Source organism: Perna viridis, chromosome 8 (assembly GCF_037379345.1).
Source record: "Perna viridis isolate PV_CMFRI_1.1 ecotype Kerala chromosome 8, ASM3737934v1, whole genome shotgun sequence".
NCBI classification, from domain to species: domain Eukaryota; kingdom Metazoa; phylum Mollusca; class Bivalvia; order Mytilida; family Mytilidae; genus Perna; species Perna viridis.
In genome coordinates this window covers 6,206,663-6,332,500 of record NC_142452.1, presented here as the reverse complement: position 1 = coordinate 6,332,500, position 125,838 = coordinate 6,206,663, and the positions used below count along the sequence as shown (strand labels likewise).

The following is a 125,838-nucleotide window of genomic DNA, read 5'->3' as shown; positions in this document are numbered from 1 at the left end:
AGTGCGCTCTGCCCACCAAGCAACTGGGATGTGTGCCCCAGGTGGTGGAACGGGGTACCCCTGGCGTATTACATGCTGGGGTTATCAGGCTATTATACGGAAAACCTGACTGCAAACCATAAAGGTGCACCGTGTTGGGAAAGATGCCACGTTCCTCGCACGTTAAAGAACCCTACTGTGGTATTCTCCCGGAGTAGGAACCATAGGGCTCCGCCACAGGAGGCTAAATTGCCCGACCCTACCCACCTCTCCCTATTTCCAGTGGCAATCAAAATTTGTCGACCCCATTGTCCTTATGTTCCATCCCTTTTTCATTTCATCATCATTTCATGTTCATTTTATCACCAATTTCATGTTGATCGTCTGAATATAGCTGAAATATTGCTGCTCGGACGTTAAACCCAAACAAACAAACAAACAAATAATTTATTTTGAAAATCCGGTTTGTAGTTAGTTGAGGATGAATGTTTAGCGAAAGTTTCGGCTAGCTTATTGGCGATATCTTTTCCGGTGGTTAGAGTGGTATTGCCAACTTTTTAAGGTGTTTTACTGAAGAATTCGAATTTTTTCCTTTTACTTTTCTAATAAAATTAATTACTTTATTGAGGAATGTGTGAGATTTAATACTAGAAACAAAATTTGTCCAAGAGGTTCGTCTGGCATGAATTTTTATCTGTACTTTTTCTATATATAAGAGCAAAATATGTCACATATCCTTCAGGATGAATTCAAATAGAGTTTTCGTTGTTTTTATAGTTGTATTGAATATATATATATACACGAGGCAAAAGGTCACAACTAAAAAAAAAAGCCCCGTGCAGGTCCGGGTGTTGAAAGAATAGGCCTGCAGCCGCGCTAAGCTTATCGTAAAAGGCGACTAAATAGTGCTGAGAACCCTAGTCGGTGGCTAGGGCGCCCTACCCACAGAGCAACTCGGATGTGTGCCCCAGGTGGTGGAATGGGATACCCCTGGCATGTTACATGCTGGGGGTATCACGCTATAATACGGAAAACCTGACCGCAAACCACAGTGGTGCACTGTGGTGGGAAAGATGCCACGTCCCTCGCACGTTAAAGAACCCTAAAGTGATATTCGCCTGGAGTAGGAACCATAGGGCTCCGCCACAGGAGGCTAAATTGCCCGACCCTACCCATCTCTCCCTATTTCCAGTGGCAATCAAAATTTGTCGACCCCATTGTCCTTGTGTCCCATCCCTTTTTCGTTTCATCATCATTTCATGTTCATTTTATCATCAATTTCGTGTTCATCGTCTGAATATAGCTGAAATATTGCTGCTCGGACGTTAAACCCCAACAAACAAACAAACAAACAAAAATAATGGGCCACCTATTGCCTGAATCTTTCACAAAATAGTAATTTAACGCTGGAAAAAAAATCATAAAATAGTAGGTAAATTCATCAAAAGACCTATGTGAGTAATAATGTTAACGATCTGATAAAGGAACTAATATATAGTGATTGATTGATTGATTGATTGTTGGGGTTTAACGCCCGAGCAGCAATATTTCAGCTATATTCAGGCGATGAACATGTAATGGATGATACAATTAACATGAATGATGATGAAATGAAACAAGGGATTGGACACAAGGATAATAGGGTCGACAAATTTTGATTGCCACTAGTTAAAGGGGGATGGGTAAGGTCGGGCAATTTAGCCTCCTGTGGTGGAGGGCAAAGGTTCCTACTCCTCTCGAATACCACAGCAGGGTTCTTTAACGTGCGAGGAACGTGACATATTTCCCAACACGATGCACCACTATGGTTTGCAGTCAGGTTTTCCGTATTATAGCCTGACAACCCCAGCATGTACCCCATTCCACCGCCTGGGCACACATCCCAGTTGCTCTGTGGACAGAGCGCCCTAGCCCCCGGCTAGGGTTCTGAGCACTATCTAGTCGCCTTTTACGACAAGCTTAACGCTGCTGCAGGGCTATTCTTTGGACACCCGGACCTGCACGGGGCGTTCAGCGCGATACAAGTTGAGAAATGAAGATATTCTAATGAGATCTACAAAATGAGTATTAAACGAAATAAAGAATTATTGTTCAACCACGAAAACTATATCAACAAATAAAAGTTCCGCAACAGTATTTCCAGTTAACTTATATGCACTGGTTGCTTTGTGGTTTTGTCAATTGATCATACATCAAAAGATTTGTTTTCATATCGTTATTTTACATCATTTAAAATCATATGAATGGTAACATCCATCTGACACACATTTTTCTTTTTTTTTTGAAAGCTTGTAACCTAAGAAGATTGAATGTTGTCCTAAGTGCATCCATGTTAATAGTTAATAAAGTAGTTATATATGTAGATAAACATGCGGTCTAACCGTGTAAATTAACCAGAATCTACCGAAATTCAGGTAACTGACTTAATATTAAAAGGATGATAAATTTGAAAGAGTGAATAACCAAAATATGATCACGAGTGTCGAAGAACGCCTAGATTTAAAGAGTGCGTGGAACTTGTTCTGCACACGAGTTAAATTGCGTTCTTGGTTCATGTTTGTTATTCACGATTACCAATGGATTATCTAAAATAGATTTTAATTAAATAGATTTCCTAAATTATTCTTTCCTATTTTCAACGCAAATTTTGTGATCGGCGGACTGATATTCGTGTTTTGACGTTTTGCCGGGAAGAAGTCCGAGACTAAATTTACCGAATTTATTTCACAGTGTGAATTGTCGAAATCTTTTTCACTGGGAACGATTAATCATTGCTATCTATATAATGATTGTTTGTTTGTTTGTTGGGGTTTAACGTCCGAGCAGCAATATTTCAGCTATATTCAGACAATGAACATGAAATAGATGATAAAATGAACATGAAATGATAAAAAAGGATGGGTCACAGGGATAATAGGGTCGACTAATTTTGATTGCCACTAGAAAAAGGGGGGATGGGTAAGGTCGGGCAATTTAGCCTCCTGTGGCGGAGCGCAAAGGTTCCTACTCCTATCGAATACCACAGCAGGGTTCGTTAACGTGGGAGGAACGTGGCATCTTTCCCACCACAGTGCACCACTATGGTTTGCGGTCAGGTTTTCGGTATTATAGCCTGACAACCCCAGCATGTAACATGCCAGGGGTACCCCATTCCACAACCTGGTGCACACATCCCAGTTGCTCTGTGGGCAGAGCGCCTAGGCCCCGGCTAGGTTTCTGAGCACTATTTAGTCGCCTTTTACGACAAGCTTAGCGCGGCTGCAGGCCTATTCTTTTGACACCCGGACCTGCACGGGGTTCTATATAATGAAGTAAATTCTTAATCTTAGAACTAATAAATACATTAACAATGAACCACGCATTGAATAAAATTAAATTGTTTTATCAGTCCGTTTTTCATTTATATGTTTGTTTGTTTGTTGGGGTTTAACGTCCGAGCAGCAATATTTCAGCTATATTCAGACAATGAACATGAAATGGATGATAAAATGAACATGAAATGAAAAAACAGGATGGGTCACAAGGATAATAAGGTCGACAAATTTTGATTGCCACTGGAAAAAGGGGGGATGGGTAAGGTCGGGCAATTTAGCCTCTTGTGGCGGAGCGCAAAGGGTCCTACTCCTATCGAATACCACAGCAGGGTTCTTTAACGTGCGAGGAACGTGACATATTTCCCAACACGATGCACCACTATGGTTTGCAGTCAGGTTTTCCGTATTATAGCCTGACAACCCCAGCATGCAACACACCAGGGGTACCCCATTCCACCACCTGGGGCATACATCTCAGTTGCTGTGTGGGCAGAGCGCCTAGCCCTCGGCTAGGTTTCTGAGCACTATTTAGTCGCCTTATACGACAAGCTTGACGCTGCTGCAGGCCTATTCTTTTAACACCATGACCAGCACGGGGCTTTTCATTTATAATTCACAAGTGGCGAAGAATTATGCGATAACCGAAATAGTTGCTTGTCCGTCCTTTCGTACACCCGCACGCCCATCCGTTTGTCCGTTCTCGACGGTTTCAAGATGATAACATTAGAAGTAATTGTTTCTTGGGGTTTAACGCCAGAGGAGCAGTATTTCAGCTATATTCAGGCGATGACCATTAAATGGATGATAAAATGAACGTGATTTGTTTGTTTGTTGGGGTTTAACATCCGAGCAGCAATATTTCAGCTATAATAAGACGATGAACATGAAATTGATGATAAGATGAAGATGATATGATGATGAAATGTTTGTTTGTTTGTTGGGGTTTAACGTCCGAGCAATAATATTTCAGCTATATTCAAACGATGAACATGAAATTGATGATAAAATGAACATGAAATGATGATGAAATGAAAAAGGGATGGAACACAAGGACAATGGGGTCGATAAATTTTGATTGCCACTGGAAATAGGGTAAGGTGGGTAGGGTCGGGCCATTTAGCTTCCTGTGGCGGAGCCATATGGTTCCTACTCCGAAAGAATACCACAGCAGGGTTCTTTAACGTGCGAGGAACGTGGCATCTTTCCCAACACGGTGCACCACTATGGTTTGCGGTCAGGTTTTCCGTATTATAGCCTGACAACCCCAGCATGTAACACGCCAGGGGTACCCCATTCCACCACCTGGGGCACACATCCCAGTTGCTCTGTGGGCAGAGCGTCCTAGCCTCTGGCTGGGGTTCTGAGCACTATTTAGTCGCCTTTTAGTTTAGTGCTGCTGCAGGCCTATTTTTTTAACACCCAAAAGTTACCAGAAGTCCATATCTCGTTCATTAACGCAAGAAGTGTATGTATAGATGGATCAGGAAGATGTTTCAAAAGTTGATAGTGAATATTATCTAGCCCACTAGCTGTATCGTGGGCTTTAGCCAGTGACGATTTTAGTTCCTCTATAGAAAATTGAGAGTTGTAGGATTCAGCATTATTTGACTTGAAGTTTTATTTTGTCTTTTCTGCGGATGTTAGTTGAGGATAAATGTTTAGCGAAAGTTTCGGCTACCTTATTGGCGGTATCTTTTTCGGTGGTCAAAGTGGTATTACCAACTTTAAGGTGTTTCATTGAAGAATTCGAATTTTTTCCTTTTACTTTTCTAATAAAATTCAATACTTTATTGAGGGGAGTGTAAGATTTAATACTAGAAACAAAATTTTTCCAAGAGGTTCGTCTGGCTTGTTTACATGTACGTCGAGCTTTTGCTCGAAATATTCGGAAGTTTGACAGATTTACTGGTGTAGGATTTTTGTCAAACCGGCGATGGGCCTTGTTGCGTTCTCCGATCGCTTTGTCGCACTCATCAGTAAACCATGGTTTACTAGGCCTTTTTGGATTTGTCGAGGTTTTAGGTATTGTTTTATTAGCAATTGATGTCAGTCTTTCATTAAATAATAAAATGGGATCTTCAACATCCTTTATCGTTTCTAATCGTAATTCATCAAGACAGTGGGCTTCAAATGAAGCCCAATCTGCTTTCTCAAGTTTAAAACGAGGTTGACGTTCATTTGTTTTGGAGGATAAATGCTCCAAAATAATTGGAAAATGATCACTCCCGCACAAGTCATCATGAACTCGCCATGTAAACTCTGAAAGTACGAGAGGATCACAAATGCTTAAACCAATAGAAGAATACGATCCATTGCCTGAATGAAGGAACGTTGAAGATCCGTCATTAAATATGCACAAATCTTCTTGCTGAAGGAGCTCCTCAACATTTTTACCTTTATCATTCGCATGATTACTTCCCCTTAAAGGATTATGAGCATTAAAGTCACCCAAAATAATAAATGGTTTGGGCAACTGTTTAACCAAATCAACTAATTTATTTCTGCACAAAATCGAATTTGGGGGAATGTAAATGGAACAAACGGTTATGGTTTTATCAAGGGATAACCGAACGGCTTGTAGATCCTTGTCACCCAGTTGCTCTGTGGGCAGAGCGCCTTAGCCCACTGACTAAGGTTCTAAGCACTATTTAGTCGCCTTTTACGACCAGCTTAGCGCTGCTTCAGGCCTATTCTTTTGGGAACGGCCAAACATTTGCATCGCTAATTTGACAGTTCTAAAGTCATTGGGAATTTTTCAGACGTCCATTCAATTTCGATTTAAATTTATGAATAACATCATTTCTTTGGTTTCACGTAAATCTTTATCATTGTCTCTCAGTTTGTAAAATGGGAAAATGGACGTTCACATTTTTCATGTCCTCTTAATTCTTTCTTTTATATTAACATTTTTGACATTAATATTTAACTCCCCTTATAATATTATTACGTCCCCCTTGTGGATCGCTTTCCTTGTCGTGGTATGGGGGCTTGCGTGCCTCAGTAATCCTAAGAGCTATGCCAGGTGGAGTCTTTCTCCTGGTAGGGTTACCCATGCTGGAAAGGTCAAAGGTTAGAGGCCAGACTAAAGCGATCCGAACATCGACCGTGGGCCCGGTGATCCTCGACCTGAGTGTATCCCATGTGATTGCCCTTTCTCTATCAAACATGTTCTTCTAGATTGTGTGGATTTTGCCAACACCAGGCAAAATTATTTTGACTGCGCCAATATGTTTGATTTGTTCAAGACCGTTTCATCTAAAAACATTATCGATTTCTTGCGGGACATCGGTTTATTCAATAAAATCTTAATTGGATACCTTCCTTGATTTTTCAATATTTTAAATGTTTTATCGAAGTTATGTTTCTATATGTATTTCTTGTCTAATGTTTACCTTTTATGTACCTTTTTATATGTAAATAGCTGTTCGTTTTAATTTCATTATTTTATGAAGAGACTTTGATCTTGCTTTTAATATGTTCCTTACATTAAATGTTTTTGCCGTGATATGGCCCTGGTCGCCGAAACGGCATTAAACAACAATCAACCAATCGATCAATCAAATAAGGAAAATCAGGAATTGTCACCTTTTGGAACAAGTTAAACTCAGTGCTGAAAATGTCAGCGAGCAACACCTTCTACTTGGAAGACATTTAATACTACAATATAATAACATATTTTCAAAAGGAAACTCAGATATGGGACATACAACCATGGTGCAACATAAGATTGAGCTAATGAATGAAAAACCTTTCAAACAGAAATATAGGAGAACACCTCCTTCAATGTTTGATTAGGTCAAATCACATTTACAACAACTACTCCATAATGGAATAATTCAGAAATCTAAAAGCCCATGGTCATCAAATGTAGTGTTAGTAAGAAAGAAAGACAAAAGTTTACGCATGTGTGTAGATTTCAGATAACTCAATCGAATAACCATTAAAGAAAACTTTGCCATACCAAGGATAGAAGAAATACTAGACTGTTAAGCAGGAAATGAATATTTTTCAGCAGTGGATATGAAGTCTGGATATCACCAGGTTGAAATACATGAACCTCACAAGGAGCGTACTGCTTTTACAATAGGACCATTAGGATTTTTCGAATTTTGTCGTATGCCCTTCGGATTGTCGAATGCTCCCTCAACATACCTAGGTTCAATGCAGGACATTTTAGTTTTTGCTTGTTTCTTGGGGTTTAACGTCCGAGCAGCAATATTTCAGCAGGCCTTCATTTAAAAATTTGTGCAGGTCCGGGTGTTAAAAGAATAGGCCTGCAGCAGCGCTAAGCTTGTCGTAAAAGGCGACTAAATAGTGCTCAGAACCCTAGCCGCGGGCTAGGGCGCTCTGCCCATAGAGCAACTGGGATGTGTGCTCCAGGTGGTGGAATGGGGTACCCCTGGCGTGTTACATGCTGGGGTTGTCAGGCTATAATACGGAAAACCTGACCGCAAACCATAGTGGTGCACCGTGTTGGGGAAGATACCACGTTCCTTGCACGTTAAAGAACCCTACTGTGGTATTCTCCCGAAGTAGGAACCATAGGGCTCCGCCACAGGAGGCTAAATTGCCCGACCCTACCCACCTCTCCCTATTTCCAGTGGCAATCTAAATTTGTCGACTCCATTATTCTTGTGTCCCATCCCTTTTTTCATTTCATCATCATTTCATGTTCATTTTATCATCCATTTCATGTTCATCGTCTATATATAGCTGAAATATTGCTGCTCGGACGTTAAACCCCAACAAACAAACAAAACAATCATCCATTTCATGTTCATCGTCTGAATATAGCTGAAATATTGCTGCTCGGCCGTTAAACCCCAACAATCAATCAATCATTCAAATTCCAAAATCGTTGACCAAGCTCATGCCAACACCTGCCAAACAAAAAGAAAAAGCATATTCAAAAGTCGTGGAATTGAAGAGAAACACAGAAAAAAACCATTTGCAAAACTCAAACAGCTTCTTTCAACTGCACCAATCTTAGCTTATACATTCAAATTTCAAAACCGTTGACCGAGCTCATGCCAACACCTGCCAAACAAAAACAAAAAGAAAAAGCATATTCAAAAGTCATGGAATTGAAGAGAAACACAGAAAACATCATTTGCAAAACTCAAACAACTTCTCTCAATTGCACCAATCTTAGCTTATGCTGATTACACAAAACCGCTCGAATTGCACACTGATGATAGTGGATCTGGATTAAGAGCAGTACTATCGGGAACAAGATGGAATCAACAGGGTAATAGCTTATGCGAGTCGTGGATTATCCAAATCTAAATAAAATTATCCTGCTCACAAATCGCTATCTTTGGCGCTCAAATGGTCAGTATGCGATAAATTTCATCACTATTTATATAGAAATACATTTACAGTACTCACTGATAACAATCCACTTACTTATGTTTAACTTAAACATATTTGGTTTGTTTGTTTGTTGGGGTTTAACGTCCGAGCAGCAATATTTCAGCTATATTCAGACGATGAACATGAAACGAATGATTAAATGAACATGAAATGAAAAAAAGGATAGGACACAAGGATAAATGTCGACAAATTTTGATTGCCACTGGAAAAAGGGGGGATGGGTAAGGTCGGGCAATTTAGCCTCCTGTGGCGGAGCGCAAAGGTTCCTACTCTTATCGAATACCACAGCAGGGTTCTTTAACGTGCGAGGAACGTGGCATCTTTCCCAACACGGTGCACCACTATGGTTTGCGGTCAGGTTTTCCGTATTATAGCCTGACAACCCCAGCATGTAACACGCCAGGGGTACCCCATTCCACCACCTTGGGCACACATCCCAGTTGCTCTGTGGGCAGAGCGCCTAGCCCCCGGCTAGGTTTCTGAGCACTATTTAGTCGCCTTTTACGACAAGCTTAGCGCTGCTGCAGGCCTATTCTTTTAACACCCGGACCTGCACGGGGCAAGCAAATTTGGATGCAACAGGTCATAGATGGCTCAGCATTATCAGCATAAAGTCAAATATAGACCAGGAAATTGTAACAATGATGCAGATGGATTATCGAGAATTAATAAAGAGACATCAAGGAAATTTGTGGAGCAATACAAACACCACTTGTCGAAACTTTAGTATTAACGCCTGATATTCTGGATGAAACAACACTAGATACTCAACAAGAAATTTACAAAGATATCAATTGCGCAGATGTTCGATATCAGGATCAGGAATTGAAACCTTGGATAGAATGTGTAATATTTGGACAGAAACCTAAAAGAGGACAATCTTTACACACTCCACTATGCAGACAATTTGAGTTACTGGATGGAAAGTTGTACAGAGTAGTAAAGGATAATGGGAATTCACGTAACCAACTTGTCTTACCATCATCATATACCAACACTGTTATGGAAGCATTGCACAATGAAATGGGTCATCCCGAATGATATGAAAGAACAACATCACTTATTCGTGATAGATTTTATTGGCCGGGAATGTCATAAAATATAAATACATGGATAGAACATTGTGACCGTTGTATGAAAAGGAAAAAGGAACCATCTAGAGCACCTCTAGTAAGTATATCAACAACTCAACCATTAGAACTAGTATGTATAGATTTTTTCACTCTAGAACAGGCAAAAGGGGGCCACCAACGCATATTAGTTGTGACTGATCATTCCACGAAGTATGCTCAGGCTTATCTTACAAGGAATCAAACTGCAAAAAACTGCAGATGTGCTGTTTCATCAATTTATTGTGCATTATGGCATTCCAAAACGAATACATTCGGACCAAGGGTCAAATTTTGAAGGACATTTGATACAGGAACTTTGGAAGCTATTGGGAACAAAACAATCAAGAACATTACCATATCATCCAATGGGAGATGGATTAGTAGAGGAATTTTACGACACACTGTTTTCTACATTGGAACCACAACAGAAACTAAATTGGAAATTACATGCAGGACCTCTTGTTCATGCTTATACTTGTACAAAGCATACACCAAGAAACCAATCGCCATATTTCCAAATGTTTGGCAGATAACAACAAAGGAAACCGCAAAGTTAATATGTACAAGAATTAAGAGAAAGGTTAGTCAAAGCATATGAAATAGCAGCTGAACACTCACGAAAAGCTCAAGAGTGCAGGGGTGCAGTTGCTGAGACAGGTGGCTGTTTGTTTGTTTGTTTGTTGGGGTTTAACGTCCGAGCAGCAATATTTCAGCTATATTCAGACGATGAACAGCCCCGTGCAGGTCCGGGTGTTAAAAGAATAGGCCTGCAGCGGCTCTAAGCTTGTCGTAAAAGGCGACTAAATAGTGCTCAGAAACCTAGCCGGGGGCTAGGCGCTCTGCCCACAGAGCAACTGGGATGTGTGCCCCAGGTGGTGGAATGGGGTACCACTGGCGTGTTACATGCTGGGGTTGTCAGGCTATAATACGGAAAACCTGACCGCAAACCATAGTGGTGAACCGTGTTGGGAAAAATGCCACGTTCCTCGCACGTTAAAGAACCCTGCTGTGGTATTCGATAGGAGTAGGAACCTTTGCGCTCCGCCACAGGAGGCTAAATTGCCCGACCTTACCCATCCCCCTTTTTCCAGTGGCAATCAAAATTTGTCGACCCTATTATCCTTGTGACCCATCCTCTTTTTTCATTTCATGTTCATTTTGTCATCCATTTCATGTTCATTGTCTGAATATAGCTGAAATATTGCTGCTCGGACGTTAAACCCCAACAAACAAACAAACAAACAGACGATGAACATGAAATTGGTGATAAAATGAACATAAAATGATGACGAAATGAAAAAGGGATGGGACACAAGGACAATGGGGTCGACAAATTTTGATTGCCACTGGAAATAGGGAGAGATGGGTAGGGTCGGGCAATTTAGCCTCCTGTGGCGGAGCCCTATGGTTCCTACTCTGGGAGAATACCATACTAGGGTTCTTTAACGTGCGAGGAACGTGGCATCTTTCCCAACACGGTTCACCACTATGGTTTGCGGTCAGGTTTTCTGTATTATAGCCTGACAACCCCAGCATGTAACACGCCAGGGGTACCCCATTCCACCACCTGGGGCACACATCCCAGTTGCTCTGTGGGCTAAGCGCCCTAGCCCCCGGCTAGGGTTCTGTGCACTATTTAGTCGACTTTTACGACAAGCTTAGTGCTGCTGCAGGCCTATTAACACCCGGACCTGCACTGGGTATGAATGATGATGAAAATCCAATTTTATTGTTTAACAAACGACACATATCAATAGCTAATATAACCGTTCCAAAATCCTCGACATGTCCAAAACGGCCCTGGTTTACTGATGAGTGTGATAAAGCTTTGGAGAACGCAATAAAGCCCATCGCCGGTTTGACAAAAACCCTACATCCGCAAATTTTTCAAACTATATTTTTTTTTCGTGCGAAAGCATGCTGGACATGTAAATAAGCTAGACGAACTTCTTTGAAAAAAAATGTTTCGAGCATGTAATCGTTCACTCCTTTCAGTAAAATTTGGAATGTTATTAGGAAAACCAAAGATTTAAACTCTATTTCTAATACTACTATTTCCCATACTCTGTTGAAAACCCGACTCTAAAAAAACCCTAAACATCGACACAACTTAATATAGAATTGAAGTAGAGAGTCTCATACTTTGTCAGAAACGATTCAAAATGATCTTCTCAATATACTCAAGATACTGTCAGAATGCTGAATTTTTTTATCTTTATCGACAACTAATTTGCCCACTGTGGTGACGTATTCTTTAACAAATGGTCGACATAACAATGGGAATAAATTGGTCTCTACTTATCGCTAACCTATTCCCCCACTGCTATGAGACAAATTTATGGCTTTTGAGCTTTAATTCATCCATTTTATATGATATTCTGCTATTTAAGAATTATTCATATCATAAAATTAACTGATACCGGTATGATAATTAAATGGTAATCGCACTTTAAGTTCCTCCGTTGCTTCCGGTGAGCTACAATATTATTGAAACTATAATCTTACCAGATTTTAGTTTGTTGCAATGTAACAGGTGTCACTAGCAGAGCAAGTCGTGCTCACTCTTCCTGTGCACCCGATGTCTATCCTATCTTCGGTTTTTATGTGCCCCTGCAGGTCCGGGTGTTAAAAGAATAGGCCTGCAGCAGCGCTAAGCTTGTCGTAAAAGGCGACTAAATAGTGCTTAGAAACCTAGCCGGGGGCTAGGCGCTCTGCCCATAGAGCAACTGGGATGTGTGCCCCAGGTGGTGGAATGGGGTACCCCTGGCGTGTTACATGCTGGGGTTGTCAGGCTATAATACGGAAAACCTGACCACAAATCATAGTGGTGCACCGTATTTTGGTGTATTTGAATTGTCCGATTCTGAAGAACAAAACCCCACCGACCTTTAACTATTCCAAATTTCATCTAAGTATGAGTATTGCCTATTTTCTATTTTTATATAAAATAAAACGGAAATACAATAAAAGAAACATAATTTAATATGTATTTGCCTTTCATCTGAAATTTTACTGTTATAGGGGCCATCGATTGTTCGCCAGTCTTTTTTTGGGGGGAATTTATTCTGTCGTATATCATTTTTCCGTTTGGTGCTGAAGAAAGCATATTACTTCCGGTGTGTAGTTCTATACGCATGTGCGCACACCTACATATGCAAATTTTGTACTTTTATGACCTGACATGACCTTGTTTTGGGAATGTCGCATAGAATCTTAGAGTATTAATATACCGAAGTTGTAACGAGTTTTTCTTGCTATTTGTACCTTAAACTGTTGTTGATTTTTATTGAAATAGATTTATAGAACATGTATATGTTCCGTGAGCACATTATTTACGATAAATTGAGTCAAAATTTTATGTGTCGGGGAATATTTTCCGATGTGAATACAGCGTCCCGATGGTTGCTAGACGTTATCGATAATTTTTAGAGGTATAAAAACCTTTTTCCGACGATTTCCCAAGGTTGCTAGTTTTGATTCTTGAATAAACAAGATGGATTTGCTTGTTCAGAGCTGATTTTAGAGTTTGCCTAAAGTATATTATGATTTAATGAAATGAGTAGTTTTCTACTTATCAGATCTTTTATTTATTTCTGTGCAGGACCCCAGAGATTTTAAAATAAAGATTATGTTTGCCTAACCAAATTGTTTCATAGCAGACCCTGGTTAAGTTGGACATAAGGATATTTCTGAATTCAGTGTCTTTCCTGAAATCAGAGACAGTTATAACCTTATACAATCTTTTGCTAAGAATATCTCACATTATTTATGGCCTCTTTTTCTGTGCCATTGTGAAGTAATTGTACACATTAATATTTTGCTAGATAGGGGTAAATTAAGGGATTAGGAGTTAAGATTTATTTTACAAATACATCATACCAATTTTTAAGTAAAGCTTCTTCAAGCATCTCAGAATTTCTGTGATTTCCAGAAATCCTGTGTTTTATTTAATATATAATATAATAAATAAAGTAGATATTCAGTGATTAAGTGATTATATAAATATAGCTTGTGGTTGAACACTGATACTTCCGACAATACAAATGCTACGATTCGTTGTACATGTAAATGTTTAACTTCGCTATAATACAATATTTGCTCACCACACCATTGTCTCTTTTTTTCTTCATTAGCAGTTCTGTAAAGTCATTCAAATCACACTACACTACACTACACAAGTCCATAGCTGTCGCGTGAGATTCTAGACCGTCTTGTGCAGTCCACACACGAGACTAGTAGTGCAGTTGAAATAGACGGTCTGTTGGCATCCTTCCAATTACATCTTGGGCTTGATTTGAGGTCCAATTGTACCTTTTAATGGAGAGTTCATCCTCCATTGGTCGTTGACCAGTCAACCAGACCAAGATATCCACAGACCCGATATTTAGAAATGATTTCCCGTTAATATTTACAATTACCGCTCTATAAGAGATAAACTGGCCTGTAATGACCCATATATATGAAACTAAACAAATTACACATTCTAGATTATTTTTAGTAAATAATCTTGTTTTCACTATTGCCTGGCGATATTAGCGATACTAGAAACAAGTGCACCATACCCTGACCGCTACATCGGCCCCGTGCAGGTCCGGGTGTTAAAAGAATAGGCCTGCAGCAGCGCTAAGCTTGTCGTAAAAGGCGACTAAATAGTGCTCAGAACCCTAGCCTGGGGCTAGGGCGCTCTGCCCACAGAGCAACTGGGATGTGTGCCCCAGGTGGTGGAATGGGGTACCCCTGGTGTGTTACATGCTGGGGTTGTCAGGCTATAATACGGAAAACCTGACCGCAAACCATAGTGATGCCCCGTGTTGGGAAAGATGCCCCGTTCCTCGCACGCTAAAGAACCGTACTGTGGTATTCTCCCGAAGTAGGAACCATAGGGCTCCGCCACAGGAGGCTAAATTGCCCGAACCTACCCACCTCTCCCTATTTCCAGTGGCAATCAAAATTTGTTGACCCCATTCCTTGTGTCCCATCCCTGTTTCATTTCATCATCATTTCATGTTCATTTTATCATCAATTTCATGTTCATCGTCTGAATATAGCTGAAATATTGCTGCTCGGACGTTAAACCCCAACAAACAAACAAGACGAACCATCTTTCTCTAGTAAAGGTATCAACTTAAGGTCCGGGGGGATATTAAACACATTCATTTTCCAAGTCCTATATATATCACGTCTGAAAAATAATACAATAGAGTTATCCTAACATTTGCTGTCTGCATTTGCACAAATTTAAATATTATCACTAATCAAAAATAAATAGGTTTTTAAAGGCTTTCAGTACGAACAGTTTCAGCTACAAGATTTATTATGCATGATACAATTATTCCATTTAATCATAAAAGACCTGAATGAATTTTGTAGTTCAAAAATCAAATCAATAGAAAAGAGAACAATAAAAGCATTTACATTTTATTAATTCAACATTTAAACATATCTTTTTTGATATTGTTTACAGGTACAATATATATAGAACAAACGTGGTACAAGTTATCTTTAGCTAAATTTTATCTCTGTAGTAAACAGCTATCATATTTTGTTTAAACTATGATTCTAAACAAACATACACTAAAAAGGAATAACTGTCGATTTAGACAGATTGTTTGAAAACAATGAAAGAGTAATGAAGGGAACCAAGATTCTAGTGAAAATAAAGGGAATGTAATCCAGGGATAAAGACCAGATATGGAAAATAGACACACAAAACAAAGAACATAAAATAACCAAAATAATGTGTACAAAATAACAAAGGTAAATGAGCAGCTCGGACTTCACTAAAAACAGGGATCATGGACCAGGTGCACCGGTAGGGTAAGCATTCTCTGTTTTCTAGAAACACCCACTGAGTCGCTCATAAATTACTTATTAACACCAACTTCCGATATCAGATTAAGTATTTATCTTTTACCTAATTCAGTTGTGGGGTAAAAGGGTTCATTTTCGTTGTGTTCGCCCGTGCCGGTCCGGGTGTCAAAAGAATAGGTCCGTAGCAGCGCTAAGCTTGTAGTTAAAAGACGACTAAATATTACTCAGAACCCTGGCCAGGGGCTAGGGCACTCTACCCACAGAGCAACTAAGTTGTGTGCCAAAGGCGATGGAATGAATGGGGAATCCCTTTCATGATACATGCTGGGATCCTTAGGCCATAATACGGAAAACCTGACCGAAAACTATAGTAGTGCAACGCGTTGGGAAAGATGCCATGTCTTCTTTGTCCATTGATTTTCAGGTGACATGAGATTAAACTTTTGTCCAATCAAAGGACGAAAAACTTGTTTTTATAGTGATTGATTTATTTGTTAAATAATGTTAATTAATAAGATCAAATAGGTTCATTTATTAGAGAGACCGGCAAACAAAATTGACTTTCTTCAATTTACTTTTAACCATGGCAACCACAATACAGAAAGTAACAAAAGAAGCCTTGCAGAAAACATACTCTTATTTACAAAAAGTACAGGAAGGCTACATTTGTAAGAAGTGTAGTTTTTTAATATCAATGCCTGTAAAGTGTTGTTTAATTGGCATAACGCAAAATCAAACAAACTTACAAAAAATGGCAATAAAATCTTCATTATGCAGAATTTAGCAGATAAAAAACTTTGCCTTGTTATTTCATACTACTAGACAAAAACTAAATATGAAGATACCATTTTGTATGATGGAGATATTGTACTGAGAAGTAGCAACATTTAAATTCATCTAGATCTGATAAAAGGATAAAAGGAAATTAGGCATTAGTTATGGAACAACTGCTTACTACGTTTATACAAAAATATTCATTGTTTTTTTGTTTTTGTTTTTGTTTTTGTTTTTTATTTTATTTATTTTTTCATTTAATATGTCTAACTAAAATGTATGAACCGGTATTCTTTTTTATGCGTCAATTATAAAATTGAAAGGAAGATTGAAGATAGAAAGAATTACTAAGGGTAAATCAATGAAAATGAAATTTGAGACTTTAAGAAATGCATATCAAAACTGAAAGAAAAACTGCGAGCAATGCTCTCTAAACTGAAACTGATACCCAACTACTCCATTCGATAACATGCACGCACTTCTGACCTCCAAATTAATTTAATCAATTTAAAATATGGGTTGCACAATGGGAATATATGATTAAGATTCTGTAGAAACGTTTTGTTTTTTTTATTAATATCAATAATGTATTGGAGTAATTGATGAGAGATAGGTAACCCCATATTCTTATATTAATAAAGCCCCGTGCTGGTCCGGGTGTTAAAAGAATAGGCCTGCAGCAGCACTAAGCTTGTCGTATAAGGCGACTAAATAGTGCTCAGAAACCTAGCCGGGGGCTAGGCGCTCTGCCCACAGAGCAACTGCGATGTGTGCCCCAGGTGGTGGAATGGGGTACCCCTGGCGTGTTACATGCTGGGGTTGTCAGGCTATAATACGGAAAACCTGACCGTAAACCATAGTGGTGCCCCGTGTTGGGAAAGATGCCACGTTCCTCGCACGTTAAAGAACCCTGCTGTGGTATTCGATAGGAGTAGGAACCTTTGCGCTCCGCCACAGAAGGCTAAATTGCCCGACCTTACCCATCCCCCTTTTTCCAGTGGCAATCAAAATTTGTCGACCCTATTGTCCTTGTGTCCCATCTTTTTTTTTCATTTCATGTTCATTTTATCATCCATTTCATGTTCATTGTCTGAATATAGCTGAAATATTGCTGCTCGGACGTTAAACCCCAACAAACAAACAATATATTAATAAATGACAAAGTCCATGCTTTGAAATTGCGAAACATCCAAATCGATATAGATCAGATCAAAATTTAAAATAGAAGGCCACAATGGAAATATGTAATGCGAATTCTATATAAAAAAAATTGTCAGCATCCATTAAGTGGACGAAATGATTTTAAATGAAAGATGAATCCGATTCGTTTCGAACAGGACAGTTTTTTAGACCTTGTTTTCAAACTTATCAAAGAAGTCTTCCACATGGTTAAATCGTACAAAAGGGTGAGTCCATGATATGTAACCCATATTGCAACTGAATTATATAATTATATGTTCTAAGGTCATATACTGCATTCCGACACATATTGTAAAAATTACTTTTTACATATATAGGCTCCGCGTGGTACATTATGTTAACCTGTTCATTGTATGTTGAAAGGAAAATCAATGATAACTTGTTTTAACAAGAAAAGAACAACTAATAATACACTAAGTTTACCAGTTGTCAAACAATGATTCTATGCACACAAACTTACCAAGCAAGTTAAGATATTGAAATAGTTAAGATGGTCAGTACGGTTAAACATATCTTCCACGACATTGTTGTATTTCTATATTCACACTCTTCCACGTAGTACAGACTGTTTTTAATACGTAATGCTTTGTTCAACTTCTTCGAACCGCGGTATATTTTAAGAATTCAGAAAAAAAAAGACAATTATGTGTCATATTGAAAAATGAGTTTACTATACGAAATCAAGGAAGTGATAGTGTCACATTTCCGTGTCTGTGAAAGTGTCACATTTACGTGTCTCAAGCAATAAATGCAGCATACAACAATATAAAATCTCATATGAATTGAATTTCATTCATGAATGTGAATTTTGAATAATTATGGCCAGTCATTTTACTTGTAAGTTAATAATTTAGTAAAAAGTTTCAATGACTTGATGCCCCGTGCAGGTCCAGGTGTAAAAAGAATAGGTCTGCAGCAGCGCTAAGCTTTTCGTAAAAGGCGACTAAATAGTGCTTAGAACCCTAGCCGGGGGCTAGGGCGCTCTGTCCACAGGGCAACTGGGATGTGTGCCCAGGGTGGTGGAATGGGGTACCCCTGGCTTGTTACATGCTGGGGTTGTCAGGCTATAATACGGAAAACCTGACCGCAAACCATAGTGGTTCACCGTGTTGGGGAAGATGCCACGTTCTTCGCACGTTAAAGAACCCTACTGTGGTATTCTCCCGGAGTAGGAACCATAGGGCTCCGCCACAGGAGGCTAAATTGCCCGACCCTAGCCACCTCTCCCCATTTCCATTGGCAATCAGAATTTGTCGACCCCATTGCCCTTGTGTCCCACCCCTTTTTCATTTCATCATTTCATGTTAGTTTTGTCATCAGTTTCATGTTCATCGTCTGAATATAGCTGAAATATTGCTGCTCGGACGTTAAACCCCAACAAACAAACAATATATTAATAAATGACAAAGTCCATGCTTTGAAATTGCGAAACATCCAAATCGATATAGATCAGATCAAAATTTAAAATAGAAGGCCACAATGGAAATATGTAATGCGAATTCTATAAAAAAAAAAATTGTCAGCATCCATTAAGTGGACGAAATGATTTTAAATGAAAGATGAATCCGATTCGTTTCGAACAGGACAGTTTTTTAGACCTTGTTTTCAAACTTATCAAAGAAGTCTTCCACATGGTTAAATCGTACAAAAGGGTGAGTCCATGATATGTAACCCATATTGCAACTGAATTATATAATTATATATTCTAAGGTCATATACTGCATTCCGACACATATTGTAAAAATTACTTTTTACATATATAGGCTCCGCGTGGTACATTATGTTAACCTGTTCATTGTATGTTGAAAGGAAAATCAATGATAACTTGTTTTAACAAGAAAAGAACAACTAATAATACACTAAGTTTAACAGTTGTCAAACAATGATTCTATGCACACAAACTTACCAAGCAAGTTAAGATATTGAAAGAGTTAAGATGGTCAGTACGGTTAAACATATCTTCCACGGCATTGTTGTATTTCTATATTCAGACATGCACACTCTTCCACGTAGTACAGACTGTTTTTAATACGTAATGCTTTGTTCAACTTCTTCGAACGCGGTATATTTTAAGAATTCAGAAAAAAAAGACAATTATGTGTCATATTGAAAAATGAGTTTACTATACGAAATCAAGGAAGTGATAGTGTCACATTTCCGTGTCTGTGAAAGTGTCACATTTACGTGTCTCAAGCAATAAATGCAGCATACAACAATATAAAATCTCACATGAATTGAATTTCATTCATGAATGTGAATTTTGAATAATTATGGCCAGTCATTTTACTTGTAAGTTAATAATTTAGTAAAAAGTTTCAATGACTTGATGCCCCGTGCAGGTCCGGGTATAAAAAGAATAGGTCTGCAGCAGCGCTAAGCTTTTCGTAAAAGGCGACTAAATAGTGCTTAGAACCCTAGCAGGGGGCTAGGGCGCTCTGTCCACAGGGCAACTGGGATGTGTGCCCAGGGTGGTGGAATGGGGTACCCCTGGCTTGTTACATGCTGGGGTTGTCAGGCTATAATACGGAAAACCTGACCGCAAACCATAGTGGTTCACCGTGTTGGGGAAGATGCCACGTTCTTCGCACGTTAAAGAACCCTACTGTGGTATTCTCCCGGAGTAGAAACCATAGGGCTCCGCCACAGGAGGCTAAATTGCCTGACCCTAGCCACCTCTCCCCATTTCCATTGGCAATCAGAATTTGTCGACCCCATTGCCCTTGTGTCCCACCCCTTTTTCATTTCATCATTTCATGTTAATTTTGTCATCAGTTTCATGTTCATCGTCTGAATATAGCTGAAATATTGCTGCTCGGACGTTAAACCCCAACAAACAAAAATATATTCTAGTATAATTGGTCCTTATTACATCTCATATACATTTGATAAAGATTGATAGTACACGTAGGTACTTTTAAAGGACCAATATTTCCCTCATTTTGTCCTCCCCAAAATATTAGGACTGATAACGATCCCAGAGTTACATTCCTGTATTCATTCCTGTGAGCTGCCTTAGTTATAAAAGACCGACCAAAAGGCCACATGTCTCTTCCAACTGGGATATTTAAAGTTTATTCATTAAAAATATCTATCGATCATAGTTTAGTCCACAACGAATTTTAACACACGATTAGTATAACAGCATGTTGATTTCACAGACCATCGTTCCAATATATCTATCTAGATTCACATGTAGGTAATAGATACCAATGTCAAGCTCTTACCGAACTTCACCTGATATGCCAAAAAATAATAATTCTACATGCTTTGTTTATGATCAAATTAATTCCTGTAAGATTGTACTTACCAAGGTGCTACAAAAACAAAACAGTTTTGTTGCTTTTATTTTCAGGCGATAGTTTACACTGTCTGAATTTGGAATAATTCATTAATATTTTCACTGTCAGTAAGGTGAGCTTTGCGGCAATTCGAGATGTTTTTTTTTCATATTTTTTCCTTCACATGCTTAAACCACCCATGAACATTGGGTTGGATATCCATGCTCAGTTTAAGCTTGAACCACCCATGAACATGGGGTTGGATTTCCATGCTCAGTTTAAGCTTGAACCACCCATTAACATGGGTTGGGATATCCATGCTCAGTTTTATTTGAACCAAATTTTCATTTCCTTTGTATACATGAAAACCATGTCGATTTTTGTTTCTTTTCCAGCCCTTTGTTAGTCATGATCTCTTTAGTACTTCTGTTTATTACGCAGTTCCTAAAGTCAATTATGTGTGACATATGATGGTAGCGATTTTTCCGTGGTTACAACACAGAAATTATTTAAACATGTCATATCCTTGGAACATTTTGAAAAGTAATACACAGCTATCAAGTAATGATTGTGCCGCAATTCGAACAAGTTGGCTGATAGGTATGCTCGTAGTTCCAAAAAATGTCTTTCTGCATCAAATATTACCATGAATATTCATGATCATCCAAATTGAATGCTTTTGACAAGAAATCGATTTACATAAAAGGAAAACCAACTCAACAGAAACAGAAGTTTTCTGTAAACTAAGTGTATTCACTTACTATTCATATTATGTTAAGAACATCGATAAAAAAATCTCCATTTTTACAAATCTGTGATGTTACACAGCCAGATTGGTTAAATTATACGACTGGCAAAGTGTTTGTCTATTTGTTTAACTTACTGTGGCTTACAATGTAGTTACACATTTATTTAACTAACTCTACCCCACGAATAGTAATATTTTTGTTATTCGCGGTAACTAACTGATTATCCTACTTATTGCATAGATTTTCTCAATAACTAATAATTTAGAATTATATTTGAATGTCGGATTTAACTTTTTTTACGTTATTTACCACTGTCACTTCATATCAGGCTATTTGGTGGTTTACTTGTTGGTTTACATGGAATGATTGAACTATCATTTAAGTGTTGTTACTTTTTTTAATAACATCAATTGGGGCGCTCTAATAATAACTCGTTACCTTCTCTTTAGGAACGTACGCTATCAAATGTGCTATATATGATTATCATATGTTTCAAAATTCACTTTAGTTATTCCTAAAATAAATTTTAAATTTGTGATCGGCGGAAAGATAATACCTTATCTTTAGGAACGTACGCTATCAAATGATTGATTATCATTTGTTTAAAAAATCACACGATGTGTTCCATGTGATTAATTTATGTAAAACACACGTTAAAGTCATATTTGGTACATTTAGTAGTGTATAATATCGTTAACTCTAAATTAGGATTCGAGTGTTGGCCGTTAGGAGGTAAAAATAAAAAAATTTTTTTTACAAGTGAATACTCGAAATTTATTGAACATGGGACATCGTATAATTCACTGCTTTCTTATTAAGAAAATGATAGTATAATGTAGTAAGTAACAAAATTAAAAAAAAAAGTCCTGAGTAAAACTTGTCTCAATTCATAAATCAAACAATTTGGCATACTGCTCTAAAACGTATGGATTGAGGAACATCATGCCAGAGATAATTTTGTGATTTTCTGATAATAACATAAATTTCAGCGGGTCGTCCTGTAGGTTGGCCTCTAGCTATATTCCAGTTAAAAAACATCATTTCAGACTGATCTACAAATCTCCATACTCCTGAACTGTCTAGCTCTCCTTGAATCCAAACCTCACCAAATGTTATTGTTTCTGCAAATATAAAAAAAAATATTGTCAATATCTCATTATTCCCCACTGCATCTTCAGATACCAAGCATGTTGTAATCTGATAAATGGTCTTTGTTTAACGACATGGCAAGCCTTTACATATCTTCTCAAGGCAGATATTAAAGAGTAATCAAGGGAACCAAGGTTATAGCGGTAATCAAAAGAATGTAATCCAGGGGCAAAGACCAGACATGGAAAACAGACATACACAACAAAGAACATAAAGTAACTAAAATCATACATACAAAGTAACAAAAGTAAATGAGCAACTCGGACTCCACTAAAAACTGGGAGCATGGACCAGGTGCACCGGTAGGGTAAGCGTCCTCTGCTTTTCTGGAAACACCCGCCGAGTTGCTCATAAAAAATCAAGTCCGGAGTAGACAAAGGAGGTGAGGAAAACTATGACCTGTTGAATAAATCAGTTTTCATGGTGCTGATGGATACACCATAACGATCCATGAGTTCATGATGTCGACCATAAAACTTTTGTAGTGATGACTTCCCTCTTGTAGCAACATAACCCTGTTCCAGAAGCCTATTTGTTAGAGTTCTAGTGCGATACGAAAAGTCTGCGTAGTTTCGGCAAGCTCTGGCATAGCGTATGAGTTGTGATATGAACACTCCATACGCAGGAGCCGAAGGGATGTTGCCACAGATGAAAGGAAAGTTGACAATTCTGAATGAAAAGTCATCACGTTTGTCGTAAAGTTTGGTCAATAGTTTTCCTTTATCATCGATTTCTATGTGTAAGTCAAGATATGAGGCTGACTTCACAGTGTCTGTAGTATCTTTATAATATAACTTCATAATTTTTTTGAAGACTAGCAAACTCATTCTAAAAAACTTACATGATTAACGCAAAAAATGGAAGGAAATATAGATTGTCTTTAGAAAAATTCTAAGGGAAAAAAAAACACAAGAAGATATAATTATTTTCTTACCTAATTTGGCTTCAAGCCTTTGCTGCACTATGGGTGAGTCTATTCTAACTAACTCCCCACCATCCACTCTACAAGTATTCGTAGCATTCCCGTGTGACAGCACTGTATTGATGTACTTTATACAGAGGCAAACGTCGGGGTAATATATATAGCCGCTGTCTACTAGACATCTGTCTTGTAATGTTCCACAATCTGAAAACAATACGCTCAAATGATTATCCATTTACTACGTTTCTATGTATTTATATAAAACATTTACCACTTTTTAATGCTGATCATTTCAGCAATTATCTCATTTTTAACAATGTACTCACATTCATAGCTGTTTATTGATCTTTTCAGAAAAAATAAAATCCCATAATGTACGTGACAAAACACCCGTTTAGCAGAGATCCTCTAAGCTAATGCAGATCCATGTGATGTCTTGATATTCCTCAGTTTAGTATTGGTATTTATTCTATAATTGATAAAGATTTGGTAGGTCTATGTCGAAGCATTGATCTTCCAATCAAAATGAAACTAGATTCAACTTGTCATTACTTAAAACAAGAATATTATAATCATTCTAAAGAGGCAGGACTGTACTACACCACGGTCTGAACAAATATGCAGATTTACATATTCTAATATGCAATGTTTGTTCCCAATTACTTACTTTTTAGTCTGAAATCAGTACGAGAAATATTAAAACTTAATTTTAGCCCCCTTTTTATCGCAACATTTGATTGAACTAATTCAATAAATTAATTTGTAGTCTGTATTTCCAGACGCAATGCATCTTCTAAGATTCATAAATACATCAGTTTATATTACACAGTTTACTTAGTAGTGAAGTAATAATATATGCAGAAAACAAATAAGAAGTTGGAATTTTCTTTAAAAAATATCTCCCTTGTAATTGGATTTTTCAATTACCATAATTGTATCATTTACAAATAATAGTTATATCAGTTTACTCAGTATATGTATATACAAAAACATACCTGTATACAGGTTCCAAGTGATTATTTTTAATATACTATTTTTTGCACGCCTTAAAAACAAGCATAAACTTCTTTAAATGTGTGATTTTTTAAAATTATTTCATATTGCGACGAAATTGCTTTTCGAAAAATTATTTTCATATTCTCTACACTGGATATTATTTGAGTGGAGTCACAGTGGGTCCACGAAACACAGTAGAGTTACCACTTCAGTATGTGTCAGTAGTTCACTTTTTATGTCCACATACTAAGATATATATGATGATTCTTAACGTTCAATATTAATTCTTTGAAGTAGAGAAAAAATAATTGAAATGTATTGGAACGAAGCAATTTAAAATTTGTTTTAATTGTAGTATAAAACACAGTCTATTATTACGGTAGATAACTTACCTTGCTCCGTCGACAGCTGGTTATTAAACCTCACAAAAACTATACTTGTTGCTGCTATGGCACCAGCTAGAAGTAACACCAATATTATGAATAATAAATATCGTTTTTTACATCTACGTTTTTTCTTCGGTCTCTCTAATGTGAAATAATTCACATTTCCATGGAGCGCGTCGTATGTCTGATTTTGTCCAGCATCATACTGTAACGTTTCATATTTTTTATGATCGTGTGATATCGCAGACACTATATTCTTTCGATTGTTTGTAAACTGTAAATTATTCTTACTATTCTCATATAGGGAATCGCCCATTTTAACATGATAATTTACTTGACTGTAGTTTAAACCGTAAACAATATCACCAGTAAAGCAGGATATTTGTCAACAATTAAAGTAAGTACTGATATCCGTATTAATAACTGTCTTTAGTACATGTACAGCTTTAATGTATGATAGGGTTATAACGTTATGTCATGTTAGTCTTTTTACACTTTTTCTTTTAAATACCCATACTGTAAACCGGTGTGCGTTTTTAATCAAATCGCGTAATACTTTTTTTATTATTTTTTGTTGTTGCTTATTACTGCGAATGTTTTTTGTTTTTTGTTTTTTGTTTTTTTGTTTGTTTTTTTTTTGTCAGATGCATCCGCAGAAGTGAATAAAACAATCTATTTTTTTTAAAGGGTGGTCCTACCCCTCCCCCTTTTCCCACTTATATACCAGGAATTAAAACTGTCATTCGCTCATATTTTTGTTTTCAAATACGCGCAATGTTACCACCAATCGAGTAATGACATAATTTATGTGCGTAGGTTAACACATAATCTATCTGTTAATTGTGCTGAATCATTTCATTATGTACATGTATAACATTTAATGACGTCACCGATTTAGATTCCAGTATTTGGCTAAAAAGGTAAAAATTGTGTTCGCTTGATGAGAATTGTTTGTTAAATATTTGTTTTACCTCACAGATGGAACGCTTCTTAACCAATCGTTTTCTCCTCTAGAATGATTTCTATAATATACGGTTACATGTACATTGTCTTTGTTTTAGGTTGCTCTATTATAATCATAATCTTTATTTCCTCTTTACAGAGATTTACATTCAATAAACATTGTGTAAGTATACAACAAATATATATTCAAAACATTATGATCATACACACACACAAAAATTCATTTTGAATAGAGTCAGTGACAAGTTTCAACTCGCATAATTATTTATGTACATGCACCATTCATGCAAATGTCCATGACGACTGTAAGGTTATGGAGGGAATAGCCGTGAGAGTACATATATGTAATGTTCGTGGGAAAATACTGTAATACTGTTCATGGAGACCTTTTAAGATTGAAATACAGACAAGTGAGAGTTCATGAAAACTCGTAATGCTAAAAATGACAAGTATATATATACACTCGGTCAGGTTAAGCACGCACATTTGTACACACACACATACAAGTATGCACATACATAACCATGACACTTCCAAACATTCTACATAAACACGCACGCGAATGTACACACATAATCACAGTTACTCATGCATACACAGGCGCTTAACACGAATACACACAACCTCAAACACGCATGTATACGCACACACCTGCACAGAGTCATCATATGGACCATCATATATTATGTGAGACCAAGCAAGATATAATAATAGTATTTAAATGAAGACTTACAAAAAATTCAAAACATTTAAAGGAAATCAATAAAAGTTTAATTATATAGTTCATAACTCATGTTCATAGAGACCTCTATTGGTTTTGAAAATTTAAGACTTGAAAGTTTATAAAGACAAGTTGTCTGAATAATTTAATGAATTAATAAGTTTAAAGATAAAGAAAAAGACAAAAATTCGTTCTAATCACAAAATTCATGTACAATACAGTACAGTTTATTATAAATTTATTCTAACTGGCATTTTAAAATTGTTCATTCGGAAAGATATGAAATGTTCACGAGTCTCAGAAGATGAAAGGACAAACTCAAAAATTCCTCTTTTGTGAAGTCACTAAATTTGTCATCAGGGAGAACTTTACCCATCATTGTTTGATAGTATTTCACTTTCAAGGTTGTCCAGATAAACAAACAGATTAACGTCATTGTCAATTACTTTGTTCCAGAACGCATCCCGTAATGGTTCAGTGTACGAACATTCAATAACACTGTGATATATTGTGTCCTGGTACCAATTGTCACATTTCGCACAAGGTTTATGTTGCTGTTTAGGTGGGCATGTAATCATTTTTGCGACATAGAATACTTTCTGATACATTGAATGGACAAACTGAGATGGTTGTTGTTATACTTATTAAACAAATAATATTACAAAACCATAAATAAGTGTTTTATAAACCGCGAAATAAATTATTCCAATATTTTTTAACTAAGTGTCTTGTTTGCACGATATCAAAAGTTTTGTAAAATTGTATGTTTTTTTTTTTCATTTAAAATTAATATCTGAAATGAAATATACCTATCTATAGTAAACATCTCCAGTTTTCTGATCGTTTGATTATTTATGTTGGTGGGTGCGTTTGTACATTTCCACTGAAAGTCACAAAAAAGTACGCACCAAATAATATAAGTTTTTGCAACAACATGAAAATTTTTCATGCAAAGTTTTTGAAAATAAATTAAGAAAAATATCTTTTTCAAATCGTAACATTTTGACAGTCATTCTATATTTGTTTGCTTATGTTGCAGCTATGCGGAAATTGTCGAAAATGTAACAACATTTTTGTGCAAGCTACCAATTATTTGTAACAAAATGCCAGATTTGAATGAAAATTTTAGTATTTCATGTTTATTGATGCTAGTATTCAGCTGGATCATGGCATACAGTATCTCAATTCATTCGGTTTTGTTTTTCCAAGAAAATTAATGCCAGCTTGCACTGCACAACACATTAAGGAATTTCATACTTTATATTTTGTTTTTGACAGCTTTAAATTTATTCTAAGATATGTTGTTTACTCTTTAATTTGTGTTTACGTAATATAGAAGTCATTAAGCATTTTTCCCAAATTTTACTTGTGCTTGTCTGTTAAATACATATAAAGATGCATGAAGCAAAGTTTCATTCATTAAATGAACTAATAAAACTATGAATGAAATTATTTCAGTAAGAAATGTTCTAGATATTGACTTAAGCAAACCTTAACATTCTCTATTTACGAGCAACCTGAAATACTTGAAATGTATTACCGATTTCTATCATATCACAGTGTGACAGGGGTATATACATGTAAGTTTTACCTTAGCTGACAGTAGCGGTATAGTTTACCCCGTCATACTGCCAAGGAAGAGAAATGAACAGATCGATAATATACAAGTCAAGTATAACCGCTTGATTGTGAATGGAGGATGTTAAGGATCCTGAAAAGCAACTATGCCACGGGTCACACGGAAAATTAGTCATATTTCACATATATTGTATAAAAGAAAAAAGAACGTCTGTCAAAATGAAGTTATATGCACTACATTTCTCAGTAATAGCCAACGTCTAAAACCGCAGAGTTTTCACATATTCATTAAAAGTTGCGATACTGCAGGTTCCAACTTGAAAACAATGAAAACAAAATACATATTTTTAGAAATACAAACGAATTATTTTTGTTATCAGCACATAACATATTGACTTTCTTATGTTATTTGCACAGAAACGTTTTACTTCATTTTGTTATGTTAAGGTATGCATTATTTTAAAAATACTGTACTTAATTTTTTTTTTCTGCATTAGTCAAGCTTTGAGTGCTCGAATTAAAAGAAAGTTTCTTTTATAAATCATGAAATCAAAGAGATGTCTCTATTTCTTTTTATTTTTATTTTACCGATTCTTCAACTCAATTTCTTTGATAATACATATTGTTCAAAGGTGAAATTTAAGTCAAACTACTGAAGTACTGAGTCAAAGTAGGCCTTTATAATTTGCTCTGTTCACTTTTCAAATTGTAAAAAAATGGACTGTTTTATATTGAAATAGGAAAAATTTTATTTGCGGACGTCACGGTTTTCTTAGCAACTATTCATCACAACAGCTTGGAATCTTAAAACATTCCCCCTGTAGATTTAAGCGCGGGTGTCAATAGTGAGCCATTGCTCTCAGATGTCTTGTTGAAGATTATATCTGTGAGACACAAGGCTTTTTTAAAATAGTTTATAAACCAAGTAGTCATGACACCTAGACATGATAAATGGAAGAAAAATTATTGATAACTTTTTTCAACTTTTCAAACGTATAAATTGGATGATACAAATTTATAAATATGCACGTTAAATCAATATCCCATGTTTTTTTTTTCTGTTTCACTACATAGCATTTGCTTCTGCTTATCATACGATTGAACCAAATATTTTTACATGTATGTCTAAAATTAGGGTTTTCTCAATTCATATACGTGCATTGTAGGGTTGTGTAGATATACCACTGTTGAATCATGTCAAAGCACGTAAATTTGTCATTTTTACTGTCTAATTACCATTAATGTGAATTATATTACCATATAATCAGACCAGGTCATCAATACTACAGTCCAACCAGTAGTAGTACATACTCTGAGGTCTATCCGATTACCTAAAGGCCGGGATCTGTCACCTATATTAAATACAGTTAATAACATAATTCCGATACGTAGCAGTTCTGAGAGACCCCAAAGGGTATCCAAACAATTTGTGTCCTTTAATACTTTTGGACTCAATATATTTGTTCTATGGCTAATTCGGTGAATTAACAAGTTCCATTCTAATAAAATGTAATGCTGTGAAATAAACAAACCGGAGACTTTTGGTGAATTAAATCTGTACTATCTATACTATTTAAATTTAGACAAAAATGTTACACATTTTGAACAGGTGTTGTTTGTTAGTTATTATGTGATTATGTATATTAAGATAACAAATAATAATAGGAATACAAAGAGCTAATTATAGTTTTTTATGTTCATCATACCTCATCACGAAGAAGACTTTACAATTATTCTACATTAATAATTTTTAAGTTTCCATCAATTACAATATTTTACAAATTAACTCGATTCAAAATATGAAATGACTGAAATGATATGTTTACTTCGAATTATTGAATATATGATTTTAAGTTGATGTTCTCTTCAAAAGGTATTAAAAAAGGAATAGCACATTTTGTTCAAAACCTATAAAATAACGGATTATATCAGTATTTAAATGGTGTATTATAAAAGAAAACCTGTTTTATCATACATGATACATGGAAAAAAAATTATGTATACATAAGGGAATGCTTTTGTGAAGTTACCCACCTTTTAAAGTTAGTAAAACTGTCTCCGAAAGGCGCCCCTTTCATCTTCAGCAATTTTTCTTCTAATGTCACCTAAGAAATTAATACCCATAAGATGGCTGGCATGTTCACCACGTGATCAAACGTCCAATGAAACAAGTAATCAAATAGTGCGAATTTATCGGGACTTCTTTATGAAATGAAAAATGCGAAATTTCTCTTGCATGCTGGTTTTGATAAACTATGTATTTTATGCTTATTTTTAATCGTTTCCATTTCACGTTTTACTCTTTCTCATAGACTATGGTCTGTGCCTAAAAACTTGATCGCGGATGCTTGTGAGTGCTACTGTAAAATATGCTATCCATTTTACTTGATGCCTAGGTTAATTTCAGCCACTGTTGTGGTTTCATTGACGAAATTCTTCTAAAATTATTACTATATTGATTTTGGTACTCAAGTTCATTTGACTTATCCCATTTTATATGTATCTGTTGCACAAGTAATTTATTATGCTCTATATATGTATTGTGTATCTTTGCTGCCGAGAGTGGGCTTACATAGGCTTTGCCTGCTGCCTAATCCTTTTCACTTTGTGTTGAATAAAATATGGTTTAAACTTACATATTGACTCTTGACCCTGTCATTACAGATTAATAGTTCTAAATGTCCATTTATCAAACTAATATTCATTAATTAGACAAAATAAACTTTTATGATCATGAATAAGGAGGCGGTGAAAATTGTAGATCGTGAATATGATCTTGAACAAATTTCAAAACATTTTCTCATCATCAAAAACAGACGTCGATCTATCTGTAACAATTGATTAACTGTAAAATTCTTACAAAAGTTTCATTGCCGCAGCTAAGTGTCATCCTGACATACTGACATCTTTCACTGCGTGTTCATCCCAAACTAGTACTAATTGTGTTAGGCACCAACAAAGATTTTCCGAAAACTGCCAGGGGCTCCGAAAATCAGTTCCCATGGCTCCATGGTCTAAAAATGTTGTTGTTGATTTTTCGACCGATGACCATCTTGGCAATTACATTTTCTTTTTAAATTTGATACGTCCGATCAGAAGCCCTTGCTGATGAGCTATTTTTAAACCAAATGTATAGCGTCTACTATTTTCTGCTTCTCTTATTATTTTTGTCTTCAAACGGTGGCAATGTTGGATTTTTGTTTCAAATTCGGTTCCATTCTATTTATCCGTTTCTGAGAAGGAAATCATGCTATTGATAATAAAAATAATTCAAAGGAGGAAATCCCGATTTTAATGGTAAGAAGAAGAAGGGGAAGTAATCAAAATAACAAAAAAATGAAATTATATTTCGTGGCAACAATAAAGTTCACGATCTTTAACGTCCTCCATTCACGATCAAACTTTAGAACTTGTCTTATATTATCGATCTGTTCGAGTTCATTTTTCTCGCTTGATAGTGTGCTGGTGGTTTTATTTTAACTTTGGAATCATAGAACTGCATTACACTAGATCAATGTTTTATCTTACATGACTAAAACAGGTTAACTATGGAACCATAGAACTGCAGTGACTAGATCTATCATTTTTATCTTACATGGCAAAAACAGGTTAACTATGGAACTGCTCCGACTAGATCTATCATTTTTGTCTTAGATGGCTGACAACAGGTTAACTATGGAACCATAGAACTGTACTGACTTGATCAATTAGTTTTTACCCTACAGCTAACAACAGGTTAACTTGCATTGGTGTGTCATGAATGTGTTACACTAAAACATTAACATTGAAAAATATTGCAAAAATCCTATACATATGTATTTATGAGTTTGCTAGGTTTTTTTTTGTTTTTATCCGCGGTTTGGTGTAAAGTATTTCCGATCTCTGCCTTCTACTTGCGGTCGTCCATCAAATTTATTTATGTTTTACGTAGTATTTAACATATCTTATACACATTTGTAGTCAGAACTCACATTTTCGTCCAATGCACATGTGTCATATGTACTGACTTCAACAGAAGTTCAATGCACAGGTTAGAAGATTATGATGTGAGGCATCTTACTTAAAAATGTACAAAAAGCATTTTACTCTAGTCTAATATTCGTGATTCTGCAAACATATTGCTGTTTGTTTAAGACCATCATTTTAATAAATCGTATGATATTTGACGAAGCTACAGAGCTTTAAACAATGGTTGTTGTGATGAAATATTCGAAAAACTTCAGGAACTCGCACGTAATGTCATAAATTTTTAATTAACCTAAACACTGCATCTACTATTCGTTAATGCATGGTTCTTATTAGCTGTTGGGAGCAAAAGTAGCATTTAAGGACACCATGTATGCACATGCATTTCTTCCATTTTACGCTATCGTTTTTAAAATGATAAAACAAAACATTGCACTCAGTTGCAGACGATTCTAACGTTTAACCAAGTTATGGGAAATAACCAACATTGGGCAGTTTATGATTTGATTTGTGACATGCTTTTTGATTGGTTGATTCTCTTTGCGCAAAGCAGGTTATTTTGTATAACTTGGCTTATTATTATGATGTCATTAACGTCGATTCAAATCAAATTTTGAAATAAAATAACATTTTGATTACGAAGAAATTATCAATATTTATAATGCCCAGTTGTTGAAACATAATGCACCTACTTAGTGTGCACTTTTATGACTTTCTTGTAACAATTCATGTGAGTTGACTGTGACAATTAATGGCCACACTTAATTTGGAACGTCTCTAATGTTTTGTATAAAATATGACTATGGGAAACAAACTTGTAATCCTGCTTTAAATAAAGCCTTCGGTGTAGCTGCAATTTTGGAAGATCATTTGTCATAGTGATTTGCTTACCCAAGTCACATATTGAAAACAGTGTTCCTTTTTTTGCATGTATTTCAGTCTACAAATACTGCAGAAAAACCTGTAGTTTTTGTTATAAAAGAAATTTTAGTGTTTACCCATTGGTAGAAACTAAAAGATGTTCATTTTTGTGAAACGACAAAGGTGAAGCAATTAATCAAAAACCTTCGATGTTTAATTCGACATTACGCAGTGCAATAATTAATAATGATCAAATTAAGCCCAAAAATATCCGTTTATAATCACATAATGTAGTTCAGCCTCCAACCGACAAATTACGAGAGTTACGGGGAGAAACCTAACCACCGACACACACGTAAATATGTCAATAATGTGCAATTAAGTTGATAAGCATAGTCTGGTGTTTACTCATTTTTATTTTTATTTTAAATTGCATCAAACAACTAAAAATAAAACCTGGATAAATTACACACAGCAAGGATTTTCATTTCAACAAGGAAAGAGATCTTCGTATCGTTATGGATCTGGAAAAAAGAAAATACGCATGAAGATTAAAACAAGAAAGTTTTAGGAAAATAATCAAGGTAGTATTCGAACTTATACGTCGCATTAATCAAACCCCAAATTTGTAGGAAGATGCAGTTAAGATAATCTGTAATATTCCACATTCTTCGCCATTAGTTTCAGCAATATTGACTTTTTTTATTCCAGCCTGTCCTAGATTTTTTGTTCATGATATATACAAATATGACAAATACTTGTAACATTAAAGTGTTTAAAAAACATATTCTGATATTTATCAACAGACGCATCCTGCCTATTTTTTAATTATCATCCTGGTCATCCTGGAATTTTTTAACATATGCTACCATCCTGCCATTTTCAAATTTAATCCTAGCTCCATAAAAAATCAAATGGTTGCTCCATTGAATTTAAACACAGTGCAATAATTCTTACTTTAATAGGCGAGGTAACCTCCTTTGCCACCGAATCCACCTCCGAATCCGCCGTTTCCACCACCGAATCCGTATCCACCCTTTCCACCACCAAATCCGCCGAATCCACCACCGTATCCTCCGTATCCTTTTCCTCCGAATCCGCCTCCGAATCCACCGTTTCCTCCACCGAATCCGTATCCACCATATCCACCCTTTCCACCACCGAATCCGTATCCACCATTTCCACCCTTTCCACCACCGAATCCACCGCCAAATCCACCACCGAATCCACCTTTGCCATATCCGTAACCTCCGTATCCTATAACAGACATATTTGTATTAAAAAAGAATAAAAGTTAAAAAAAATTAACTGTATTTCTAATGTGGAGTCCCGTTCCGAGTCGACTGAACTTAATGTTCGACCATGGCTTCAAATTTTCTCTAAATTTAGCTGCTGCAATTATGTAAAACATGTTTTGATAAACTATGAAACTGACGTGATTTAATATATCATAATTTATAAGACAACAGACACGTGTTTTCTTGGCTCAATATAACCCCGAAGATACATGTAAGTCTCCAGTAGTTTTTGTATAAAGTTATGTCTAAATATTACTTCTAAAAAAATACACAAGACTAAGATAATAGTTCCGAATTCCAGAATTCGAAAAATGCTGTCCAAGATGAACAAGACAGAAATTGCACTATTTTCATATTTTTCTCTTACCTTTTCCGTATCCACCACCGAGTCCACCGAATCCACCTTTTCCGCCGCCGAATCCGCCGCCAAAACCGCCACCGAATCCACCCTTGCCGTATCCCTTACCTCCGCCAAATCCACCTCCTCCGAAGCCACCACCGCCCCATCCTCCTTTACCTCCCCATCCTCCACCTCCACCGTAATATTTCATGCCATGGGCAGCAACTGCGAAGCACGCAAGAAGAGCTAATTCCTTGAACATTGTGCTGAAATATATGGATGTATATCAAAATGAGAATCAGTATCGAAACATTTATGCAAGAGTCAACATATATATATATATATATATATATATATATATATATATATATATATATATATATATCTATATATATATATATATATATATATGTGACCAATGCAAAAAATTGTAAACTGACATCAATACAAAGAAAAAATAAAAAAAAAACGAATAATGCTAATACTTGGGAAGCAAGTTTAAAAAATACCTGCAATATACATTACAATAAAACTGCAAACAACTTACTTTTTGGTTTCTTTCCAATGTGGCGGTTGATATCACAATTCTTTTTATTTTATACAAAAAATAAGATACGTCCAAAGAACCATAAAGTGTAAACCAATCAAACTGGACCATGGCTATTTCCTGTGACCCCATGGCCTTGCGTGTAATTTATGAACATTAATTGACAAGTAAGAATCGTATTTGTCGCTATAAACACTTTCAGGTGTCAGTTTAATATTTCTACGTAAAAAGAAAAAAACATTTGACTAACCAACAACTAATAAAGATGTATTCTGGTATCAATAGAACAATAGAAGTTAGTTCATTCAGCACGTTGTTTTTTTTATTAATGCTGTATTAGAAAGCAAATCAAATTTATTGTTCTTTTTTCCGTTCACTAACATTAAATACAATTGTATTACATATAAGCATACTTCTATAATTCCACAGTACCAGTAAATTGTCATTTATATTGAAAACTTCTGATCCCTTAAAACATTATCCGAATTTAATGTTGCTCGTGGTTTAGTTTTGTTTCCATGGGAACACTGCATATATAATTTTAGATTTTTTATTTAGATGCTTCTTTTTTATTCTTTGATTGTATCTCGAGGATTGTATTTTGTTTCATTTTTTTTATTTCGTATATTACAGTCATCTGTAATATTCCAGGAGTTATACACAATGTTTATATGTCCTGCGTAGAGAGTGTACTATGTTGCGAGAGAATAAATTCACTTTAATGAAATACATCCCTCTGAAATAAGATGTTTGTATGCATATATATACGTACACGTACATGTCTTTGCATGTTCCTGAAGTCTGTCATATTCATTTTATCATCCCTTTCATGTTCATCGCCTGAATATAGCTGAAATACTGCTGCTGGGGCGTTAAACCCCAACAATGAATCAATCAATCTGAATAAATCTTTGCAGTCGATCAATGTGTTTGATGAATGTTTGACCATTTCGTCAGTGTTACTTACCTTTTATTTCAACTAATTTGGAATTAGATAGATATGTAAAACCTTAAGTTATCAATGAAGGTCGTAGAAGTACTATTATTGTTTCGCAGGATTTCATTCACTGTTCCATATAACAGCTACTGTATTTAACTGGTTGATAATATGCTTTGTTTAATGATGTTCTATAAATGTCTGCCCGCTATAAGAACGCGGTCTAATTAAATCTCAAATGAAAGTAATATTGAAAAAAAAGTATTTCACCCACACTCCCCCCTCAGATCTTCTAATGGGACTACCATTTGAATTTCATTTGGGGGGAGGCTATGTTCAAATTTGAAATAAAAATGCAGGATTGAAATTTTTAAGGAATGAAGAGACAGGACAGTCCATTAGAAAAGGGAAGGACCTATATTATCTCAAAATAAAAAGACAGGTTAGAAAATTTGATCCTAGCCCATCATAAATATCAAATGCTCCTTAAAATGTATGTACATTGCACTAATACTTTAGTGGTAATTCAGTATTAAGCCTTATAACAACCATATATTATGAAACACGTGGAAGTTTTAATGTATGACAGAAACTTTATGTACATATATTTCGTAACTAGCTTCACTGATAGACAAACATATGTTTACTTCATATTTATTACAACATAAAATTGTCATAATTACAATAAACCGCACCGTGTGTCACTTTCACCGATAATAGATCTGACCCACTTTGTTACAAGTATCTCAAAGTGACAAATGCGATCATTTTTTTGTTTTATTGATAAAAAGCAGTTGCAACCTGTATGAGGACAAAATTGTTTATATATACATGTATATATTATTTAAGATAATTATACCTTTACCAGTTTTACATCAACTAGAATTCATTTTTTTTCAGAATTTAACTGAACGTTTCTAAACTGATAAAAAAATCCTTACTCAGTATTACCCGATGTATTACATGTACATGTTAACTTCCTGTTAGATTTCCGGTGTTTCTATGGTCAAATGATAACTGTTGTGAGGACTCCGTCCTCTATATTTGCTCTATATCAATATTTCTAAAATGTATATTATTTATATACGCACAAGAAGCCCGTTTTAAACTGTCAGTTTGTCCAGATGAAGAGGATTCATTATTACCAAATGGTAAATACACGACAACCATATAAATATGATCCAATACCTAAAGAAATAAAAAAATACTAATTTTCTGGCATCCATGTTCTACTGTACAGTATACTAAAAATAAAATATAGTAGACATATAGCAATTGAAAATAAATTTTCTGATTCTTAAACTTTGAAAATAAATATTCTGCCAGCTCCTTTCCCAGAATCAAATGGTCTTCCCCTTACAATATTTCATAATAAAATTAGTTTAGACGGACTTTTACTTCGTAATGACCACAGAACGACCCTAAAAAAATGATATTACTGTTCACATAAATTTGCATAGAAAGGATATGATAATCAAATAATGACACGTGTTATGAGACAGTTTTATGTTAAATCTAATATATAAATAGGACTAATATGATACATACCAGATGTTTGGAGTGTTCCCTTATACAGTACTCACAAATAGTTAGAGTGGGGAAACACTGTCGGACCCATGTAGGGTCTGCGTGTAGGCCAAAGCGTCGACAGAGCAGCTCAGCCGCTAGTAGGACACTCTAACTGAGTTCTTCGGTCGGGTATCCTGAAGGCAGGGCTTCGCTATCTTCAACTACTAACAGACATCTACTAACAGGATCCGCGTAAGGGGCGGTCGTGCGAAATCCGTGAGGATAGTCAAGATAAAACTCCCACAGAAAACGTTCCCTTTGATATATAGATAGATTTAAACGTAAGTGTCTCGTCCAATCCCAGGGCAAGGTAGGGTTTCCGTCTGCGACTTAAATACCAGACAAGTATAACTTTTTCAAAAGAAAATACAAATTTACCGAAAAATCAGCTTTGTTCGAGTTAAACAAAAACTGAATAAAGACATCAAAGTACAGCATAATGTTCAACATACTGTTTACATAACAAACACGAAAATTGTAGTACAGTGTACGGACATGGATTCATTACCAATATCAAATATTTATTGCCCAGTTAGACTCTTTTCTTCAAAAATACTATATATTGAGTTCCATGTTTTGTTTTTTTTTCTCTCACTGTCAAAGGACCGATGTCCCTTTTAAAAGTTATTTGGGGTTCTTTTACGCTGAACTGTTTTAATCAGGGGGATGATCTGTGAAGACGAATTGCAGAAAATGTTACGAAATGTTTTATGGGAAATAAAATCAAAACATAAATTGAATCGCTAAACACCCATCTTTCCTATATTTTGTTTTTGGAATAACACTTGAATTTGAAGCTTATGACATATTGTACAATAATATTTTTTTGTCTTTTTTTAAAGAACATTTCAGTCTTTTTTTTTTATTTTTGCTGACTGTTTAATTAATTGTATTATGAAACTCAAAATAAAACAATAATAATATGACTTGTACACACAGAGGGTTTCAATTCCCAATCTAGATGATATGCACTCTATAACATGAACTGGATACATTTATCTCACAATTGTCATATTTTCAAGGAGACAGAGCAAACCAGCTCTGTTTGTTTCCGAATTCTTATCAAAATAATAGTGGATATGTAATTTCAACCCAATGTAGAAATAAATTAAAGTATGCAAAACGTAAATGTATGTCTCACCTACCCCGTCCCGCAAACTGGATCCACTTGCAGTATCCACCATGTCCACAGAACAGCTTCAAGAAAATCTGTTGAGAGGCTGCAGAGAAGTTTTGCTGACCGGTTCAGTAGTTTCAGAGAATTTGAACTGACAAGGTAATTTCTGAGGATTTTTGACAAATTTCTAACTTAACTTAAAACTTAAATTCCCGACTTAAAAACATTATACATCGTTGTTTTTCCAAAATACAAATATATAGTTCTTGGTAGAGATTCCTCATACTTTGTAAGAAATAATTCCAAATCATCTTCCAAATATACAGAAGAAGATGTTTACAAGATGCTGGAATTTTTAATCGACAACATATTTGTCCAGTGTGGTGGGCGCGTTATTCAACAAACGGTCGGCATACCAATGGGAACAAATTGTGCTCCTCTACTTGCTGACCTATTCCTTCAATCTTACGAGGCTGACTTTAAAGCTGATATGATCCGAAAGAAAGAATATCGTTTAGCTAGATCCTTTAATCTCAGTTTTCGCTGTACTATCTTTAAACAATCCTATTTTCGGGGATTTGATACATCGCATCTACCCCAAAGATCTTGTCTATAGGATACTACAGACACTGTGAAGTCAGCCTCACATCTTGACCTACACTTAAAAATCGATAATAAAGGAAAACTATTGACCAAACTTTACGACAAACGTGATGACTTTTCATTCAAAATTGTCAACTTTCCTTTCATCTGTGGCAACATCCCTTCAGCACCTGCTTATGGAGTGTTCATATCACAACTCATACGTTATGCCAGAGCTTGCCGACACTACATAGACTTTTTGTATCGCAACAGAATTCTAACAAATAGGCTTTGGAGCAATCTGGAGCAAGGTTATGTTGCTACAAGATTGAAGTCATCACTTCAAAAGTTTTATGGCCGTCATCATGAACTCATGGATCGTTACGGTGTCCCCATCTCCGCCTTGAAAACTGATTTGTTCAACGTAGTTTTCCTTTCCTATTTCGTCTACCCCGAACTTGACGTTTTATGAGCATCTCGGCGGGTGTTTCTAGAAAAGCAGAGGACGCTTACCCTACCGGTGCACCTGGTCCATGATCCCAGTTTTAAGTGGAGTCCGTGTTGCCCATTTGCTTTTGTTACTTTGTATGTATTATTTTAGTTACTTTATGTTCTTTGTTGTGTTTGCCTGTTTTCCATGTCTGGTCTTTTGATTTCCGCTATAATCGTAGTTCCCTTGTTTACTCTTCCTCTAGATTTTCAACATATGAAACCACACCTAATAGCAAGATGTGAAACCTCCGTTACAAACAAGTGACAATTTCACATTTACTTCTTGCTAATTGCTACATGTATATACATATACATCCTCCGTACACTGGCCTACATTTTCTCCAAAATTGATGTCACAAGACCTATATTTCAAGGTGAAATGGGTTTTAAGTTACATGAGTGAAAATGTAATGCTATGGAACAATATTACATCTGACTTTATTTCTCAGATAATAGGTGCCCTGCCATCATATAGTGTAAAATAAATATCAAACAAAAAAAAAAAAAAAACATCGATTTGACCCACATATCAAGATTTATTCACCCTTGTTAAAAACATCAAACTTGATTTCCCAAGATGCAATCCTGCAGATATGTGGTTGCACTGAAATAGAATCTCAGCATCCCACAAAGGGAGATAACTTTGACCTTCATTATATCCTTGACTGACTCTGGTTGAATTATGTCTTGACTTGCTTCTTCAGGTACTAGAACTGATACCATCATGTAGCTTTATTATGTCTCCCTCCATTTTTGTGGGGAGACATGAGGTTTTTCGCTTGTCTGTTTGTCTGTCACAAAGCAACTTAGCGCAACTCCTCTGAAAACAACTGGGCAGAATTTTACGAAACTTGGTACGTAAATATTGTCATTACTCTGGGCCGCAAACATTTCGAGTTTGTATTTCAAAAACAAACTTGATTCATTATGGTATTGAGTATATCGGTTCTTGCAAATACAAAATCCTACAATATTTTTAATATCCAGATGCATGTATTATTACGCTGAAAAATTAGGATCACGTAGCTCATTTTTCATGCTTGATTGAACGGTAATTTTTGCAGTCATATCGATGTCAGGTCACTTTTTATGTCTTATCTGGTGATGAGTCTGAGTCTGTCAACATCCCTTCTAAAATAGGTCAAATGACCTACAAATAACACTTCATTCACAGAGTCAAGATTAGGCAAATTGTTTACATTGAGAAGTAATTAACTACCACATCAACCGTACTTTGAATATTACCTCTCAAAATAGTACCAAACGTACTTGTAGACCAGACGAGAGCAGCAACCAATTATTTTACAGAAATATAAGGGCCCCGCCACAAAAAGTCGCAGTCGCCTTGTAGTAGTTGCTCTGTCCGTTACAAAATATTGTCGCTGTAACTCTTTTGTCTTTTGAGATAGGCTTTTGATATTTGGCATGTGGCTAGATCACCTCAAGACAAAGTTTCGCGTACCATCGATGATGACCTTCGACCGATCTTGAGGTTAAACTGCTGATTTTAAATGGTAATTTCTTGTCAGGCCTGTAACTTTTTTTGTCTTATGAGATATTGTTTGTTTGTTTGTTGGGGTTTAACGTCCGAGCAGCAATATTTCAGCTATATTCAGACAATGAACATGAAATTAATGATAAAATGAACATGAAATGATGATGAAATGAAAAAGGGATAGGACACAAGGACAATGGGGTCGACAAATTTTGATTGCCACTAGAAATAGGGAGAGGTGGGTAGGGTCGGGCAATTTAGCCTCCTGTGGCGGAGCCCTATGGTTCCTACTCCGGGAGAATACCACAGTAGGGTTCTTTAACGTGCGAGGAACATGGCATCTTTCCCAACACGGTGCACCACTATGGTTTGCGGTCAGGTTTTCCGTATTATAACCTGACAACCCCAGCATGTAACATGCCAGGGGTACCCCATTCCACCACCTGGGGCACACATCCCAGTTGCTCTGTGGGCAGAGCGCCCTAGCCCCCGGCTAGGGTTCTGAGCACTATTTAGTCGCCTTTTACGACAAGCTTAGCGCTGCTGCAGGCCTATTCTTTTGACACCCGGACCTGCACGGGTCTCTTATGAGATAGGCTTTTGATATTTTGCATGTGGATAGATTGTCTTAGACAAAGTGTCGCGTACCATTCATGATGACCTTTGACATTGAGGTTAAATTATTGGAATGTTCATATCATAACTCATACGTTATGCCAGAGCTTGCCGAAACTACGCAGACTTTGTATCGCGCTAGAACTCTAACAAATAAGCTTCTGGAACAGGGTTATGTTGCTACAGGATTGAAGTCATCACTACAGAAGTTATATGTTCGTCATTATGAACTCGTGGATCGTTATGGTGTATCCATCTGCGCCATGAAAACTGATTTATTCAACGGGTCATAGTTTTTTTCCTCGTTTGTCTATCCCAGACTTGACTTTTTATGATCAACTCGGCGGGTGTTTCTAGAAAAACAGAGAACGCTTACCCCACCGGTGCACCTGGTCCATGCTCCCAATTTTTTATGGAGTCCGAGTTGCTCATTTGCTTTTGTTACTTTGTATGTATGGTTTTAGTTACTTTATGTTCTTTAATGTGTATGTCTGTTTTCCATCTATGGTCTTTGATTACCGCTATAACCTTGGTTCCCTTGATTACTCTTTGATTACCGCTGTAACCTTGGTTCCCGTGATTACTCTTACATTGTTGTTGTTTTCATTAAGTACAATTTTGTTTGACTGAGTGACATTTTTATAGGGAAAAAACTTAAGTTACGTGTTGTCCAAAAGTGTTTGTTTTTGTCCCATATTCTAAACAATATGAAGCTTTGTTTTGGTTTAGTCACCAAGTAATGGTTAGAGTATAACCTAGTTTTTCATTGGCTGAAAAAAACAGGCGCGATAGTTACGTCATATGACGTTTTCCTGCATTATAAAAACTGCGCACCATGTTTATGGTTATAATGCGAATGTCCTTTGAATGGAATATACCACACGATTTAGAAAAAAAATAGTACAAAGTTAATAAACTAGTTGATCGACCAATCAGAGTCCGATAAGTGATCCCGCAAGTAGCTCACCAATTTAGAATTTATTCTAGGTTCAGCCGACAGACGTCACGTGACTTCTATGATTTAAAATGATAACATTGTAAATGTTTCAGAAAACCTTTTGAAATTGTCAAGAAAATGACAACTTGTTATTAACACCAACCTTTGTAAAGCCTCCACCTTTGATATTACTGTAAAACAGTTATAGGAAATGATTTGGAGGAACTTGCAGTCTGGTGAAAAGTGGTTAATGATTTATTTTCTCAAATGTTCAAACACAAGATGACCAACTAGTATCCTTTTCTCGGAAGCTAAGATTATTCAGATAACACAGTCACATATATCGTGAATAAGTTGTTTACAAGATGGTAAATGGAATAGCCTAATAGATTATATTGTTAAAAGTGTTAATTTTGCGAAAGCTTAAATTAATATATAAGCTAAATTGGGATACACTTTCCAAACTCTATAGACGTTGCGCACGGTATTAATATCGTAAAGTGTAACGTCAAAAAGATACATGACGTTTCTTCTAAAAAAGATTGTGTTAACGGTGTGTTTGTGCTTTGATATTAAAATCCTGCTGAACTTGAGTTCAAATATTGAGCGTAACTAAAAATGCATTTGAAAATAAAAGAACCGGTATTTTTTGTGTGAATTAAATCATCATACATTCACAAGATGTGGGGAGAATTTCGAAAGAGTAATCAAGAGAACCAAGGTTATAGCGGTAATCAAAAGAATGTAATCCAGGGACAAAGACCAGTCATGGAAAACAGACATAAACAACCAAGAACACAAAGTAACTAAAATCATATATACAAAGTAACAAAGGCAATTGAGCAACTCGGACTCCACTAAAAACATGGAGCATGGACCAGGTGTACCGGTAGGGTAAGCGTCCTCTGCTTTTCTAGAAATACCCGCCGAGTTGCTCATAAAAAAGTCAAGTCGAATCTATGAACAAATAACATAGAAAGTCATTTAAAAATCCATCCATGCTTATTCCATGCTATTCAATAATAGATACTAATTTTTTTCCCTTTTCTTTCTTTTTATTTGGGGGGGGGGTCCTGAAGCAAAATTTGATTGACCTTAATCTCGATAAAAAAAAATTAACTCCGAAGTGGACTTCAGATGTACGACCCTTATTGTACATCATTTCTTGGCATTCATTTATCTAGTATGTACATGTGTCACTTTATTTTTGCACGAAAACAAAATCTGAAAGACATCATTACATGTATGCCTAGATCTAGGAAAATATACATATACATGTATTATTTCTTTATGAAAAGCTATCAAATTGAATAATATTTTCGATGTAACGATGGATCAAAACAATAAACCGGAGAGAAAAAACAACAAAATATTGTATTTGCTGTTCGAGTTTTGTTTATTTAACGGTTTAAACAATGGCAATTTGATTTTTTGAAGTTGAGGTGTGATCTGGGATTTTTTGCATAAAAATGCTCCCCCTGAAAAACCCTTTGATGCATGTCTACGTGCAAATTTACCGGATAAGACTATGTCGGGGTAAAGAGTACTATACTCGGCGTCACATAAATAACATACTGTTAAAATTTGAATAAAAATATTTTCTACGACTTTATTGAGACCTACCGTCGTTTAAATTGTCTTAAATGACTTGCTCATTCGTTTAGCCAAACGGCTTCTCCCTGAACATTGAATCGTTAAATTCCGGTCAGATTTTAATTCTAGGTGCCAATATTTACATTGTAAAAAGTCGGCCATGTTTACAGTGATCGGGTTGCTAGGAGATGTTGTTTACGTTTAAATGGTTTGTCCAAAAACCGAAGAACCCAGAATGCATTTCGGCGTTATTTCGGATATCTCGGATTTATTTTACGCGAACAACGTACAATACCGAGAAGTTAATCAAGCAGACGATTGTCACCGGAGTTCGACGGGAACTTACGCACTTCGTTTGTAAACAAATCGTCCCGTAGAAACCAACATGGCGGATATTAGTATGGGATTTTCCCGTAAGGATTTGTTACGCATGATTTAAGCTAAAAGCGACTTGTTCAGGGAGAAGCCGTTTGGCTAAACGAATGAGCAAGTCATTTAAGACAATTTAAACGACGGTAGGTGTCAATAAAGTCGTAGAAAATATTTTTATTCAAATTTTAACAGTATGTTATTTATGTGACGCCGAGTATAGTGGTAAAACATACGCATTTGAACGAAAAGTTAAATATCAAGTCGACGAAATTACAGATACAATGAGTTGCTTTTCAAGTCCGATGAATAGAATAAAAATAGCGATCATACCTGCGTATATTTTCAAACACGTATATTGAGAAAAAACATAAACAAAAAAAATAACTCTTACACCATTACTTTTTATAACTTCACATACATGTACCCCCCCCCCGCCCTTTTATTGGACAGACATGTGCATCAAATGAACGTGAAAATTGTCCTAAAATTTGCATTTTGTTTCATTCCCTGTTCAATTGGTCTCAAGGCTTTGTATACAGGTATACTTTTTTACCTCAGTCGCCTATGGCAAAAGCAGGTCTAGGAGTGGGGTCACTCAGTTCGTTCGTCCGTCCGCCCATCTGTTCGTCCGTAATATTCAGATCGTCCTTGCAACTCCCCTGAAACTACTCAACAGCAATTTCTGAAACTTGATGTGTTGCAAGAACACCGTATGTAATTTTGTGTATATTGTCAGGAAATTTTGATTCTCTAATTTATATAATTAGCGATAATGTACCGATATTCACAAAATAGAATATTTCTACTCTAAAACAAGCTTGGATCCACTCTCGAAAAAACTGTAGAAAACTGTACAACATTGTCAATAAAAACGCAACCAACTATCTCAATAACCTTGTACCCCTGCTGTTGAAAGTTTAACTTCATTTCCTTTGCGAAACGGCTAGGATTTGCTACAACCGTTCTTTATGCTGTTTTTAACACCATTCTCGCCAATGACATGAACGGCCACTCATACATATATTGCATATAAGTCGCTGTTAATGCAAAATAGTCTCCTTGACTTTCTAGATCTGGTCTTTATATATGCTTGTTTGTTCTCTATAAAATCAGTTTCATTTTGTATACATGTATACACATAGTTTAGCTGATCTGAAATTATGACATTTTCAGCGGTGGTATTTTAGTACGATCTAAATCAGAAATAAATTAGTCTACATCAAAATTTCTATAACTTCTTTATGTTGCCACGTAAACTAAATTTTCCAAGTAAATTTGATGATCTAATGTGCAGACTTTATGACACAATTATTAAATAATATTTGTACAACAAAGTTTGATATATCATAATTATTCTTTGTTCACATTTTAAGCAGCTAAAAGTTCTGGGTTTTCTCTAGTTTATTTGTGAAGAATTATTTGCTGTATGACTTTTAACTGAATGTAAAACAATAGGTGATTATCACGTTAATGATAACAAAAACAAAATAAACTGATGAGTTCAGCATTGATATACATATATGGAAGCGGAATAAAACCTGGTTTTACCCAACATGTCCACTGGAAGTGTCTGTAACAAGATCAGTGTCTATGGTTTTCAACTTTCTGGTTTTACCCTTGATATTGCCAATTCCTTTTTAACTATTCCTTTTTACAATTGCGCCAAAGTTTTTATATGATCAGTAATTTTGTGACGACCTTTCATTTTAGGAATTGCAGTCAGTGGTCGAAATCTGTCGGAATTAACAGAGGATGACAGAACAGTAGCCCCAAAATTGAATGATGTTCCACTTAAAATCAACATAGGTGCAATGCTCCAAAGAATTGTTGATTATGTGAGTATTGTATATGTCTTATTTGTCGATATAGAATGAAATAACAAAGGAACAATACGTCTTCGGTTAAAAAAATACTACACCCCCAGAAGTAAGCAAATGTAATTAAAAAAATAAAATAGAAACCGAACTTACAGGTACGCAATTTCCACGCGTCACAGCAAACACTAATGAAAATGAAATTATACAAAATTTTATATCACTTTGTTTCGCATAGAAAGTAATTTACCAGTTTTCCACAGGAAGATGACTGCCTAAATGTGGACATGGGCATAACAATGTCTTGGAGTGATCCTAGACTCAAGGTGATGACCTCTAAGACAGGAAAAATCTTCATGTACGACCAAAAGATGCCTGGGTACCGGATGTTACATCATACGAGAGGTAATGGTTTAGAATCATATCAATAGAATTTACAACCTTAATAAAGGGAAAGAAGAAACGATGACAAACTAATTGAGAAGTTTACTGGACTTCTTCTGGATCAACAAAAGATCACTATATTGCAATAATGTTCCAATGTCTCCATTTTTCCTAATGTTTTTTTTTTATCACAAGCCTGGTGAGTTGGATTTCAAACCGAATGTAAAGTTAAGTTTAACTGTCGGGACACTGTTATATGCCTCAGTGTCGGGACACTGTTCTATGCCCCAGTGTCGGGACACTGTTCTATGCCCCAGTGTCGGGACACTGTTCTATGCCTCAGTGTCAAGATTCTATACCGACAAATGCACCCTAATGTCTGCAAATATCAATCGATGTACCATTAGACTTGGAACATGGACGTACGATTCAGCAGAGGTTGACCTAGAACCAGATGGAGTTGAATTCCATGAGTACCAACCACACCTTTTATATGACATCACCAACTCAACAATGATCCGATACACTCAGACAGACCCGTTTCCTGTAGTTCAACTTTCATTTGATATTCGAAATCGCTGATTTATGACATAAAATTATTCAATAGTTCGATTTAGTATTATTAGAATTCATTTTCCAGGAACGCATCTTTCTTTTGTACATCAAATATAACTTACTAGTATTCCGATTTTCATATGATGTAATTTTAAGCATTACTTTTCTCTTAGCTTCGTGCCAGAATTCTTGTAAGAGTTAGTGTTCTTTCTTTCTAGTCACACATGTTGAACGGATCATTCAAATTAAAAAAAAAACAGAACTACAGTTTATTGCCACCCATCGATGTTAAAAATACTGACTCAATCGTGTCACAAAAGGACGTCTCCCTAAAATTTGAAAACGACACATAATGTTTGCCGTGATTCTGTAACAAAGAGGATTATTAGTTGTTAGTACTTCGACCAAAGCCATAATCTTTTCCGGCGATCTTTGGAAGGTAACAAATATTTGTTTATTTTCAAACTCATGAGAAATCACATTTCTGCTAGTTAACACAAAATGTAAAAAAAAAAAAATGATCAGTATTAGTCAACAATAGGCGCTTAGCAACAAAAATGGTGGAATAACAATGGGATTTCTCGTAAGGAATTATAAAAGAAAATGAACCGTAAGTGCTAATATTTTTTTATTTATTTATTTATTTATTTATTTATTTTTTGTAAATAGAGAAACACTTAAAAATAAAAACAAAGACAACTATGCCTCGATAATAGAACGAGTGAATAACAATATGTCTAAATCAATAACGGGCTTGAAATGACGAGTATAGTGTAAGTGACTGGGAAATTGGAGAAAAGTTCCGCATGCAGATAAAAACTTGATCTTATTCTATCAAGCGGTTGTGGAAATTAATCAAATCATTGTTCACCAATAATTTCTTTGAAACATAATCAAATTTCTCATGTTTTGTCATAATATTTATTATAAAATCACTATTCAAAATATCATAATTGCATATGTTGCCTGCATAAGACAATTACGATCTGCAGAATACTTATGAACACGAATATCACATTACCACAAATCTTATATGTTAGCAACAAGACTAAACAGACAATATAAATACATTTTGTAGTGCATTATTTGTTTTAGATTAGTCTTTAAAGTATATTATCGTTATATTGATTGTCAATCAAATTAGAGAAAACGTGGCCGAAAATATAATTTCTTGTATAAATGTTATCCTCATCTTCAATATTTTTTCCATGTATATATTTTTCTAATAAATGTATGTTGCCTCAAGACGTACATCTCTGATGAATTCAAACGTACATCCATGTAAGCAAAGAGGGATAACTGTAATCAATATATCGAGATCCGTGACCGGCTGCCAACAACTATAGAGATAAAGTTGCATGAAAAATACTGTTAGACAATAAAATCGCCCTTCAAATCATCTGATTCGTCGCCATTCCTGATATTGACAAAGCCAGTACTTCCGTCCACTTTCTCATCACCCGCATTTCTATTAACTATTAATCCATTTATTTCGTCATTGTTAGTATTTCCTACGTTACCCATGGTGATAAACTCCGTCTGATCGTCCAGGTCATCTAGTGATCTCTGTTCCTCAAACCCAATATTTATTCCACTGGGTATCGATACACCGACACTATCGTCGTCGATACTATTTGAGGCGGTATGATTAGCCGACAGTTTGTCGATTGTGTCGTTAGATGAATATGACGACACAGTTTCCTGTCTTTTGAGAAATCTCTTAAATGCTTTGAATCGAGACTTTTTTTCTGAGATGCCACCAGGTTCACTTTCCACAGTACTTTGCTGGGTATATTGTAAAATTCTGTTTTTCTTTAAATCTTGTGCACTTCCACTGATAGAATGCTTATGGGAGTCTTTTAATGAAATTGTATCGTCTTTTGATACTCCCAACTTTCCTGTCCATTCTTCTGATTTTCCTCTCCGCATTTTAGGGGCATGTAACATGTTCCAGAAACTCCGTCCATTTTCCTTTGCATTTACTAAAGATCCGAATGCTAAACTGGCAAATGACCCTTTCAACCCTTTAGGCTTTGCTGATGTTGGCACTAAAAAGAAAAATAACATTTTTTGTTTGTTCTCAGAAAATAAACCTTTCAGCAAACTCAGCTCCTATAGAAGTCTGACGGACATTCACTTACAATATTTTATTAAGGCCAAGACTAAAAATAAACAAGAGTTGTGTCATTCCTATTTTCTTCTCTTTAACTCATATTTGTAGAAGCTGAATAATGGTATCTGAAAATGAGTAGATAAAATCGAATTTACCAATATTTACTTATATGATTGGTATTTTTTAAGAGGATGACTGAAGCGTACTAAATAGACAGTTTTGTTATTTTTTTATTGTTTGTATGTATAATGTATTTCTATATCACCTAGATTTTGTTGAATTTTCCATTCTTCAATGCCCTCTACTAGACATAATTTCTTCAGCAATTCAATTTGCTCCTGTAAAAACAAATACGTGTAAACTAAAGTACTATAAGCATCAGTTATCAGACTTGTAAGAACTGTAGTTATCTTTGACCATACAGAAACATTCATTTTTACAGTTTTCTTCTTTTGTTGTGCGTACATCTCCATCGTAATCACTTTTTCAACTTTTGTCACTCAAACTTGTCCTTTATTGGAAAAAAGGACTTAGCATAGCAAATTTGGTTTATGCTTCATTTAAGCCACTTACTACATATAAAAAATAGGTGATGGCGAATCTGTAACGGTGAAAACAATACAGATTACTAGTAGCCACTGAAACAAACAACAGTCTTATCAAGAATTGGAGTGTATATTTTATCAATCGCCACGAACCATCTGTTGGTAACGAACAGTTTATTTTTATTCCAGTCTTTCAATATTTTGTAATGCGAATACGGTGTATGACCGGTCATTGCTACAAATACGATGGATATTTTGTTTACATTCGTGTTCTTGTAAAGACATTAATTTCATCTTACATATGATTTTATAAATGACATTAAAGTATATATTGACAGAAATCATTTCAACATATCGTCGTTTCCTTTAGTGTTTTCTCTTCTGAATTGAATAATTTCATCTCATAATGCTCATTGAAAAGTTTCACTGCAATGTTAATGTTTTATAGAATATTCCCCTGGAACTTTTTCAACAAAGCAATTCTAGAGTGCGGAGATCAAAATTGAGTTATATTTATTCGAAATGTGTATAATACATTAAATATAGATTACTCACTAATAATTTTGTTTTCTCATGCCGCAAGCTGCCGTTTTCTGAATCCACTCTCTTCTTCTGTGTGAACAAAAGTTTTAATCTAAAACATTCATGATCTCTTACTGCAACGACCAAACCTAAAACATAACCATGCTAATTACCATATTATCTTATCACGTGATTTATCACATGACACTTTTAGTTATATTGTTTTCGTGAATTAAAAAAAATACGGATTCATTCAAATTGATAAATTTAACATTTTGTTGTTGGTTTTATTTCTATGTGTTATTTGCAGACTTTTGTTTGAGAAACAGGAAGTGTTAAGGTTTTGTTTGCCAGTCAGATACAGTCTACTCCGCATTCCAATAACCACTTCCTGGTTCAACACATATCTCTAGGCTAGGTTACGGGCTCTGTTATACTGGATCTGAAAACCCGCAAGGTTGGCATGAGCACAATTCATACCGTTGTATTGTACTAATGTGCCTAAAAAAGCGGGGTTAAATATTGAGTATGGCAGAGGTGTAAAGCTTTGAAGTAGCGAATTTGATTCTGCGTAGACAATGCCACTGGATAAATTTTCCTCATATACTCTCCCAAAAAAGAAACACAAAATAGAAACATATTTGTAAAAATGTTATTTTTCTGTGTTTTAATGGGTTTATTTAATAAAATCATATTGAATATATCAATTTAAAACCCACTTAAAGGTATTCAATAGAAATCTTTACATTCAATCAACCAAGAGCTGTTTTGGCCAAAATTTGTAACGTGTCAAAGATAGAACTTTATTTAAAAAATGCACTATCTAGACGAGCGAATGATGTATTATTTAGTAGCAGGAATTTTGGGTATAAAATCTCGGTGTTCATTTTCCAGAACGTAGTCGTTAATTTGAATTCTGATGAGGTGACGCTATGTCGAGGTTAGACGCTGTTACTTGTAATATCGCAATCGGACGACTCCAAGCCGAGGAATCCCAGAATGCTTTTGCCAGACGTTACAACGTTCATCGCAGTACGCTATTTAGTCTATGGGAACGATACCAACAGCAGGGTACTAAACAGGACACACATCATTCAGGCCGCCAACGTGTCACAGCTGTGATCCAGGATCTGGATCTGGTTGTTCCACCTGAGGAATAGGACTGTGGCGCTGCAACAACAACAATCTATAGTATTCCTGGTAAACGCAGAATCTCGGCCCAGATTATACGAAATCGCATACATAACCTGGGATTGTGCGCCAGAAGACCGTACTTTGGAGCCACTCTGAAACGCCAGACGAGGGTTTGATGGTGTAACTTAGTTCGTGCCTGGAATCTACAGAACTGTTGACGCGTCCGGTTTAGTGACGAATCTCGATTTCAACTTGAAACAAGAGACGACAGTATATGTGTGTACGGGCGCCGTAATGAACGTTTCGCCCAGAATTGTGTCATAGAAGTCGACAATTTTGGCGGAGGCAGTGTCATGATGTGGGCAAGCATCTCATACGCCAGAAGAATACATTTGGTACACATTCAAGGCAACTTGAATGCTGTCCGGTATCGCAACGAAAAAACACGACAGCCACAATTATTGCCAGCGATCGACGTCAACAGAGAAGTTTTCCAGCATGATAATGCCAGATCACAAACAGCGCGTCTTACTACTGACTTTTTTCAAAAACAAACTGTAAATGTAATGCGCTGGCCATCACGATCACCGGAATTCGACCCCATTAAGGATATGTGGGATGAATTGGACAGGCGCGTGCGCCAACGCCAGCCACCACTGCAAACTCTTTGGCAACCTGAGCAGGCACTTATTGCAGGCAAATAGAGGACATAACAAATATTGACATTTAAGCTGTTAATTGACATTAAAGTGAAAAATTGTTTGACCTAAAGTGACAATGATACTTTGACAATAATTATGCAAATTTCAGATTTCTATGTATCATCTTTCTGTGCTAAATGATTTATGAAGCAAATGTCATTTGTTCCTGTGTTGCGTTTCTTTTTTGAGAGAGTATACTACGAACTGTGGGTAATCTAGTTACTTTTTATGAACCCGTAGTTGAATTTTAGTCTAACAAAACAGAATTTCAAATTTTCTCTTTGAGTTTTAATCATTAGATCTAGTTTATTTTCAAATATATTTAAAGCGGCTTTGTCTGTCAAAATGAGGCTGAATATCACGTGTCACGTGGTAACTGGGCCTGGCAATAGCACTATACCACTTTTCATATACGACCATGGAATACTTTCTTATTAGACAGTGACAGAATCCGCTAAGTTCCAATTAATAGTAGAAATCAGACAGTGTCGACGTTAATATGGAAGCTAAAGATCTAATGGTTGTATCATAAATAATATTTAAAATCCCTTTGGAACCACTTAATTCATATCAGTTGACTACATTTACATATTGAGTGGGATTTTCATTTAATTCATACAAAACAAGGCTAACTTGTTGCAAATTACATTGCACAACTTGAACTGACTTGATGTTTGTCCCCAAAAATGAATCTGCCTTCAGCAGATAAGTAATTACTCAACAAAAACTGTCCATGAAGAAACATTTAAATAACTCAGCATACCAAATTACAAAACAAATCGGATAAAATAAGAACGTCTAGAATCTAGTTGTAGAAGTTTTAAAGAACCTACTTTCCGACATGAAATACAAAATATCAACTCAAAAGTCATTTATGAACAATATATACAAAAATGAAATATCTAAGAGTTGTTCTGGCCACAGACTAGTATAACGTCCGGGAATTACCTTAGTGTAAAATGCACTTTACAAAAAACAAAACAAACAAAACAAAAACAAACAAAACAAAAACAAACAAAAACAAAAACAAAAAACAAAAACAAACAATCAAATGAACAAAACAAAAACAAAAACAAAGCAAAACGCGTAACAGATTTTTTTATTTTTAATAGTAAATTAAATCTCTTTGTTATTGACTTGTCTTCATTTTTTTGTTTCTGCTTCACCATCTTTTGATTTTTTGTGTAGATTAACCATCACGATTCAATAAAAAAAAATATTTCAATTTATTGAAAAAAAAAATTCGTTTCATGACTTGAAGTATACAAAAAAATAAATGAACATATATTCTTCATTTAAACTTATGTACACTGCATTGATATGATTTAAAAGTCATAGTTCCACTACATTTCAAGCACATGTCCATAAATCATAATTAGATAGGACATACATAACACATTACAGTTAGATTCCTTTTTTCATATTGATATTTATATGGTAAAAACACTTACTGTTGACTACACGAATAACTCCCCAAGGTAACATAAAGGCCAAGATAAAGACAAATTCCTGAATGGTATAGACAGTTAGACCTTTTAGGAAGACAAGATCTACGACGAAAGAAAGAGCAACAATGCACGCGTCAAAAACCTGTAATAAAAGTATATATAATGGTATTTGATATGCAAGAAAAATAAATCAAATTAAATTGACATTGACGTCATCAGGCTAACAATTGCAGTTATTTGAAAATGATATTTGTTGCAATAACGATTATCAGATGTGCATGATACACGTGTCATAAATCAGAACAAAGACTAGTTCCTGAATCATAACTGTCTTTAAAACAGACAAAAACTAGTTTCGGCATTTATCACTGTTATTTCATTTGCTTTTATATTCATACAAAATATTATTGATCTGTGGAATGAGAGCAGAACTAGTTATATAGTTCTTAAGGAAAACACATTATGTGAAGTTAGTCTGAAAGTTCGTCTTAATTTCAAATAGATCCCTCTTAATAAATATACATGATGTGACAAAATTTTTGAATATAGATTTACCGAACCCTTATCCATCTTCTGTTATACTGGTTTCGTCCCTACTATTGCTGATTGAACTCATTAAGGGTCAACAACTTTTATACCAAGCGTTCATTAACTTTAATTTCACATAAGCCAGAAGAAAAAAGAAAGATAACAATATCTTCAGTAATGGAAAGACGATTGTTAGCTATGTTTTTCTCAATACTTGTGACGTCTAATTACAGAATTTCCGATAAGTGATGAAACATTGTAATTACCTCTAACTTTTTTTCAAAGAACTGTTTTCCAAAGCATATAACCTTGAATATTGTCTGAAAATAGAATAAAGTTTGTTCTGAAATAATTTCAGCACAAGTGTAAATGGAAAATCACAAGTTATCAACCTTAATGTCATTATCCTTGGGGTTATTTCATTTCACATTAGAAGTTTTTTTAAACAGAATATATTGGTCGAAATGTTATTATTTTCTTGACATGTCCGTCTCCACATTTTTAAATAAACTTTTCAACATGACATAATTACCTTGATCTTTTAAAATTGACATTTCGGAATCTTAAATTCTACAAAAAATAGAAGCCACAGTTGTAACCGCTCAATGACTTCACTAAACAAAATATGCATGTTTTTTTTTCAACAATAGCTGCAGGTTGTTGTGCATATTTGCTTCTCAATAGGAGGTATAGCTGGTCGTCATTGTTATTATCAGTAGTTGCTAGTTCGTTGTACATGTTTCATCTTAATAATACCCTCAGTTTATTTTGCATGTTTCTGATATACTATGATTAACTATATTAGCTACAGTTCATGCTGCATGTTTGTTATCAATTTTTAGCTTCAGTTTGTGGTACAGGTGGTTAGAATTCTTTTAACTAGACATTTTATACTTCAAACGCTCTGATAGTGGGTTACCATTGATTTTTATTAGCTCAGGTTTACTACATAACAGATTAAAATTATAGCTACAATCAATATCCATACCGTGAAAGATAAAACCCCAAACTAAGGCAATTTGTATCCTATGATGCCAGTAGGTATGAATGTATGTTTTCTTTTTAATATTTGTAATCTGTCTGTAACATCTTGTGCTTTTGAAAAAAATGTCGCTTTTTCTTATCTAAAATATGGGGAGTGGAATAAATACACCTATAACGGCAAGTGTAACATTTTGTATGTGTCGTGATACCATATATTTTTTACTCCAGGCTACTGTTGTGATCCTGTAAAGTTGCCGATGGAAGAGGAATTTTTTATTGTAATATCCTAATATTTACTTTGTATGTGTTTTATAGTAATTTCTTTTCGTAAATATTTTTAATAATTAATTATTGCTTCCACTAGATGAATGTACCTCTGTTAATAGAATCAATACAATCCCAATACTGGTGGCATGGAACCCTCGTCCTATCTCTTCTTCAATGCTCTTGTGGACCTTATGTTTATGATCTTCGACTTCTTCGTGAGAACTAGTTGACCTTTTTATCCTCAACTGTCCTAACGATGATTGACTTTGATATTCGTCATTCTGTTTCTCTCTGGATTCTTGTGTTATTTTGATATCTTCTATTACAAATCTTCTGACCTTGTATCCAATGAAATTATTAGATTTGGCTTCCATTACTGATTTAATATTCTCAGTATCATTTCTCCAGAGTATATCTGCTTTAGACAGTTTTGTGTATATATGACTAAGATACGATAGATCAGTATGCTCCACTTCATCTGGATATTTTCTTTGCAAATTTTGTAAAAATGCATTTGATGACAATTCCGCACTAGTTAAAATATCTGCAAAAGCATTATGAGAATTGCTAGTTGACACTAAATATAAGTTGTGTAGTAAGATGGAATCTTCATTTAAATAAAAACAAAAACAAAACGTTCTTGGTTTAATTCCAAAGATCTTTCATTAATGAACATTTGCGAAGTCTAACATTCATTGATAAATTATTGAATTTCTGGTATACATGAAAATATTGATCAGGAATCTGACATTCCCTAAAACTGATTTACCCCGTATCTTATCGCAGAAATATTTATGTTCTATTCTATCATACGCCACACCTTACTGAGTCTAAGTACCAATTAATTATAGCCATAAACAAAAGAAACAATCAGTATCGTAAGAAGTGTGTATAGCTATAACTTATCAGGGCATGAAGCCAAAGCAATAAATGATTTTGATGCTGTAAAACCTTGTTGTTATAATTATAGATTTATACTCCACAAAATACTCTATCACTAATTAATCATTTTTATAAAGTATCATAACAGTAACTTGCACGATCAAAAATATTACAGTAACAATAGATGCATGCAAGATGCATCTTTTACACCTGCAACCGCTGCACTTGAAAATGAGTGATTTATCGAAATCGTGCTCCCATGATTAACTTAATAAAATTACCACCCCCGTGATACCTATTTTTGATTTGCTACACAATCTTTTTTCACGTTGGTATTGTTGCCTCAGTTATTGACCAATAGTTAATAAGCTAATTGTAAATGATAAAAAACATACTAGTACCGTTACTTGTTAAATCCGGGATTAAGATAAAATAACGTAATTTTCGAAAACTTTCTATCAAGAGAACCTAAATATGTGTACAATTAGATGCTTACTTTTATTAGGGTACGTTTACAAAAAAATATTGAATAATTGAGAGCATGCGCACATTTTCAAGATATATATCATTTTATAAAAAACGAAAAAAAAAAAAGAATAATTTTTGTTGTACCAAATGCGAAATTTCACAAATTTCACAGTCTTTAAAGACTTTTATTTTTGTTTATTTTGAATTGTTTATGTATTCTTCTTGTAAAATTGTTAATATTGTATAGTTAGTATGGATATAAACAATGTATAACGTTTCCTTATTCATTATCAACTCGGGACTTCTAGGCACATTGTTAAAATCCATTTTTGAATATATTAAGATTTTTAATATCTAACCTTTCACGTGATGCAGATCAAGAATAAGTTCACCAAGAACCAGTCCACAGTCAATAACATTCAGAATAACAATCATCATCAACACATTTTTACTGCGGAGCAACTTCCGACCTTTATGTAAAAACCTGAAAAGTATACGAAAGAATGTTCATGGCAATAATAATACAATGTTAATATCAAGGAGGAGAAAGACAAAGAAAACATTTTTTTTTATTTTACCTAGGATCGTTATCTTGGGCATTCTTCAGTGTAAAACTTATATAATTTTTAAACTTTCTTTTTTTAATTTGCCAAGATGATGTTTACAGTATACCTATCTAGCCAGACGTGTAAGATAAATAATCTTGCTATACCTGTTGAGTGAGTTTGTTGATCAAATAATACAATTACTTAAATTAAAAATAAAAGTATGTCTGTTTTATTGAGGATATGTTGGTTACCACTTGTTATATTTGTCCAACGATATTCAAATTATGCTCATTAATTATTTTTCATAGTGTCGGATATATGGAGTTGATATATCAGAGGATTGGAGTAAAAGAGTAATCAAGGGAACCAAGGTTATAGCGGTAATCAAAAGAATGTAATCCAGGGACAAAGACCAGACATGGAAAACAGACATACACAACAAAGAACATAAAGTAACTAAAATCATACATACAAAGTAACAAAAGTAAATGAGCAACTCGGACTCCACTAAAAACTGGGAGCATGGACCAGTGCACCGGTAGGGTAAGCGTCCTCTGCTTTTCTAGAAACACCCGCCGATAAAAAGATATTTTGATTTAATAACATTTAATCGTTAAATCATAAAGACTATCTCAGCTCTAATAGTTATTTCTATAAGTGCAAATTACTTTTAAAATGCACAAATTTTCAAATAGAACCAAGTTATTCTGTATGGAATACCATATCTGAAAATCGAACCAACAAAAAACCTAAATAGTAATAGAGTACTAATCAAGAAATACAGTTAATAGTCTTTTCATAATGTTGATAGACTCTGAAACGATATAAAAACTTATCGGACAATGGTATTCGTAGAAAGTCATAATTGGGTATTTAATCACAAGATTGTATCATACATCTTCGCTAAAAATCTCATATGGATAGTCATCTCCGTTTATTCAGTATAATATGGTGTCTATAGGACTCATCATTGTTAACGTAAAAGACCATGTCTGACTTCTAGCAAACACTCCCCAATTTAGTCATATTTTAAGAGTTTGATCTGTCTTGAAGTTGATCAACATAACCATTTAGATAATGTTAAAGTAATGATTTTGTTCACACAGCCTGTTAGATGTACCTTTCATTTGAAGTTATTTTTTTACTTGAATTCAGAAATGATCTAATCCTGAACGTTCAATCATTGGAATAAAAAATTTCTTTATTACCCACTTTATAAACCACTGTAAATTCTAAGACATTATGTTTTTTATCTACAGAGATTCATAATGAGAATGGTACAAATTGTGTGTGTGTTGATTCTAAATGAGTTGTTATTTAAAACAAAATAATAAATTAAAAACAAAAATTCAGAAATTATCTGAAAAACACTTTTTGTACTTCAAGACTAAATGAAATAAGATATATCTCATGTATGGGTACTTGTCCAATGTGAACATTTTAAAATAGGGAGTGTGCACTCTGCTTGGAAAAGTTAAATAAGTATGGTCAAACATCCTAGTCTATCAGAAGTACGTTTTGCTTGTAACATACCGTTACAAAAATATAACATATAATCAACAACAAAAAAAGAAAAAGAAAAAAAAAAGAAAATCTTATGTTCGATTTAGACATTGTCATAATTCTAAGAGATAATGCGACTTTGTTGTATTTTTATATTGTTGTATATATCTATGAACTTCCATTAGTTTTTTATTAAAATTTTCTTATTGTTTTGCAAGTTGGGTACATAGCAAATGACTGTTTTAGCCCTTTTTTCCAAACCATTGTTGGTCTATTAAAGGAATGGTTTTGGAATGGATCAAGCAATGTTAATGTGCATGCAGCAAAACTTAATGTGATTTTTCTAAACGGCAATTTCAATATGTTATATAACAACACATCAAAGTAACTACACTTTCAGCTATTTACGAGCCTGTTTTCATTTGTTATCTGTCATTTTCATGATTAATTTAGAGTTATATCTAACAATCCTTGAATTACTAGATATGAACCACTGTTTTGACAACATAGATAAATTAATACGAGACACCTTTTGGTGGAATTTGTATTATCAATTTCAGTACAATATTTAAATTAATTAACTTATCAATTGTTTTATTAATATAAAATAGTCATAGTTTTCCTTTCCTCGTTTGTCTACCTCGGAATTGACTTTTTATGAGCAACTCGGCGGGTGTTTCTAGAAAAGCAGAGGATGCTTACTTTACCGGTGCACCTGGTCCATGCTCCCAGTTTTTAGTGGAGTCCGAGTTGCTCATTACTTTTGTTACTTCGTATGTATGATTTTAGTTACGTTATGATATTTGTCGTGTATGTCTGTTTTCTATGTCTGGTCTTTGTCCCTGGATTAAATTCTTTTGATTACCGCTATAACCTTGGTTCCCTTGATTACTTTTTCAAATATACCTTTAACACAAATCTCCATGATATCAAAATTATTACTGGAGAAGAGAAAACTAAACTTATTTTGGTTGGAAAAAGAATGAAAGCTTTGGTCTATATCAGTTATAAAGCTTTGCACGGACTGTTTCTAATTTACTGCACTATAAAACAAATTAATATTCATCTTCCTTACATGACTTACATATCATATACATTCCATGCTCTAAACAATGGATATTTAGGTTGCGTCCCTATTCTATCAAAAGGTTACTATCACTCTTAAATTAATAAAATTTAAAAGAAGTTTTTTTTTACTATTTAGGAATAAAAAATCAAACTCTGATTTTAACTTTCTGTAGGTTCTACGCTTGTTTTTAGCTTTATCAAAACCTCTAAATAAAGCAGCTCTCCCAAATCTTATGAAAGTATCTTTAAGCTTGTCATAAATAGCTTTTAAAAGTTTCTATTTGTAGAATGTATAAATTTAGCTAACCATGTTCAAAACTCATCTTTTCAAAAAACATTTTCGTTTTGCTTGAAAAGCTGGTTTTAAGTATATAGTAAAATTTATATGCTTGATTAACAAGGCTAGTTTAATAAGAGTTAACTAGATGATGCCAGAACACTACTGTTAATTTTAGGGCATTAAAACAAATGAAAATTATTCCAAGCGAAGAGAAGACGGCAAAAGTTCCAGCAGATTTATTTACACTCAAAAGGTGTTTAATGAATTTAATCTGCACGTTAACGGGGGACAAGAAAAATGTTCATACATGTATAATGTAATATGTCGTCACCATCGTAGTATCAAACAAACGTAAGTTACAAATGTTCTATTTTACCATTTTTTTATCTTTCTTGTTAAACAATTTCATTTTGTGTCAGTAAATTGTGATTTCATTTGATTCTTTCTGATAGAAAAAAAAAACAGAATAAAACTATGCCTTCAAACACTTGTACAATTCTAACCAAAAAAATGAATAGTAGTAAGCTATGCTGATAAGCTATACTTCCTGTTCTTTTCATGTGAAGATTACCGGTTACATTCTTGTGAAAAGCATATTTTAAAGTAGAATATGATAATTAATTGTCGAGAAAAATCCGTCATTATAACATCACACCTATTTTCCTATTAGAAGTGGATATGTAGATTCTCCTTCAGTAATGAGGGGTTTTAATTTTTTCTCCACTCGAGATTGTAAAAATAAATCTTTAGGTGACATTATAAAATTTTAATTTTACTATAGAGAGTCGAGAAATAATTTTAATCAAGAATAGGTTGAAGGAGAATTGGTTTCACCCAATCTGTAGAAAACTTGGAAATGTAAAATGGCGGGAAAACTCCCGATGAAATTTAATTCCGCCCGGTTGTTAAAAATTAAAATTAGAGAGAAAACGATTCTGCTTTTAAACTTCATTGTTTTAATATATACGTATTCTTCAAAGTTAGCACTTACAGCCTGGCTTTTCTTGTATGTTTCTAGGTGAGATTCTATATAAAATATGCATAGAAGTTTTACTGTTGGTTTAACCATCATCTTAAAGTAAACAATTAAGAAATATTTGCAATCGACTCAAGGTAAGACATTAAACTGTCTTGTTCATGTTTTGTCTTAGTTTAAATTACAATGACACATACACCTGTATTGTTTTTAACCTTAAACATGAATCATTGGATATGTTTTTTTTTCAACGAAATGGAAAAGATATTGTCTGACAGTTGAAAGATCGTACAGTAAAAAAATAAACACGTGCAGCAGGTAAAAACGAGCAAGAAAAACTAACAGGTGCAACCTACCAGGTTTCAAAGATAAATTATTGCACAAGGTATTAAAAGTACAAGTAAAGTAATTAGGATGATATAAACACAGACCTATCTAACAGGTATTTGCTTACTGAAACGTTTTTTTGCAATAAGTGTTTGATGTGCATAGATGTGACGGAGGCACTGCTCAATTAGTGAACTACCAGCTACGACTAGTTCATAATCAAACGTGTTAAAGCATCCTGTATTTTTTTCAAACAGTACGAAATTGTATTATGCTTATAACAAATGGTGTTACATGTAATTATTATCATGTTGTGATTACATTTTGTTATAAGGACTTTCCTATTTATGACTAATCCATCGAGTTTGCCGATCAGTTTGTTAGTTTTGTTAATTTTGTTATTACCCTTTATCTTATATATACCTTTTTTCTTTCTTCCGCCACCGTACGTAATTGTATTCAAATTACAAATTGGTTATCAATATAGAACTGAAAGCCTTAACAATATATACACCCGCTTTCCAAGTGGGGATATATAGTATTAATGCTGTCAGTTTGTTCGTCCCCGTTTCCTAGAAGTTTCTAATTTGTTTTCTTAGGGAGGCGTGACATGGTATCGACAAGGGAGCTTTGCTCAGAGTTTTTTCAGTTACAGTTGTCATTTATACTGTACAATATAAGCTTCGTTCAAATCGAACAAAGTATTTTAGTTCTTTATACCTGCCAATGACTATAAACAATTTTACCTAAGCGCCCTTTGACATTCATATTGTTACTCACTCTGTGCAATAAAATCCATTACAAAACTTCGAATTTCATGTCTTTTATTCTAATATAATTCATTTCATTTCCGAAAACCAATGTTCTCATCATGCAATTGATCTAACTAAAACGAATCGATTTTTAAGCTTATTTTGTTTCAGAGATAAAAAAATTTCTAAACCAGATCATAAAATATTCTTAAAAGATATTGGGTTGAAATCACATCTTTTCTTTGATTAATGAGGTGTCTTGTAACTCCATGTTTGTCTTTCTAAACTAGTATAAAATTGCAATGAACTTTGAAACATTCTCGCTATAAAAAAGGTAAAGAACAGATACCTGTGTTATAAAATCCTGTCATATATTCCTTGGACACTATACTGAAGCGTTAAGCTGCTGTTAATACTAGTACTGTGTATCATAGTAAATACCAGCAACTGTCTTCGTTAATATGGCATAACGATTGTATTTTACAGTAACATAGCAAACTTAAATGTGCATGATTTATCAAGGAAACCAAGATTTTAGCGGAAAGCAAAATAACGAATAACGCAATCCAGTGACAAAGACCAGACAGGGAAAACAGGTAGGGTAAGCTTCTTGAAACATAAACATAAAATGTCAAGTCTGGTGTAGACGAAAGAGGAAAGGAAAGCTATGACACGTTGAACAAATAGTTTCTCAAGGTGGTGATGGATATATTAATATGATTTACGAAGCTAATTGACGTTTAGACTATCATTATTACCTCTAGACTGAAACTTCATACATTGTTTTTTTTTAAATAAGGGTACAAACAAAATTTCTGAACACTAATTCGATGCATAGTCAGGTCATAAGTCAATCTGGTAAAATAGATATTATACCACCGGAGAAGTTGGTACCGCAATGGTTCTGACTTTGTACATACATTTCAAACCAAATGATGGGTTAAATCTAGGTTTTACAACTCCCTCTTTTATTGCAGCGTGAATATACTAGTGGTGATTAAATAGCATTTGCATCCATGCTATTGCGTCATAATCAGCACAAAGAACAATTTACAAAAAAACAATCATTGCTCATTATTTTAGAAGAAACTGAGTATTTTTCAACCAAGGATTGCTTTCTAAATATGATTTTGGTAAGAGAGTTTTCGAGACGAATTTTCTCATACCCCTGATTCAGGAGTCTGCTGCGCAGATATTTATGGCGTTCAAGGAAATAAGAGAAGTTAGTACTTGCTCTGGCATTTTACTAAAGTGTTTGTATGAATTTGGACCCAATAAGAATAAGGAATAGGAATAAGAGAGTTTATATCAAAGTGTTTTAACTCAACCAATTTTTACTTCAATACATATTGGTCACGTGGTCTTACTCAGATTTTTTAATTCGATTTGTGTCTTTCGACCGTATGTATCACCACTAGACCTATATATGATGGTGACGTCTTTCGACTGTATGTATCACCACTAGACCTAAATATGATTGTGGTGTCTTTCGCCCGTATGTATCACCACTAGACCTACATATGATGTGGCGTACGGGTAGCCACGGTTAGTATAGACATTTATCTACACTCGGTTACCAACAAAAAAAGAACATTCTCTCTTTGAATATGAAAATGTATTAATAATATTTTTTGACGGTCACACGATAGCGTTCAATAAATAAATAACATGCCCCTGCTCCAGAAGTATATCTCTTAAAATCTAAGATTGTTGCAAAAACTCCGTGTAGATCTGGTAAATTTAAAAAAAAAACTTATTGTAAATTGAAAAGTGACGATACGAAGTTAAATGCTATTAAGTTAAGTCATTCGATTTTAGTCAAGAGGATTCTATGGTGTCCTTTTGCAAGTTATGATGATGTTCCTATACCAATCTGCTGGAGATAATGGGAACATCTTGTATGTTAAACAATAGTACAACCGAGCATTTTTTGTTAATTGTAAACTGAGCAGTCAGAATACGTTTATTTGCCGTAGGGTAGGTATCCGTTAACAGTTTGCAATATGGGATTTACTTACATGACAGTTGGAAAACGTAAGTAGGTGTTTTGTCCACCAATATCTATAAAGATGTCTGATCAGGAGCAATTAACCAGACAGAAGAAAAGCTCATTTTTTTCATATCAAGTTAATATTACGGTTTCTTCATGTCAGGTACATTAAGTAATTCAAAATAATTATTATTGATCTTTCAGGAAACATTATTTGTTCGTTATGTAAGCACTCGCAACACTTGGCTTAGAACCGAAACACAACAACTTCATCCCTATATATTGATCTGATCATATAAGACTTAATTTTATATAAAAAATAACCTTGTTAAACGGTTACTTTGTTTAAACTATTTATATACGTTGATTCGTACTGTTAGAACTTCTTGTTCTTCATCTGTTAAGAATGCGAAATGAGTGATTCTCAACCCACATATGCCATAGGTAAATATTCGAAAAAAATATATACTAGGTGTAAATTATCGTAATGTCTCCGTTATATTATTGTATAACAATATCAAGTTTTGTGCCAGTTAATGTTGGTCACTAATGTGTCTTTTTGTCGTTTTATTACTTTTAAACTTGATTTTGAAGACTTGGCATCGTTTTGGTTACGTAGATTTTATTACTAAAGTTGGTGTTGCCTTCCAGAACTTACTGTAAGGTGTGTTTACATTTGTTGATGACCTCTCTAAAAGTATCTACTACTTTGCATCTAGGTATTACGCCTGTGCATTTGTATCTTTCACCATATCCGTTTTTTTTTCTTTTACTTAAATTATACATTTGAGACGGCTAATCAAATCTTGAACTTGTAAAGCACTCAACATGAATTGGTTTCCTATAGTGCATACAAATAAGATAAAACTCGGAAGTCGGAAACACAAGTAAATTAAACATTGGCATATCCTTTTAAGTTATGATTAGCTATATTTATTGGACGAGTTGTGTAAAAAAGGGCCTTAGGATTGACATCAATTTCAATTTTGTTCAAGTTCAAATGAAGAATAATCAAGGTTGAACAACAATAGTTACTTTAGTTATCAAATCATATCAGCCATCCAGTTTATCCATGCAGTACATTCGAAGTTTGTCAATGAATAAGACATTTAAGAATAGAAACATATTTAAGTTTTGTATCTAATGATTTTTTTTTATTTCCAATGATTTTGGCCTTATTTTTTATTACCAAAATATGTTCCGCTACGAACTGTTTTCTAAACAAAGTAAAGCTTCCATAGAGAGGACACTCCGTTTCTTGATATTACAGGGACATTTATATATTTCACTCAATAAAACAGAATATAATTTATCTTGTCTATTTTAAAATAACCGTAAAAATCTTACCTTGCAACTTTAGTATCTGGAACTGATTTCGTATCTCTTTTGATTTCTGCCTCTAGTTCTTGTTCAAGGTGATCAATCTGGGATTTAGCTTCACCGTTCGAATAGGCCTTCGCAAATGTTAACGATCCGGCAGCTAACTTCTGTGAGAGAAAACATAGTATTTTAACATATTTCGTACTAACGAGCAAGAAAGTTGTTTATAAAACATCAAGTTAAAGTTCACACCAACAACAACAGACGAACGATAAGTTTTCATTTTTATATTTGTGACAACCATATGTGAAAATCACAGTGTGTTAACCCTCAGGATAAAATTGACTTCCAAAAAGTAAATTACAATACGCATCATAAAATCACAACTGCTATAGAAAATAATTTAAAAAAATAAATTTTTGTGATATGCATACCTGCACAGCTTTATGAACAAAGCCAGGCATTTTATAATCATAAAATCACAAGAAGAGAATAGAGGCAAATTTCATGTTAGCCCTATTTTCCTTCCTCCAAGAATAGACTACATCGTTAAAAAGGAGACAAATACATCAAAACTAATCGAATATAATGTCCATGTCTAACTGTGGCAGCCAATTACAAACTTGTAAAATAGTTATGTCATTCTGTGTTGTGTCCAATAGAATGACTATAACCGTTTAAACAGTTGATTTAATTGTCACCTTGAGGCCGAAAATACTTCATAAATAGTGATGTCAACAATTATTCTGGAATTGCCAGTTCTGACCTAGTTACTATGTATTTACGGAACAACTGTAACAGTAATTGAGTAGGCCGTAGTAGGCAGTACCAACTGTGTTTCAGTCAGATACAAATGAACTAGCTTTATTGGTGGTAGCTTAAATGAACTTTACACTAGATGTAGTCTGTACTGAATAAATATTTGTAACATATAGTTATCGCCATTTTTTTGTTGTACGTACATGACAATGACGTTGAATTAAATATTTTACTAAAGTGTTTGTATGAATTTTGACCCAATAAGAATAAGGAATAGGAATAAGAGGGTATTACAGTGTTTTAACTCAACCAACCAATTTTTACTTCAATACATATCGGTCACGTGGTCTTACTCAGATTTTTTTAAAATTTCGATTTGTGTCTTTCGACCGTATGTATCACCGCTAGACCTAGATTGTGACGTCTTATTATGTTACTCAATTAACTTAATACAAAAAAAACAAATAGATACATGTTAGAATAGAGTAATCAGCAATGTAGAAGTTACGGCTACGTAACTTTGTTGTCATTCATTATGTCATTTTATATTTAGTGGGATTCGTTGCAGCGTAATTCCGTTTGAATAAAAAATAAATTTGGACGGCGTTTTATATCGATTTGCTGTGTTTCTTATTACGGATCAAGTAATTTATATAAAAAATATATGTTAAGAATTATAAATTTATATTTGTTGTGTAGACAATAATACAAAGTCTAGACTAATCATAAACATCCCCAGAGGAACCTTTCGTTTATTTCAGATGCACTACAGATTGAGATATATATATTATAAGCAAAAAGAAACTTCCATGCAGCCTCTGAACAATAGTATATTAATCCTTATCTTGCGGAAACCGTATAACTGCATACGGTCATGGGCTGTTTTCCGATTTTTGGGTTCTGGCAATTTTATTTTTAGCTTTAGAAACCACAATTTGATTTCATATGCAAGCAGAATTAATGTGCTTTAAAATGAGGCTGTATTATACAGAGTTTTAGCAAAAATAGGGATTTGACAGCCGAATAAGAGGTTATGAGTTAAGAAGACCACACAAAAATGTCATTTTTTAGGGGTAGGGCTCAATTCTCGGCCTCAACAGCAGAATGGATCCATAGTGCTTCATTTCACCTGGTTTCTATTGAATAATGATGTCTCTCACCACTCCCACGATATCAACCCCATATACTAACCACTTCCTGTTTTAGGCCAATCTGAAGCAAAAGATTGCAAAAAATCTTCATTTTTTTCATAATTGACACTTCTGGGGGACCCCTGACCTTCCACTTACGACTGTAATGAACAATTTTTGGCTTACATTACCATCAGAGGGAACAAACAAATGCACTTTGGACACTGTTTTAAACCTGGTGAGCACCACATCCGATGAAAAATGACCAAAAATGACCATTTTCAGGCAACAAACTCATTTTCCCACACGTGCCCACCCACCCTCCGACCACCTCCTCACCCCGTCATCATCTACCTTTAACTTATATAAAACAATCAGCATCAACACCATTAAGCAACTAATTTGCATATAATTTGCCTAAGATTGCAAAATATCGACATTTTTTCAAACGATTTAGCATGATGAGTGTTAAAATACAAATTACAGATACCTCTAAAAATGTTTCTATCAAGGATTGTTATGTTTTTTTTCTAAAATGTAAACCTTCTTCATATATCAGCTATAACGTCATACAGCATATAATTAGTCTAAGTGTTATAAAATCTTAATGGTAAACGGCAATCAGGATGGAGTAAAGATTAACAGTCTAGATGATTCTATTTTTTTCAGGTGGGTAAATAAGTACAATAACTACTTATAAATATGACATTTTTATCATTGGCTGTAATTAGTCTTATCAAAATTTAATTTTTCTTTTTCTTTACATAGTTAAGTGTCTGTCTTTGTAAGAATCAGGCAGTGGGTGAAAGGTATGAAAAAACCCATAATTTTGATAGTGTAATTTAATTATTTGCATGATCAGAATAAAGGAAAAAACAAGATTTTCCATCTCATGTTGCTGCTTTGAGATATAATTTCATTGGAATGCATTGTAAATGAACATTTAAAGGATAGATATCTTCGTCAAAAACCTCATTTTTCTAACATTCTATTGAAAATTGACGAGCAAATCCAATGATATAGAGATCAAATAATAGTCCTTATAGAGAAACCACCCTTCAGTGAAATTATATTGTTATATCGGCGGGGTTTCGACCTACATATTTCATTTTCCCCATTTTCCCTTATTCTTACAAATCAAATATTACACTTAAGAAAAATCTTGAAATCAACTGAATGACATTGTATGACATTGTATGCCACTCTACATTTATTATTATGTAGGAAGAAACAAAGTTTGGGCTGGTCTTACTTAATAAAATCTGCTTCCCAAAATATAAAATGAACAATCAATTTAAAATAAAAAAGAGTAAGTTCTCAATAAAAGGAAATTTAGGGAAATCGTTGTAGAAACATTTGTTAAAAGAAGATCCCCGCAAAAAAGAAACTTGACTAAAAATGGACGAAACAGATACAAAAGATAGAAATATCATAATATCGAAGGGTAACCAAGCATGGCCGAGTAATTGTAGATCAAAGGTGTGAATCCGTCTAATTTGTGCTTTTTTAACAATGATTACCAATTGCATAATCATTCATTATACCAAATTAAATGGAGTCGTTTGTTTTCGTGTCAAAGTGAACAACGAACCCAGAAATCACTCATTTCTTGATAACAATGTAATATCTTTAATTGGACGAAAATATTACGGAAATCGAGCAGCACTTCTCGTATTTAAACCAGTATGAGACAGGATCCGACAAAAAAGATTGATAAATATCCATTATAATAATTGTTCCATTTGACTAAGTGTTTATAAAATCGCATCAGACATACTTACAGTTATAATGCTGTCAGACAATCACAGTACTTTAATATCAGTGCCAGGGATGAATTTTAAAAGCTGTTGATAAGAACTAATGTCCAGTCTTGTAAGAAACCGGAAATATTAGAAAACATTGTTCAACAACTTTCAAAACATTATATCTGAAGCTTTTAAACAACGTAAGAATAAATATCAACATCAGATCTATTCAATGACCTGTTTGTGACAATAAGCTAATATATCTAGTTATGAAGAGATTTTGATAGACGGTGGGTAATAATCGATTTACATATCAGGGTTTAGTTTGGCCGTGGTGTGGAAAGTCCACGGTTTCTTGTGAAGTTGAAAAATTGATTAACTCGTGAATAGGATAGGAAAATTAAATTATAATACAGACTGAATCAACATTGGAAACAACAATCGTTTCATGTATAATCTTTTTTGTATATATGTAGATATATATCATCTAGATCTATTCTGTTCGTTTGTCTTAAACAAATCAAACTACGATTTTTTCCAATACTTTTACTTCACATACTTTTATAGCATAGAATGATCAGAATATGATGCATTTCGAGCATCATATATATGATGCAGTCAATAATAATGGTTCAAATCAATTATATTTATGTGTTTTATGTAAGGCATTTCTTAAAAATCGTTAGTTGTTACTGGCCAGGATGGAAAATATATGTCTCCTTCGTTGTAATTTTTCTCCCATTGATTATGACATCGAGAATAAATCTATTCATATGAATTCACTTTTAATCAGTAATCTATTCACTAAACACCTCTATAAATGGAATTTTATGATTTAATGTAATGTTTTTAGCATGTAAGGTTTAAGGTGCTTCAGACTTTCGGCTTCACAACGAAAAAGGCTTGGCAAAAAATGATGTATAGACATATATGAGACATTTGTGATCCAGATTATGTCCCGAGTATATAACATGTTCTTGAAAATATGTAATAGTATTATTTTGTATAGTAATGGAAAAATGGTTGACCCTTTTTTTTTTCTTTTTTTTTTCTTTTCTTTTTTTTTTGAGGGATAAACATAATCGGAAAATACAAACTTGATTAATTTGTTTTTGTATCTTTATGAAGGATATGTGGTTTTGAGCATGAAAGGCTTGTTTTGATACTAGTCATTCCAAACAACACTTTAGATTATTTGTTAACCATCCAACACGAACATCATGGTTGTCTCAAGATGACCTCAATCTTGTAATTTGAATATTGTTTTCTGGGCGTCATCAGACTGGCCTTGGTAGACATTTTGCGTGTCATAGAAACACCATAAGATCGCTGTGGATACGCTTCCAATTCAACCAAGAACAGAACCACCCATGACCCGTACGTCCATGCGTAAGGTAACCTTATCCGTAAATCTCATCTTCGGATCGATTTCAAACGTCAAGTTTAACCGCCAGAATAATTTCAGGATAAAGCCCAATAATCTCCTGGACTGTACGTAACCGACTCCGAGAACAAACGTTAGGTAGTACAATACAGTTATGTCATTTCTGAACATTTGGTCTCATTTTCTTGAAATAAAGCTGTTTTGAGGCATAGAAATTTCAAGTGTTTTGTCATAAAAAAGTGCATATTTTTTAAATCCATGGTGTGTGGAGGTTCAAGTCATTTATAAGTAATTTAGTTATTATTGTTATAAAATCCAGTAACCATGGTAACATACTAAAAATATTACTGAGTTTTAGTACAAATCGTGGTGTCTTTCCAAAATTAACAGCCAATTACTGTGTTTGATCAGATATCAGGCACTTAGACACTACCGCAGGATGAAAGCATGCATGGAGTAGATGGAAAAAGGGTAAAATAATAAGACCCTTTTCGATTCATTCTCTCACAATTTTAGTTCCAAAAGTTCGTGCAAAATAAGGTATTTTGAAAATCAGCCGTTTGATGCTGAGGAGAGAACCTAATACGGCAGGGGACTGAAACGTTCCGGATACCATTCTTCCTTTAAATTACTCCTGTTTACCATTACATATATTACATCTGTCTATGTATAAATGCTTAACTACATTTAAACAAATTATCCACCAAAATTCAACTTATAAATTTAAGTTTTACAAAATTTGACCTGGGTAACTTGGTGTGCGAAACAGTGCGCCTTAATGTAACTGTATAGTGCACCCTTAGGTTAAGCTGTATGCTAAGCTATACAACTGCGTCATCATGTGGCAAGACATTATGGGTTAGGCGCCATTTACCTAGCCAACTACAAGACTGGAATAACGTTATGTTACGTTAAGCTGTATGCCAAGATTTATAACAGCGTCATCATGTAGCAAGACTTTTTGGGGTAGTCGCTATTTACTTTGCCGACTACAAGACTGGAATAAGTTATGTTACGTTAAACTGTATGCCAAGATTTACAAAAGCGTCATCATGTGGCAAGAATTTTTGGGCTAGGGCCATTTACTTTACCGACTAAAAGACTGGAATAACGTTATGTTACGTTAAGCTGTATGCCAAGATTTACAAAAGCGTCATCATGTGGCAGGACTTTATGGGCTAGGCGCCATTTACTTTACTCTGATAAAATGTACTAAAATAGTAAACTAACGGGTGGTCATGTCAGATCTGATCAGTTTACGTGAATAATGGCTATATTTGAAAAATCGTCAAAAATCAGTAGCTTTTTAAAAAACCATTAAATTAAATTGTATGTACAGGTTTTAAGTGACTTTGTTGATACCGTTTTTGATATCTTCATGTTGATATGCTCACCTCCAGGAAAAACCAGTACAGTAAAAATTGGAAACATTGGTTTGTAGAGATTTTTACAAAATCATAATAAAAAACTTGTATGATATTACCTATTCGTAACATTTGTGTTACCATTTTGTGGCTAACTAGTAAATATCACTAATAATCGAATTGCTTTACAAGCGTGGAATGCATTTCATGTTACTAAAGACAAGCTTCTTTGCCTAGTTTGAATAACTGTGATCGGAGTTTCTTTACGAGTCAATAATATTTCAAAAAGTTAAAAAAAAATGTTTTAATGGTATAAGTTCATGCACCAATCCAAGGAATTTTTTCCCGACGCCTTCTAGTGAATTAGACACAAACGCTTAAAATATTTTAAAAGCATCATAAATCCCATGTCTTAAGCACAGACAACTATATCAGTTTTCAAGATAATGTTAGCAAATAGGTCGATTGGACGTAATCCCATGTTTATGATCATTCTAAAATGCATTTGTTGTTATGCTTGTATTTTTGTCGTTAATATCATTAACTTGAAGACCATACCAGATGCAATTGATTGTTACAAAACTATTGATTAACGTACCAAATCACTTGTCTTTATATTTGTTTTTTTTTAAATTCATGTTAGAAGGCATTCTTGTGCTGTATCGTTCAAATGTTTTGCAATATTTGTTTCTCATTTTCAACCTGAAATTTCAAATATATAAAATTTAAACATTTCTTTAAATTGAATCTTGTTCACTACTTTTATTATATGATATCTTACAGAGATATTTATGTGATTGGTATTTTAGTATTTGCAACCCCATGTCGATGCAACTATTGGTGGACCAAACCAAAAATCTCTGAGATAATTCACCAGCTTAGTAATGTGCAGCATACATACAGATATTTGCGAAATTGATACGACTGGTATTTTTGTACTTATAATGAATGAGTAATCAAGGGAACCAAGGTTATAGCGGTAATCAAAAAAATGTAATCCAGGGACAAAGACCAGACATGGAAAACAGACATACACAACAAAGAACATAAAGTAACTAAAATCATACATACAAAGTAACAAAAGCAAATGAGCAACTCGGACTCCACTAAAAATTGGGAGCATTGACCAGATGAATATTAGTTTTGACAGAAATTATTAAAGTATTGGTGATATTGCATCTTCTAAACTTTCGTGTATACATATGTGTTATGGTTTAACTTGTAGTGTTTCACAAACAAATATGTCTTTAGATTCAGTATTTTGGAAAATGACGACCTCTTTTTTATTATTTGTTAAACAAAATTTAATACTCTACCAAAAGAGACTATAAAAAAATAAGATTCCGCGTAATATTGACGGTAAAAAAATGTATCGTATTAGCTATTGAGATAGCTAATGACCTCGTTTCACTTTCAACAATTCAAATTATGTCAACTGTCTCACTAAAAACAGTCTATAAATTAGTCATATAACTCCATCACAGCAGTAACTGCATATTATTTTACAACGGCAATACTGAGAATCGGTTCTTTACAGTTACAAAAAAAGTCATTTTATCAATGCATAAGCAGTCGGTGTCGATGACAGTTTGACAAATTTGACAATCCGTCATTTTATTAAGAACTGATTGGTGCCGACATCGTACTCTCTGTCGTATCCCTGTATATACATTGTAATCATTTAAGAACTTTTTATGTTGGTTGCTATTGTATTTACAGAATTATTTTAGATTATGTTGATAAATGGGTTGGTAATGTTGAAATGATGCAATTCTTTATACATATAAAAAAGAAAACCGAGTGTTCTAACGTCAGATCAGTCATAAATCTTATCTAGATATGTGACGGTATCATGAAACGAGACAAAACTGAAACAAAAATATCGTAATAGATAAGACTTAAAATGATTATGGTACATTATAATTCGCAAGACTGTATTCATGTATTGTATATGAAACATGTCTTTTTTAGTAACTCATGTCTTTATATCTTTATATTCTTACGAACTAAATTTTGATAATGGTTGTTATATGAAATGGAACGTTGAACTTAAGGTTCAGAGGCTTCCAACAATCATATAAAGTGTTTAAGGAACTCGTCAATTTAAGTATTGTTTCAAAATAATGTTAGTTCTCCATTTCTGCAGGGGTTCTGAAGGCAAGGGGTCATGGGCTGTTTCCACTTTCCGACCCCTTCATCTAAAAGATGGTTTTTTAACAAATGGGCCCTTCAGATTGTAAATATATCAGACAAATCTGAAAATGGCCCTTCTCAAAATGTCCTCTCAACCACTGCCAACCTAATGGATTTACATTGGAAATGGGTAGTTCTTTTGCCATTTTTCTCCATTCTGTAAAGCTGAGCTTATAATTTAGCAGAGTGATACATGGTAAATGAACAAAATAAGAAACACTAATCATATCAACATTGCGAATTTCGATATGCTGTACGCATGTTTTCAAGAAGTTACCTCTCAAACGCCGCAGTAGAATCTAATATATAGGAAGATCGAAATCCAAAAGGACTTGTACCCAAGAAGTACTCAAATCCAAATCTCCAAAAATATCACATAAGGTTCTACTACATTTGTATGTGCAATACAAAGAATGAAGCCTCAGTGTTTTATGGATTGTGAAATCAATAATTCAATATTGCGAATGTCAATATGTTGTACTTGCGTTACAAGGAGTAACCTCTCATCAGAAGAATTAGAATCAAATACATAGGAAGATCTAAGTTTAAAAATAATTGTATACAAGAAGTACTCAAACCAAACCTATTGAAATAAAAGCCAAATCCAACACCGAAATATTCTGTCATGTCAATACAAGGAATGAAGCCTCAGTGTTTTAGGGATTTTGAAATTTGTAACACTAAAATTCTGATAAATTATATATGATATAATTAGGGGTCAGACAAGTCTGATTACTGGATTGGTAAATACCGTCCGGGGGGGGGGGGGGTATTTGGTCCACCAGAAGTGGCTCAACCAAGTTGCTATTAAATACAAAAATACCATGATACATACAATTTAAACGTTTGTCTCTAGATTCTGGATAGGAGAAGAAAAAATATAAGTGTGCTATTATAGATGTTAATTTGTGACACTTCTATTGGACATTTTTACCCAAATAGTTGTGAGAAAGGTAATGATCCAGATTGAAAGAGAAATCAAGGAAAGCATTATTCTAGCGGAAAAGAGTGTAATCCAGGGACAAAGACCAGACAGAGAAACAGACAAACACAACAAAGAACACACAATAACCAAAAATACGTTAAAAAACTTCATGGAAATAAATGTAAATGGTCAATTTGGACTCCACTAAAAACTGAGAGCATGGACCAGGTGCGTCAGTAGGGTAAGCGTCGCATGCTCTGAAATATGGTCTCAGTAGAACAGACTTATCACTGATGTAGTTTTACTTTAAATTATATCCTTTAAGTAATTATACTAACGTCTTTGTTCAAGAATATAGGACAATAAAACCGGATGTATTCTTTAAAATAGTTTGACAGGTCTTCATTCTTCTGTAAGAATTTAGTACATACTTATGACAAAATGTTTCAGTTCTGCATTTTATTCTGTTGTATACATTTTGTATGAATATCGTCTCTGTTTTCAGACTTTTCAGACTTTGATGGTGTACTTGGAATTTGATGCCTCTTCTATTTTGGTGCTTAGATATTCTACCGATATTTGCAACGTGTGCTTTGAAATATTTTTTTTTCGTGTGTTAGAAAACATAATGAAAAGTACGTAGTGTACAGATGTAAAACAGAGAATATTTTTGTTCAAGCCTCAGACGCTCATCACATCATATTGTGTGCTGCAAATGTTTTCATGTAAAAAATGTAAGGACATTGAATATTTTATCGTGGAGTATACTAAACAACTTATGAAAACGATGGATATGGCTTGTGACACTTTTTGCGTTAGTATCCGGGTATTGGCTATCCTTACTGTTGCGATTCGTCTTACTTTTGTCTAAGATATGCAAGTTCAACTACTCTTGAAAAATTGTATATCTGGAAAAGAAAAGTGCAGCGTGGTCGCTTGTGTCATTGAAAGGTGGTTCTCCTTTTTTGCGTTTTTGGTGTTCATGACCATAAAACACTAGTTTTTGTTATTCTATTTTAAATGTATATTGCCATGTTTGTTTATTCGTTTGTTTTTTTTTTTTTTTTTTGTGTGTGAATTCTTCTAGTTTTAGTTATTAGAAATATTTAGTATACCAATCCTTCAAAGTCATGAAAGGTTAATTTTGTTACCAATTGAGAGGAACAAAAAATATTCGTCTCGGAAATTCGAATAAAATATAGAATATGCCTGGGAATTAGAATAATTTTGATAAAAAGAGAGTACCTCTAGTAAGCTTAACGATTCAAACCAGGAACTACGTATGCCAAGATATTGCAGTGTAGAGAAAATGAATCGTGCATGAATGAGTTAATCCCGTCCTTCATTCACACTTTATCTAATTAAACAGCCAACCAAATATCAGATAGACAATTGATTTTACAATTACAGGGGCAAAAATCTGATTTCGTTAGAATTATACAACAGAGAACAAAGCGGTGTTTAATGAGGAAAGCGTTCTGGGTGATATTGGGTGTAATTTATTGGTTCATTCGTTCTTAAGGAATGCATTGCTTCACTAAATAGCGATATTATTATAAAAACTTAGATTACTTACAATAATTAAACAAATCATATCTTTCTAAACTGTAGTGTTTGGTAGTGATACAAGTGATATACTACAATACACGGAACGTACTTCGTCCATGACAACAGCAGCTTCATCAGATAATTTAAAACCTACTGTGTATTTTTACTTTCTTCACACTTCAATTTTTAGAGTGTTTGTTTTGTTTCGTTTTTGTTTTTGTTTTTTCTATCATTTTGCAGAAGAGATTTTAATACGTCTAATTGACAAAATTATATTTTTTGCAATGAATTAAGTAATTCTATCGATGATAAGCTATAAAATGGTATTGAATGTATGACACGTTGACTGAAATAGAACGAAATATATTCCAGACCTTGGAAAAGAACTCGTTTTTACCGTAATGTGTTTATTAATAACTTTTTGCATGTTTCTACTTTAAATTGCATTTTGTAAATATAACGTTATTTTTCAAGCAAAGTTACACCTGTGCTTGTATTTTTTATCTTTCAAATCTTTTATGCTAAAATTCAAAAATTAATAAAAAAAAATTAACAATAACTTCTTATTTATGATATTGACTCATAGAAGTATTACTAAGCTGTTGTTGGAAGTTGTGTATAACTTGATTACAGATATCCATGGGTTTAAGTGGTGTTTGTAACATTCAGTTTGGAGACAATCACTCAGTGGTTGACGACTTGCTTTTTCCCATTTTGTTTACCCTTTTCATGTTGAACAGTTCTACTTCTACTCAGAAAATGTGTAGTTTAATTACTAGTAAACCCGTAATGAAATGTTAGCCTCACACAGTCGTTGGATTATGCTGTTACTCGATGATGACCCCCCCCCCCCCCACACACACACACACACAAAGCACCACCACCACCGCCGCCACAGGAAGCACATTGTAGGTCCCTAGAATCATTTTAATGCCAATATTTGCGATTGAAAGTCCGGTGTTTTACTTATTTCACCATAACTTTAAAATAGAAAGTTAGTTAGAATTCAAGGTACCGGTGATCGAAAAAATAGTATTGCATGTACATTGTTTTGTTGCAAATATGACTCATTTGAAATAATTATTAGTGGAATGGGAATCCACTTAACGACAATTTATATGAACATTGTTTTATCAATGGTATATTATTCACTTACCTTGAGGCTGCTGGCTTCTGATGCATTCTTCTTTTTTATAGAAAGCCACCTTCTACTCATTGTTGACTGTTTCTTTTAGAACTTTGGACACTACGAACTAAATGTTTTCCTCTTTTTTCTTCCTATAGCTTTGCATTAAGATAAAAATACAAATTTGATTTAAAATTTGATATCCATTTATCCATTAGCGAGTCTTTCTTTTTGATGTGTATTCCATATCACGCAATTCTGACACGGTGGTGAGTTTGTTTTTGTTTTCCAAGTTACAGTAACTCCTTATTAAAATAATCCAATTAATATTCTATCAGAGAAATCAAGCATCAACCCTCTCGCATCAAATAGGTATATTGGCAACTGATGTAACACGTGGATATTGTAAACAATCGTTCGTTTATCGAATCATTCATCGCCTATCGATATATTAACCCTAGACATTCACAGCTGATATGGTCCAGCAACAACATTACTCAGAAAGATAGTTCAGAAACTTTAATACTGTGACTTAAGCTTGTTTAAGGATAATTTTCAATATCCGATCAATTCAATATCATGGGCCATCTGTCACTGTCCGCAGGCTAACGTGTTCGGTACCGTATTACAATTTGATTTATTAAATTGGATATCAATTTCCGATACACGATCACATGTAATCATCTACTTATCATTAGTAAATGGCTTAAAGTGAACATTTTCTCCTGTAGACATCCATATCTTTTATAGTGAACGCTTACTTTGTACTAGCAACAGACTGAAAACAGACCGCGTTTACTTTATATGAATCAGAGGTAACAAATCATTGAAGGAGACAGTTTACTCATCCCTTATTTTATATTACAATGGGCAAGTGCGTGTTGGTTTTCGAACTACATTGATGGGTATACGTCACGATAACCGTACAGCTGACTTTGCTGAATTTACTTTATTATTGAATAAATATGTCAGAATATCATCTTTATCAATTCTTTAAATTCAAAATAATCAATTACTGGGTATCATGAGTTCGATGAACCTCGACTATTAAAATAGCTGAACAGTTACGTTATGCGTAGAACTATATAGTTATTACAAAAAATGAGAAAGATACTAAGGTTTCTCAAGCAATAGTCTCTAGAAGACAGTTCAGTGATCATATTGATAATTAAATCAGGTTGTTACTTTGAATTTCTTTTGATGTCACCTTTTTTAATAATTAATTCAATGGTTCATAGTTTATTGAATTATTATTATTATTATCATTATTTTATTATTATTTACGTATTTTATTTATTAAAAAATCATAAATAAAAGAAACTAAATATAATAAAACATATAAACCATAAACTGAAACCAAAATGGAAACTTCTACAACTTTATAATAGACCATGCCGCAAGCATGATACTGGACTATAATAATAAGACATCATACTGTGAAATTTTGTCTTAACGCACATGTATGACACTTCGAATAGTAGAAATGAACACCCTTCGATAAAAGAAATGTATTAAAAATACGGCGTGTACTAAATGTACCGAATGGTTTCACGTCTATTCTGTATACTGAATATTACATGTCAAAATCTGTATCACAAGCTGTGTCAACCCGAGACTCTTTGGGGTGATATAGGTCGAATCACAAGCTGTGTCAACCCGAGACTCTTTGGGGTGATATAGGTCGAATCACAAGCTGTGTCAACCCGAGACTCCTTGGGGTGATATAGGTTGAGGGTTAATACAGCATGGATACAGATTTTAACATGTCATGTTCATTATATCATATATTGTAACAATTCTTCAAGTATGTTCTGTGAAGGGATTCGATATAGGGTATGCGATATAGGTCTAGGGTGTGATATAGGGTATGCTAATATAGGTGTAGAGGTGTGATATAGGGTATACGATATAGGGTAGATGATATAGAGTTGACACAAACACTTGTAACGCATATACAAAAAAAGTTATATTTCAATCTAAATGTATGATATATTCCATGGTTCGATCGGTCTTACTTATATACGACTCGGTTCTGTATCAATGTTCGTATTTATTTTAGATTCTTCGAGCTGATGACAAGCCCAATTTAGTGCAAGTAAAATCAAGTAAACAAGCCTGTTTATACATCACTTTGATAGCGCTGAAAGCGCTGATGGGTTTTAATCATGCGTCTGACGGTGATCGTGAATCAGCATTAATTCCTCAATTTATCTTCAATTAGAGTACAAGAATTGTAATAATCCTTAACAACTTTATAGTAATATAACTCTAATTTCAATCAATTTTCGAGTATTCATAAGTCCTACTTTTCTCTAGATTTTGCGACGAATAAATCATCTATTTTCATACTTTAGGGTATTTAAATAATATTTAACGCAAAACATCTTCGATTTTTTAACATTATATCTATTTAGTTCTCAAATTAATGCTTTCATACTAGTATGTGAATGTTTTCTGACTTTTTTTTGTTCTGTGAGTGAACGAGCCGACTTTACATTTCAATTAATTCTGGGAACATATCGTAAACAAACATGGCTACCATCGCTTCGACAAAAGATAATGCCGATTGAAACCGTAAAACGGTTTTAACTGCATTATTCAATTCATTTTCTTTGGGTATCGTATAATCAAAATAACAGTAGCCCTATTTACATTGACAATCATGTCACGTTGTCGCGGTTTGAATACCGTCATTTGCAATGTCAATTTCGGGTGTCAATTTCACCGAAGGCGAGAAACAATAAATATGTATTAGATAGCTTGGAATTTGAGTTATAAGGATTAAACACTGTTTTTTTCAAGATTAATGGATGTGTAATATTGAATCATTCACTCACAAACCTGACTCGATTTTAGGTTACAGACCACCAATTCAACCAATGAGCATTTGGAACGTACGCAAAAATAGTCCTACGCAGAAATTACCCCTGTTCCTCATAGTGCTGTGAAAAAAGTTCTCATCTTATTTAAAAAATTTAAACAGTTTCAGAAAGGAAAAACATTTCTGTACATTTTATAGGTGCATTTTGCTTCTTGTGATGTGAAGCCTAATCTCCATAATGATTTCTTAATATACCCCTATCTTGTGAAAACACTGCAATTTCCCATGCTATTTATAGACACTTCACTTCCGGTGACCAGTACTGCACTGCAAGTCTGCTGACCCCACATGCCATTCTGAGGATTGTGAGCTGACATATGTAGAATCATGCTGATATATAGTCCTCTGCAGGTTAAAGTTAAGGTAAAGTCCAGAGAAGCCATTGAATATTGTGAAATTTGCATAGAAGCCTATGGGAAGTGGAATTAGTGGTTTCTAGCCTTTACACATCGATGAAATCCGGAAAAAAAACTGTTTAATCCTATACTTATATAAAAATGAAATATTTGATTTTTTTTTATTATTATTTTCATTTTATTTGCCTTCTCTGCTACTTCTACAACTACTTAAAGACTGGTTATGTATAAGTGTTCGCGTGTTCGCTATTCAAGTTTCAGGCATTTTTTGTCAGATTCTCGGACTCCTCTGGTTTAATCCATTCCATCGCATTAATATTTTTCCCGATGAGTCACATTTTTCTCTTCACAATTTCATTAAACACACCTTAGAATGTTAATTGTAAAGTTTTTTTTTTTGGCTTTTGTTTTGTTTTTGTTACCTACCGATACAAAACCTTTAAAAAGGTAAATAAATCCTTTCCCGCCATAATTTCAAATGTTTTTATCTCCAAACATCTTATATTGTTCTAGCGTGAAAGATTTTTTGAATATTTCACAGCCCTTTCAAATGCTTGTTATTTTTAAATAGAGCAGAGAACATCTTTTTAAACTTTTCTCGATCATCATCAGCTCATGGTTTATTTTCGCTTATACTCATAGTTACATGCTGTAAACTACATTGTGTATTTTTGTAAATTCTGAAGAGTCTCATGCTGTAAACTACACTGTGTATTTTTTTGTGTATTCTGAAGAGTCCCATGCTGTAAACTACACTGTATATTTTTTTTGTAAATTCTGAAGAGTCCCATGCTGTAAACTACATTTGTGTATTTTTTGTAAATTCTGAAGATTCCCATGCAGTAAACTACATTGTGTATTTTTTTGTAAATACTGAAGAGTCCCATGCTGTAAACTACACTGTGTATTTTTTTTCTTTTTTGTAAACACTGAAAGAGTGTTATAATAAGTGCTGAAAAGGCAGTAAATATATGGTCACATGTCGAAACTCTAGATAATGGAAATAGATATGTGGTATGATGACAGTGTTAAACACAGCACGAATCCAAGAAAAGGTGTGCCGAGCGTACACCTCTCATAACATTGGGAGGGGAGTATATTCTGTTTGCATTAAATCTTTTCACATATCTTCCCCCAAGAAATATTCTTGTCTGAATTCAACCGGTCATAAATTCTATTTACGACATCGCTAACCTAAAATCCTGGTTTCGCCTCGACAAAATATTGAGAGCTACCACGATAATTTTAATTGCTATATAATTTACTGGATGTTATACTGGCGTTTTTCATCTTTAGTTAAAATGGCGTTGAACCTTGTTATGACGTCCATAAACGTAAGAAACCATGTACAATCAATATAGAAAAGGAAAAGAACCCTGGTATAAAGAACATGGTCTTCTTTATTTCTTTTGATTTTCCAATATATCATGGTATTCCTTTTGTTTCACGACCGACAAGCAAATCCAGACTTATTTAATGATATATGATGTATGACTCCAAGCTCCAAATCAGCGGGAAATAAACAAGTGCAAATGGTAAATCTATAGATAATACAGAGATAATCTATAAATAGTGCCAAATTAATATTGTTTTACCAACAGACGCAAACCTAGGAATAGTATCAGCGTGGTATCCGGGACGGGAGATTCGATTGTATTTAGTTGATCCTCCGTCATACGAAGGAGAATTAATATTGAGACTATTAGGGCATGTCAACACTAGAAGTCTAATAGAAATTGAAAGCATGATACAACTGTCTATGTTATTCTGTGGTATTAAGAGCATGCCAGTTAGTCGGATAAAGCAAACAAAAGTGCAGGACTATGGAACCATAGTCGTGTACAGATTTCACTTCACATTATAAAGAGCGTTTGAACGATTGACATGTGATGCCATTTAGTTCCAGGAATTTACGTATTAGCACCACTAGTCTTTTCTATGCACTTTATTTTCACAATCTTGAATCTGATTGTTATTTATGATGTTTGAAAAAAAGCAATATAATTCAAGGTAAACGTCGGTTAACAGAAAAAAAACAAACATCTAAACTCAATTAAAGGAACATAAATGTTGAGAATAGAGATAAATAAAACAGACATCGGGTACAAATAACACAAAAGCTGAAGACATGAAATTGAACATAAACAGAAGACGACACAAAAAACAAGCCAGAACTTCAAAGCTTACTGACCGTTGGAAACGCCAAGTAGGTAAAGGCATCGTCAAAAAATGGAGTACAAATGATAATTAATACATGTCAGCGACCTTTAATTGTTCCTCGCCCGAAGTTCTTATCCAATTTCTGTTTAGTTGCTATTGAGATACGAAGAGTACATGTACTGCTATGTTCAGTCGTTTATATAGTTATTATATGTAATATAAATTTTGCACTGATTTCCCCTTAAGTTTTTATTTATTTTTTTTTTTTGGTTGTTGATAATGTACGAAAGGAACCGTATCATCCAACTCTACACGTGTAAGTTATGTTTTACACAGATCTTGCTGTGTTAACTACTCCGTATAAACAATCATTACAACTGTAGATTATGATCTAAATGCTTCGATAAAAGTACCAGAAGTCGCCAGAAAATAATTTCCTCTTGTAGATCTAGTAAGTGTAATCAGTTACAATGTACGTAATTGTTGGACGTGAGCAGTATCATGACGTAAACAGTTGTTCATTCCAAACATATTTGATAGCATGAAACATTTTGTTCGTGTATATCCAAGTATTCAATCACATTTCTAGCATTCTTTTTCAGTGGATCATTTAATAAATAAAATCGAAATTGTAAATTTTGTAAACCAGCTTGGCCTGGTTAGCTAACTAAACATGGCCTGATTTTCAAAGGACTACACTTGATAAATTACCATACTACTTGTTATAGTCGTAGAATCAGCATGACCAAATTGATAAAATGTCACTTGCGTTTTCATTAATTGACTGAGGAAAGAGGAAAAAGACGGCTAAGAAAACACAAAATTCAATTGAAATTCTATTATCTTGTGTTCTTAAGAATAATCAATAACTGTTTCCTTGAACATGGAAATAAGTGAAGAAAGTAAATTAAAACAATGTTAAATTGATGGCTTTTGTTTTTGAATTAAAGCTTTTTATTTAGTTGCTTAAATGCAATGAATATGTATTTTCTTTAGCTTACAAGTAAAAATCCATAATTAGCTGTAGTAGCTCTGAAGAACCCGATTCGCTTACGTATTCATTTGCAATGCCATGAAGGGCGATTTAACTCTTGAACTAAGTTATTGATAGACTTTGAGCCATTTACGTTTTTGTATGCGCTGCCGTTAGGACAATTTTATCAATTGTAAATAATAGTTTTTGAGATAGTCGTTTAAGTGAAAAAACTCGTATAAATCGTCATATCTGTAATTATTTCCAAGTATATACCACAAACAAGATTTTTTGGTTTATCAAACTTGGACAATAAATTTAATAAGGCGTTGTCTCATTAAACAAATGCTGAAGGCCTAGACATTAGAATCATTTAATCACCTAATTCAGTTTCTTTCTTTCTGTAACGGGTTTCAAGATACAAACAACTAAGTATGATGGTTGTAAAGATATTTTAGCTTATACGTTATAAACAGTATTTCAAGAGCAACAGCAAAATTGGCACAACTTCGACCCAAGCCTTCTCATAGGGATCATTTAATCAAGTTTCTTTCCATCTGTTATGATTTTCAGTGTATTAGCGAAGACAGTAAAATATCACACGTTTTTTTCCCTTTCAAGGGCGCAAACTTGAACAAGGATTTTTCTTATAACTTGGACCGATTGGAAGCTATATAAGGCTGAACTCTTTAAGCTTATTATGGGCCACATTTGTTTTTTTCAGTAACTATTGGGGTTTTTATGAGATTTATGTTAAAGTTAACATCACTTTGTGTGGAAAAAAAGAGCAGAGGTGGTTATGATGGTCCCTCACTCAGTATACCCAATACAATAATCCAAGAAATTCTCCTAAGGAAGCCGGTTACCAAATTAGGTAACAATCTTCAAGGAGTTTCAGAGGAAAACTAAATGTGGTTTTAACATGTTAAACCCTATAGCTGAATTATCTTCTTTTGGAGTCCACTGACAATACAAGGGCATCTGCATATGATGTCAAAACTTCAAATACAAGTTCATAACAATCCCTTTAGAAGTTTAGGAAGAGTTAGGCTTACAACTTAACCTACAAGAAATGTGGACAGACAAACAGAAAGTTGATAAAATAATAGTGGTTGACAATGACATTGACTGAAAATTGCTGGCTTAAGCTCACAAAAAGAGAAAAAAATAAGCTACATTCTTCTTCTGCTAAACAAGTGATCAAGCACACTATATAACTTCACCCTTTGTCAAATTTTCAAGCAATAAATTTGTTTACATAGAAACAAGAGCAGTTTTAATGATACCAACTGCTTCAAAATCTATCACAAGTCTATTAAACTGTATCAAAAATTATGATTCCAACAGATTTTTTTCTTAGTATTTCTTCTGCCTTTAGTGTCCTCAATTTTCATCAAAATCCATCAAGAAAATGAGATTTGTGCGGCCAAATGACAAATTCTTTAGTCCATTTCTTAAGTCTTGGGGTGATGGACATTAAAGTTCTGGTAAGAAGGAAACCAATGTGGTCAACTGTACAATTAAAGAGAATAGCAATCACATGGTACAGCAGCTCAGGTTGATAGTTATTACAAATGCTCTTTCAAGTATGAACCATTTTTTTTAAATACTGCACATACTAAGTTTAATTTGAAGAACACATTCTTGTCACAAAACAAACATAAAACTTTCTCAAATGAACACAATAAAATTAAATTGTAAGTCTTTTATTTCCTTGTCCATACCATCATAAGTAGATTTAACATTGACTGAAATCAACTAGTATTAATAGCTTGACAAACTTATGTTCTCTTAACCAAATTAAGGTTCTATAGATTCAAAAGATGAACAGATGTGTTTATACTACATTGTATTACAGTACCCAATCTTATTGACTAAGAAACAACATTTAAACAGGGTTGTGTAGTTGTCTGTATAGTATTGCCCATAACAATTGATCACCGACTCAAAATTATTACAATTTATGCACCAGACACAATGAATCACATGTATTCTGAAGTGGTACACAACATTTCAATGATTTTAATTAACATTTTAATCAATTGGTTGAATCATGAACTTATTCAGACTCATTTACACTCACATTTGTACAAATAAAAATATCACAGTCAAACATAATAAATAATACATTAACAATAATATACAAATATTTTACAAAATAAATCCATTTAAAAATTCACATTCTGACCCAAGCATTACTAAAAACTAAAACAAATGTTCTAGTTTGAAAATGCACCCTAATTTTACTAATATTTGAATGAACCTAAAACCAGTGATGTCTTTTTATCAATGTGAATACTTAACTTTGCAGAAATCACTAACTCATATATTACATTTTTTTCACAACTAGATATGGGAGTTTACAGGTGTGTTCTAACAAACAATCTTGCTCTTAAAGAATACATGAACTAACAGTCCAAATCTACATGTAATTAAAATTAGACATTTAGTCACTGCATGTAGGATCTATCAACACTCTATTGATGACCTATTCAGAATCCTCAGGTTTTTCTATTTAATTAATGCTTTCAAAATCTTGACAGATGAAATCTGATTGGCTCATCAAAAAGGTCATCTGAACAGAAAGTAGAATGGAGTGTTGTCAGATTGCAGTGACTGAACAGTTCAATTGATAGGTCTAATTTCAATTAGAATGCAACAGTCCTAGAGACAACACAATCACTCGATACTTAAATATTTCAAGTACTGCATCTCTGTCGCAGTTGATTTGATGTACAAAACAAACACAACGCAACAAATGATTTAAAGCACTTTGTACTGGACAGATTATATATACACATACATCTCAATAAAATAGCTTACTCCACAATGTAACCTTCCACAATTCTAATAGTCATTGAACTGTCTGTGCACTTCATAAAATGTATTTTATATAGCATTTCAATTCAAATTTTCTAGAGAGAAGCAAACAGAAACAAATAAGTTCCAAGTTCAGATCATTCAATTTAGAGTGAATGTTCAGTTCATGATTTGGATGTTAAGTTCTATTGTTCTCCTCAACCATGCCATAGTGACTTCATATATTGCCTTTAAACTAGTCACATATCACTCCTCATCTATGTCAGTCTCTTATCTAGGAACATCCAGTTTTTATTATTTTGAATAATGAATTGACATTATTACTTTTGATGGCAGATCTGCAGGCAGAAATAACTTGTGTTTTGAATTTACCCACTGAAAGATAAAATAATATAAAGCAATGTATGAGGTAATTTAGCAAATCACCATGATTAATCACATGACATACATTGATTCTTATAAATAATTGTATACCATTGCACTGATTTTTTCCCTTTTTTGAGGTTTATGAATATAAAAAAATCAGGATAAAATATTTTATAAGTATCCTAGAATATGCATGTACATTTATATATATATATGGATTAAAGAATATAATTTGAACTGGTGTAATGAAATAATAAATCTACAGTAAAAGAAAGCATATTTTGTTTGGAATCACACAATTAATAACATTGTGCACACCTTTTCCTGACAATAAGACTTATTAACACTTCATATTAGGAGAAAGATTTTAGTTATCAATGCTTCATGTGTAAGAAACTTAGATAACTAATTTGTGAAATAAAATCAGAATTTTCTCCCATCTAAATGTCACAACACCTTTTCTCTGGTGACAAAACTAAAGCACTTATGTCACTGAAGATTTGGGATATTAATCCAACAGTCACAGAGTTTAAAAAAGAAAATCTATCTAATTAATAGGCCAATCATTGTGAATAACAAATAACCAAAATATCATGACTTATGCCAAGAACTCTTGGTTATTTGACTTCTGCACGGATCAAGTTCCACTCCTATGTTAAATCTTGGTGTTCTTTGGCATCAGTGATCATATTTTGGTTATTATCTCTTTCCAATTTATTATCCTATAATTCTTTGAAGTTTTATTTCTTCTTCCCTACCCACCTCTTAGTCTGCCAGACTTCTGTATGATCTGATTTACGATCTTTAATGCTGCTAGCAGCTCCTGGTGGTTACTACATCGGATTTTATATCCATTGATTAAATCTCTGTTTAAATTGTAAAGCTCTAAATATCCTTTTCTCATGTTCTTCCTGAAGTAAAAAACAAGTACTATCTTCAAATAAAGATGGCCGACGCAGTAAAACTTGTTCATTTACTTATAATTTTCTACATTTCATTCAGGAAATTAACCAGAATCAGATTCAATATAATCTTGTGGGATTGTAAGTAACCAATTAACCAGAATCAGATTCAATATAATCTCAAGGCATTGTAAGTAACAATTAACCAGAATCAGATTCAATATAATCTCATGGCATTGTAAGTAACAATTAACCAGAATCAGATTCAATATAATCTCATGGCATTGTAAGTAACAATTAACCAGAATCAGATTCAATATAATCTCAAGGCATTGTAAGTAACAATTAACCAGAATCAGATTCAATATAATCTCATGGCATTGTAAGTAACAATTAACCAGAATCAGATTCAATATAATCTCATGGCATTGTAAGTAACAATTAACCAGAATCAGATTCAATATAATCTCATGGCATTGTAAGTAACAGTTAACCAGAATCAGATTCAATATATTCTCATGGAATTGTAAGTAACAATTAACCAGAATCAGATTCAATATAATCTCATGGAATTCTCAGTAAATTCAAGTAAGTAAGGAATTTTTCCTTTCGAAGTAAAAGAAACATTTTACAAAAAAAACTGCTTTTCATTTATATATTAAGTAAACACGATGCTGTCAAAAGACGTAATACTTTTTCTTGATGATTAAATAGCTTTACCTACTTCGTGGAATGCTAGATAAATTTCACAGTATCACATCATGTGACAATATGATTAGCTGTTGTGATTGGCTGCTCTTTGAATGTGACACATTGTCAATAAAATCTTATTGGCAGAAAGCAACATAGTGACATTTCTTATGTAACAACTAGTGACAGAGACAGATATCACTAAAATTTCTGCCATGGCAGATGCCTAATGTCAAGTGGCCAAAAATTCCAGAGGAATCATAGAGAAATAGAATTTTTAACACATAAAATTTGAATATGCAAAATATCAGCTTGTGCTGTTTAATTTCAACATCATATGATAATAAACTTCATGGGGCTCATTTGTTATGATGTTGAAGAACTAAGGTTGATATTTGGGATGTTTATGAAACCTTTATCTTCATATTCTAAACAGATTAACAAAACCAATAACTGATAGAAACACTATATCTTTCAATATACTTACATATCTCCCATTAGTCTAGCATCTTCAGCTCTGACAACCATACTTCTGATCAGATTTGAATGATCTGCCATTTCTGCTGTTAACTTCTGTCGTACTACATGGAATTCATCAACCTATAAATAAAACACCAAAGTAAATAGAGAGATTTTGCAGCCTTATATATCTTCATAGACTTCAGACAGATATAAGTTTGGAAAAGGGAAGCCCAGAAAACCCAATATCAATATAACTTTAAAAGGTCCATGAACACCATTTACTATTACTTGACTGTGTTAGATTTAATTAAATTGATGACTAAGATTTGAGCCCTACATAGGCATTAAAGGTTTTTTTTTTAAATAAAAGAAAAGAACCTGTAACCCAGTCTATATATACCAGTACAAAGTAAAACTTAAGTTCTAGAAATTGAAACAGACAACAAGAAACCCAATTGTTCTACTGATAAATGATGAGAATTTTTTTATAAACATAATATCATTTGCATATGTACCTTTACAAGTAATTCCTTCAGTTTTTCCATCTCTTCAGGAAAATCAGCTGTTGATGGTAGGTCATCTATATTAAGAAATGATGCAAGAGCCTGTGTTACATCTCCTGCCAAGTCCATATCATCTGTTTTTATAACAACCTGGAAAAAAGGAATGTGTATTATTTCCTTAATAATGACAAAAAACAATAACAAAAACCTACAGAAAATGTATATAATTTGATGGTCTCCTTTACGTATTTTATTATAGATACAAAAATGATGCATTTAAAGATTTTGATACTCCACAATATAAAACAAAATTGAGATTTCCTACTTGACCTCCTTGCTCCATCTGTATAATATGTGGAAGTCCAGTTTTTAGCGACATGAATGCCACATTGAGATTTCCTTACCTGACCTCCTTGCTCCATCTGTATAATAAGAGGCAGTCCAGTTTGTAGCGACGTGAATGCCACATTGAGATTTCCTTACCTGACCTCCTTGCTCCATCTGTATAATAAGAGGCAGTCCAGTTTGTAGCGACGTGAATGCCACATTGAGATTCCCTTACCTGACCTCCTTGCTCCATCTGTATAATAAGAGGCAGTCCAGTTTGTAGCGACGTGAATGCCACATTGAGATTTCCTTACCTGACCTCCTTGCTCCATCTGTATAATGAGAGTCCAGTACTGAAAGACATGAACGCCACATTGAGATTTCCTTACCTGACCTCCATGCTCCATCTGTATAATAAGAGGCAGTCCAGTTTGTAGCGACGTGAATGCCACATTGAGATTTCCTTACCTGACCTCCTTGCTCCATCTGTATAATAAGAGGCAGTCCAGTTTGTAGCGACGTGAATGCCACATTGAGATTCCCTTACCTGACCTCCTTGCTCCATCTGTATAATAAGAGGCAGTCCAGTTCGTAGTGACATAAATGCTATATTCAGATTCCCTTCACAGTTTAAATCATCTTGTAACAGAAAGCTTTGGTTTATCCACAGTAGTACCTGAAGTGTAAATATAAATAAGACGTATATGATACTTGGCATAAGATATCAACTCATAGCAAATCTTACTGAGGTTTTCACAGATGTAGGAAATGTTGAAATAGTTGAGGAAGGACTTTTATTTCTTTTGATCCATGAAGATACAACCTCAGTCATGTGGTAAACAATAAATTACCAGGATAACTGGTTGTTTTCATGTCTACTCCATATGCATTTAGATTATTTCAATAAGATAAAAAAATATTCTCAATTCCAATATATCAAATTCAGTATCTAAATTTAACTTATCCTCAAAATTGTATATGACGTCACTGTAACATGGTAATGTATAATGTGCAGGTGAAACAATTTTTATCCAATCAAAATAGCATGGAACTTCTGAATTCTTTTTATACGAAAATTTACAACTCATCATATCACAGCAAAAGTTTAACTAGAAATATTTTAACTAGCCTCAAAAAAGTGGCCTCCCTACTTCAATTAGACATTTTGGAAAGGTAGAAAGATTTCTTCCATTTGGAAGAATCCTACAATTACAATAGATATTGTACCCTTTGCACTCTGTCATTGACTTGGAACGTCACTGAGCTTTTAGGTTCTGGTACATCAGGTTTACATAAAGCATACATAGAGAATCTGGGTAGCTGTCTTGTCAACTCAAACACATGGTACTGGTTACTATAAATAAATTACAGAGCTATTAGTGGTGTTTATGGTGGAAACCAGATGAAAACATACAAAAAGTAATACTATGAACTAGGAAGTTTTAAGAACTCATTTTAACCTTACAGTTTTTTCTATAACCATACACAAAGTACTATCCTGATAACAAACAATATATAATGTATCATGTAATACTAATGACCTTTAAAATTAACATTATTTTATATGTCTGCTCCTAATTTCATACAGACCTTAAAGACTAAACTCTCTAATGTATTTCTTTGTTAAAGATTTATTTATTGTTATTTCAGTTGCAGTTTTGATAAAACGTTAATTAATCTTATGTTTGTGAATTTGTAGGTATTTTTTTTCTCTGCTTCCCTTCTCCACACCAAATTTATCATTCATGCTTTGAATTTTGAAGTATTATTTTCTTACAAATGTAATAGTTTTATTCCCAGTTGGCATTGTTTATAGAAAACTTACCTGGATTTGTATCCTACATAGGCTTTGATGTGAAGATCTACAGCAACATCTTTGGGTGGTACAATAGGGCACTTCATACAGTTAGACAATAAACTGGGATGGGGATGACTGTAATAAGTTAAATTATTTACATGTTTTCATGACATGGACAGATTACTGATTGACATAGTGAATACACATGTTCCAAATTTAAGATCTTTAACTAGAAAGTAAAAAAAAATCAGGTTTTGTACAAAACATGTATTAATCATGGTCAATTCAGAAGATGTTGGACCAAATAAACTATGAACACTTTGAGCAATGCTCACAAAATTGATACCCAAATTATTAAAATGCACCTTTTGACTTACAAATTGATCAAAATCTTAGATCATAAAAAGTGCACAATTGGAATTTGTAATATGAAGATTCTGAGAACATTTCATAAAATTCCATTCATTGGTGTAGGGGGAATAAAGGGTAAGAGACAGATACCCCTTGTCCCCATATTCATAAATGACAAAACCCATGTTTGCTTATGTGAAAAAAAAATTTGACCAAAATCTAAGATATAAGATGCACAATAGAAATATGTAATAAAGATTCGGTGAAAGTATCAATAAATTCCATTCAGTGGTATAGGAGGAGAAACAGGTAAGAGATGGGACCTCCTCTGTTTTAATTGAATTAAGAACAGCTGGAAGGATGGATGGATGAGCATCCCTATTACTATATACTCCTTACTTGCAAAGGAGGGTATAATAATGAACTGTTCCTTTCATGTGCAAATGAAAATACTAAAACAACAAATTTGTAGAAGTAGTTTTGTCAGGAATTGAAAAACACTTGACTTCTTTAATTCCTCTCCATATATTACTTACATGACATGACTTTCTCCATACATTACTTACATGACATGACTTTCTCCATACATTACTTACATGACATGACTTTCTTCATACATTACTTACATGACATGACTTTCTCCATACATTACTTACATGACATGACTTTCTTCATACATTACTTACATGACATGACTTTCTTCATACATTACTTACATGGCTTGACTTTCTCCATACATTACTTACATGACATGACTTTCTTCATACATTACTTACATGACTTGACATGACTTTCTTCATACATTACTTACATGACATGACACTACTTTCTTCATACATTACTTACATGACATGACTTTCTCCATACATTACTTACATGACATGACACGACTTTCTTCATACATTACTTACATGACATGACTTTCTCCATATATTACTTACATGACATGACTTTCTCCATCAAAAATACCTTCAGCAAATAACAATACTGCTCTGATTATTGTATCTGGAAAATAATAATGGTGACACTTATTCTGCAATGGTGCTGCCAACCGTTATAAAATTCTGCCATTTTCCCCCTTATCTAATTAGAAATCTGATTTTATGAAATTTATTTGTGATTAGACATTTGACACAGGATATGAAATTTACCAGAATAGAGGTGGTCATTAATTCCTAAATGGTTCTAGTCATAATATTTAAACTCAATCCCAACCTTCCTTTGGGGTATGGCATTTTGTGAAACAATATCAAAGACATCCATTTACTTTTACTCAAGACATCATACAGACATGATTGTTTCCCGCCCCAGTTTGATCACATGACTTGAGTCAAAACCCAGAAAGTAAATATCAACCATGCAGTTCTATGGTATGACACCTAGTGGTGCAAATTAACTTGTATTTAACTTACACGCATTGTCCAAACTACAGGAAAATGTCCCTTTTGACGTAAGTGGTGTAAAATATTGTGGAACAATATTATAAACATCAATATAACTGGAGTTATCAAGTTTGAAATGCTAGTTTTAGCCCCCTTTTGGTTCCTAATTCCAAAATAGTTAATGCCAAAACCCTTAAAATCAAAACCAACCTTCCTTTAGTGGCTTGGAACCTTGTTGGAAAACTTCATCAGATCAACCGACTAATACTCAAGTTAAACACAAGAATCAAGTGACTACAGATGATAGCCACACTGGTGACTACAGATGATAGCCACACTGATGACTACAGATGATAGCCACACTGATGACAACAGATGATAGCCACACTGATGACTACAGATGATAGCCACACTGGTGACAACACCTTACCAACAACTGCAAAGGTTTTGTTGTTGTATTAAAACATAGCAACAGATAACATCTAGGTTACAAAAATAAAGTGTTTTTGTCATTTCAATACAACAGCAGTAATTTCTCATTGTGAAATCTTACAGTAGATAACAGTGATAAAAAATATTGACTACAGATGTGATATTTCATTGATTTTTTCATTGTCATTTTCAAAACAAACAAATATTCCACTCACCATTTGTAGTACCAACAAATAACTCAACATGAGGCTGAAATTATAAGAAAAGGAAATGAGGCATTTACAATATTTTATTATCATGATAATAAAGTACATTATTTTGAGCTGTCACACTGATAATTTGTCATGTCGTTATACAAAATTAATGATTTAATTCAATGTCTTTCATTTTCTGAAAATAATTTTAAATCCAATATGACATAATATGAAGAACCATGGGTGAACCAATGACATGCTGACTAGAACAAAGATAGAGAAAAGGAAATACTGACAGGCTTTGAAAAATTCTAATTCACAGCAAAATTTGGGCTAAAATATGCTTGATGAACACATATTTGTGCCTTCTGATAAATCATAAATTTAAATACATACTCTATATCAAGTCACCAAATACAAGCAGACCTTTTACAACAACTATCTTATTGTCTACCTACATGTATTTACATGCATGTGCATTTGTGATTTACACAATGCAAGCTTAGATAAAAATAGAATAAGTAATCAGAAAGAGTGAATAACCAAAATGTGATCATAAGTGCCGAAGAACACCTAGATTTAACAAGTGTGCAGACTTGTTCTGTGCATGAGTGATTATATTTTCTTCATTCACAATAACCAATTAATTATCTATCTAATATATAGATTTTCTCCATTATTTATTTCTATTTTAATATAAATTTTTATTTTTTTAATTGTTGGATTGATATTCTGGTTGTGACTTTTCGGCGGAAGAAAGTCTGAGAGTGAAATTGTCGTTTTTATTTCAACATTTGAAGTCACAGCTATCTATGTTATAAATATCAGTAACAATACCACTGATACTGATTATATTTTTTTAAAATTTTCTATATTATTATTTTATATTACATTATTATGATTAATAAAGTACAGCAGTACAAAGACATCAGTTCATTAGTAGATAATCAATTTTTTTTCAGATTTTTGGTTTTCACTCTCCAAAACTACTTGTCCAAAAAATAATAAAAATCTTCAACCATTTCACTGTAAATAATTGTACAGTATCCTACTAGAAACTTATTTAATCCAAACCAATCTAAAACAATTATGAAATCCTTTCTATTCTTTTTCACCTGTAAAATTTGACATCTGTGTAGGAAGTTATTTGGTTTAGAGTATCTTGTATAGGTCATACCTGTTTGCCTTCATCCCCAGGGTTAACTGTCAGCGTTGTTTGTAGTTGTGTAGCTGCCTATAAAAAAGGAAATACAGAGAGTTGGGTCACCACTGGAATTCATACTGACAAAACATGGCATCTTCATTACATCAATATAACTTATGTCCTTGTCATTTCAGCTTTTGTTAAAGTAAAACAATTATACATTTACAATTTGTAATATAAATACACACACATGAATTTTAATTTCAGAACATATCACAGCATATCAAACAAGTTATTGGCCTTGACTATTACACCACAGGTAAACCTTTTATATTTGTCATGTATGCACTGTATTATGAAAGGAAATAGTATGGTAAAATTGAACTAAATGGTACAAATCACACACCACATTAACCACTTAATATTGTACAAAACAGGGCAGTTTTTCTTTCATTATTTATACTAGAAGCCTATGAATAAATGAAGAATATCTATAGGGTTCATAAATATTCACTAGCTTTATTACAGATGAGTGCTCAGAACACCACATTAGAATATTCCCACATAAAATTATAGATGTTGAAAAAGAAGACCTACAGGAATAACACCCATAGCTTGTTGGTCTAAATCACCACCTGGTGGGAATGGCTTCTCTGCTGAATATTTCCCTCCACTAGCAACAGCTTGCTGCTGCATTTGAGAGGCCAGAACAGCTGCTTTTGTATTCTCATCATAATTCTTTAACTCCATTTGTAAGTTCTGGAAAAGAATAAATGATGGTATTCCATTGTATTCAGTTTCTGGACCTATAGAGTAAAATTGGCATTATTAATACTCTTATAACTGTTGTATGTAAATGAGACATATGACATATCATTTTATTTAAACTACTGTTATATTCAACCTTTAACATTTTCAAATGTTCTTTTTTATCCAATGAAATTTATTACTATACATACAGCTGTCTGAATTTCAACCCACAAAATTAACTTCAGAAGTCACAATTTAAGTAATGAATGATGATAGAAATCCACCCCCTTTAAAATACTGATTTAACAGTGCTCCCAAATATTAACATATTAGGATGATATTTACCTGCTTTCTAAGGCTAAGTTCTCTGATGGTATCCTGTTCTAGGTTAGCGTCCATAAGATTTCCTCTCATTTCTGTAGGAGCTGGGTTATAGGCCTTGACTGACAAATATATAGAAATTTACTCATTAGACAACTCAAAACAGTTAAAACATGAAGTACGTAATGAGAACCTAGAATATTGGGTATTAATTGTTGAAAGGATTCTGATTCTCATTTTACAGCATTAACCATATAGAAAAGTTAAGCAATTCTGCACACATAGCAAAAATAAAGAAAAATCCTTGATTTATATGAACTAACATGACTCAAGTAAGAAATGGCTTTACAATGTGAAATTTGTAATTACACACTCATTTATTGTTTATATGGCATGACCAAAGTTTGCCTGTGTAATAATAATCCTGGTATCTAGTATCAATTTGAGATAACTGTTGAAGAAGAGTGTCATGTCTGATAGTTATACACTCCAACTATTTTTTTAAAAAATTGCATGTTTTAATACATACAATATCAGATCAAAAACTTTGTCTTTTTGATAAATCAGTGAGCAACTTTGAAATAACCATAAAGAACAGGATAAATTAAATAACATCAACATTGTAAAATGTTAACTAAACCATTGAATAGACTCCCATATTACACAGAGGAATTGAACTATCAATAATATACATGGTTTCAGTTAGGGTATGTGTTAGTTAATTAAAGAGAGTTTCCTCTACAAAATTTTATATGCAAAATTCCTCAAGAATTGAATTCTCCTCAAGAGAGAGAATGGAGATGGTAATAACAACTCACTTTCTCCCTCTGTAGATACACACAATAACTGTTGTGTTCCATCCATTCTGTAGTCGGCCTAAAGACAAATATCATCTCATGTTACGCATTGTAAACCAGAAATTTGTTTTCAAAAGGTAAAAGGAGAAAGAGATAATTAATAGAATGCATGGTTAATTGTGTAATTGTGCATATCATTAAAATACACTATCTCATCAGATAATAGGCTTTATAAATGATGTTTCACAAGTCAATGAAACACATTCTCTCCACAATCACTGGGCAACTTTTATTGACAATTGCCTATTTTCTTTATATTTCTAAAATAAAACAGAAATAAGTTAAGAGAAACATATCAAATGTAATTATAAGACTTTTAAAATTATTATGAATGATTTATGAAATTATTAGTAGATAGAAGAATACCAATTAATGATAAATTATTAAAATTTTCAACCTTATTCTATCGAGATTGGACTTAATTCACTTTAAAGTCATCCATTTCATTAAATGGAGGCAGTGAAATCCAAGAGAAAACTATGGGAATCTCTGATTTTTTTTTAATCTCTTTTGTGGACTTTATTCAGACATAACTGTGATACCTGCACAATTCCTGCCACTGCTGATGAAAAATTATCTTTAAATATAACTTCTCCAGTTCTGTCACTCCTGGCATCAATCTACAAGTAAATAATTTACAGTCATATACTTAATCTTATGTTGCATGTTAAATAAAGACTCTGAATCAAAGGGATTCTTATACTGAATGTAAGATTTAATGTTTTTATGTTAAAACAAGTGTAAAACACAATGTTTAACACAATGAATTATTTCTATCATTAAATTATGAGTCTCAGATCTTTTTTAAAACAAAAGTGTAAACAATAGGATGCTAACTAAATATCAAGTACATCCATCAAATGTTCTTTAGTTTTTACCTTGCCATTACTCCAGCCTGTAATCAATTCTGACACACCATCTGAATCTATATCAAAACTGTGAATAGTCAGGGCTTGGTTCTTTGACTGAAAAAAGATTAATATCAAAATGCTCATCAATAAAGCCATGTACACAATGTTGACAAACTATTAAAAGTAGCTTTAATGAAGGGAAATAACTTCTTTCTTATTTTCTCATTGTATTAAAATGATATTTCAATATGCTGTATTGCTTATAAAAATAAAGATCATTATTTACACTTGAAAAACAGACCATATAAGACCATAATGCAGCAGCGAAATTCTTGTTTATGGTATGAATGCTTCTTGTATTAAAGTATTTAGTATTTTTGTGTTACAACCTTGTACGACATAAAAAATGGCATAAATATAACAGGACTTCCCTTTTACTACAGAAAATTCAGTTGACTTTCAAAAACAAAGTTGATAAGCCCAACAAATGTACCTATAAAAAAATTATCAATCATGATAAAAAATGAATTAAAATAGAAAACCCCTTGAATTGTTGTCAATTAAAACTGACAGAAAAAAGTACAAGATACATTCTATCGGTATTTCCTTAAGGTGTGTGGAGATATGTTTATTATTTAATTTTTCAATTATCCTACTTTGATTCTCCAGTATCTGGCTGTTCTATCATACACACCAACTGTACCATTGGCTAGGGCATATCCAAATCTTGCTTCAGTCATGGGGCAAAGGGAGGTAATAGCCTGAAGAGAAAACATTCAGTTATTGAACAGATTAAGGAAATCATATTCTTTTAAATTATATTTGAACTGAATTTAAGCATCTCCTGTAGATTACATTAAAAATTGTAAAGCATGTCAAGAGCTCTAAGTAGAATATATTATCAGTGAAGTCTGGATGACTACTGGTAGCAGTATACACAGTGAAAGTAATGTTTCGATAGGTAGTTTGTCAAATGTCCATAAATTCATGGAATTTCAAATTTGTTGATTTAAGAACAACTAAGTTTGAAACTGAAAGTGTTCAAATTTACTTTCAAGAGGGAAAGAGTGAAAGGTCCTGAACTTTTTTGGTATCTTAAATAAATAGGCCACAAGAAGAAAGTGTAAGGTCCTTAATATGAGTAAATTAAAGTAGGTATAAAAATTCAAATGTCCTTCACCTTAAGTGTCCCAGACCATGGACAGTGCTAAATGCTAAAATTTGAACTCCTGTTTACATATGAAATTTACAGAAACATTGGTAATCTACAAACAAAAGTTGTACTACAGTACAAAGCATTATAAAATATTGACTATCAGTATTCTGTATACTGGATTCATTTCTGATTTTAAGTTTTTCATTTGAGGGACTCAGCTTTTTGTGTACTCATATTGCATTTAACTTCATTGATAATGCATTGTTATGGTGTTATAAAGCTGATGTCTTGACCAACGGGAATATAAAATGTTGTGTGTCTGCATAAAAAGTTCAAACAATCACATCTTAACTGCAAGATTTTGAGCCATTCATGTTTTGACAAAGGATCTACATGTATAGAACATCACTGAAGCTCTCTCTTTTAACATGTCTACATGTATAGGCCATCACCGAAGCTCTGTCCCTTTTAACATGTCTACATGTATAGGACATCACCAAAGCTCTGTCCCTTTTTGCATGTCTACATGTATAGAACATCATGGAAGCTCGTCACTTTTAATATGTCTACATGTATAGGACATCACCAAAGCTCTGTCTCTTTTAACATGTCTACAGGTATAGGACATCACTGAAGGTCTGCCTCTTTTAACATGATATTCATGTACAAAATATACACAAAATATCTAAACATTTCTGCATATAATCTCTACAATCTTCAAAAAGTATAATATTTTACCTCAGTTTCTGTCATTTCTGCAATAATTTCATCCTCTCTGAACACTCTTATATCAAAATCTTCTGATCCTACTACAAGCTGAAAAATGAACGTAAATTTTCAGAATGCCATTTTCTATAACGTAATATTCATAAATTATGTAGGTTTTATTTAGCACTTATGGATCATAATTGTAGTCATTATTTTCTTTCTATATATAACTCAATAAGTATCAGTTTTTATCTATTTTTCCACTGTTTACATCCTTAAAACAGTCTTAATATGTAAATCCATTTACCACTTGGAATCATAGAATCCATGTCAGGATCTTTTTACACTACATTCATTGTTAATAGTGATAATTATTTTCAACTTCCGAAAGTTACTTTTTTGATTCAATGAGTATACAAGGCCACAATTGAGCTGTTTCTGTATAAAATAACAGTTTTTTCTACTTGTAAAACTTATATTTTCAATGAAGAAAGTATACTTCAATTATGTAAAAATAATTTATGATCTTAAAATAGAGTTCACAGAAATTGTTTGCAAGTATTTTTAGAAATATAAAGCTGATATCTTACCTGATTCTGTCCCATACCATTAAAATCTATCAAGGTCAGTGAACACACATTGTCTCCTGTAACCTGGTAATGAACAAATTCAATCAGTTATATTAGGGTCTTTCTGTAAGACGAGTTGTAAAGGTCACAGCGGGTCCTCTACTTTCTAGATATAGATTAGAAATCTTACAATAAATTAAAAAGTAACTTTTTCCCTAATAAATCCATTAAAAGTGGAAAGAAAATAGTTCATAATAAAATGATCAAAATATGAAATTTTGTTGACTAGATATTTATTTCATTAAATAAATTCTTTATTATTGTCAAGTTATTATTTGCTCTTACCGTCCAGAATATGTCATTTCCATCTTGATCATACCCCTGTAGTGAACAATTACCACCAAATAATACCATTGGTTCTATTATAGTACCAAGTTTGCCTATGGTGATACAGTTAGCTCCATCCGCACACTACAAAAGAATAACACACAATTTGAAACCATTCTCTTACATCATTTTCTAAAGGGTCAATTGAGAAGTTCAGAATCCTTCTATCTAAAGTAGGGGTAAACTGGAAAATCCAGAATCTCAATACCTGAAGGGTCAACTGAGTAGTCCAGAATCTCACTATCTGAAGGGACAGCTAAGAAGTCTGGAATATCATTAATAAAAGGTCAACTGAGAAGTCCAGAATCTCACTATCCAAAGGGTAAAATGAGAGGTCCAGATTCTCTTCATCTAAAGAGTTAATGGACAAGTCTAGAATCTCACTATCTTAAGAGTTAAGGGAAAAGTCCAGAATCTCACTGTCTTAAGAGTAAACTGAAAAGTCCAGAATCTCATTATCTTAAGAGTTAACAGAAAAGTCAAAAATCTAACTATCTTAAGAGTTAACGGAAAAATCCAGAATCTCACTATCTTAAGAGTTAACGGAAAAATCCAGAATCTCACTATCATAAGAGTAACTGAAAAGTCCAGAATCAGCCATCAGTTTTGTGAAACTGTAAAATGCACATATATAGTCTGTATACATGAAATATTCGTTCACAAAAAGCAGGTATTTTAAATTCAGAAATTATTTTGAATATTAATTATTGTGGTTGTTCATTCCAGTTGTAAAATTCCACATTCAGAATGATAATAATTCAATGAAGCACCACAATTTTAAGTAGGTCACATTTTCCTCAATAAAATAAGTTCCTAACTTACACAGATTCAAAATGCATTAAAATTTAAAAAGAACCTAGGAATTCAGAAGATGTCTTATTTAAACTGGAAAGTACTTTATTCAGGGTTTGGTTTTGACAGGTTTACTACACCTAGCATATTGTATTGTAAGTATATTAAAAAAAATATATTATTTGATACAAAATAAAAGCAAGAATTGTTTGATAGTGATCATAGCAGATGTCAGAGATGTAATCCCTAATATACATTTGTAAAGTCATTTTAAGAATGTACATGTAATCATTTGCAAGATACAAATATTTGGTCACAGTCTTTTTTTTTTTTTTTTATCAAAATCAGCACCAAATTTAAACCAGTTTTTTTTTCTTTTTCATTTCATCTACTGCTACATTATTTCCTTCATGTATTTTTTCTCAAAAAGATAAGATGTATTTATAGAGAAAACCTGTAAAATACAGTACAGTGGGTTATTGTCATGGGTTGCTATCACTGACCTAGTTTAGCTGTCCATCTGAAAATGCTGTAATAAAATTCCAAATCACAAATTTTTACAACGGCCAAAACAACAAAACAACTTACAATGGTACAATAGAAACATTAAACTTACATCTCTATAAAATAGATCACTGTTGTTGTTGACATCATAAGCTAGGATATTTGTCTGTGTTCCTACAGCAAGGATGTCATTCTTACTATTCAAACTTCCTGCATACACTGAAGATACTTGCTGGTTAATGCTGAGTAAATTTATATCTTGGTCTTTAGTGACATCAACCCTGCCACCACGCTGACCTCTGGTGTGAGGACTGTGTATCAAAACCTTTTAATAGAAATGGCAACATTAATTGCAAAAAACTTATTATTGTAACTCCTCCGAAAATATATTAGTATTAGCTCATTCAAGTATGAACACCATTTAAAATGCTGAAGTAACTTCTTTCTCTGATCAAATTTTATATGATGAACAACGATTGGTGTGTTCTTTTTTTCTGCCTTTGTTATTTTGTTCTTTCATGAATGACACTTAATTCAAATCAATCTTAGGGAACAAGCAATAAAATGTTAAAATTTTCTGATGCAATTGCAATGCAAGTACATGTATATCTACAACTGGCATTAAACTTCATGGTATACTTCCAAACATACATGTACATATGGTGATAAATCTCTGTATGTAGGCGTCATGACAAGAATTCATCTGAGAAGTTTATCCAAAATCAAGCTATATAGGGTTACATACCTTGCCAGCAGTGGTGGCACAAGTGAGAGCTGGATGTTTACCATCATATTTACCAACTGTTACCATCCGTGGGTTCACCTTATGATGGATCTTTAAGTTAAATATTGGTACTAACATGGTTGTGTCTTATAACCCAACTGAAATAAAAAAAAAAAGCATCAAAATCACAGACCAACACCAACAAAATGGGGTTTATTGTTAAAGTTAGGAATACTTAAAATAATATACATGCACTTATAAGAGATAGCTACATGTATGCATAGCCATCTTTCACTCATAAATGGCTGTATTATCAATGGGGTCCTACATACTTATGGGCAGAAAAAGCATCAATATCTGGTTTGTGAATGTAACATTGGTAGCTTAAAAGCTGTATAATGGCAGCTTCATTTTCATATACTTGACAAATACGATTGAGGATCACACCAGTCTACTAAACACAAACTAGCTTCGATGATTAAATACAAATCGAATCAGAGCTTTATCTAAGACAGGGATATTTGAAACATGGCACCCAAATGTTTACAAAAATGACGTAATCTATACCGGGCAACTTGACCCAAAGATATATTGGACCATGACAACATAGTTCCTTACCAAAGCTGGACATTTCACTCTATACATATTTCAGGCCATGACAATAGGAAAATGCATAAGGACAATAGAAACTTTATATCATGACTCATTTTACCAATTTGGAAGTTAATAATTACAGGGATGACAAAAATTATGAAAGGATTTTGGTGTTTTAATTCATACATGTGTATGTTTCTTTGGGAGCATTTAAGGTTTCACCTTCCTCATATTAGTCAGCTATTCAAATCAATAGACATATCAAAAAGGTGTTCTGTGGTAATACAGTAGGACACATTGGTTTAATGCAGATTTATACCTAGATTGGTACCAGTCAATTTCAACTTGCTGTAAATGGCATTGAAATGTCTTTCTCTTCAGTAAGACTCTTTGTTCTCTTACAGATTACACATATAGTTGCCCCAAAATGTCACAAAATAAAAATATCTCATATCATTAGTTAATAATACAAGATCTGCCTACGGTACTACTACTAGCTACCTAGAATGGCTAGATTGATCCCAGACTGTAATGAAATAGGGGTCACATTATTTTTTTATCATTTATCTTTAGTTCAGGTTGTCACACTACTTTTTCCCCCTCTTTATTTTGTTTAGGTGTTACATTGTTTCCCCACAACTTGTATTCATTTACAAAAAAACAAAAAAGAACTGTTTTAAGAAACAATTTCTTGACAGTGGGCTGCTGACAATATTAAGAACACACATATATCTCAAAATAAATAACAATGATTCATTCATTATGCATGATTATGTCAATTAAATTACACCCACGAAAGAGTCAATTTTCGACTTAAAAATATGCTTCACCCTTTTCATGCAATTTATCTTGTGTATCGAATGAAAACATCCATCAACCGGAAGTTGTAAAGAAGCGAAGAAAGTGTAATTCATGGTTTGTCATAAACATAAAATGCAATTATTATATTACAATCTAATTTTATTTTCACTTATCTAGTAAAACTTTGCAAATACAATTATACACAGCTTAAATACTAATAAAAATAGTTATCAATTCTCTCCGTGCTGTAATTTGCGGAACAGTTCCGGAATAGACACTAACTTCACTTGATATGGAAAACTTTTGGATGTGGCATTACATCTTTTTGTAGCATGATCAGACATGGTCTGATGTTAATGAGAAGAATACTTTGTTGCAAAATTCCAGTTATATTCAGAGTTCGTCAGATGTGGGTCAAGGGCTTTGCAGTTAATTCACTGAACAGGCTTAACTCATTAAGCAGGTACCCCTTTTGTGGCCTTTAATATTTTTATGCTTAATCCCTCATAATCCAACAATTTTTATTCACCCTACCATTTGTTACCAGTACTAAGGAAAAGATATAATGAAGTAGGTCTAACTTGAAATGCTCTTCATGTAAATGTTTTACTTGGGTGGTAGTAGTGGTTCAAATACATGTACACATGATCACGATTTTACAGATACACTCACAATGAAATGTTTGAACATATCTTGAGTTGAACCATTTGTCAGGCTTTTTCACGGGCTTTGCCATTAAGGGACGTGGGTATTTTTACTGGTACATCATTTGACTGTTGGTAATGCACAGCTATATTGTTGTTTTGCTGATATCTTGACCAATATACAAGACTTCCTACAATACACACAGTAATTTTTGCAAATCATTTTCATCATATACAACAAAAAATACAGTTTGTCTTCTAGTTGCAAAAACATATCTGCACTCACTTTCCTGTGGTAAGTTTAATTGCACAAAAAAATCCCAGAGCACTGAAATATAGAATAATTTAACAGGTAAGCTACAACTCAACAAATTAAATATAAATTTCTCCATGCAAACATGGAAGCTTTTTCATGCTAATATAATTCAATTCTATAACCAAAATAAGTTCATGAGATAGAAATAAACGTAATCTTTCCAAATAGCACAATTTTTTTTCTCATCATTTTTATGCTATCCTAAGAAAGAATAATTAATCCAAAGTAAAATGTTCATAGAGGAGGAAAAAATGTTTATGTACAATATTTTAATTAATTATAGAAAATGGCTTTTTCAGATCCAGGAAGATTATTGTTGGAATACTGATATTCCTGTTGCTTCTTTATTTCTTTGGACCAAAGTTTTCTTCAGTGAAAAGACAAGTTAGTCCCCTTGATGGTAATACAATTTGAATTACATAACTGGACACCTTACAAAAATAATTATACTTGGTCTATATGAAAGTTCTGTGGCATACAATTATGAAGCTAGAAAAACAGTATTTATTACACATTGTGAACAAACAAATAGTTTGTTATACTGGCCTAGTTTATGTTTTAGGAATGCAAGATACCAGATTTTTTCTTCAGGTATTTTGCATTTTCTGTTATCAAATACATGTACCCGATACACATATATGTCACTTCCGATGGACAAGAATCAATGTAGAGAGAAAAGACACATCAGATGTTAAATTGTTCAATGGAGTAAAGTTTTGATGTGCATATCTAAAAATCCTTGATTAAATCAGAATAAATATAAAAGTTGACACATTTGTAATGTATTATTTAGTTTATATTCCAAAATTAGCCACTTTAGTAGTTGATTGTTTGTTATTTTGTAGAAGCCCCTTCACTGTGTGTAGACGACCATTTTAGGTTGCTGAAGGGTGAAATAAAAAAATATGATGCTTTTGTAAGCTACCATCCAGACAGAGATGGTGAAAAATATTATCCTGCCTATGTGGGTAAGTGACATGCCATAACTGCTGTAACCTATTACACATCCAATCATGAATATGATTCAAATACACAACAAACTTGGTTATTTGGATGCCTTTATTATTGCTTACTTGGTCCATTCTTATGAAGTACCAAATTTTTACCAAGGTCCAACATACTTACTATGGTCTTTAGTTTACAATGCATGTACATGTAGTAGATTTATTAAAACAACCAAAATTACACATACATAACTAAATGTCAGTAGAGAGAGAACAGATGGCACAATTGATAGGAATGGAATATTACATTCATCTCCTTTGATAAGGCCAAAATAAATTAATATTGTGTTTCCTATTTCACCTCTAAGAATTGGGCAAGGTAGGTACATGTAGGTAAAACATTATATTTTACAAAACATTTAAATTTCTGTTACAGTTTGACAGCTTGTATGCTGCACAGACACAGAAAATCTGGTTGTTTACAATCTCAGTTCATGATACCCTTGTACATAAGCATATTAGCCATATTATCATATGCTTTGCAGATCAATCATCATCTAAATAGTCAACAAAGAAATCATACATGAACGTTACATAAATCAGAATTTTTTTTCCATTGATAACGGAGGTAGTGTAGGGAAACTGGAAACAAACAGTTAATTTGTTTTGGCCTCATTTTGTAGGGATCAGAATTTATATTTCTATTATATTTTTGCCAGTGGCATTTGAAAGTAATATCTGTAAGCAGATTGATTCTTGCCATATTTAATCTGGTTGATAAAGGGCATTCAAGGTTCCATGATGATGTATTGTTCTCAGATCATTGCACTGAATCTCCTCACATGGTGTTAGATAACTAAACATAATTGCAAAAATATTATTTGTTGACTGCTTTATTGTACTGTAACATTTCTTATCCTTTACATGAGCCTATTGTATCATGAGAAATAACAAACAAACATTATAAAACACAAAGTATTGAAATACATGTGTTGTTCTTGTCCTTTCTAAGCAATTTTCACATGTGATAAGATATTGTGTTATATTTCAGGCAATGGGAATGTAGTTACTCTAATGATCATCCTTTATACATTCTTATTGTAGATTCAGATGCAATATTTTATTATACTCTCACCACATGTAAAACATGACAAATATACAATTATAATAACAATAATTAGAATCAAAAGTGCCATTCTACAAAGAATTATATGAGAGACTTTAGAATTATAAGAATATATACATAAATAGTTATAAAATACAGTTATATTTAAGAATATAAAAAGGTATTACTTCTACTTAAAATATGAAAGTATGTCTTGGCAACCATATCATAATTTTCTAAGTTGTTGAATAAAATAATTTTTTCATTATCAGATAAAACATTAAAATTGTCAACACATTTTTAAGGCTTCAGTAAACAGTTTTCAACATAGTTATACGTACAATGGATATGGTAATAATACATGCTTTTTGTCTTCAATTAAGTTACTACTAATAAAAGACACTCTATCATTGACATTTCTATTTTCATATTTACCCATTTCAATCTTCAACATGGCAGCACCACAATGAAATTTTGCAAACACAAATCTATATCTATATGGAATATCTTTCATCAAATAAAGTTATGTTTTATAGTTAATTTTAAACAATTTATAGGCATGTAGCTATTTACCAACATTTTGAGATCAAATTCTATTTTTTCCTAATCTGATTGAAACTTTTCAAAAATACAATTTTCTAATTGTTTAAAATTGTTTTTACTAATTACGTTATTAATATCTGAAAATCTAACCATATCACACTCTTTGAGTTTTGTATCTTCTGAGTACATCTGAGGTATTGGTCGTCTAATGGGTGTTAAATCTTTATAGTACTGTTTAATTCAAACAAACAAACATTATACAGCATGCTGACATATTCCCATGCATGTATTATTAAGTATTGAAATACATGTATTGTACTTGCATGCTTGTGCTTTTCAAGCAATTTTCAAATGTGATAAGATATTGTGTTATATTTCAGGCAATGGGAATGTAGCTACTCTAGTTAATAGTAATAATGGGCTGTATATCAGACTTAACAGAGCTTTGTCGTTAGATTCTAAATATTACCCTCTAGTCACAGTTAACCTTGATGAATTTAGAACTAGTGGTAAGTTATAAAATATGTATTCTTTACATGTGACAATTAGAAAGAGTAATCCAGGGACAAAGACCAGACATGGAAAACAGACATACACAACAAAGAACATAAAGTAACTAAAATCATACATATAAAGTAACAAAAGCAAATGAGCAACTCGGACTCCACTAAAAACTGGGAGCCTGGACCAGGTGCACCGGTAGGATAAGCGTCCTCTGCTTTTCTAGAAACACCCGCCGAGTTGCTCATAAAAAGTCAAGTCCGGGGTAGACAAACAAGGAAAGGAAAACTATGACCTGTTGAATAAATCAGTTTTCATGGTGCAGATGGATACACCATAACGATCCACGAGTTCATGATGACGACCATAAAACTTCTGTAGTGATGACTTCAATCTTGTAACAACATAACCCTGTTCCAGAAGCCTATTTGTTAGAGTTCTAGCGCAATACAAAAAGTCTGCGTAGTTTCGGCAAGCTGTGGCATAATATGATTTGTGATATGAACACTCCATATGTAGGTGCCGAAGGGATGTTGCCACAGATGAAAGGAAAGTTGACAATTCTGAATGAAAAGTCATCACGTTTGTCGACAAAGTGTTAGGTAGAATCACTGTGTCTCATACCAAGTATATCAGAATGACAAAGTGTTGGGTAGCATCATTACGTCTCATACCAAGTATATCAGAATGACAAAGTGTTAGGTAGCATCACTATGTCTCATACCAAGTATATCAGAATGACAAAGTGTTAGGTAGCATCACTATGTCTCATACCAAGTATATCAGAATGACAAAGTGTTAGGTAGCATCACTATGTCTCATACCAAGTATATCAGAATGACAAAGTGTTAGGTAGCATCACTATGTCTCATACCAAGTATATCAGAATGACAAAGTGTTAGGTAGCATCACTATGTCTCATACCAAGTATATCAGAATGACAAAGTGTTGGGTAGCATCATTACGTCTCATACCAAGTATATCAGAATGGCAAAGTGTTAGGTAGCATCACTATGTCTCATACCAAGTATATCAGAATGACAAAGTGTTGGGTAGCATCATTACGTCTCATACCAAGTATATCAGAATGGCAAAGTGTTAGGTAGCATCACTATGTCTCATACCAAGTATATCAGAATGACAAAGTGTTAGGTAGCATCACTATGTCTCATACCAAGTATATCAGAATGACAAAGTGTTAGGTAGCATCACTATGTCTCATACCAAGTATATCAGAATGACAAAGTGTTAGGTAGCATCACTATGTCTCATACCAAGTATATCAGAATGACAAAGTGTTGGGTAGCATCACTATGTCTCATACCAAGTATATCAGAATGGCAAAGTGTTAGGTAGCATCACTCTGTCTCATACCAAGTATATCAGAATGTACTTAATTGTTATTAACACATTACTTTAACTTGTGCATTATCAAGTAATTCATTTTCAAAAAGTTTTCTCCTTTTTCTGGATTGCCAAGTTGTAGCATCATATGCATATTCAATAAATAGTCCAACAATAATTAAGTGTTGTATATTATATATTTCATGCTTGCTGAATAATTCTCTCTGTTCTGCTTTAACAAAAAGATCTTTATTACTGAAATCCATGTAAGAGCTCTAAATGAGTATTATAAACTTGTGATTACTGTACAGACTTAGCAACCATTTTTTGAAGGTGCTAGTGAATTACATGTTTTCCTTAGAATTCTTGCCAGTTCCAATATACAATCACTTTGATGAATAATATGTTTGTTTGTTTTTTTTAACAGAGGCAACTGCATTAAACATTCATCATGGAATAGCAGAGAAAATTCAGTGTTTTGAAGTAGTAAGTTAGAAACAATTTAGTCAGTGCAATATTCAAGTTTTTATGTTTAAATAATTAACTCGTTTCTAAACCCTAAGGTACTTTATATGTAATTGCATGATGCTTTATTATTCTATTTTTGTTGTTGTCTATTTTTATACTGGATTCTTGCTGACAAATCCATTTTTACATCTTTCTTTATAGACTGAATTTGTTTAGATTAATACATAATATTAACAGTTTGGAAGATCTCAAAAGTGTATTTTATATTGATAGGATAAGGGATGGAGAAGCAACTGTGTTACTATAGAAACCAAGATCTATGCCAGCAGAACCAGACCTTCAGTTCTAGTACAGGATATCAAAATCATTAATCCTAGTGTAAGTACTGTCATTTAATAGATCAGATGAAGTAAATGACTGCCCTTTTTATTCGTCTTTCTGTCTGTGTGGTTTGATATGAGGAAGGCATAAGCCTTATGAATGAGGGAAGCATAAAGTATTATGTTCCCTCATAAATGAAGTAGACTTCACATGTCATTTACCACTTTTGCAGTATTGATTTAGGATATTTCCTCCGTTGGAGCTGTTGAAAGATTTTTAAAATATTTGTTATATTATCAGTCAAACAGTTCCTGATTTGGCATAGATAGCAAGGTTTAATTGTAATCTTTTCTAGTGTAAGTAGGATTTTGTCTGGTCTGTAACAAATGTTGCGGAAAGCTAGACTAAGATATTACTTTATCTGTGTCATTGTCCATGTTAAGGTTTTCTTGCTAAATTTTCTGATAAGGTTTGATATGAAACACTTATGCTATATCAATCATATTTGGTTGCATTAGCAACACTTTACCATAATTCTGTATCAATTTTATGCATATGCCCCCGCAGTCACATTTTATTTACTTTCAAAATTTGAAATTTCATGTTAAGATTTTTTGTTGTGGTTTCTGGTTAGGCCAGGTTCATTTGAAACACTTATGCTAGATCAATCATATTAATTATGCAGTTGCATTATCATCATTACTTCACAGTTCCATAACATTTTCATGCATATGCCCCCACAGTCACAGTCTACAGACTTTGAAATAATTTATTACTGAAACTTCAGTATGTCACAATTCCATTTAAGCAAAAATGAACTTAACCTGAGAAATCTGTCCACTTCAGCAGTCTCAAATGGTTGTATTGATATTAGGAATTTTTATTAAGTATAAAATTAGTAACAATGTCATAATCAACTTTTGTAAACAATTTCTGTGGATCATTACAGTATATCCATCAGCACCGTGAAAACTGATTTGTTCAATGTGTCGTAGTTTTCCTTTTCTCTTTCGTCTACCCAGGATATGACTTTTTATGAGCAACTCGATGGGTGTTTCTAGAACAGCAGAGGACACTTACCCTACCAGTGCACCTGGTCCATGCTCCCAGGTCTTAGTAGAGTCCAAGATGCTCATTTACCTTGGTTATTTTCTATGTATTATTGTGGTTATTTTATGTTCTTGTTGTGTGTGTCTGTTTTCCATGTCTGGTCTTTGTCCCTGGATTACATTCTTTTGATTTTTGCTATAATCTTGGTTCCCTTGATTACTCTTCTGTATGCAACAGGTGAGACCTATAATGATAGTTTGTTTGAAAATAATATGATTTTAGAGGTAGCACGCTTTCTGATTGAATTAAAGTTGTGTCCATCATCTCATAGACCAAAGTTTGTAATGTAACTGTGGTGTCAACAACGTTTTAAAATGATTTACTCGTATAAGTTTAATACTCAGATTCAATTATAAGGAATGACTAGTGTATTTTTTTTACCTATTTGAAATAATCTCAATGCTTGTGGTGCACACTTAAAAAAAACCTTCAATGCAGGTTCAGGTGATTAAGGTTATTTCTTCATAGAGCGAAAAAATGTAACAGTCATTCCTTAAATGTCTGAGTAGTTTGGATCAAATAACAAAAACGTCTTTGAAACTTTTGGTAGGTGATGTTTTTACTATATTTCAAACTTAAATAGATAACAATTTCACTCTGATGAAAGTTTCTCCAGTGTTCATTATGGTGAATTTTTAGACAAATTTTCATACATTGAAATGTGATCTTTTCTCTCTTATTATGGTTTATTGATTTATAGCTCTAATATACTATGAGGAACTTGAATGATTGTTTCTATGCAAAAAGGAAGCTCCCTTATGTTTTTTAATGTTTTCCAATTTCAATTTTAGTGTTTTGGGACTCATGGCCCTAAAATAGGGGGTACAAATAAGTCCCTTTCTTTAGTACAGCTGTTTATTTCATCTGAATTTGATAAGGGTGATAAAGTCACATGTATACACAATGTCTGCTGATACGTCATTCAAATGATGGTCAATGAAGCAGAACAAAGAGCAGGAATAAACTGATTATACATGTACATGAATAAAGTTTTAAAAAGGTCAGTTTTTATTAAAGGGCTGTTACATTGAAAGGTATATGGTACCTGGAGAATGCACTATTTTAAGTCAACAACCCATTCCAATCAATATACAAAATGTATTCACGATTTTCTTTTATAAATAATCAACATTTTTTTTTATCACTTAGAAGTTTTCAGCTGTTTGCCGATGTGATGTAAATGTCCAAGAGATATGATGTTTTGTTCACATGTTAGAATGTGGGAGTCAAAATCGAACTTGTTCACTCGAACATATATTTTGTAAAAGACAGAGTATGTGATCAAATAACACAAATTCCAATATTTATCTTTGAATAACTACATGAAAAGGTTTTATTCTCGATCTGAGCATGTAAAAGACTGACACAAACGTCTGCTGAAGTTTGATAAAATGATTGACTGATAAAATTTCCGGACCCTTTGTACAAATGTATGCAAATATCTTTTTTTTAATTATTGAAATGTATGACTAATGTGGCAATTACTCCATAATTTTAAATTTCAAAATCATTTATTTGAAATTGTTCGGTGGTATAAAATATTTTATATTTTAGAAAAGTTCTGTTGTTGTGAATGTAGACCAAGTTCGTCAGACAGGACTTAAAAATAGTGAAACCGGTCAAGGGAGGTAACTATTTTTATGTACCATTATAAAAGGAAATCCACTGGCTGAATAATAGTAAAAACTTGAATGTCATGGTAACATAGACAAAGGCACAAGAACAGGCACTGGAGCTTCACAGTAATATTTAGCGACTTACTCTATGGTTCTAAAAGTCTGTAGTTTTTGTGAAAAAAACTATGACTGATACAACAAGTAATATTTTGGTACCTTGCAGAAGTAAGAAAAAGTCTGTATTGTACAATTTTGTTTCGTTAGAATTTTTCTTAAATTGTGTTATATTTTTATGAGATAATTGTTGTAAAGTGGTGTAAAGGGAATGAACTATTAACTGATACAGCAATATAATGATAAAAGGAGCCAATGATAACACTAATCACATAATGTACAAATATATAATTTCATAGATCTACAACCTTACTTTGAAAATACTTGAGTATCACTCTGTAAAAATCAACAAGTACTCAAGCATGAAATACCTGGCAGTGTTGACATTCCTAGTAATAACTGAAGATGTATTTTCTATAGTTCAAATATGATGTAAAGAACTGCTTGTTGTTTTAGTGTCCCTGATGGTTATGGAGAACAGACAGATTACATATTAACCCAGGGTGTAGTACCTATACCAGACAACTCTGGATATCAGGTTCACTTTGCTGCTGCTACAGTTAAACTGAATCCTACTGTTAATGTTAAAGCAGGGAAGTAAGTACAATACTTAAAAAGTTACTGAGGAATTCTCTGAAGTTTTTTCTTCTTTTTATATACAGTGGCAACAAACTGGGATACCATTTTAATTTAACAACTCCGAAGTTTTTGTGCTGAAAATTTTCAAGGATTCTTAAGTTGGATATCCCTTTGTTATTGGTTCATGGTTCCAAATATTTCCATCAATTTTTAGAATTTTGTGTGGCACAGAATCACAAAAAAACCTTATAAACTATATAAAAATTTTGTCAGAGACCATTATGACCACTTTCCCTCAGAATGTGATTGTCATTATTGTAGAAGAGAAATGTTATTAAGATTAATACAGATTAGCTGAATGTATTAATGCCTTAATGTTAGAGGTTCATTTCCTGCCTGAATTCAGTAAAATTTGAATGTGATAAGTAATCATGTAGAATTTATAATTGCATATATGTAGTGTTATGGTTTTTGCACACGACAAGGCAGAATATACAGAAAATCTTAACAGTTTTATCTGGCATATGTATGGTACATTATGAAATTGTAATTATGTCAGAACATAAACCAAGTAAGCAAAGGTGTCATCATGTTTATTTATAGATCTGTTAGTTTCCATGTGGTTACTGTAGTGAACTATACACAACCTATACCAGTGAAGACTCCAGCTCCTGCAGAACTCTTGTCTAGTGTTAAGAAGGTATAATTATATCAGATCATATTTATACTTATTTGTTTTGTGCAGGGCAATGTTACCATATATATGAAATATTTAGATTTGGTCCATCACATGCATTAATTTTTTTTATTGAAACTCTGCTTAGGTCTCACTAACCACTTCTAACGTTTCCATTACTTTACATGTTAAAAAAGTAATTTTCAAAGTCTCACTGTGAATTCCCAGGACAAATGACATCTTAAAGCTGCATACTGTTGCGAAGCTTGGAAAATAAGGCTTCTAAAATCATTATGCTAATGGTACGATGATAGTAGAAATTCTTCACAAAAAATACTTGAATAAATAAACTGAAAATCCACATTTTTACCTGTTCTGCTAACTGACAGCATGGAGGCATATCACTCACACATGTAAACAATATTCATACACTTTTGTAGTTAATTACATATATGATTTTAAAGCACACATTCTCAGCTTTATTTTGACTACTTTTAATCATAATACACACAAATAATGCACTTACAATGCATATGTCTAGGTTCAGTGTGTTTTTTGGTACTACATAGGGGGATGGCCATTTGACCCGGAAGTGGTTAGTGAGACCTTAATAACTGATTTATGCTCACAGGCCAAATTTGATTTTACATAGTTTTTTTTTAATTATTTGTGTTGAGTTTTGATAATCCCACAAACACAGTTTGTCACACTGTCTGTTTGCAGTCATCTGTCTATACATTTGTAGTCAAATGTTCCAAAATTGCTCAATAAATTTTGATGAATTTTTATTGTATGATTATGTATTACATGTGCACGAAGGAAGATCATTATTATCCACTGGCACCAGACTTTCAGGATTTTATATGATTTAAGTCCACTTCAAATTAAAGGTATTTTCTGTGTGAGCTTACTCACAGTATTCTAATTTGTTTGTTTTTTTGTTTTTTTTTTTTTTTATCAAAGTTCATATTTTGATAAAAAAAAATATAACATGCATGACGATTAAGAAGCCCTTGCATTTGATAAGAAGGATTGTTAAGCTCTATAACTTAATTATTTTTTTTCAGCAATTAGGAGATGTTCTGACAATTAACTATTTGTCCCTTAGAGAGGAACACATTAAGGTTTGGAGAAAAGTAAGTTTTGAATGTCAGCTATTTCTATAAGATCATTTTTTTTCATTTGGTGTTATAAAGCCTAAAGGACTGAGAACAATAAGGGCTATATTTTGCCTCCTATTTTATGAGAAAGAAAAGTTTGAAGGAAATGACAAAAATGTGATACGCAAATTTTCAATGCTAAATTTGTTGTTTTCAAAGGTCTCCACCAATGTGACCCAGCAGTAACTTAATTAATTTGGACTCCTAACAAAGTTGCATTTAGAAATTCTTAACAAAAAGTTTGGGTCAAGTAAACAGAGACACTCAAATTTTGAAATTATGTTCCAAAATGTGCCCAAATTCAGAGACATCATATTTCCAAACATTGAAAGATAATATTCTTATAACTGTGGTAAAACATGCTAAATCATTCGTCTAAAATTCTAAAAAGTAAAAAAAAAGTTCTTCATATCAAATTCCTAATTTCCAGTGATGTAGGGGGCTAAATATTCGCTTATCATTCTTAATCCTTTCAAACCCTTCTGAAGTTTAGGTCTTGTATCCATGTAGAAATAATTTTGAAATAAGGTGCTAAAACAGTTTATATTACTTTGTATTACAAAATGTTGAATGGAATTTCTAAGTGCTTAGTGAAAATAAACCACATGAAATATAACATAGAATGGTTTTCAAAGTTAAGAGCTCTTCCTTTATTGTTTTGGGTTCGTGACATGTTTATAATGAAACATTATGTTTGTTCTTTGAATTATTATTGACAATTTTAATTGGTTCAGCCACATTCTTTCTTTGAATTACAATGAATGTAAAGACTTCAAATCAGACAGTCGTACTAGAAATTGAACTTTCCAATGCCGTAGAAATGTTGAGCAAACCTCAGTTACAGCCTCCTGTAAAATATTTTACTTGCAGTTATGGCAGAGTGGTTTTGGAATAAGTACATCCAAGGCCTTGGGTGCATTGAATGGCGACAAGATTAACTCTACGCTATACTATGTACTGAGTAATATTCCAGCACCGTTACATGAATTGAGTACATCTAAAGAAGATAAGACCAGAATAATGAACACTTTGTATTATCCTGATAGGTGCTATGGTGGCCATACATTATTGTAAGTTTACTCAGAATTTTTTTAAGGAATGACTTATATTTTTTTCAATCTATGAAAAAATAACCTCTATTACATGGTGCAAACTAAAAGTGCACCATGGTCATTGAAGTTATTTCAGAGTATCTTTTCGTGAAAAACACTTAACTCCCACTTTTTGAGCACTCATCCATACTATAAAAATATCTTTGTTAAGACTAATAAGTTATTACCAAGTTTTCTATAGATGGGAAAGTCCTTTAAAAAATAAAAATGAAATATCATCTTTTCAAACTGGAGCATGGCTTAAAGTTGCAGTTTTAAAAACTGTGGATTCATAAGTTTATATTACAGGGATGATTTTGTTCCGCTTTTTAGCGGAATTCCACCATTTCAAATCTGGATTTTACTGTTAAGATTCTTTTTTTACTGTATATTTTACTTCCGATTTTGCCAATTTCTACTTTGTAGACCTCGTGAAATCATCTATGTTATAAGGGGCCCTGGAATCAATTTTTCCTCGAGATTTTCCAGATTGACGCTTTATAATTATTTGAGATATTTCCCATTACAGATTTTACTCTGATACTTATTAATTATTTGAGATATTTCCCATTACAGATTTTACTCTGAAACTTTATGGACTCAAATTAGTACGGAAAGTGATATTGCTGATGTAACATCGACTTGGATGATTACACTAGAGAAAAAAGGATGTAATATTATGGTTAGAGCAGGTAATGATGTGTAATAAATAATGTTCTCTTCATGATGTGAACTTTACCCTGTACAGTGTACCAAAGTCCTACACAAGACTTACTAACATAAAAAATTTATCATGACTTAACACATAGAAAAAATCAGTTCGTTTAATTAAACCAGGATGCCTTTGAGTATCATTATATACATGTATTTTCAGCTGGTAGTATTTCAATATCAGTTATCCTGATTAAGTTGCCATTATATTCTATGGAATTGATATACACAGTATTTTATCATAATACTGTATAATACTATATTTAGCTTTTGTTGTAAGTAAATCAAGCAAGAAAAATACATGATTTGCCAACCAAAAGATTGAATTTTCTCTTTTTTCTCCAGAATAGCAACATGCACTTCATGCACTCAATAATTTCTGAAATACCTGTTCATGTATTGAAATTCATGACTATGTTCTTTCAATATAAAAAGTATTTTTACATCGTTGTTTGGGTAGGAGCTGAAGGAGTACTACAAGCTATACTATTGAGTCTAGGAGGATTACGATTTGATGACAATCACCTGGAGATGTCAATGGAACCCAAAGATCTCCATAGAGACTTGTTATTCCATAGACTGAACTATGGTAACAATACCCATGTAAACATATCTGTGATAGTTCAGAAGGACAATAAGGCTGTTATCTTTGTATCACTCGACAGAAACGATCGACCATACTATGCATGTGATGCTGGGTGTATAGATCCACCAAAAGCCTTAAGGTAAAAATCTGGAGTGTGTTTTCCAATTTTTTTATTTCTGGTCAATAAGATAAGAATTCATCAATGGAAAAAATATTTATACCTTATTCTTTTCATATATTATTTAATAAAAAATATATATATTATTTAATAAATAATTTATGGGGGGTATGGTATGGTATTCTTTTATACATGGACTGGGTCTTTATATTCAGTTATTTTATATCAAGAGTCAGTGAACATGAATTATTTCTATTGTAGTATGACATTAGTGTAATATGTTGTATGTACTTTTAACTATTCATCAATGACATTTTCTTAATATTGTATGTTCTGTAGTGGTATGTTCTTATTAAGCAATACAGAAACACTATGGTTGTAAAATCTTAAGTAACTTGTTACTTTAAAATGTGATACTTCAACTTAAGGAATACTTTCTCATTTGCTCATGATCATTAACATTACTTTTACAACACAGTAAAGAAGTGATCCAGTTTCCAGTGAAGAGGACTGACCCTTTGACCTCTATTCTTTATATAACTGCTGATAAACAACATATGGAGGAACTTAAACATACAATACATGTCAAAGAAATTAAAGAAGGTGAGTCAACAGTGAAATAAAACACTGATCATTAAGCACAAAAAAAAAGACTGAAAATGTTTTGCATTATGTTTCTAAAAAATGCTGCAGAATTCAAGCTGCAAAAAGAAATTAATGGCATTTTACTACCTTAACTTCATTATAGGATTGAACAGCTATTTTCGGTTGTTTAAGCATGTATGAACAGATCTCGTAGCTCCCAAACTGGCCGTTCATGTAACGTTTGGGAGTGGAGAGATCCATTCATACATGCATGAACGACCGAAAATAGCTGTTCAATCCTTATAATTCTATCCGATAGTCAAAGTTACCCTCCGAGAGCCTCAGTTGTTTATATTGATGTACTGTGTGAATGTTTACACTTCAATTGCTCGACATTGAAGGCGGCATGGACAAAGTGATATTTGGAATTGAAAAATACGAGATGTAAACAATTCAACAGGAATATAATTATGAAGGAAATACAACAAGAAAGAACAACAAGGTTTTTTCAAGGGTTCAGTCAAACTCAGTTTCCCCGAGCTGAAAATTACTCTCTGTAAACAAACTTGACCGGTAAAATCAATGTGCATGTAATAAACTATTCTTACGGCTATATTACGCCATTCAGTTCGTTGCCACCCTCTTTCGATCTATACGGCCGTCATATTGGTTTCAAGTTGACTGGCGTTCATGCATGTATGAATGATCTGGCGAAGTTCATGCATGTATAAACTTTCTGGCAACGACATTCTCGACCAATCAAAAATGGCTGTAAGCATAAAGAATCTCATGATTAGAATTAGAATTTTTTTATTTTTTATAATATGCAATACATATATGTGATTGAAAGTTATTCATATTAATTTTACTCATAGACAGATCATTTAATAAAAGTAAAAGATGTGTATTTCACCTTATACTAGTCACTGTAGAGAGTCTTGTCAGAATTATTGTAGAAATATTTTACCCAAATCTCTAGTAAAGTCTTTTACAATTTCTCATGTTTGAAGAATCCTATGGGTTTTTATTGGAAGGGATTGTTTGCAGCATTAAAGTTGGTATTAAATGCTACAATGTTAAGACCTTTATGGTTGACTTCAGATTATTTTTTTTTCATTTTGAAGGTTTTACAAGTTATTTTTTGTATGTTTGCAGCTCCAGCCCATGAACATCATGTTATAGCACTACACAAACATGGCCACCATTTTGGAGGACTACCTACCATATTCTGGGTTTCAATAGCCGTCCTTATTTCAATATTCCATTTGTTTTTGTTTAAACTTATTTACAATGAATACTGCCAGGGACAGGAACGATATGGACGGACTAGATACAGCATATGATTGGTACTTAGTGTTACAACTTTTTACATGTATTGGTATTGATCTGTTGAGGTCACATTCCTATGGATATATGTTAATGATCTATGTAATCTTATCACTATGGTTACTGTTTACATGCAGTCATTTGATCTTTATTCTAATGGCAGCTTTGGTGTTTTATCCTGTATGTATCAATGAATGTTAGAATGAGGTAAAGTTGTGAATTGTTTTGTCATGTGATGATAAAAAAAATTACATATGTTGAATGTGCAAGTAGATAGAGCCATGGCGTTGTGAAGTGATGTGTTATAGAATTCCATGTACTATATGCTCTACCTGATAAAAAATTAAATAAACCAATAATTTATGTATTGTATAATGAGAAACTTGTTGAATAAGGTATTTACATATGTTCAGGTTGGTATTCCTCAACACTTTTCTGTTTCACTTATTAATTGTCTTGCTAGCAAAGTTTCTACATGATGTAGTGCTGCCATCTATCCATCCATGCCTATTACCCCCCCTTGCTAATACTTTATTTGGAATCAAACTCTCGGTTGGATTTTTACTAAACGTGTACACTAACTTGTCAATAGTCAATGTCATAGGTCAAGGTGACAATGTTTACAGGTTTGTTTCTTTTGTTTTTATTTAAACCAATCTTTTAATGACTTGTACCTCTATGTTATAATTTGAATCATAGTAATATTGGTTTTGTCACATCTTTATTATTCTTCGTTGTATGGGCACATTTTACCCCTAGTCCAATAAAAAATAGTCAAGGCAATAATAAACAAAAAAACAACAAAAGAAAGAAAAGAGTCAAAATTAACGTTTGCTTATTAAGCCCTACTGATAGGTTCCTAACCTTACAAAACTATGTAAGGTATAAAGATGCATTGCATTACATTAATGCACTCCAGGGGCATAAGTGCTCACATAAAACTGGACTTTTTGTCCCCAGATGGCCCAACTTACCATGACCTTGTGATAATTATGGTATATTTTGAAAACCAATAAAATAATAAATATCCTTATATATAGTTACAGTTGATGTAGAATATATTATGACAAAGTGAGTTTTGCACCTTGGAGATCTTTATGAGGTGTCTGTTTACAATTGTGATAGAATTGTATGTGTTTTAAATGTTATTTTTTTAAATAATTAAAATTGCTTCACTGAAGTGTGTGTTATACTTTATATATCATGATTACTGAAAATTCAGAAGTTTTGTTGCTGGCTTGTAATCAAACATTTGTTTTTTAGATTTTTCACCATTATGGATTGACTATTTTTCACAATATCCCAAAAATATAATTGCATTTACATCAAATCTTTGAAGTGGAGGCAATGATTTCTGAATTTTTGGTATTACAGTTATGATTGTAAAATTAATTTTATTCGGATTAGTGCTACAAATTAATATGTCAAGTTGGAGCGCAAGAGTTGAGTGAACTGTGTGATTATTATTTGTTACCTAGATATGTACCGTTAAATTCCATGTTTCTGTCTTCTCACCAAAATAATGGTGAATTTGATGCTGAAAATGTTCTATTTAACGTTCCAATAATTGGTAAAATTGGAAAGAAACAGGATATTCCTAGCCTTCATTAACTTCAAAGATTTTATGCAGACATTTGCAGCATGTTCTTGATTTAGAATTATATGTAACTGTACATTGCTGAAACTATAAACAGAAGTTGTTCTAAAAAGTTTGTTGTCATACATTTATGTTTGAAGGAGTTGATATAATTTATTTATTGATATGCATTGTGGGAAAATTCTTATATATTTGTTATTAAAGGATAAAAACCTTTTGTTGTATTATTGTTGAGTTTGAGATATATGTGATATTCACAAAACTATGTGACAAGCTTGTATTAGCTCCTTGCCAGAAAGACCATGTGAGCTATTGTCATTACTTGGCATCTGTCGTCATCGTCTTCGTTAACAAGAAATTAAAAACTTTTTTCCTCTGACACTACTGGACCAATTAAAACTAAACTTACTGTGAATGTTCTTTTGAGTATTCTACCTGCTGTGTTGTGGGGATTTTTGGTCAGTCGAAAATATTGGCCGACATTACTAAAATAGGAACATAGAGGTCAGATAGCAGTTTTTTTGCATATATCTCCAAAACCACTTGGTTTAGCCAAATTCTGACAGGAGTTAAAGAGTTCAGTAAGATGAGATCTACCTGTGGTCAAATTTTCGTGTAAATCTTGTTAAGTCATGTAAAGATAGGGGTAAGAAGGCATTTTTTTGCATATATTTCTTAAACTGTTAGGTTCAGCCAAATTCTGATGAGTAAAATTTATCGCCCTTTTACAATGTTTTTTTTTAATGCTATTTCTCAAAAATGTTCTTTTAAGAAACTACTGAACAGAATTTAATGAAAGTTGATATAATTATTTCAAAGGTATGAGCACTAGAAATTTTTATCCAAGAAAAAACAGTCGCTTTAATGAAATTTAGAATGTGGCTTTTCAAGCCAGGTGAAAAATCCAGGCTCTTTAGAGCCTCTGGTTGCTTATAAGAATTGCTCCACCCAAGAATTGGGAAATGTCAACAGCAAGTAATATATACATATATGTCTAATGTGCACAAAACAAAATTAGCTATGAATCCTCAAGTAGACTTACAATAATGAAAGTATCAGTATTTTTTCCTCAGAATGAGATAATAGATACTGAAGTCATTAACTGGGTTAAACAAGGCTAAGTTAAGATTCACTTCCAACATACTTGTGCATGCTCATGATAATTTATTAAGTGTGGATGCATTATGGTATAATGGTATGTTGCTGTTGCAGGCATTGTCGTTGTCCAGCATATTGAGACAATTTGATTTCCGGACATTAACTTGTCTTAAGGTGTATGGATCTCTATGAAATTGCACCACAATGTACCATTCTACAAAAGAAAGCCCTGGGTTTTTTGGTAATACTTTGAACTGTAAAATAAGGGTCAGAACATGGCCAGACACAAGCATTTTCCTTATGTCTTGTCAGTAAATTTAAAAAAAGAATGAATCACAGCTTGCTACCTGAAAAGGAAGACTGAATTTAATTTTTGGAATTGTTTGAAAGAATTTGGAATAAGGTGCCATTGAAGGAAAAAAAACAAGGATTTTATTGGTTTTGGAGCAACAACTGGAGTAAAAGTAGTTGGATATCTTTAAAATCTTGTACAGTTTGAATGTTGTGCCCGAACTGTTCAGGATACGACTTCTGCGGTTATATAAAGCTGTGCCATGTAAAGCATTTTATTTTCAGTTGCAATGGCTAAATGTATTTTGGAAGTTAGTTGATACACAAAAACGCATTTCAATATACTAAGACGATTACGAAAATGCTTTCATATTTATTGGGCAATCGATTTATTAGAACGTATAGGCGAGTACCAAACAACGGATTTCAAGGTTTTTAATGCACCTACCCAACACACTACTATATTATATATCTTTGGAAAGGTCTTTTATCGTATTTTCAGAATTGCTCGGTCGTAAAAATGGGAAGTGGTCACAATTTTTTTAAAACAGCAAAAATGAGTATTTCAAAATCATATAACATTTAAATAAAACGTCGTTTAAAAATAAAGCTTATTTTAAAATTATATCAAAATTGTTTTTTAATCAATTTAAATCTTAGCTGTGTTCATTTTGAAACTTACCTTCTTGAAGAAAAAACGCATAATTTTGTGAAAAACTAACTTTTTGGGGGTTTCTGTACAAAACCACCGACAATTTTGTTCGCGCGTCCATCATAATGTCTTGTGGCCTAGGTAACGCCTCCGATTTTTACCGATTTACTTCAAACTTAAGTTAATGATCAGTAGCAATAATATCTTACACGTTTTTCACTTACATCGGTCAATGGGCAATATTTTATTTAGGTACATACATGTACAGTTTTCTATAGTGTGTAAATGTTTGCGCGTTGTATATTGTGAGCGTGCTCGCTAAATTTCTTCGAACTGTTCCCATGTTTAGTTAGGGACCGGTCAAAATTTATCGCCACATAGAACCGGTGCAAAAAAATAAGAGCCTAAATAAAAGTTGCAACCCTATGGCTATCTGACTTTAACCTATCATGGTTTTCTTATAAAGTTTTTATTTGAAAATATTATATTAACACATACAGTGTATTAAAATGAGGTTTTGATATAAAGCTATTTCTATTTTAATACATACAATGGCGGATCCAAGGGGGGGGGCAGGGACCCGGGGCCCGGGGCCCAAATTGGAAAATTGCAATTTAAAAAAAAACTGTTGAAAAATTGTTCAAAGATACCCTTAGAATGAAGGATTCGAGGTTTAATATATCAAAATTTTCCAAACCCCCTAGCAAATTCGGAACACTTTGTGATCCTCACCGGTGATCCTGTCAAAAATTTTTTTTAGGGTCCCCTTACCTAAAACTCTGGATCCGCCACTGATATAGTTATCCCAATTACAATGAATTATGTGAAATATTGGCATTTTCTACTGCATTTATATGTTGTAGACTATTTTTGATATAATAGTTTGTCTTTTTAAAAGTTAATAAAATATTTAGTTCAAAGTATTTGTTCGTAAACAACGTGTCCTATGGATATTATCAGTAAAAAAAGTGGTGTCCCAACAAAAGCATTACATCAAAAAAGTGTCTGTCCTACTGCTAGTTGTACTGGTCCTATGTGGCGATAAATTTTGACCGGTCCCCTAGACAAACATACAACTACGAACATTTTTATTGGAAGCTAAACAACGCAAGAAAAAAAGGTCGAGGGCCACTGGCAACCTCAGTAGGCAGAATAAGCATATCGTGCAAGACGATAGGGGTCCACTGGGGACCTAAGGGCGTACTTTATTGGAGACAGAGGAGAAAGGCGACACTGAGAATAATCAATGCAAATAGTAACCAATGTATAACCTAAATA

General features: G+C 33.5%; 5 protein-coding genes across 7 annotated transcripts; 1 reads left to right on the top strand and 4 right to left on the bottom strand.

The window, feature by feature from the left end:
* Positions 1–22,337: 22,337 nt before the first annotated feature.
* LOC148609102 (C-type lectin domain-containing protein 162-like) lies at positions 22,338–25,470 on the bottom strand. The gene is made up of 3 exons (XM_088541430.1): positions 25,050–25,470; positions 23,674–23,865; positions 22,338–22,711 (listed from the first exon to the last, which is right to left on the bottom strand). Exons 1-3 carry the CDS (start codon positions 25,357–25,359, stop codon positions 22,485–22,487), a joined length of 729 nt encoding a protein of 242 aa, XP_088397556.1. The 5' UTR covers positions 25,360–25,470; the 3' UTR covers positions 22,338–22,484.
* An 8,060-nt stretch (positions 25,471–33,530) lies between these two features.
* Positions 33,531–35,032, bottom strand: LOC148609101 (uncharacterized). Its single transcript, XM_088541215.1, has 3 exons — positions 34,798–35,032; positions 34,090–34,389; positions 33,531–33,656 (listed from the first exon to the last, which is right to left on the bottom strand). The coding sequence occupies exons 1-2, from the start codon at positions 35,030–35,032 to the stop codon at positions 34,091–34,093; spliced, it is 534 nt and encodes a 177-aa protein (XP_088397341.1). The 3' UTR covers positions 33,531–33,656; position 34,090.
* Positions 35,033–48,395: 13,363 nt separating this feature from the next.
* Positions 48,396–79,094, bottom strand: LOC148609100 (uncharacterized). Of its 2 annotated transcripts, none has more exons than XM_088541418.1 (9): positions 66,570–66,677; positions 66,163–66,302; positions 57,731–57,855; positions 56,129–56,565; positions 55,037–55,090; positions 54,246–54,384; positions 50,993–51,108; positions 50,158–50,230; positions 48,396–49,827 (listed from the first exon to the last, which is right to left on the bottom strand). In XM_088541418.1, exons 1-9 carry the CDS (start codon positions 66,597–66,599, stop codon positions 49,151–49,153), a joined length of 1,791 nt encoding a protein of 596 aa, XP_088397544.1. In that variant the 5' UTR covers positions 66,600–66,677; the 3' UTR covers positions 48,396–49,150. The 2 variants fall into 2 exon arrangements, with proteins under 2 accessions (XP_088397544.1, XP_088397543.1); XM_088541417.1 differs by lacking the exon at positions 66,570–66,677 and adding an exon at positions 78,340–79,094 and having other exon boundaries at positions 48,397–49,827.
* A 7,275-nt stretch (positions 79,095–86,369) lies between these two features.
* Positions 86,370–105,158, bottom strand: LOC148609099 (BBSome complex member BBS2-like). Of its 2 annotated transcripts, none has more exons than XM_088540574.1 (22): positions 105,094–105,158; positions 103,691–103,827; positions 103,058–103,270; positions 101,608–101,733; positions 101,284–101,346; positions 100,724–100,801; positions 99,486–99,590; positions 98,857–98,943; positions 98,521–98,598; positions 97,940–97,997; positions 97,146–97,243; positions 96,648–96,809; positions 96,084–96,140; positions 94,928–94,961; positions 93,840–93,903; positions 92,575–92,682; positions 91,977–92,103; positions 91,297–91,425; positions 90,435–90,572; positions 89,945–90,057; positions 88,628–88,776; positions 86,370–87,874 (listed from the first exon to the last, which is right to left on the bottom strand). In XM_088540574.1, exons 2-22 carry the CDS (start codon positions 103,805–103,807, stop codon positions 87,774–87,776), a joined length of 2,205 nt encoding a protein of 734 aa, XP_088396700.1. In that variant the 5' UTR covers positions 103,808–103,827; positions 105,094–105,158; the 3' UTR covers positions 86,370–87,773. The 2 variants fall into 2 exon arrangements, with proteins under 2 accessions (XP_088396700.1, XP_088396702.1); XM_088540576.1 differs by having other exon boundaries at positions 87,622–87,874; positions 105,058–105,135.
* Positions 105,159–105,321: 163 nt separating this feature from the next.
* LOC148609098 (uncharacterized protein KIAA2013 homolog) lies at positions 105,322–122,736 on the top strand. The gene is made up of 15 exons (XM_088540627.1): positions 105,322–105,527; positions 106,324–106,424; positions 106,870–106,992; positions 108,997–109,125; positions 110,889–110,947; positions 111,203–111,307; positions 113,915–113,988; positions 114,547–114,687; positions 115,273–115,369; positions 116,413–116,481; positions 117,376–117,575; positions 118,173–118,288; positions 118,768–119,032; positions 119,490–119,614; positions 120,752–122,736. Exons 1-15 carry the CDS (start codon positions 105,397–105,399, stop codon positions 120,937–120,939), a joined length of 1,923 nt encoding a protein of 640 aa, XP_088396753.1. The 5' UTR covers positions 105,322–105,396; the 3' UTR covers positions 120,940–122,736.
* The last annotated feature ends 3,102 nt before the right edge of the window (positions 122,737–125,838 follow it).

What these genes read in the sequence shown, in the direction of transcription:
- LOC148609100 (XM_088541417.1), bottom strand. Translation starts at nt 78,399, where the DNA reads ATGAGTAGAAGGTGGCTTTCTATAAAAAAGAAGAATGCATCAGAAGCC. An exon ending in CCAGATACTAAAGTTGCAAG is followed by an intron (nt 57,856 to 66,162) that starts GTAAGATTTTTA and finishes TATACTTTTCAG; the next exon opens with GTTTTTACATAAAGGTCGGA. An exon ending in AGTTATTCGTGTAGTCAACA is followed by an intron (nt 51,109 to 54,245) that starts GTAAGTGTTTTT and finishes GTTATGTTTTAG; the next exon opens with GTTTGGTCGTTGCAGTAAGA.
- LOC148609102 (XM_088541430.1), bottom strand. Translation starts at nt 25,359, where the DNA reads ATGGGCGATTCCCTATATGAGAATAGTAAGAATAATTTACAGTTTACA. An exon ending in CCAGCTGTCGACGGAGCAAG is followed by an intron (nt 23,866 to 25,049) that starts GTAAGTTATCTA and finishes TATTGTTTTCAG; the next exon opens with ATTGTGGAACATTACAAGAC. An exon ending in AAGGCTTGAAGCCAAATTAG is followed by an intron (nt 22,712 to 23,673) that starts GTAAGAAAATAA and finishes TTATATTTGCAG; the next exon opens with AAACAATAACATTTGGTGAG.
- LOC148609099 (XM_088540574.1), bottom strand. Translation starts at nt 103,807, where the DNA reads ATGTTAGTACCAATATTTAACTTAAAGATCCATCATAAGGTGAACCCA. An exon ending in CAGAAATGACAGAAACTGAG is followed by an intron (nt 99,591 to 100,723) that starts GTAAAATATTAT and finishes TTTTCTCTTCAG; the next exon opens with GCTATTACCTCCCTTTGCCC. An exon ending in CAGTGGCAGGAATTGTGCAG is followed by an intron (nt 97,998 to 98,520) that starts GTATCACAGTTA and finishes ATTTGTCTTTAG; the next exon opens with GCCGACTACAGAATGGATGG.
- LOC148609101 (XM_088541215.1), bottom strand. Translation starts at nt 35,032, where the DNA reads ATGTTCAAGGAATTAGCTCTTCTTGCGTGCTTCGCAGTTGCTGCCCAT. An exon ending in CGGTGGTGGATACGGAAAAG is followed by an intron (nt 34,390 to 34,797) that starts GTAAGAGAAAAA and finishes TGTCTGTTATAG; the next exon opens with GATACGGAGGTTACGGATAT.
- LOC148609098 (XM_088540627.1), top strand. Translation starts at nt 105,397, where the DNA reads ATGATCAGACATGGTCTGATGTTAATGAGAAGAATACTTTGTTGCAAA. An exon ending in AGGCTTAACTCATTAAGCAG is followed by an intron (nt 105,528 to 106,323) that starts GTACCCCTTTTG and finishes TGGCTTTTTCAG; the next exon opens with ATCCAGGAAGATTATTGTTG. An exon ending in TATGGTGGCCATACATTATT is followed by an intron (nt 117,576 to 118,172) that starts GTAAGTTTACTC and finishes TTCCCATTACAG; the next exon opens with ATTTTACTCTGAAACTTTAT.